The sequence below is a fragment of the Oncorhynchus gorbuscha genome, linkage group LG01, assembly GCF_021184085.1.
Source record: "Oncorhynchus gorbuscha isolate QuinsamMale2020 ecotype Even-year linkage group LG01, OgorEven_v1.0, whole genome shotgun sequence".
NCBI classification, from domain to species: Eukaryota; Metazoa; Chordata; class Actinopteri; order Salmoniformes; family Salmonidae; genus Oncorhynchus; species Oncorhynchus gorbuscha.
The window spans coordinates 100,825,921-100,953,329 of record NC_060173.1 but is presented as its reverse complement, the minus strand read 5'-3'; the positions used below and the strand labels follow the sequence as shown (position 1 = coordinate 100,953,329).

Sequence of the window (127,409 nt, the reverse complement as noted above, 5' to 3'; positions counted from 1 at the left end):
ACTACCCTGAGAGCACTTGATTCAGTGTATCATGCAGCCCTCAAGTTCATTACAAATCAGAAACGTCTAACACATCATTGTGATCTCTACAGCGCTGTTGGCTGGTCGTCATTGACCTTGCGTAGGCTTAAACACTGGTATACACTGATTTATTCGGCCATATTGGGTAAAATGCCATTTTACCTCCTGTTCTTTTTTTAGTCAGGTCAGTAAATAAATATTAATTACGGTCCCATTCTGATTTAATTCTAACAGTACCAAAAATTAGGTCATGGTAGAAATAGTTTTAGTTACTTAGCACCGTGGTCCTGGAATTCTCTCCTTGTCACGCCCTGACCGTAGAGATCCTTTTATTCTCTATGTTTGTTTGGTCAGGGTGTGCCTCGGATGGGAAGTCTATGCTTTCTGGTTCTTTGTCTTTGGCCGGGTATGATTCTCAATCAGGGACAGCTGTCTATCGTTGTCTCTGAGTTTTAATCATACTTAGGCAGCTTTTTTTCCTTTTCTCATTTGTGGGTTGTTGTCTTTTTTTAGTGGCATGTATAGCCGTACAGAGCTTCACGTTCATGTTGTTTATTGTTTTGTTGGCTCCATTTAAAATAAAAGAATGTACACTTACCACGCTGCATGTGTGTTTATAGTTTTGTTTAATGATGTGTTAGTGTATGTAAGTTGTTTTGTCTGAAACGTTGTTCCCCCTGCTGCTATTGGACCAGGTCTCTCTTGGAAAAGAGATATTATCTCAATGAGAAAAAACCTGAAAAATAAAGGTAAAATACAAAAAATGTAAGAAATTTGTGACCAAGCTTTAACTTCCTGACTGATGTCTTGAGATGTTGCTTCAATATATCCACATAATTTCCCATCCTTATGAAGCCATCTATTTTGTGAATTGCATCAGTCCCTCCTGCAGCAAAGCACCACCACAACATGATGCTGCCACACCCGTGCTTCATGGTTGGAATGGTGTTCTTTGGCTTGCAAGCGTCCCCATTTTTCCTCCAAACATAACAATGGTCATTATGACCAAACCTTTTTTTTTCAGACCAGAGGACATTTCTTTGTCCCCATGTGCAGTTGCAAACCGTAGTCTGGCTTTTATATGGTGGTTTTGGAGTAGTGGCTTCTTCCTTGCTGAGCTGCCTTTCAGGTTATGTCGATGTAGGACTCGTTCTACTGTGGATATAGATATTCTTGTACCTGTTTCCCCCAGCATCTTCACAAGGTCCTTTGTTGTTGTTCTGGGATTGATTTGCACTTTTCACACCAAAGTACGTTCATCTCTAGGAGACAGAACGCATCTCCTTCCTGAGTGGTATGACGGCTGCATGTTCCCATGGTGTTTATACTTGCGTACTATTGTTTGTACAGATGAACGTGGTACCATCAGGCGTTTAGAAATTACTCCCAAGGATGAACCAGACTCGTGGAGGTCTACATTTATTTTTTCTGAGGTCTTGGCTGATTTCCTTTGATTTTCCCAAAATGTCAAGCAAAAAGTCGCTGAGTTTGAAGGTAGGCCCTGAAATACATCCACAGGTACACCTCCAATTGACTCAAATTATGTCAGTTAGCCTATCAGAAGCTTCTAAAGCCATAACGTCATTTTATGGAATTTTCCAAGCTGTTTAAAGGCACAGTCAACTTATTATGTGTAAACTTCTGACCCATTGGAATTGTGACACAGTGAATTATAAGTGAAATGATCTGTCCGTAAACAGTTGTTGGAAAAATTACTTGTGTCATGCACAAAGTAGATGTCCTAACCAACTTGCCAAAACTATAGTTTGTTTTAATGACTCCAACCTAAGTGTATGTAAAGTTCTGACTTCAACTCTAATTAAGAGTTTACACTATTCATTTATGGCAAAGATACTTATACAGAGCATTCGGAAAGTATTCAGACTCCTTCCTTTTTCCACATTTTGTTATGTTATAGCCTTATTCTAAAATGGATTTAAAAAAATGTTGCCTCATCAATCTACTGTACACACAACACCCCATAATGACAAAGTGAAAACAGGTTTTTAGAAACTCCCCAAATACAGTTGTGCCAAGCTTTTTTGTTGTTGTTATTATAGATTTTTTTCAATTTAACTAGGCAAGTCAGTTAAGAGCAAATTCTTATTTACAATGACAGCAGTGCCTTAGACCGCTGCGCCACTCGGGAGCCCAAGCTTGTAATGTCATACCCAACAATCCATTTTTTTCGCATTTTAAATTTGCAAAAAATTCTAAAAGCCTGTTTTTGCTTTGTTGTTATTTTTTCCATTATGACGGGAAAAAAATATGATACATTTTCTAGTAAGGCTGTAACGTAGTCAAGTGGTGTGAATACTTTCAAATGCATTGAATGTCTCCACTTTCACATGTGTCTGGTGTTAAATAGTTACTGGCTAGTTAGGTCTTCAGCCAGCATGGAGCAAAAGTGGGGGAAGGGTCGTTCAAACCAGTTGTCATGTCAACACATTCATCAGTGCTGCTACGAATTGCATCACAAGAGATGTGCCAAACAGGAGCTGTATATATAAAATAAATACCTTTGTAACCATGTTTTCACCCACAGGTTCTATGTGTAAAGTCATACTGTATATAAAACAATCTATGATGGAAACAGGACATTTTGGTACTATTTTATAAACGGTGACAGGTAATTTGTTTTTTCGACATATTTTGTGTTGATAAAATTCATTGGTGGGATTTTTTGTGTTCATTATGCGAGAAAAGTTGGTGGAAATGCTTTTATGGACAAATATTGATATAATAACCATTATATCAAAGTAAACTTGGAGTTCCGCGGTGACATTTTGTGTAGTTCTCCCACTACGACTCGTCGAGAAAGCATGCAGTTTATTATTTTGCATTTCTACCCCCCCCCCCCAAAAAAAACAACATATTATGGTGATTTTTTTGGGGCCCAAAAAGGCAGTTTTACATTGGAATCAGAATGACTGCTCGGGACCTTAAAATTCTTGTCTCAAATTTGCTGCATATGAAGTGCAGCAGGATTCCCCCACCCTCAACCTGAGCTAGCTTTGGTTATTTTGAACTGAGAGGAACTGACAGAGCAGAGAGGAGAACCCTGTTTAGAGCAAGATGTTCCCCAGTTCTTTCATCATCATCATCATTTTTAAAGATCTCTTGAGTTTTTATGAAATCTTAAACTTGCTCTGACCTCAGATGAGAAATCTGAATCAGTAGTTGATATTTGCTGTGTCTACTGTTGCCAATTTGCCTTAATTGAGTAAGCTATGCAGTGTGGAAGTCTCCCGACCACACACACACACACACACACACACACACACACACACACACACACACACACACACACACACACACACACACACACACACACACACACACACACACACACACACACACACACACACACACACACACACACACACACACACACACACACACACACACACACACACACAGTTCTAGTTTTGTTCTGCCTATGATGTGAGTTTCAAATGCTGTGTTTTTTAAAGTTGACTTTGAACTTTCCCTCAGACGAGAACTCAAAATCACTAATATTTGTTATGTCATTACATTAATTGGTCTAAACAATGATAAAAATTTATGAGGAGGCACCAAATACACAGTAGGTGATAATCTTAAAGGACTCCAGCTGGTAACTATGAATCTGTCTGACAACCCCATGATGCTTCTCAACAATCCCTCGAACAATATTTATTTATCACTGAGACGTTTCAATAGCAGGAAGCAGCTGGTTTGATTCATAAATTGTAAGGAGAGCTCTGGCAGGGGGTGTTGGAAAACAGTAATTGCTTCTTCGTGGTGCTGGAAGTTGGAACATCTGGAGTTGGAACATTTCTGTTTGCGAGAGATCATTTATTATGAATGAAATGCTTGTTGTGGGTTTCTCCGCTGAACCATTCAGAGTAATTACTGGCTCTGCTGGCATGGAAAACTAACATTGTCTCCAGGCCTGTCAAATAAGGACACAGGACGGTTTGTAGCAGGACTAATAAACATGGGACATTTGGCTTTGTGATCAGCTAATCAATCAATCAAATGTATTTATTAAGCCCTTCTTACACCACCAGTTGTCACAAAGTGCTTTTTAGTAACCAGGTCTAGACCCCAAAGAGCAAGCAGAAGGGGGAGGTTCCTTCCTCCATCCCTCACTAGCGCTCTCTCTCCATTCGTCCCCCTAAATGTAACTCTCTGCCACCCCATGTAACTCAAGCTAGAAATATAACCAGATATAAACAAAACATATAAAAACACATTTTACTGCACGGCGGGGACTGTGAAGAGACACACTGACATTTTGCATTGTATTATGTGTGTGTATTACGTGGTTGGGATACGACTGTGCTATGCGGTTGTCTCGCCTGACTATCTTAAGATGAATGCACTAGCTGTGGGTCACGCTGGATGCTGCTGAATGGCTAAATTGTAATGTAAATATAGTGATAAAGTTTGGGGTCACTTACAAATGTACTTGTTTTTTAAATAAAACTCCGGGAAGCTGGCCTTCTAGGCAGAGTTGCAAAGAAAAAGCCATATCTCAGACTGATTAAGATGGGAAAAGATTAAGATGGGAAAAAGAGCAATGACACTGGACAGAGGAACTCTGCCTAGAAGGCCAGCATCCCGGAGTCGCCTCTTCACTGTTGACGTTGAGACTGGTGTTTTGCAGGTACTATTTTATGAAGCTGCCAGTTGAGGACTTGTGAGGCGTCTGTTTCTCAAACTAGACACTCTAATGCACTTGTCCTCTTGCTCAGTTGTGAACCAGGGCCTCTCACTCTTTCTATTCTGATTAGAGACAGTTTACGCTGTTCTCTGAAGGGAGTAGTACACAGCGTTGTATGTGGTCTTCAGTTCCTTGGTAATTTCTCGCATGGAATAGCCTTAATTTCTCAGAACAAGAATAAACTGATGAGTTTGAGAAGAAAGTTATTTGTTTCTGGCCATTTTGAGCCTGTAATCGAACCCACAAATAATGATGCTCCAGACACTCACCTAGTCCAAACAAGGCCAGTTTTATTGCTTCCTTAATTAGCACAACAGTTTTCAGCTGTGCTAACATAATTGCAAAAGGTTTTTCTAATGCTCAATTAGCCTTTTAAAATGATAAACTTGGATTAGCTATCACAATGTGCCACTGAAACACAGGAGTGATGGTTGCTGTTAATTGGCCTCTGTACGCCTATGTAGATATTTCATAAAAAATATTTTGTTTCCAGCTACAATAGCCATTTACCACATTAACAATTTGAAGTGATTTTAATGGACACTTTTTTTGCTTTTGAAAGGCAGTGTATATTTATGTTAAATATATCTTTTATTGGTTATGTTGTTTCCTGTTAGGACCCCAGAAAGAGTAGCCGCTGGTTCGGCAGCTGCTAACTGGGTTCCTAATAAATACGAAATACTAAAATACTCTCCAGGGTTCAAGGTATTTTTAAAATGTTAGTTCACCCTTATTTAACCAGGTAGGCTAGTTGAGAACAAGTTCTCATTTACAACTGCAACCTGGCCGAGATAAAGCAAAGCAGTGCGACAACACAGAGTTACACATGGAATAAACAAACATACAGTCAATAATACAATAGAAAAGTCTATATATATATATAACTGAGGTAGGATAAGGGAGGTAAGGCAATAAATAGGCCATAGTGGCAAAATAATTACAATATAGCAATTTAAAACTGGAGTGATAGATGTGCAGAAGATGAGTGTGCAAGTAGAGATACTGGGGTGCGAAGGAGCAAAAAAATACATAAAAATAACAATATGGGGATGAGGTAGTTGGATGGGCTATTTACAGATGGGCTATGTACAGGCACAGTGGTCTGTGAGCTGCTCTGACAGCTGATGCTGTTAGTGAGGGAGATATGAGTGAGGGAGATATGAGTCTCCAGCTTCAGTGATTTTTGCAGTTTGTTCCCGTCATTGGCAGCAGAGAACTGGAAGGAACGGCAGCCAAAGGAGGAATTGGCTTTGGGGGTGACCAGTGAAATATACTTGCTAGAGCGCGTGCTACGGGTGGGTGTTGCTATGCTGACCAGTGAGCTGAGAAAAGGCGGGGCTTTACCTAGCAAAGACTTATATATGACCTGGAGCCAGTGGGTTTGGCGACGAATATGAAGAGAGGGCCAGCCAACGAGAGCATACAGGTCGCAGTGGTGGGTAGTATATGGGGCTTTGGTGACAAAATGGATGGCACTGTGATAGACTGCATCCAATTTACTGAGTAGAGAGTTGGAGGCTATTTTGTAAATGACATCGCTGAAGACAAGAATCGGTAGGATAGTCAGTTGTACGAGGGTATGTTTGGCAGATTGAGTGAAGGATGCTTTGTTGCGAAGTAGGATGCCAATTCTAGATGTAATTTTGGATTGGAGATGCTTAATATGAGTCTGGAAGGAGAGTTTACAGTCTAACCAGACACATTTTCTAAGTCAGAACCGTCCAGAGTAGTGATGCTGGACGGGCGGGCGGGCAGGTGTGTGTAGCGATCGGTAGAAGGGCATGCATTTATTTTTACTAGCATTTAAGAGCAGTTGGAGGCCACGGAAGGAGAGTGTATGGCATTGAAGCTCGTTAGGAAACACAGAGTCCAAAGAAGGGCCAGAAGTATACAGAATGGTGTCGTCTATGTAGAGGTGGATCAGATAATCCCCAGCAGCGAAAGCAACATCATTAATGATATACAGAGAAAAGAGTCGGCCCGAGAATTGAACCCTGTGGCACCCCCATAGAGACTGCCAGAGGTCCGGACAACACACCCTCCGATTTGACACACTGAACTCTGTCTGAGAAGTAGTTGGTGAACCTGGGGAGGCAGTCATTTGAGAAACCAAGGCTGTTGAGTCTGCCAATAAGAATGTGATGATTGACAGAGTCGAAAGCCTTGGCCAGGCCAATGAATACAGCTGCACAGTATTATCTCTTATCGATGGAGGTTATGATATCGTTTAGGACCTTGAGCGTGGCTGAGGTGCACCCATGACCAGCTCGGAAACCGGATTGCATAGCGGAGAAGGTACGGTGGGATTCAAAATGGTCATTGATCTGTTTGTTAACTTGGATTTTGAATACCTTAGAAAGGCAGGGTAGGATGGATATAGGTCTGTAGCAGTTTGGTTCTAGAGTGTCTCCCCCTTTGAAGTATGGACCATATCCTGGTGGCTCTGTGTGTCCTGACAAGCTACTCTATTATGATGGCTAGCTTTGTGTTCTATGAGGTCCATGAGCAACACAGCGGCATCAAGAGACAACAGCACATATCTGGGATCGGAGAACCCTTCCACTGAGCTATCAACTTCTTCAACGACATGGTAGGACTACGCTAACACATCATGCACAGTTAGCTGATACAATATATTTCCTCTAGCTTTGCTACATTGTCCAAAAATTGATAGCCAGGAGGATTTCTACGTTGCTCATCCTGCACCTCCTTTATACAGTCAATGACAGAACTATGAAAATTGAGCACATAACAAAAATTGCTCCTGTAAGTCACTCTGGATAAGAGTGTCTGTTAAATCACTAAAATGTAAATGCTAACTGAAACCATGTTCAAAATATATTTCCTCTGAAAATATATGTTGTTCAGACTGTTGTTCTGATTGCCTTTTTATATTGAAGAGGTTTCTGATTGCATTACTCTTTAGGCTTGATAAACATTGCACTTAGGTAAACAAAGAAGGGTTTTGAAAGGCAACTTCCTTTCAATATTGTTCAATAATTAGACTATTTCGTTGTTTACCTAGTTGACATCCCATGGATTGAGACATACTGTAGATATTTAACTCATGCATGAAGTGCTGACCCCTCTCTTTCTCTCTCTCAAAAAACACAAATACATTTTTTTTATGAAACATTGAATTTGGCCTTACTGCTATTAGGCCATAGAAATGCTTTTAATAACATATTTATACATGGAAGAACAGATAGTCAAAAATGTAATCAAAAGGAAGTATGTCTGACAGATAGAAGAAATCTCAGAAAAAAATATATAAGAATTCTCTATACACTTACACTACATTACCAAAAGTTTGTGGAAACCTGCTCATCAAACATCTCATTCCTAAACCATGCGCATTAATATGAAATTGGTCTCCATTTGCTGCTATAACAGCCACCACTCTTCTGGGAAGGCTTTCCACTAGATGTTGGAACATTGCTGCAGGCACTTCCTTCCATTCAGCCACAAGAGCATTAGTGAGATCGGGCTCTGATGTTGGGCGACTAGGCCTGGCTCACAGTTGGCTTTTCCCCTTCCTCCCAAAGAAGTTTAATGGGGTTGAAGTCAGGGCTCAAGTTCTTCTGGACAAACCATTTCTGTATGGACCTTGCTTGGTGCGCAGGGGCATTGTTGCGCTGAAACAGGAAAGTACCTTCCCCAAACTGTTGCCACAAATTTGAAAGCACAGATTCATCTACAATGTTATCGTATGCCGTAGCGTTAAGATTTCCCTTCACTGGAACTAAGGGGCCTAGTCCTAACCATGAAAAACAGCCCCAGACTATTATTTATCCTCTATCAAACTTTACAGTTGGTACTATGCATTGGGGCAAGTATTGTTCTCCTGGCATCCGCCAAACCCAGATTAGTTCTTCGGACTGCCAGATGGTGAAGCTTGATTCATCACTCCAGAGAAAGCGTGTTATTGCAAATGGTGATATTAGGCTTGTGTGCGGCTGCTCGGTCATGGAAACCCATTTCATGAAGCTCCCGACAAACAGTTATTGTGCTAACATTGCTTCCAGAGGCAGTCTTGCAAGTGAGGACAGATGATTTTTACACGCTTCAGCACAGTGGCATCCTATGATGGTGCCACGTTGAAAGTCACTGGGCTCTTCGGCAAGGCCATTCTACTGCCAATGTTTGTCTATGGATATTGCATGGCTGTATGCTCGATTTTATACACCTGCCAGAAATGTGTATGGCTGAAATAGCCAAATCCACTCATTTGAAGGGGTGTCCAGATACTTTTGCATATATAGTGTGTGTGTGTATTGCCGTATATACTGTAGATTATGATACCTAAGGATCCATTTTCCCTCTATAACCTCGACTGTGTGTGTTGCAGTATGAAGGAATGTGAGGCTCTGTGTACACTCTGGTCATCACGGCGATGGGCCAGTTCAGGTGTCTGGGCTCCCTGCAGCACATCAAGAACCTGTCAGTGGATTCTCCCACCTCCCCCTCTCCTCCCTCTCCCATTCCCCTCACCATCTCCTTCCCCTCCCACTCTCATTCCCTTTCAGCTAGTCATTAGTCAGTCTGGGATGCTTGAAGATTTGTTTGTGCTGCTTTTCCAACTCCTATGATGGTTGTTGTTTGGCATGACAATGGCCAAATGAGATCTGAAACCAGACTATTTCTATTGTTCTCTGACTCACCTTTTGTTCCATGTACCCTATGCCTATACATACAATTCTCCAGTGTTAATAACATTTTAAAAAATGAACACAGAGTTTTAAATCATATAGACACCGGAACAGTGTTAAATTAACACAATGCGTAGTGTAAAGCGTTTTTCAGATACAGTGGGGGAAAAAAGTATTTCGCCAGCCACCAATTGTGCAAGTTCACCCACTTAAAAAGATGAGAGAGGCCTGTAATTTTCATAATAGGTACACTTCAACTATGACAGACAAAATGAGAAAAACATCCAGAAAATCACATTGTAGACTTTTTTATGAATTTATTTGCAAATTATGGTGGAAAATAAGTATTTTTTTAAATAATGTATGAGACTATAACACAATTTATATGGTAGGCAAAAATCCAAAGAAAAACCAAACAGAATGAGTAATTATTTTGAGATCCCAGGCTCTTATAATGGAAAACTATGGGTTCTATGCAAGTCTAGCTCCCAGATTGCAATTCCTATGGCTTCCACTAGATGTCAACAGTCTTTGTTCAAGGTTTCAGGCTTGTTTCTTCCAAAATGAGGAAGAATTTGGAGTTTTGGTACAAAGAGTCACAGTGGAAAATCAGTCTGTTGGCGGGCCTGCATTTTTGTTTCTATTGAACATACTTCTTTCCATATGAAATATTATAGTTGAATTACATTTTAGGGTACCTGAGGCTTAAATAGAAATGTAGTTTGACTTGTCTGACCAGAGTTTAGCGGTAGCTTTTTGGATTCCTTTGTCTGCACGTTGAACGAGTGGAACTAAACTGACTTTTTCAGATATAAAGAAGGATTTTATCGAACAAAACGACCATTCATGTTGTAGCTGGGACCCTTGGGATTGCAAACAGAGGAAGATTTTCAAAAGTAAGTGATTTATTTAATCACTATTTGTGATTTTATGTAGCCTGTGCTGGATGAAAAATATGTTGATGTGGGGCGCCGTCAAACAGTTGCATGGTATGCTTTCGCTGTAAAGCCTATTGTAAATCGGACAATGCAGTTAGAGTAACAATAATTAAGCTTTTAATTGATATAAGCTACTTGTATGTTCATAAATGTTTAATATAACGATTATTTATTTGAATTGCGCACCCTTCAATTTCACCAGATGTTTCGACAGGTGTCCCGCTGATGGGACGTCTATCCCTATTAAAAAAATTAAAAAATACATTTCCTTCACATTGAGTTGATCAGGCTGTTGATTGTGGCTGTCGTACACGCTGATCCAGAGCATTTCAAACATGCTCACTGGGTGGCATGTCTGGTGAGTATACAGGCCATGGAAAAACTGGGCCATTTTCAGCTTCCAGGAATTGTGTACAGACCCTTGCAACATGGGGCTGTGCATTCTCATACTGAAACATGAGGTGATGGCAGTGGATGAATGGCACGACAATGGCCTCAGTATCTCATCACGGTATCTCTGTGCATTCAAATTGCCATTGAGAAAATGCAATTGTGTTTGTTGTTCATAGCTTTTGCCTGCCCATACCATAATCACCTTCACCATGGGGCACTCTGTTTACAATGTTTACATCAGCAAATCACTCACCCACGTGACACCATACACATGGTCTGCAATTGTGTGGCTGGTTGGACATACTGCCAGATTCTGGAGATGGCTTATGGTAGAGAAATTAACATTCAATTATCTGGCAACAGCTCTGGTGGACATTCCTGCAGTCAGCATGCCAATTGCACGCTCCTTCAAAACTTGCGACATCTGTGGCATTGTGTTGTGTGACAAAACGGCACATTTTATTGTCCCCAGCACAAGGTGCACCTGTGTAATTATCATGCTGTTTAATCAGCTTCTTGCTATGGGATCAACATGTTGCATATATTTTTGTTCAGTGTAAATTGAAGTGACCACCCATGACTGAATTTGTTAGTGATAGAGACATGGTTGTTGCTGTCATGCCTTTTATTTTTATTTAGTTTTTTAAAAACAATATATAACATACACATACAAAGAACAACAACATCATCACACAAACATCAACTACTTCAAACCTGCCCAGACCTACGTGCTCACACCCCCATCTCCAGCGCCGCGTCACTCTTCGCTACTTGGCCAAAAACTGCACCATTATGTTTCTCTCCGTTGCCCACGGAGAGATAATAAATAATTGTACCTTTCCATTGTGCTAATGAGTGCAGATGTGTAAAATGATAAAGATGTGTAAAAATGGTGCCGATAGAGATGGTCTCCTCGTTTCGCGTTCTAAGGAAACTATGCAGTATTTTTTTTTAATGTATTATTTACAAGCATTTCGCTACAATCGCATTAACATCTGCTAACCATGTGTATGTGACCAATAGCATTTGATTTGATGACGGATGATTGGTTGATTTCCAGTTTTTAATAAGTATACGTTTTTGCACGATGATTGACGAGAGAAGCATCGTCCAACCCATAGGATATCTAACTGTACCCTCACTTGCCATGTCCTGAAATATGCAGGCAGATAAATGTACAGAAATGTACATTGTAATACTTCTGACCGGAAACATTCTAACTCTGCTCCAAAACTTTAGGACTTTGCAACATTCCCAGAGGACATGCATTATTGAGTCACTGTTAGTTTTAGACTTAAGACATGACTCTGCCGTTGTGCTGTAGAATTTGTGAATTTTGTCTCTTGTATAATAAATTATATACATTTGTTTACACTGGATTAAGTGTACATTTGTTCCAACATTCCCTCCATCTTGTGCCAATATCAGTTATTTTTAGGTCTCGGATCCAATAGTTGATCTTTTTTTCTTAGATATAGGCTCTCTGCAAGGTTTACTAGAAAGGAATATGAATATCCTTTCCTGACTCAAATAGGATTCCCTCAAGATTGCTCTGATGCCCAAAACATTTTTTTTTAAACATTTCGTAATATAAAACTTTTAAATTGCATGTATTTGAAAATATCTACGTTGGTCAATCTCCCAGAATGCCTTACCTTTCTAGTAAATTGTAGAGTTACCACCGATGACTGAATTTGCTAGTGACAGAGACATGGTTGTTGCGTTCATTCATTGTAAGTCACTGAGATCTTAAGTGAATGTGTCATTGTGAAAGAGGAAAATATATTTAAAGTTTCTGAACAGTTAAAATCATGTTTTTCATGAAATGGGATGATGTTTGAAGGACACCAGATCAAGGTATGATGATTAAAGTATGACAAATGACTGTGGCGTCTACATTGATAAAGTTTGGTCATAATGTCAAGCACTTGGATTCCGTATTAAGAGGACAAGGTGACATCACTTTAACTCTCATTTTAATACACCAATGGTGACGTGATATTCTCTTGTCTGATTTAAATAAGTACCGCCTTGTAACCAACTTTGGAGAAATTGTGTGTTTGCAGAGGGGCGTGGTTAATATAGCTAGATAGCTACTCTACTTTATCTATTGCAAAGATACTTATATGTTTCCAGTATTGTGGCGTAACTGACTAAGCAAAAATATTGGAATCAGAATAGATGATCACTTCGAGGATTACATTTAGACTCAGAAAGAATGTTTGCAAAAAAAACTTCTCTTTTTTCTCAATGACATTCATATCAGCATTTAAAATAAGCTCAACGCAGCCTAGTGGTTACAGTGTTGGACTAGTAACCGGAAGGTTACGAGTTCAAACCCCCGAGCTGACAAGGTACAAATCTGTCGTTCTGCCCCTGAACAGGCAGTTAACCCACTGTTCCCAGGCCGTCATTGAAAATAAGAATGTGTTCTTAACTGACTTGCCTGGTTAAATAAAGGTTGAATTTTTTTTTTTTTTAAGTTTGTCTGACCATAAGTCAGAGATCACTATGATCTCTAAAACAACAGGAATAGGCTTTCATAGACTCAAATCATCAAATCTAATTTTATTGGTTACATACAAGTGTTTAGCAGATGTTAATGTGGGTGTAGCGAAATGCTTGTAAAACTACAGTCCAAACTATGTCTTCCAATGGTTCGACTGCTGTCGACATCCAACGATTATCCAACTTGAATAAACGCTTGGAGGTAAGGATGATAGCAGTGGTGTAGTCTACGGCGATATGGATATCACTTATTGTTGATATCTACATAGCGCATTGTTTTGAATCACATTGTTGTGGATGGCTGTTCACAAGTGTAAATGAGTATTTGAACTCCTCTGTCAGGAGGAATGGGCCAAAATTCACCCAACTTCTTGTGGGAAACTTGTGGAAGGCTACCCATTTACATTTAAGTCATTTAGCAGACGCTCTTATCCAGAGCGACTTACCCGAAACGTTTGAACCAAGTTAAACAATGTTAAAGGCAATACCACCAAATACTAATTGAGTGTATGTAAAATTATGACCCACAAGGAATGTGATGAAAGAAATAAAAGCTGAAATAAATCATTCTCTCTACTATTATTCTGACATTTCACATTCTTAAAATAAAGTGGTGATCCTAACTGACCTAAGAAAGGACAGGGAATTTTTACTAGGATTAAATGTCAGGAATTGTGAAAAACTGAGTTGAAATGTATTTGGCTAAGGTGAATGTAAACTTCCGACTTCAACTGTGTCCAGTATGACTCAAACGTTTGGACACATCTACTCATTCAAGGGTTTTTCTTTATTTTACTATTTTCTACATTGTATAATAATATTGAAGACATCAAAACTATGAAATGACACATATGGAATCATGTAGTATCCAAAAAAGTGTTAAGCAATTCAAAATATATGTTATATTTGAGATTCTTAAAAGAAGCCACCCTTTGCCTTGATGACAGCTTTGCACTCTCTTGGCATTCTCTCACCCAGCTTCACCTGGAATGCTTTCCACACAGTCTTGAAGGAGTTCCCACATATGCTGAGCAATTGTAGACTGCTTTTCCCAAACCATTTCAATTTGTTTGTGGCCGCGTGATCATCTGATGCAGCACTCCATCACTCTCCTTCTTGGTCAAATAACCCTTACACAGCCTGGAGGTGTGTTGGGTCATTGTCCTGTTGAAAAACAAATGATAGTCCCACTAAGCGCAAACCAGATGGGATGGCGTATTGCTGAAGAATGTTGATGTAGCCATGCTGGTTAAGTGTGCCTTGAATTCTAAATAACACACAGCGTCACCTGCAAATCACCCCCACTCCATCACACCTCTTCCTCCGTGCTCCACTGTGGGAACCACACATGCAGAGATCAGTCACAGCGGTTGGAACTCTTCAGACCAAAGGACAGATTTCCACCAGTCCAATGTCCTTAGCTCGTGTTCTTGGCCCAAGCAACTCTCTTCTTCTTGTTGGTGTCCTTTAGTAGTGGTTTCTTTGCAGCAATTTGACCATGAAGACTTGATTCACACAGTGTCCTCTGAACAGTTGACATTGAGATGTATCTGTGAAGAATTTATTTGGGCTGCAATTTATGAGGCTGGTAACTCTAATGAATGTATCCTCTGCAGCAGAGGTAACACTGGGTCTTCCTTTCCTGTGGGGGTCCTTATGAGAGCCAGTTTCATCATAGCGCTTGATGGTTTTTGCGACTGCACTCGAAGAAACTTTCAAAGTTCTTGACATTTTCCGTATTGACTGACCATGTCTTAAAGTAATGATAGACTGACGTTTATCTTTGCTTATTCAAGCTATTCTTTTAACAAATAGGGCTATCTTCTGTATACCAACCATACCTTATCACAACACAACGCATTAAGATTGAAAGAAATTCTGCAAATGAACTTTAAACAAGGCACACCTGTTAATTAAAATGCCTTCCAGGTGACTACCTCATGGAGCTGGTTGAGAGAATGCAAAATGTGTGCAAATTTGTCATCAAGGCAAAGGGTGGCTACTTTGAAGAATCTCAAATGTAAAATATATTTTGATTTGTTTAACACTTTTTGGCTAACTACATGATTCCATATGTGTTATTTATTAGTTGTGATGTCTTCACAATTATTCTACAATGTAGAAAATATAAAAAATATTAAAAACCCTGGAATGAGTAGGTGTGTTTAAACTTTTTACTGGCACATTGATTCTTGAAGAATATGAATAATACATGCCTCACTGTCACACTCCATGAGAACCCAAAATATAAGATTATTTTTATCCAATGTTTGTAAACATTGTAAATGCAAACAAACACTCTGTAACCTCATAACATGGTTAAAACAATCCTTTTGATATCATGGATGGTCAGTCCTTGCATCCATAGCTCTTTCTATTAATCTGAGAGTGGCTACATTTCTCCAGACCCATTCCTCAGTTTTTGATTAAGTCAGCCCCCTGCAACTCTCTGATTCGGGTGTTGGGTTAAATGCGGAGACAAATTTCAGTTGAAGGCAGTCAGTTGTACAACTGCCTAGATATCCCCCTTTCCCTTTACCAAAACAGAGGTGGGGCAACCATTTTGTTATTGTTTCATCTGTCTATTTGCCTGTTAAACTGCTGCATATTATCAAGATATCAAAGTGTCACCAACAAAAAGGTAAACAATGGGCCTATTGCAAATGCAGCATACGGCATTCATTTTTCACATGGAAATAGCACTTTTCAGTAGTGCTCAAAGCATGCCATTCCATGAGCACAGCATTTATTTTTCAAATCGATTCAATGAGCCCAATCAGTCCTCCATGACAACAAAATCATAAACAACAGAGTAGCGCTGGCTAATAAGTCCTTAGATTTGAGGTCATGCTTAGGTAAAACAATTTTGCTAAACTATATTTCCAAGTCCTATTCTTGAAGATCAAGGGGTATAACGTTTATTGGAATGACTGGAATTCTGATAGACTTTGGATTTTAATGTAAAGATAACATTTTATTGTATTATTATATGTAGTAGAAAGCTTAAAGTAAAATGTATCATCCATATTTGGCCAGCTATGTAAACTTTAACATTGATTTATCCTGCAATAGATGTGGTTCAATTGGTAACACACATTTTTGCCTCTTGAGGAGAAGTAATCTAAAAGTAACTTAATGTAATCAGATTACGTTACTGGGTTTAGGTCAAACAAAATGTTAATTGCTGATTACAATTTTGGACAGGTAACTGTAACGGATTACATTTAGAAAGTAACCCACCCAACCCTGTATGTTTCCCCTTTCATCTGTGTCTGGTGTTAGTTAGTTATTTACTGGCTAGCTAGATCTTCATCCGTGTCTGGTGTTAGTTAGCTTGTTACTGGCTAGCTAGATCTTCATCTGTGTCTGGTGTTAGTTAGTTATTTACTGGCTAGCTAGATCTTCATCTGTGTCTGGTGTTAGTTAGCTAGTTACTGGCTAGCTAGATCTTCAGCCAGCATGGAACAAAAGGGGGGGGATCGTTCAAAACTCAGAAGCAGTTGTCAAGTTAACATATCTGTCTGTGCTGCTGTGACCCGCTGCACAAGACATGTCAAGGTATAAAAATAAAATAAAGATCCAATCAAATTGTATTGGTCACATACACATGGCTAGCAGATGTTATTGCGAGTGTAGCGAAATGCTTGTCATCTGCTAACCATGTGTATGTGACCAATACAATTTGATTTGATTTGAAAGGGTTGATGTAAATTTATGAAAGTTGATGGAATTTCAATGTTTGAGTTGCTTTGTGTATCACAAAATTTTATTGAGATTATTGTACTGTTCTGTATACAGGTTGCAAGTGATACAAATATTCTAACAGTTGGGTATCCTAACTCTGGCCGGATTCCAAAAGGAATTAATGTCACTTTATAAGCCAGTTTAATGTGATTTGCAGATAGAGTTGCATAATTTTGGTAAAATTACCAGTTTTTCCAGGAAACTTGGTTGGAAGTTTCCTGGAAACAGAAAAAGGACATTGATACATGTATCGGCACACTGCTTTGAAATAAACTGCTCAGCCATTTCAACGCATGCAATCGGAGCTCTGGTATAAAACTTAACATCACGAGGTATCATTATAGTGTCAAATGTTTCTACCACTTTATGAACAAATCTAAACCTTTTTTTCTGAGAGCATAATACAATGGCCTGGAACTCACAGTTTATAGGCAATATCAGGCCTGCAAGTCACATTATGCTGGCATGCAAGATAATGTGTAATTCGTATTGGAATCCAGCCAGTTTGGGGAAAGCCAACTTTAGGATTTTTTTTTATCACCCACAACCTGTATTCAGAATGAATGCCAGGGTTGGGAAGACTAAGCTATGAGACTACATAAAAATCTAAACCTGAACAACCATTTCATTAATCGGTGCAATAAATCCAAGTAGCATAATGGATTAGTAAATTTAAAATTAAAAAAAATCGAATCAAATCAAAGTTTATTTGTCACGTGCGCCGACCTTACAGTGAAATTATTACTTACAGGCTCTAACCAATAGTGCAAAAAAGGTATTAAGTGAAGAATAGGCAAGTAAAGAAATAAAAACAACTGTCACAACCTGGCCATAGAGAGGGTTTTATTCTCTATTTTGGTTAGGCCAGGGTGTGACTAGGGTGGGCATTCTAGTTTATTTATTTATATGTTTTCTATTTCTTTCTGTTTGGCCGGGTGTGGTTCTCAATCAGACGCAGCTGTCTATCGTTGTCTCTGATTGAGAATCATACTTAGGCAGCTTTTTCCCACCTGTGTTTTGTGGGTAGTTGTTTTCTGTTTTGCGTCTGCACCAGACAGAACTGTTTAGTTTTGTTCCATTTTGTTATTTTGTCTCAGTGTTCAGTTTAAATAAATGATCATGAACACATACCACGCTGCGCTTTGGTCCACTCCTTCTTCATGCAACGACGAGCATTACAACAACAGTAAAAAGACAGTGAAAAATAACAGTAGCGAGGCTGTATACAGTAGCGAGGCTATAAAAGTAGCGATGCTACGTACAGACACCGGTACGTACAGACACTACGTACAGACAGTCGGGCTGATTGAGATAGTATGTAGATAAGGTTAAAGTGACTATGCATATATGATGAACAGAGAGTAGCAGTAGTGTAAAAGAGGGGTTGGCGAGTGGCGGGTGGCGGGACTCAATTCAGATAGCCCGGTTAGCCAATGTGCGGGAGCACTGGTTGGTCGGGCCAAATGAGGTAGTATGTACATGAATGTATAAAATGTATAGCTTGGGGGTAAAAACTGTTCAGAAGCCTTTTTGTCCTATACTTGGCACTCTGGTACCGCTTGCCATGTGGTAGTAGAGAGAACAGTCTAAGACTGGGGTGGCTGGGGTCTTTGACACTTTTTATGGCCTTTGACACCGCCTGGTGTAGAGGTCCTGGATGGCAGGCAGCTTAGCCCCAGTGATGTACTGGGCCGTACTTTGTAGTGCCTTATGGTCGGAGGCAGAGCAATTGCTGTACCAGGCAGTGATACAACCTCTCGATGTTGCAGCCCTTTGAGAACCTTTTGAGGACCTTTTGAGGATCTCAGGACCCATGCCAAATATTTTTTTTTCGTTTCTTGAGGAGGAATAGGCTTTGTTGTGCCCTCTTCACGACTGTCTTGGTGTGTTTGGACCATTCTAGTTTGTTGGTGATGTGGACACTAAGGAATTTGAAACTCTCAACCTGCTCCAATACAGCCCCGTCGATGAGAATGGGGGCGTGCTCGGTCCTCTTTTTCCTGTAGTCCACAATCATCTCCTTTTGTCTTGGTTACCTTGAGGGATAGGTTGTTATCCTGGCACCACCGTTCACACCACACCCTGGGGGGCTCCAGTGTTGAGGATCAGCGTGGCAGATGTCTTGCTACCTACCCTCAACACCTGGGGCGGCCCTTCAGGAAGTCCAGGATCCAGTTGCAGAGGGAGGTGTTTAATCTCAGGATCCTTAGCTTAGTGAGGAGCTTTGAGGGCATTTTGGTGTTGAACGCTGAGCTGTAGTCAATGAATAGAATTCTCACATAGGTGTTCCTTTTGTCCAGGTGGGAAAGGGCAGTGTGAAGTGCAATATTGATTGCATCATCTGTGGATCTGTTTGGGCAGTATGCAAATTGGAGTGGGTCTAGGGTTTCTAGGATAATGGTGTTGATGTGAGCCATTACCAGCCTTTCAAAGCACTTCATGGCTACAGACTTGAGTGCTACGCGTCTGTAGTCAGTTAGACTGGTTGCCTTCATGTTCTTGGGCACAGGAACTATGCTGGTCTGCTTGAAACATGTTGGTTTTACAGACTCAATCAGGGACATGTTGAAAATGTCAGTGAAGTCACCTGCCAGATTGTCATCACATGCCCAGAGCGCACGTCCCGGTAATCCATCTGGCCCCGCAGCCTTTTGAAAGTTGACCTGTTTAAATGTCTTACTCACGTCGGCTACGAAGAGCGTGATCACACAGTCTTCCGGTACAGCTGATGCTCTCATGCATGCCTCAGTGTTGCTTGCCTCGAAACGATCATAAAAATGATTTAGCTCGTCTGATAGGCTCGTGTCACTGGGCAGCTTGCTGCTGTGTTTCCCTTCGTAGTCTGTAATAGTTTGCAAGTCCTGCCACATAAGACGAGGTTCGGAGCCGGTGTAGTATGATTCAATCTCAGCCCTGTATTGATGCTTTGACTGTTCGCTTGTTCGTCGCAGGACATATCAGGATTTCTTATAAGTGTCCGGGTTTTAGTTGCATAAAGTTAATGAATCAATCAATCAATGTACATGCACAAACAGATATTGAAACAACCTGAAATACAGCCTGCCGGGAAATATGATAATGATGGGCATGGTTTTGGTTTGCGTTTCTGGGCTTTGTATTAGGGTAAAACTTGGCCATCAATATAAGGCTTTATGAAATACATGTTGTATTGTGTTAAATAATTGATACTTTTAATAATAAAATATATTCACTTAGGATCTCACTTGAAGTCCAGGACCAAAAAATAGGTGAATGCAACAATGCAACATGTCATGGAAAGGCAAGGAACTTTCTGAAAAGGCAAGGAACTCTGGAAAATATATGAATATTGCTTTACACTAAGCAGTGTGGTAAATTAACAATATTCCAGTGTCTTTCTGGGTTCACAGACTCAACACTTTACGTGCTGAATTAACACTGTGTTAATTTAATGTTTGTTTTTTTACACTGAGGATTTTGCTGTGTAGCATTCTCCCATATATGTATTATGTGCTGCCTTGCCAACTCATATGGTCATTGTTTCTCGTGACAACGGCCATAGGCAGCAAAAACAGATCTAGGACCAGGCAATTCCTACTGTGCCCTGACTGATTTGATGTGTGTTTCCTGTGCCCTAAGCTAGCTTGTTCCCAGATCTATTTGTGTTGTATAGCCAGCTATTGCACCATGACAACACAAAAAGATCTGGGACAAGGCTAACTGTACGCTATGGCTATAAACTAATATTCCCCCTTCTGACAGATAATAACATTGACTCTGATTGGTAATAAAATATATACAGTCCTTTGTGGTTGAGTGTGTGTCTCTCAGCTTTGGCAGTGGCTTCACAGTGAAGACGTATCTGGCAGTGTCTTCCTGTGAGGTGGAGTTTGATACCAACTTCATTCAACACCACTTCCCCACATTTCTCCCAGCACGTTCCCACATTCACACAGTTTATGATGTATGGCACCTGATTGATGATTGATTAATTGACATGTGCCCTCCTGTCTCCTCACAGGACCAACACTCTTTCATTGTGGAGTATCATGTTCCTGTGGCACCTGGAGGTATGGTAGACATCTTTGACCAGCTGGAGTCCAACAAAGCCACTTTGCAGATCAAGCACTTCTCCGTCAGCCAGACTACCCTGGATGAGGTGAGGGAGATGGAGAAAGTGAAATATGGGGTGTGAGGAAAGAGAGACAGACAGAGATGGTGGGGGGAGTCTGGCAGAAACTTACAAGGCCATTATGTCTTCACACTTCAAAACTCAAGGTGCAAAATATGTTTTGAATCCTACCTATGCTGCATCCCAAAATGGCACCCTATTCCCTTTATAGGTCAAAAGTAGTGCACCAGGGAATAGGGTGCCATTTGGGGCATAACCCTACAGTATGTAAAGCAGTCTGAATAACAAACCCAGTCACTGATCCTTCCAGGTCTTCATGAACTTTGCCATGGGAAAGGTTGGCATGGAGACAATCCCAAGCACACAGCATAAGCCTCGAATACATTGACGCTTCAGATACATAGCTTTTGCGGCTGTCTTGTTCACAATACAATGTGTCTGTCTGTCTGAGGACACCCACTGTGAAGGAAGAAGAGCAACATTCAATCTGGACTGGAACTGAATAAATGGATCTGCATGTACGTTGAATAATAATACAAATATGAAATGAATTCTTCTTGTAATTAATTTACTTTATTTTAATTGTATAATTTTGTTTTTGGTACTGTAATCACTGTATCACATATACCTTAGAAAGGATAACTTATGAATTCACTTTGTGGCAACTTTGGACTGTTAAATTGAACCGGGTTGCTCTATTGATGGTTCATCATGTAATGAGAATCAAAGAGATGTTAACATTCTTCTATCATGTTTCCTCACTAATATGGGTTGAAGTCCTAAAAATGTAATGGCCATCCTTTCTCACCTGTAGGCTATAACCAATTAACAAAAGTACAATTACATATTTACAATTACAATCACATCTAAGAGCAAATAAATGGTATTGTCATGTTATTATCATTCCAAATCGAAGTACTGTGGTGGAAGCACTGCTCTTCACCAACAGTTATAACCTTAGAGAAATCAGTATTCCCAATGTTTAACCATTCTCTGCATTCCAATGGTGAAACTCTTATATTTTGTTGATTAAATGATATTTATTTGGCCCAATGGTTAAGCAGAAAAAGATCTGAAAAAATACTTGAAAATGTACGACCTACTATATGTGCAGAGACTGTACTTATGGTATCATCAAAGCTTCCGAGATAGATGTAAGTCAATAGAAAAAAACTTTTTGCCACCCAGAGATACAAATGTTCTCAATATCTCTTTGTTTGTCCTTACGACTTCCTCTGAGGGCATATCTAAATATTTTATTGGCACCTCCAAATGCTTTAAAGCGGCAATCAGCAGTTGACAAATCGTCCTCCCTGCCACTGTTTCTCTAGAAAGCTGAGGTATGGGGCAGGAGAAATGTAACCACTCTCAAATTCATAGACATAGCTATGGGTGCAAGGGCTGACCATCCATAATATCAAACTGGTAGTTTTAATCATGTTTTGAGGCTATATTGTTTGTTTACATTTATTGTTTACAAACATTGTAGTAAAACAAGCTTATATTTTTAGTTCTGATGGGGTATAACAGTTGAACTAAACTCATAAGTTATATTCTTGAAGAATCAATGGGAATATGTTATTCATTTATAAGTGCAACAATTTATGTAGCTACTGTATATTGCCCCTTTAAGGCACAGTTCCACATAAACATGAATGCACAGAACTTATTTTTGTACATTTAATAACGCAATTTTTCAAAGCATTTGTTGCTGTGTAGTGTGCTCATTATATGATAGCAAGTGTTGGTTCCTTATTACAACAATGTGTCATAAAACATTACTTTGTGCATTAGGCTTATCTATTGCATTTCACCATGTGCATGCAAATGATCTTCCTCCATTCCAGTATGAGTAAAGATCGTTGCTAGCTACCGTCATTTTCATTATAATTCTAAGTATATTCAATGCATAATGAATGAGTATAACGTTGAGATGGTAGATACAGTATCTACTTGTTAAGGCTTTTTTCGTTTATGGAAGAGGGGAAGAAATGTGCCATACACAGTCAGGAAGGTACAGGAAGCGATTGATGAGGTAGAGCAGTGGGCATTAATGTGGGGATTCAGGTTCTCTGTAGAGAAAACTCAGACAGTGTTCTTTACCAGGAAGGTGAGAGATGAGGTACACTTGAGGTTATATGGGAGAAACTTGGAGAGGGTGAGGCTTTCAGGTTCCTTGGGGTATGTTTTGACACTAGACTGACCTGAGAGAAAGAGAGAGTCGTGGGAAAGTGTAAGAAGGTGCTAAATGTGATGCGCTGTCTGACGGGGAAGGAGTGGGGTGGCTGGGCGTGCCTCATTGAGGACCATGTATGTTACATTTATCCGATCTGTAATAAACTATGGCCAGTATAGGGTATGGTTAGCCAGGTGGAAAGCATGGCCAGCCATTGTTGGCCAGCCAAATGCTTATTGAAATGTTTGATTATCGTGGATTTATCAGTGGTGACAGTGTTTCGTTGTCTCAGTGCAGTGGGCAGCTGGGAGGAGGTACTTTTATTCTCCATGTACTTAACAGTGTCCCAAAACATTTTGGAATTAGTGCTGCAGGATGCAAATTTCTGTTTGAAAAAGCTAGCCTTTGTTTTCCTAGCTGACTGTGTGTATTGGTTCCTGACTTCCCTGAAAAGTTGCATATCGCGGAGACTATTCGAAGCTCGTGTAGTATGCCACAGGCTGTTTTTGTGCTGATCAAGGGCAGTCAAGTATGGCGTAAACCACGGGCTATATCTGTTCTTAGTTCTACATTTTTTAAAAGGAGCATGCTTATTTAAGATGGTGAGGAAAGCACTTTTAAAGAACAGCCAGGCATCCTCTACTGACAGGATGAGGTCAAAATCCTTCCAGGATACCCGGGCCAGGTTGATTAGAAAGGCCTGCTTGCAGGAGTGTTTTAGGGAGTGTTTGACAGTAATGAGGTGTGGTCGTTTGACTGCGGACCCATAACGGACTCAGGCAATGAGGCAGTGAACGCTGAGATCCTGGTTGAAAACAGCAGAGGTGTATTTAGAGGGCAAGTTGGTCAGGATGATATCTATGACGGTGCCCATGTTTACGGATTTGGGGTTGTACCTGGTAGGTTCCTTGATAATTGGTGTGAGATTGAGGGCTTCTAGCTTAGAATGTAGGATGGCCGGGGTGTTAAGCATTTCCCAATTTAGGTCACCTAGCAGTACGAACCCTGGCGATAGATGGGGGGCAATAAATTCACATATGGTGTCCAGGGCACAGCTGGGAGCTGAGGGGGGTCTATAACAAGCGGCAACAGTGAGGGACTTATTTCTGGAGAGATGGATCTTAATAGTAGACGTGGATAGTATGACAGAACTCTGCAGGCTATCTTTACAGTAGATTGCAATTTCACCGCCTTTAGCAGTTCTGTCTTGACAGAAGATGTTGTAATTGGGGATGGAAATTTCAGAATTTTTGGTGGCCTTCCTAAGCAAGGATTCAGACATGGCTAGGACATCAGAGTTGGCAGAGTGTGCTAAAGCAGTGAATAAAGCAAACTTAGGGAGGAGGCTTCTGAAGTTAACTAGTTTCGACGAGCAAACCCGTATCCGGGAGCGTAATCATAGCCTCAAAAGCATTAGCATAACGCAACGGACATAAATACCCCTAGAAACTTTTCCTATTCATGAAAATCGCAAATTAAATTAAATAAATATATTCAAACACAAGCTTAGCCTTTTGTTATCAACACTGTCGTCTCAGATTTTCAAAATATGCGTTACAGCCAACGCTAGACAAGCATTTGTGTAAGTTTATCATGGCATAATGCTATGCTAGGCTCTGCTGGCAGCAGGCAACATTTTCACAAAAATAAGAAAAGCAACCAATTAAATAATTTACATTTGAAGAACTTTGGATGCTTTCACTCAGGAGACTCCCAGTTAGATAGCAAATGTTCCTTTTTTCCCAAAATATTATTTTTGTAGGCGAAAAAGCTCCCGTTTCTTCACCATGCTTGGCTGAGAAATCGACCGAAAAATGCTACAACTATAACGCCAAATTTTTTTCAAAATTAGCTACATAATATCGACAGAAACACGGCAAACGTTGTTTAGGATCCATCCTCAAGGTGTTTTTAACAAATATATTCGATAATATATCTGTCGAGGCAGTTGGTTTCTCATAAGAAGCGATTGGAAAAATGGCTACCTCAGTATTTTACGCAAGGTTTTCTGCGGGAGACACCATGTGACCACATGCCATATATGGTCCCTTACAGCCATTCTTCAAGGGAAATGCCTAAAACGACGTCACAATGCTGTAGACACCTTGGGGAAAATGTGGAAAACGTAAGCTCATTCACAGCCATATAAGGAGTCATTGGCATGAGGCGGTTTCAAAGAATGCGGCACTTCCTGGTTGAATTTTTATCTGGGTTTCGCCTGTAACATCAGTTCTGTGGCACTCACATACAATATCTTTGCAGTTTTGGAAACGTCAGAGTGTCTTCTTTCCAAAGCCGTCAATTATATGCATAGTCGAGCATCTTCTCGTGTCAAAATATCTTGTTTAAAACGGGAATGTTTTCCATCCAAAAATTAAAATAGCGCCCCTTAAATCCAACTGGTTAACATGCATGAACACAAGGCTTTTACGGTTGCAGAAGTCAACAAATGAGAACGCCTGGGGACACACAGGGCCTGGCTTAGCCTCTACATTACCAGAGGAAGAGGGGAGGAGTAGGATGAGGGCATGGATAAAGGCTGTAAGAACTGGTCGTCTAGTGCTTTGGGAACAGAGAATAAAAGGAGCAGATTTCTGGGCGTGGTAGGATAGATTCAGGGCATAGTGTACAGACAAGGGTATGGTAGGGTGCGAGTACAGTGGGGGAAACCTAGGCATTGAGTGAAGATGCGAGAGGTTGCACCTCTGGAGGACCCAGTTAAGCTAGGTGCGGTCTCCGCATGTGTGTGGGGTGGGACAAAGGGGCTATCTGAGGCATGTTGAGCAGGACTAGGGGCTCCGCAGTAAAATAAAACAATTAGAGCTGACCTAAACAACAGTATACAAGGTATATTGACACTAGAGAAAGGCATAAAGCAATCACAGGTGTTGATTGGGAGAGCTAAGACAACAACGGGGAGACAACAACGGGTAAACAGCCAGGACAACAATGGGTAATGAATGGGCAGAGTTCGAGGCTGGGGCAGACAGATAAACAAAATGAAGTACCGTGTTAATGAACAGTCCAGCAGGCATCAGCTGTGTAACTGAGTGATCATAGGGTCCAATGAGCAGCAAAAGATGAAACAGGGAGCTGTTCAGTAGTCAATTACTACACTAGGCGAGCGGAAGACACAGCGTTCAGGAAGCTAGTGGGCCGTGGATAGCAGATGGATCATCACCAACATCCATGGCGTTGAGAGCACATCAGCCGAATTATGTCAGCAAACCAGCAGTGATGGATCGGCGGGGCTCCGTGTCGACAAAGGGTCCAGGCCAATTGGCAAGAGAGGTATTGTAGTTGGTGTACTTCGTTTGCTAGCTGGGAGATGGGCCTTACTCGAGGCTAACTGGTGCATGTTTCTGGACAAGGGCGTTAGCCACAATAGCCACTCGGTAGCAACTAGCTAGCTGAAAAGTTTCGGTGTAATGGTTCAGAGCTTGCAGCATGAATCCGGTGATGTAGTGGGGAAAAAAGCAATCCGATATGCTCAGGGCTGATATCGCGCTGCACAGACTGGCAGGTGTCTTGTTTTGCACACTTCGTATAAAATAATAAAACGCAGTACTACAGGATATTTCTTAACGTAGCTCCTTATTAGCTAGCTATAACTGGCATGTTCACGTATCGCCCACCAGGATCAAAATGACCATGACCTAACCAATCATAGCATAGTATCATATGGCGGTAAAATGCATCCAATTACAATTCAGTACGTTTACACATATGCATATTACATCCCCCCCTTCTTTTAAAACAAAATAAATGTTTCCATATTCTAAGGGTTTCTTTTGAATACATGCTCTGTAGTTTGAACTCAAAGTAAGTAACCATTTATATTGCATACTATACCAACTGAATCAACATAGACTCTGAAACAATGATCCAACATACTGCTACTTTTCAAACAAGGGATTCTCAGCAACTCAGCTTTCACTGTAGAAATAACATCTTAACATTTCAAACAAATACAATACCAAAGCATTTCAAGCACTTTCAATAACAAGTTTACAGTCTGGAACTCTTTTAGGGCAGCCTACACCCTTTGACATTACACAAGTCTAGGACAGCTCTGGGCTTGACCTCTCTTCCTGACCTTGTGCGATATGATGCTGAGCCTGCTTCTGTGTCAGTCAACAGTTCTTGTGGTGTTGCAGGTGAGTATGGTGTATGTTGTGCTGTGTGTGTGTTTAGTCCATCACGTTCTCTTTAAGAGGAACAGTTCATCCCATCGGGATGTTGTTCTTTTGTGTCCGTAGGTGACGACGATTGCGGCGGTACACCGCTCCTTCTGCGGTGAAGACGTCATATGAATGTTCAGTGTCAGCTGGCTGGATGACGACTGCTGGCTTCCAGAGGCCATGCTCCTGGATTCTAACTGACTCTCTGTCGATCAGTGGTGGCAGTGGTCTATGCTGACTTGTCGTAGCATTGCTTTTGTTGTTGTTGTCTCTGCACGTTTTCATGCATTTCCTTGTAGCTGACGACCTCAGGTTGCAGCTGCTGGTTGGTGCTGGGAAGGATTGGGCGAAGACTGCAGCTCATCAACAGCTGGGCTGGTGATTTAAAGTTGTCAACTGGAGTGTTGCGGTATTCAAGGAGACTGAGGTAGGGGTCTCTCTTGTCTGCTTTTGCTTTATCCATGAGTGATTTAGCAATCTGCACAGATTTTTCAGCAAGGCCATTACTTTGAGGGTAATGTGGGCTTGTGGTGACATGTGTAAACTCCCATAAATTTGTGAAGGATTCAAACTCATTTGATTTGTAACAGGACCCATTGTCAGATATTAACGTCTCTACAATGCCATGCCTGGCAAAGGCTGCTTTCAGCTTGTGTATCACAGCTGCAGATGTGGAGCTGTGAAGCTTGTCAAGTTCGAAGTATCTGCTGTAGTAGTCCACTGCTACGATGTAGTCCTCGCTGTTCCAAGTGAACAGATCAGTTGCCACGATCTGCCAGGGTCGGTCTGGGATACAGCGAGGTAACATTGGCTCTTTGGTGTTTGAGGGGTGTCGTTCAAGACATATGGTGCATTTACCAACAATGTTTGCACATTCCGGGCCAAAACAAAATGTCCCATGCTCTCTGTTTGCACTTTTCCATGCCCATGTGTCCAGCATGGATCATTGTCAAAATCTCTTCTCTGAGACTGGTAGGAATAATTATTTTCTCTCCTTTGAAAATGATTCCTTTGATCTGTGATAGTTCATCACGATGGTTCCAGAATTCTGAGACGCTCTGAGGACATTTTCTCTTCTCCTCAGATAATCCATCCTGTATGACTTTCCTCAGCTGTGTGAGTTGTGTCCTGTTCTGTTTCTGCTTGGATCTCCTTCAGTTTTGTGTCACTAACTGGTAAGTTACTGTACACAGTGTACACTTGCATGTCCATGCCTTCACTAAGGCTGCTGTCCTTATAGGTACGAAACTTCCAGGTCTTTGCCTGGACGGTGAGTGATTGTGAAGTCGTATTTTTGTAGTTGAAGGATCATTCTCTGTAGCCTTGGCGGGGCTGCGGCTAGTGGTTTCCTCATAATTGACTCAAGGGGCTTTGTGGTCGGATTCTACAATGACTTGTCATCCATATATGTACTGATGGAAACGTTTACATCCGAACAGAATGGCGTAGAGCTCTTTTTCGATTTGAGTGTAGTTGATTTCACAGTCTGTGAGAGATTTGGAAGTGTAGCCGATGGGCTTTCCTTCTTGCAGTAGCACTGCACCTAGTCCATACTTCGACGCGTCCACTTGGAGTCTGAGGTCTTTGTCGGGGTCGTAGTAGGCAAGGATTTATCCTTGTTCTCTCGTGATCAAGTCTTTCACATTCTGGAAAGCATTGTCTTATTGCTTGTCCCAAATAAACTCACTGGACTGCTTTAGCAGTTGACGCAGGGGTGCATTAGCATTGGAGAGGCTGGGTGCGAACTTGGCTAAGTAGTTGCCCATGCCAAGCACTGTTTCCAGCTCTGAACGGTTCTTTGGTGGCTCCATTTCTTTTATGTCTAAGATCTTCTGTGGATCTGGCTTGATTCCAGTCACTGTGAGAAGATGTCCGAAGTAGCTGACCTCTGTAGCGCCGACTGTGCTCTTCTCAGGGTTGAGCCGGACTCCTCTCTCGTGGGACCTTTGCAGCATCGAGAGGAGGTTTCGGTCGTGCTCCTCTTTGGTTCGACCATAGACAAGGATGTCGTCCACAACTGCCACAACTCCGCCGAGGCCTTCGTACACTTTGTCGATCTTTCGCTGAAACTCGTCTTGGGCTGAGATAATCCCAAAAGGCAGGCGACGGAACCTGTAGCATCCAAATGTTGTGTTGAATGTTGTGAGCTTAGATGACTATTCTGTGAGCTTTATAGCCCAGTAGCCTGATCTAGCGTCCATGATACTGAAGTAGTGTGCTCCCGCTAGCTTGTGTGTGATGCCATGTGTCGGTAAAGGATAATGGGGGCGTTTGATAGCCTTGTTCAAGTCTCTTGGGTCGAGACATACTCGGCGCTTGCCTGTGCGTGGTTTCTCCACCACCACTAACGCATTTAGCCAGTCAGTCGGTTCTGTAACCTTGGTGACTATGTCAGATTGCTCCATGCTCTCCAACTCTTTCTTCAGACGGGCACGGAGAGCAAGGGGAATCTTTCACGGTGGGTAAACCACAGGGATTGCGTCTGGGTCAAGGTGAATGGTACATTCTCCTGGGAATAATCCTATCCCTGTAAAAACATCAGCAAACTCCTCCAGTACATTGTCTGTCTCTACTGGTGCTGTCACTGATAAAACTAGCTTAAAGCATGCCTAAACATGCTTTAAGACCTAGCACTGCAGGTGCTCTAGTGTCAACAACATAAAAGTCCAAAATCATGTCATTTTCTTTGTATTTGCATTTGAAAGTGCATGTGCCTTTTACTGGGAGCTGTTAACCACCATAACTGGTCAGTCTGTGCATTGTGGGCTGTAGCTCGCACTCACTTATTCAGAGGAATAATGTTTTCTTGTGCACCAGTGTCTAGTTAGCTCTGTGCCTTGTGTTCCTATCTCAATGTCAGCAAAGGCTTGCTCTGTCTCTGATATTTTACTTTTCTGTGTCATTGAATCAATAAACAGTTCATCAGCGTTTGACTCTTTGATTGACATTTCATCTTCACTCACTGTGTGTACTGTTTTATCCATCGTAAGCTCTGCATACTTTTGCAAAGTGATTCAATTTACCACATTTAGTACACTGTTTGCCGTTTGCTGGGCAATTTCCTTGTTCGCCACGCACTTTGCATCCACAATATCCCCACATGTTTTGGAGCGTTTTGAGTCTGTATCGTTATTTTGGAGTTATGTCTCTCTGTTCTAAAACACACTCTCTGTGCACCGGAGGTGTGCTTTGATGTCTGCCTGACTGCATGTACTGCGCTCTTGCTGCCGTGCAAAATGGTTTTCATCTGAGCCTGTGCTCGCTTGTAAGATCTGGCTATGTTGATAGCTTTATCCAGCGTTAGCTCAGACCCAACATTCAAAAGTTTCTCTCTCACTCGTGGTGAGTGTATTCCAAATACAATACGGTCCTTGACCATCTCATCCTTGTTAGCATAATCACAGTCTTTCACAAGCAGATGCAGCTTTGTCACAAACTGTTCAAAAGACTTGCTAGCTCCCTGTACTTTCTCATGGAATTTGTACCTAGCGAAAATCGTATTGTTCTTTGGCGCAACATATGCTTCAAAATGATCGTAGTATGTTTTCAGTACATTTGATTCAGCCTGGTAAGTGTCCATGTGTAAATATCTCTCCCTTTTTCACCGATCCAGAGGAGCAGGTAGCTGCATTTTTCCTCTTATCCTCTGTCCTTCAGAGGACCCGTGAACAATGGCTCCACATGCTGTTTGTACTTACGCCATGCATCGGGTAAGTTTGTAGACTCCCAGTCCATTCGAGGTGAAGGAACTCCAGAAAAACCCTTCTTGTAAGACCTTTTACTCTGACACCATCTCTTGTTTTGCACACTTTGTACAAAATAATAAAATGCAGTGCTACAGGATATTTCTTAACGTAGCTCTTTATTAGCTAGCTATAACTGGCATGTTCATGTATTGCCAACCAGGTTCAAAATGACCATGACCTAACCATTTGGGTGGTCTTAACCAATCATAGCACAGTATGATATGGCGGTAAAATGCTTCCAATTACAATTCAGTATGTTTACACATATGAATATTACGGCAGGTATTATCCGGTCTGTCCGGGCTAAAGCGGCTGGAATCCGAGCTAAAGGTAAAGACCGCTAGCAGTGGCTAACAATGACTAAATAGCTAGTAGCTAATTAGCTGACTAGCTTCTGAAGGATGTTCCAGTTATAAGGTCTGAAAAATAGCAGATCTGTACCACATTGGGTGAGGCAGGTTGCAGGAAGGTATATTTAATTCAAAAATTGAAAAAAAGAGAGATTGAAATATAATGAAATGTATATAACCCCCCTACATGGGACATAAACAAACACGTCTTACTGCTGCGCCATCTTGCAATTAAGAAGTTGGATTTTGTGGCCTATATACCTATGGGGATAAAGGGCACTGCTAAGGTGGAGAGAAGGACCAGGAAGATATAAATCATTGTGGATGCTGCAGAGAGGTTCCTGGGGCTGAAAGATTTCTTGGCGAAGGAGTTGTCACAAGCCGTACCACCCTCTCAGGCCCTACAGCCTGAGAAGGGAGACATGGAGATTTGAAGGAAGAACTGGGATTTTTGTTTTGTCAATGTATTATTTTTATTTGGGTGGATTAAGTTAGTTTCCCTATTACGTATGGATTTTCTTTTAACCTTGTTTTGGTTTCAACCGGTCCAGTTGGTGGCAGCAATACACCCTTCTCGGTTGTGAAATCCAAAGAAGAAGAAAAAGAGGGCGGGAGGGAGGGGTACGCAGTTACGTCACGGGCAGGCCCTTGTCCCTGACGCTTTGGCGGGAGAAGCGAAAAAAACTAAGAAGTGAAGCTACCGCAGCAAAACTCAGCTTTAGCGTCATTTCAAGATATCAAACGTGTACGAATATAATTTCGAAATAGTGGAAAACGTAGCTACATTTCGTTAAATGGATCCTGATCTTTGCACCGACGAAGGCTGGACGAAAACGAAGGAGGCTGTCGCGCATTTTCGAAAACTTCTGTTGTGCTCAAAATGGTAAACACGCTACATTTAACTTGACTTATTTATTATGAAACTGGACATGCTTGGCTGCTTGTTGCTAACTAGTTGGGGTAATTTATAATACTAGCGAGATCTAACTTACATGATTATGGTCATGTCATGATATACTTTGTCATTCCAGTTCAAAACTGATGAACGAACCTGTGTGCCTCGGGGTTTGTAAACATATGCTTTGCAGGTGAGTGGATGCTGTCCCACTTGGAGTGGCTAACTTGGTAGAAGCAGATTGTTGTACATTACTTGGCTTGTTATTTTACTATCCTGAGGTTATCAATGACTTGTGATTCTTTGTACTAACTACTAGGTCGTGTGCTGGTCCTCAGGCTGGAGAGGGATGTGTGGTGTGTCACAGTCCTGCCTGGGTGAAAGACATTCGGATCAACAGACAACTCAGCAATATCACAGAACTCTATGGCAACCTAGACTCACTGCTCAATCCCACTGGCTCCGATTACTCCGGTATGTTATTATTAGAAAATACAAATAACTGTATTGTCCTTTAGTTAGAATGGAAATGTTTCTACTGCTTTTCCCAACACCCCCAGATTATTATATTATAATGACTGTGCCTGTCACTGACCATGATAATTAGGATACGGACACACCGCTAGTGTTTGCTGGCCGAGAGTATTTATAACCCCTGAACAGAGTGCAGGCTGTAATTTGTGAAAGAGTGCTGACCAATTTCATAGAATGGAATCGGGTGAAAATGTTGGCAGTCAGATGTCTACAGTGGGTGGTTCTTAAAACACAGCAGACTAACGCTAGATCCACATTCAGTGTGACGTGCACAAACCTTAAGATAAAGGAATTACAGACAGCACTGAACTCTTCCACGACCTAGATTCACTGTTTATTCCCCCGAACGTCTGTGACTGTTCACTCAACATTATAGTTATGACTGCTTTCACTTTGTTTCCCCTGTAGGTAGGTACAACTTGTAGGATATTAATGATAGTATTCCTTGAAGAAGACGAGTAGGCGGCATGTAGCCTAGTGGTTAGAGCGTTGGACTTGTAACCAAAAGTTTGCAAGATCGAATCTCCAGGTAAATATCTGTTGTTCTGCCCCTGAACCAGGCAGTTAACCCACTGTTCCTAGGCTGCCATTGAAAATAATAATTTGTTCTTAACTACTTGGCTAGTTAAATAAATAAATAGGCGGCCAGTGCTATACACTTTAGTAACCTATTGACAAAATATACCGTATTTACAAAATAATACATACCGGAGCAGTCAGAATTGTACGTCAGGATGCACAACTGCAACGGGTGGTGCATCCTGACGTACAATTCTGACTGCTCCCATATGTATTCCTTTGTAAATATATTCCATTTTATTACCTGCCATTCAGGGGCCTACCTTTCCACTGCCCTCACCCCCCCCTCCCATCATAATCCCTGTTAATGACAGTAATGATGCAATGCCATTATGTATGGTGGTGTTTAGCTTCTATACTTGAGCTCTAACAAACGGGTGATGTTCATGTTGCCGCAGTGGTAGAGGAACACTGACGGGCAGCTACATGCCCCTCTGGGTCACCAAATTAGATACTAGCTAGCTTGCTAGGCAGAACAGGCTGGATGTGTGACAAGTAAGGTCGCGTGAATGAATGCAGCGCAGACAACCAAACACAACCACGGGTGAATCGAGTGGAATACAAATTGTGCCATGACAAGGAAAGAAAACATTATAGTGCTGCCTTACCGCTTGCTTTCACATATGCCATTATAGTCTCTGTCCTTAGCTTAGGTGAGACGTTTTGATGTGTGGTTTCAGTTTGTCCTACCAGTATTTTTCTCTTTCCTGTACTATTTTCAGATGCCCTTCCCATTACACCACCAGCACAGTCTGATAAATCTGTCTTAAAGCACAAGAAGAACTTCAAGATCTGGTTTAGTCCCCGCAGCCGCAAGGTGCGCTGCCGGGTAGAGAAGCCTGCGGTTGTGCCTCTCCCGGAGGCTGGGAGTGGGACTGTGAAAGCTGCTCCAAGACATCCTGAGACACTACCTGAGTCTAAAGGCAAAGACCTGTCTGTCTTCAACTTCAACTCCTCCTCCCAAGACTCTGGCTCCTCCTCTCCTCAAAGGGCGACTAACTATGAAAAGAAGAAAGCGACTAAGAAGACGAGAAATGGTGGTGGTGTCAGGAAGCCTGCAGCTGGGGGTGGGCAGAAACCAACCAAGCATGAAGAAACCAAGCAGAATGTCAAGACACAGAGGCTGGAGGCAATCAACCAGCAGTGGGGCTTTGGCGGAGCGAGAGAAGGAGATGTCGGAGAGGAAGAAGAGCAGGTCACTGCAGAGGGAGAGCACAGGTCTAGTAAAAGAGTTTCCTTCCAAAGTCCAGCCACCTTGCCTGCCACTGCGGCGCCTCAGACGGAGGATCTCCCTCAGGGGAACAACATAATCCTCAGCCCCAGCAGAAGCATCCTGAAGGTGGTTCAGCCAGGAGAGAACGTCCCACTCTCTGAGGACCAGGACGGTCCAAGCCCACACACCACCCCTTCTCAGCTGGATAAGATATCTGCAAAGCAGCACTCCAAACCAAATGAAGAAATGACTAAAAACCCTGACCTGCCCTCCCCTCCTAAGCGCACTCCCAAAAGATTCTGTGTGGAAGATAAAAACATCTCACAGTGTACCCCAAAGAAACCCAAGGCATCTCCTGGCCAGGGTAGACGTCCGGCAGTGGACAGGGTTGTACTCCCAGCCATGCATACCTCGCCCTCCCCCGCTGCCAGCCCCAGACAGGGTCGAACCTCCACCAGCACCAGGATATCCAGAGAAGGAGAGCAGCAGTGGGGCAGTAGTCTGTGTTCCCCCGCCCCCCTGGGGAAGAGATCCCCGGGCAGACTGTCACAGAACAGCCCAGCGGTAGTGAAGAGAAACCACAAGGGGGAGACACCCCTACACCTGGCAGCAATAAAGGTGAGATAAACATGACTTGGGTCACAGGCTCAGGGTCAGTTGTTAGACTTGTCAAATTGTAGCAGCTGATCCCAGACCTGCTGCTATTATCAATCATTCACAGCGTTGGGACATTGATTACCTCGGGAGGATCCATGCAGGGATTACAGCAGTGTTTACAGGGCTTATGTTAAGCTCCCTGCTATTCTCCCAGGGCTGGGAAGGGAATGCTTGTCTGATCAGTAAAGAGTAGTGCTATGGGCCATGAGAGAACCACACCGCACAACCAGGTAGATTTATAAATTCCGATTTAAGCTAGATTCACAACAAGGCACCCAGAACCTTAAACTACAATAGTAACATAACCTTAAACTACAATAGTAACATAACCTTAAACTACAATAGTAACATAACCTTAAACTACAATAGTAACATACCCTGGGGAGACTGTCTGCTTCCCAAATGGTACCTTATACCGATGTAAAAGTACTGCACTATATAGGGTTTAGGTTGCCATTTGGGACACAAACTGACTCTGTACCTGTGAACCTGATTGATGATCACTGCATGCCCCATGATGCCTGTGTAGGATCAGATGCTGTGTTTGGAGTACATGTTGACATGTCTCTAACACCTGACCCTAGACATGTGGCCTGATGCATCTTTGTGAACCTCACAGAGTAATTGATTGATCATAGCAGCTGGTCTAAGATGATTTTGGATCAGCCAATGTGTTTGAATGGCATGTTCATATCTTTTACAACTGACCCTAAACCTGTGGCCTGTGTCCTCTCTCTGTCACCCCTGCAGGGTGATGTGGAGACCGTGAAGGAGCTCCTAGACCAAGGGGCTGACCCCAACCTGAAAGACAATGCTGGATGGACACCGCTGGTGAGTGAAGCCTTGTCTCCTCAGTCTCTCCTTGTCTAGACAGAAAATACATCCAATCATATACATCAAGGGACAGATGGGAATACAGGGCAGCGGTGTCAAACTCATTTTGTCCCGGGGGCTGCATTCGGTCCGGAAGGCCTCATTGAAAACTGGTTGTATTTCCTTGCCGTCAAAGTTTGATTTAGAAATTTCCGATGCTCCCTGACTATCTAGCTTTCATTTCAGTGATTTTTAGCGGGCTTGACACAAACTTTATGAATGTAGGTCCATTGTCATTTCTACACAGTTTTAATTTGGTTTTAGTCATTTTAAAGTATATTGTGTTCGTTCCTCCCCAACACCTTTTGTACAAATTTTTACTCAAACTACCCTCGGCCGGATTCGACCCCTTCATACGGGCTTCATGTTTGCCACCCCTGATTTACATGTTGGTATAGCATGCCAGTCTTTAACTTTGCCCTGCCCGATAGAAGCACTGTTATACGTATGCATACAGTATTACAAATCTATGACTTTTGGCATTTTTAAATGGATACTTAGACATTTTTGCAAATTGCCCAATTATCTACTTTTTCAGAGTCCAATCAACTTGTGGAAACCATTTTTGTTTTTCTGTGTTCAATTTGAAGGAAGTTAGAGATAGTTTTGTGAGCCAATGCTAACTAGCGTTAGCGTAATGATGAAGTCTATGGGTATCTTATTGCGCTCGTGCTAGTTAACAAGTTCCTTCAAACTGCATGCAGAGACACAGAATTGGTATCCACGAGTTCCACTGACTCAAAATTCCGAAGTATCCCTTTAACAGCCTCATTGAATATTCAATGTCATCAGTGCTAGTATGTATTACATAGTAATAGAAGACCGTATGCAAGAGGAAGGATGCAGTTACTGTATAATATATGTAATAACGGTGCTCCTGTGTTACAGCACGAGGCATGTAACCTGGGCCACCTGGGTGTAGTGGAGGTGTTGGTGGAGAGGGGAGGCGTGCTGTTGAACACACCAGGCTACAAGAACGATTCTCCTCTACACGACGCTGTCAGGAACGGACATACTGGCATCGCCATGCTACTGCTGCAGCACGGGGCTTCGCAGAGCGTCTTGTGAGTATGATTGAATTTATGTATTATTTTTTTAGCCACTCTTGTGGCCCATCCCACATGGCATTATACACATTAATATGGTAGAGCATATTGTGAGTATGGAAGAATGCACACTGATATCCGCAGCGAAACCCTTAGTCACATACAGTGGGGCAAAAAAGTATTCAGTCAGCCACCAATTGTGCATGTTCTACCACTTAAAAAGATGAGAGGCCTGTAATTTTCATCATAGCTACACTTCAACTATGACAGACAAAATGAAGAAAAAAAATCCAGAAAATCACATTGTAGGATTTTTAATGAATTTATTTGCAAATTATGGTGGAAAATAAGTATTTGGTCAATAACAAAAGTTTATCTCAATATTTTGTTATATACCCTTTATTGGCAATGACAGAGGTCAAACGTTTTCTGTAAGTCTTCACAAGGTTTTCACACACTGTTGCTGGTATTTTGTTTAATAATAATAATAATATAATATATGCCATTTAGCAGACGCTTTTATCCAAAGCGACTTACAGTCATGTGTGCATACATTCTACGTATGGGTGGTCCCGGGGGATCGAACCCACTACCCTGGCGTTACAAGCGCCATGCTCTACCAACTGAGCTACAGAAGGACCACATTTTGTCCCATTCCTCCATGCAGATCTCCTTTAGAGCAGTGATGTTTTGGGGCTGTTGCTGGGCAACACGGACTTTCAACTCCCTCCAAAGATTTTCTATAGGGTTGAGATCTGGAGGCTGGCTAGGCCACTCCAAGACCTTGAAATGCTTCTTACGAAGCCACTCCTTCGTTGCCCGGGCGGTGTGTTTGGGATCATTGTCATGCTGAAAGACCTAGCCACGTTTCATCTTCAATGCCCTTGCTGATGGAAGGAGGTTTTCACTCAAAATCTCACGATACATGGCCCCATTCATTCTTTCCTTTACACGGATCAGTCGTCCTGGTGCCTTTGCAGAAAAACAGCCCCAAAGTATGATGTTTCCACCCCCATGCTTCACAGTAGGTATGGTGTTCTTTGGATGCAACTCAGCATTCTTTGTCCTCCAAACACGACGAGTTGAGTTTTTACCAAAAAGTTATATTTTGGTTTCATCTGACCATATGACAAATGCTCTCTAGCATACTTCAGACGGGCCTGGACATGTACTGGCTAAAGCAGGGGGACACATCTGGCACTACAGGATTTGAGTCCCTGGCGGCATAGTGCGTTACTGATGGTAGGCTTTGTTACTTTGGTCCCAGCTCTCTGCAGGTCATTCACTAGGTCCCCCCGTGTGGTTCTGGGGTTTTTGCTCACCGTTCTTGTGATCATTTTGACTCCACAGGGGTGACATCTTGCGTGGAGCCCCAGATCGAAGGAGATTATCAGTGGTCTTGTATGTCTTCCATTTCCTAATAATTGCTCCCACAGTTGATTTCTTCAAACCAAGCTGCTTACCTACTGCAGATTCAGTCTTCCCAGCCTGGTGCAGGTCTACAATTTTGTTTCTGGTGTCCTTTGACAGCTTTTTGGTCTTGGCCATAGTGGAGTTTGGAGTGTGACTGTTTGAGGTTGTGGACAGGTCTCTTTTATACTGATAACAAGTTCAAACAGGTGCCATTAATACAGGTAACGAGTGGAGGACAGATGAGCCTCTTAAAGAAGAAGTTACAGGTCTGTGAGAGCCAGAAATCTTGCTTGTTTGTAGGTGACCAAATACTTATTTTCCACCATAATTTGCAAATAAATTCATTAAAAATCCTACAGTGTGATTTTCTGGATTTTTTTTCCTCATTTTGTCTGTCATAGTTGAAGTGTACCGATGTTGAAAATTACAGGCCTCTCATCTTTTTAAGTGGGAGAACTTGCACAATTGGTGGCTGACTAAATAGTTTTTTGCCCCACTGTATGTGACTGGTTACAGGATCTGAGGCATTTGTCGCCTCAGATGCCATTGCCCCAACTGTAGACCAGGTGTTTTTAGAGCTGCATTCCGTTTTTTGTTACCTTACAAAAATGTTTAGTTTCAAACTTATACTTAATGTCAGGAACACTAAATATATGTTCTCTAAAATAGAGATGGTCTACATATTTATGAATCGATTGATATTCCCAACGATGAGTTTCCCGCCTATAAAGATCTGGGCTTTTTGATTGTCGATTAAAAAAACATGCTGGTGAGCTATAGTACAATAATTGGTACCGGCGTTGAAAAATCATAATCGGTCGACCTCTAGTCTTAACATCAGACAGGATGGCATTGTCTCCTTCAATCCTTGCAATGGCTACTGCTATAGGTTTCAGGAGTTTCAGGCTGCTTACCACTCTCTCCCAAAATGCATCATCCAGGAGGATCCTCTTGATGGGGCAGACTGTGATATGGCCATTTCTTAGTGAGACTCCTTCCCCTCCGGGAGACTGTCAAACATATTGACAACACCACCCCAACGGGTGTTGCTGGGCAGCTTCAATGTGGTGCTATTATTCTTCTCACTTTGCTTTGTTGAGGTATTGCTATAAATTGATGACCCTTCACATACTTAATCATTTCGTTGGCTCTCTTGTAGAGTGTATCCATTGTTTTCATTGGCATGCTGTCCTTGAGGAGCAGATTCAATGCATGAGCAACACAGCCAATGGGTGTGATGTGAGGATAGGACTACTCCACTTTAGACCAAGCAGCCTTCATTTTCGCAGCATTGTCTGTCACCAGTGCAAATACCTTCTGTGGTCCAAGGTCATTGATGACTGCCTTCAGCTCATCTGCAATGTAGAGACTGGTGTGTCTGTTGTCCCTTGTGTCTGTGCTCTTGTAGAATACTGGTTGAGGGGTGGAGATGATGTAGTTAATTATTCCTTGCCCACGAACATTAGGCCACCCATCAGAGATCATTACAATACAGTCTGCTTTCTCTATGATTTGCTACAACTTCACTTAAACTCTACATCCAGCAAATGAGTAGATAAAGCATGTCTGGTTGGAGGGGTGTATGCTGGGCAAAGAACATTCAGAAATCTCTTCCAATACACATTGCCTGTGAGCATCAGAGGTGAACCATTTGCATACATTCATCAGCATTTCTCTGACTACGTTCCTCCATTGAGTAAAAAAAAACTTCTGATTCCAGAAGGACCATGAGCTGTTGCTATCGATAAGGTGTCCGATTCATCATTTTCACTTCGAATAGAAGTAGAGGGACTTTTGTCCAGAGGCTGCTTGTTATGAGCGCTGAGGGAACTTTATGCTCTTGGCCAGATGATTCTGCATCTTTGTTGCATTCTTCACATATTATTTTGAACATTATTTGCAAATGTACACAGCTTTTCCTTCTACATTAGCTGCAGTGAAATCTTTCCAAACATCAGATAGTGCCCGTGGCATTTTCCTGTTAAGATTTTTTTAAATGAGTAAAACAAATACAATTCCATGAACAGATAAATGGTTAAGCAGTTAGATTAAACAACTCCTTTGTAAGATAAATGTTTTAAAATGAAACATGTATGGAAACAGGAGAATTAACACTCCTCAGTTAGCAGACTCAAGCAAGCTAAAACCCACATGGTAGCAAAAACAGAAATTGATAAAAGTTTGAAATTATTTAAACATACTTTGCTGTAGGCTACTATTTACTAATTTAAAATATATATATATAATCTCATATAAAATATATTCACCCCACCTGGTATTGTAATAAAAACTTACCAGAAAGCATGTACTCCATGGCGCAGTCCATGTAGTAGTTTGGGCTCCATAGTATCTCATTAGTGTGCAAGTCCTGGAGAATCAGCTGTACATATGATGGAAGAATGCACTGTGCATGCAGAGGGTTGCAATTCCATTGAATTGGGGATAGTGTAGCCTAAATATGCCGTAATACCTAGAATTTCCTTATGTGTATCCTACAAAAAAAGGTTCTGTGCTATAAGCTAAACTTTTTGATGAATTTAAGCAAAGTTCCCAAATTCCAGGGCTTAACTTCCCAACCCTTTGCCACCCTATGTACCATTTACAAATACCATGAGTTAATTTTTCATGATCTGCGGTAGCGGACAGCCAGAGTCACAATTCTAGTTGGACAGCCGGACACTGATTGGTTGTTTGATGGTCAAGTGGTTTGACCTCATTGGGCAGGTTGGCTTAGAATACATCAGCCAGTGGGGTGGGAAGGTGCTGGTGTGTGTGAGGACACTCTCATATTATTTGATGCTGATAAGGTGGCGGTCGTTAACTGAGTGTTGAAGGAACAATTACCTATATATTCTCCCCTTCTATCTTCTCTCTCCTTCCATTTCTTTTTTCGCCCTCTGTCTTTTCTCTCTCACCTTCCCTTCTCTCTTCCCCACTGCTCAGCATGTTGATGTGCTGTAGTGGGTGGTGCCCGGGGCCTTGGCGACGGAGGTTAGCAACAGCAGATTTACTCAAGTTTACCCTGCCTGCCTGCTAGTCGTCTGCAAGGCAAAAGAGACAATCTGTCATGATGCCACAAGACAAGTGCAACCCTTCCCTGTCACACACTATCAATGAATTTAGTCTACACAAACACACACACAGGGATGATCACACGCTGCCTCAGTCTGGTATAACTAATCTTTCAGGGACAGACCCACAATTCAGTCCCACTCAAAATCCTGTTTTCCCTAACCATTGCCCTAACTCTATCATTAACCCCAAAACCAAATTCTACTCTAAATCCGTAGAAAAATAATTTGACCTTGTGGGGACGAACAAAATGGGAGGAATGCATAAAGGTCTCATGCAGCCTTTAAAAAAAAATCTCAATATCAAATATTTTCTGTGTGACAATTAAGTACCTTACCGTCATAGTTTTCAATTAAAATCGTCAAAAATTAACAAAAATAGCTTCTTAGCAAAGAGCAATTTCTCAAGCAAGAATTTTGTGAGTGGGGAGTGGAAACAGAAAACTAGCTGTTATGGGCAGAGGTTTGGGAACTCTTTCTTATTGGTCTAACTCATTTACCACCTGGTGATGTCACCACTCAACTCAAACCAACTCAAACAGGCAGTTATTTTTTAAACTGCTATTACACTAAAATGGTATTATCCTAATATTTCACAGTATTATTCCAACCTCAGTGTAGACAGGCAGAGATGCATACAGTTGAAGTGGGAAGTTTACATACACTTAGGTTGGAGTCATTAAAGCTTGTTTTTCAACCACTCCACAAATTTATTGTTAACAAACTAGTTTTGGCAAGTCTGTTTAGACATCTACTTTGCATGACACAAGTCATTTTTCCAACAATTGTTTACAGACAGATAATTTCACTTATAATTCACTGCATCACAATTCCAGTGGGTCAGAAGTTACCGTACACTAAGTTGACTGTGTATTTAAACAGCTTGGAAAATTCCAGAAAATGTCATGGCGTTAGAAGCTTCTGATAGGCTAAATGAGATAATATGAGTCAATTGGAGGTGTACATGTGGATGTATTTCAAGGCCTTCCTTCAAACTCCATGCCTCTGCTTGACATCATGGGGAAATCAGCCAAGACCTCAGGAAAAACAATTGTAGACCTCCACAGTCTGGTTCACCCTTGGGAGAAATTTACAAATGCCTGAAGGTACCACGTTCATCTGTACAAAAAACAGTACGCAAGTATAAACATCATGGGACCACGCAGCCGTCATACCGCTCAGGAAGGAGAAGCATTCTGTCTCCTCGAGATGAACGTACTTTGGTGTGAAAAGTGCAAATAATTTCCAGAACAACAGCAAAGGACCTTGTGAAGATGACCAAGGAAATAAGTCTTATATCGACATAACCTGAAAGGCCTCTAAGCAAGGAAGAAGCCACTGCTCCAAAACCGCCATAGAAAAGACAGACTACGGTTTGCAACTGCACATGGGGACAAAGATCGTACTTTTTGGAGAAATGTCCTCTGGTCTGATGAAACAAAAAAAGAACTGTTTGGCCATAATGATCATTGTGTTTGGGGGAAAAATGGGGAGGCTTGGAAGCTAAAGAACACCGTCCCAACCATGAAGGACAGTGCTCTTCACAAAATAGATGGCTGCATGAGGATGTAAAATTATGTGGATATATTGAAGCAACATCTCAAGACATCAGTCAGGTAGTTCAAGCTTGGTTGCAAATGGGTCTTCCAAATGGACAATGACCCCAAGCATCCTTACAAAGTTGTGGCAAAATGGCTTAAGGACAACAAAGTCAAGGTATTGGAGTGGCCATCACAAAGCCCTGACCTTAATCCTATAGAAAATTTGTGGGCAGAACTGAAAAAGTATGTGCGAGCAAGGAGGCCAACAAACCTGACTCAGTTACACCAGCTCTGTCAGGAGGAATGGGCCAAAAGTCAGCCAACTTATTGTGGGAAGCTTGTGGAAGGCTACCCGTAACGTTTGACCCAAGTTAAACAATTTAAAGGCAATGCTACCAAATACTAATTGAGTGTATGTAAACTTCTGACCCACTGGGAATTGGATGAAATAAATAAAAGCTGAAATAAATCATTCTCTACTATTATTCTGACATTTCACATTCTTAAAATAAAGATCCCAACTGACGTAAAACATGGCATTTTTACTCGGAGTAAATGTCAGGAGTTGTGAAACTGAGTTTTAAATGTATTTGTTTGGTGTAGGTGTATGTAAACTTCCCACTTCATACATACATGCATGCAGTAGCAAGAAAAAGTATTTGAACCCTTTGGAATATTTCTGCATAAATTGGTCATCAAATTTGATCTGATCTTCATCTAGGTCACAACAGCAGACAAACACATTCTGCTTAAACTAATAAAACACAAACAATTATATGTTTTCATCTCTTTATTGAACACACCGTGTAAAAATTCACAGTGCAGTGTGGGAAAAGTATGTGAGTCCTTGGATTTCTAACTGGTTCATCCTCCTTTTGGCAACAATAACCTCAACCAAATGTTTTCTGTAGTTGCAGATCAGACCTGCACAATGGTCAGGAGGAGTTTTGTACCATTCCTCTTTACAAAACTGTTTCAGTTCAGCAATATTCTGTTGATTTTCTTCTGTGTTTTGGGTCGTTGTCCTGTTGACCTTCAATTGGCAGACAGATAGCCCAACATTCTCCTGCAAAATGTCTTGATAAACTTGGGAAATCATTTTTCTGTTGACTATAACAAGCAGTCAAGGCCCTGAGGCAGCAAAGCAGCCCCAAAACATGATGCTCCCTCCACCATACTTTACAGTTGGGATGAGGTTTTGATGTTGGTGTGCTTTGCCTTTTTTTTCACACAGTGTTGTGTGTTCCTTCCAAACAACTCAACTGTAGTTTTTAAATATTTGGTAGTAGCACTGTGTATGTACGTATGTACGTACATACATACATACATAAACTCAGCAAAAAAAAGAAATGTCTTCTCACTGTCAACTGCTTTTATTTTTAGCAAATTTAACATTTGTATGAACATAACAAGATTCAACAACTGAGACATAAACTGAACAAGTTCCACAGACATGTGACTAACAGAAATTGAATAATGTGTCCCTGTACAAAGGAGGGGTCAAAATTAAAAGTAATAGTCAGTATCTGGTGTGGCCACCAGCTGCATTAAGTACTGCGGTGCATCTCCTCATGTACTGCACCAGATTTGCCAGTTCTTGCTGTGTGATGTTACCCCACTCTTCCACCAAGGCACCTGCAAGTTCCCGGACACTTCTGGGGGGAATGGCCCTAACCCTCACCCGCCGATCCAACAGGTCCCAGACGTGCTCACTGGGATTGAGATCTGGGCTCTTTGCTGGCCATGGCAGAGCAGATATTCCTGTCTTGCAGGAAATCATGCACAGAACGAGCAGTATGGCTGGTGGCATTGTCATGCTGGAGGGTCATGTAAGGATGAGCCTGCAGGAAGGGTACTACATGAGGGAGTAGGATGTCTTCCCTGTAACGCACAGCGTTGAGATTGCCTGCAGTGACAACAAACTCAGTCCGATGATGCTGTGATGACCCCTCCACCTCCAAATCGATCCCTCTCCAGACAACAGGCCTCGGTGTAACGCTCATTCCTTCAACGAAAATCGCGACTCGTCAGTGAAGAACACTTTTTGACAGTCCTGTCTGGTCCAGTGACGGTGGGTTTGTGCCCATAGACAATGTTGTTGCTGGTGTAATAGCCTTTCTCAGCCTATTGCGGACAGTCTGAGCACTGGCGGAGGGATTTTGCGTTCCTGGTGTAACTCTGGCAATTGTTGTTGCCATCTTGTACCTGTCCTGCAGATGTGATGTTCGGATGTACCTGATCCTGTGCAGGTGTTGTTACACGTGGTCTGCCACTGCGAGGACAATCAGCTGTCCGTCCTGTCTCACAGTACGGACATTGCAATTTATTGCCCAGGCCACATCTGCAGTCCTCATGCCTCCTTGCAGCATGCCTAAGGCATGTTCACGCAGATGAGCAGGGACCCTGGGCATCTTTATTTTGGTGTTTTTCAGAATCAGTGGAAAGGCCTCTTTATTTTCCTAAGTTTTCATAACTGTGACCTTAATTGCCTCTGTAAGCTGTTAGTGTCTTAACGACCGTTCCACAGGTACATGTTCATTAATTGTTCATTGAACAAGCATTGGAAACAGTGTTTAAACTCTTTGCAATCAAGATCTGCGAAGTTATTTGGATTTTTACAAATTATCTTTGAAAGACCGGCTCCTGAAAAAGGGATTACATTTTTTTATTTTTGAGTTTACATGCATACATTACCAGTGAAATGTTTGGGGACACCTTCTCATTCAATTGTTTTTCTTTATTTTTACTATTGTGGAATAATAGTGAAGACATCAAAACCATGAAATAACACATACGGAATCATATAGTAACCAAATAAGTGTTAAACAAATATATTTGAGATTCTTTAAAGTAGCCACTCTTTGCCTTGACAGCTTTGCACACTCTTGGCATTCTCTCAACCAGCTTCATGAGGAATGTTTTAACAATAGTCTTGAATGAGTACTCTCATATGCTGGGCACTTGTTGGCTGCTTTTCCTTCACTCTGCGCTCCAACTCCTCCCAAACCATCTCAATTGGGTTGAGGTCAGGTCTTTTGATGCAGCACTCCCTCACTCTCCTTGGTCAAATATCCCTTACACAGCCTGGAGGTGTGTTCTGGGTCATTGTCCCGTTGACAAACAAATTATACTCCCACAAAGCACAAACCAGATGGGATGGCATATCGCTGTGGTTGCCATGCTGGTTAAATGTGCCTTGATTTCTAAATAGATCACTGACAATTTCACCCGCAAAGCACCATCACACTACCTCCATGCTTCATGGTGGGAACCACACATGCAGAGATCAGCCGTTCACCAACTGTCTCACAAAGACGTGTCGGTTGGAACCAAAAATCTCAAATTTGGACTCATCAGATTAAACAGACCGCTCGAAACATTCAGCTTGTCAATTCTTCTTACAAAAACAAGTGGTGATGAAGTCAATCTCTCCTCTACTTTGAGCCATGAGAGATTGACCTGCATATCATTGTTAGCTCTCCCTGTACATGCATATCATTGTTAGCTTCCGGTATACTTTTAATGGCCAGCCGTGCTGCCCTGCTCTGAGCCAATTATAATTTTCCTAAATCCCTCTTTGTGGCACCTTACAACATGACTGAACAGTAGTCCAGGTGTGTCAACTAGGGCCTGTATGAACTGCCTTGTTGATTGCGTTAAGAAGGCAGAGAATCGGTTTATTATGGACAAACTTCTCCCAATCTTAGCTAATGTTGTATCAATATGTTTTGACCATGACACTTTACAATCCAGGGATACTCCAAGAAGTTTAGTCACCTCAACTTGCTCAATTTCCACATTATTCATGACAAGATTTAGTTGAGGTTTAGGGTTTAGTGAATGGTTTGTCCCAAATTACAATGCTTTTAGTTTTTGATTGCATTCTGGGTTAAACTTGCAAGCCCTACACAGTAGGGCAGTATTCAATATAAAAAGGTATAACCAAAACAAAACACGAGAGATGTATATTTTTGTTGGTGTAGAAAAATGTAAAAAACAAGAGAAACAAGGCACTCTCAGACAGACACAATGTTTTTTTTGGCTTTCACAGCTGATCGCTTCGCTTTCCCAGCTCCACTCAGAACTGCACAGAGCCATGCATCGGGTGTTTCTGGTTCTTCTGTATGCCATTGTCTTGGCTTGGATCCTCACACATCATATATGTATCATGATCAATAAAAGATGATCTCAATGGGGTATTTACTTACAGATATAACAACTGACAAAACATCTGGCCTATTCATTTATAGCAAGGTTTGTCTTATGTAGATGGAGGAAGTTTGAGAATTCATTTTTATAAAAAGTAAAAATAAAATGGACAACACTGTGCAACTACTGTACTCTGCATTCAGATCTGAATTGATAAATTAATGCATTTTCCCTTATCAGTATGAAAGGCTTGGTTTCAGTGGTTACCCACACCCCTTAGATACACACACTACACCTCCTACCCAAAGCAATTTTCCATGCTTTTCATATCCTTTCACTGGGAACGTGTGTGTGTGTGTGTGTGTGTGTTTTTGTACATGTTCGCGTCTGCAGTATTTGTGTGTCTATCTGTGTGTTGGGGGGGGGTGTTATGAATCCAATTGAAATATTTTATGGACCAGTGGACCTATTAATTGTCCCCCAGGTGTTATCTTTGCTGACGCCTAATCTTTATGCACCAACCTGTTCTGCTTCTCCCTCTTCCCCTCCTTTTTCTCATCCCTTCCTTCCCCTCCTCCAGGAACGTGCTGTTTCACTTTGTCTTCTGTGTCTCAGTGTATCGCGCTGCATTGCTGTTCACTGGATCCACATAGCCCTATGTCAATCCATGCACTAATATATTGTATCATATTGTCACCGATGAATGACTTTGTTACCATCCATGTCTGTATAACCCTAATCTTAGCACCCAGAATGATGCATTGCTGTCCGGCTGCTAGATGGTACTAGTCTGTGTATCCGGATACCCAGACAGTTTTGACATGGTTCAGGTTTGTGACGGAGACAGTCTGTATCTCTATCTAACAGGAATATGTTTGGCCTTCGCCCTGTGGACTATGCCGTGAGCCCAGAGATGCAGGCAATCCTTCTGGCAGCCTCTGAAGGACCCCACCCAGTCAACTCACCTCTCAGTCCTTCACCCAGCCTCAATAAGGTATGCCCATCAGCCCATCATTGTTCTCACTCAAAAGCAATGTTACATCAACCATTACCTTCTAGCTCTGCGTTAACTTATTCCAAATTATACGACTATGGAAAGAGCAGGAAGTTGTTTTATTTTATACCTTTTTTATTTATTATATACAGTAAGTTGCAAGAGGGCAACAACACATAAAATATGTCATTTAAAACCCATGGTGTGTGTCTATGTTCTGTTACAGGCCAGTGAAGGTGTGAGACTGGAGGAACAGGCAGTTGTACTGGGTAGTAAACTGTCCCAGTCCCAACAGACCCGGCTGGCCAAACTGGGACATCTCCTGGGAGGAAAGAGGGCAGACGCCTTCTCCTGCTCTGGTAACTTACCTGTCCACTATACCTGTACCCATCAACCTGTACACTGCCACCTGCTACAACACATTTGATACTAGCCTGCTCCCAGATCTGTTAGTTCTGTCGTGCCAAATCCTATGGCAAACATTTGTTTGGCATGTCAACGACCAAATAGGAGTTGGCAATGCAGCACAAAGAGATTTGGGTCCAGGCACATTTTGGGACTTAATTCCTGGTTACTCCCAACCACTCTAGGTTTGATTAAGAAACAGAAGACTCACATTTGTCGTATTGTGAAAGGGTTGCAACATCACTTATTACATACAAGTAGCTACATTTTTGGAATCTTAGTGATACAGAGTAACAGGGAAGGCAGTTTGTTAGTTCTTTGGTAATGGCAGTTGGAACAGAGGACAGGGCTGGAAAGTAAGTGAAGTAATTCCTCATAAGGTGTTTGTGACTTCTGTTGTGATGATCGTTAGACTACAGGGCTTTGGGTAGTAAAGACTTCAGTGTCTCATATTATTTAAAGTGAAGGCAGAGCAAAGCTCCACAGCATGTAAACCACAGAGTTTAGCCCCGAGATACAATTAAGGTCATTTTGCAGCCTGTCAGCCACAGAGCCTTGTTGACTGCAGAGACATTTACATTTAATTTAAGTCATTTAGCAGACGCTCTTATCCAGAGCGACTTACAAATTGGTGCGTTCACCTTATGACATCTTGCTATGTTCATACAAATATTTACACATGTTAAGTTTGCTGAAAATATATGCATTTGACAGTGAGAGGACGTCAAAAGTTTTGACATTGAAGGGTTTTTCTTTTGACTATTTTCTACGTTGTCGAAAAATAGTGAAGACATCAAAACTATGAAATTACACATATGGAATCATGTTGTAAATATTTGAGATTCTTCAAATAGCCCTTTGCCTTTAATTGTTTTTTAATTTTTATTTAAATGTAACTTTTATTCAACTAGGTAAGTCAGTTAAAAACAAATTCTTATTTACAATGATGTTAAACAAATCAATTAATATTTTATATTTAAGATTCTTCAAAGTAGCCACCCTTTGCCTTTGACAGTTTTGCACATTCTTGGCATTCTCTCAACCAACTTCATGAGGAATGCTTTTCCAACAGTCTTGAAGTTCCCAGATATGCTGAGCACTAGTTGGCTACTTTTTCTTCACTCTGCGATCCAACTCATCCCAAACCATCTCAATATACATAAAAGTCTCATTGTCTAAGCCTGGTGTGAATGAGGCTGATTCCGGTGCCGGTGTTGCAATCACTCACAACAAAGACATTGCCGTTATTTTATTCAAGTAATATTTTGGAGAAGGCTATTCTACTAAAATTGTATTCAACTGTCTATTTATTTAGTAGGCCTAAATTGATATTACATTTTCATAACTAGGCCTAATTATCAGATTGTAACTGTTATAAACTGATACGAAACCAATTGAATGCACTGGCATGCATTTGATGTGTACTAACCCATGAAATGGCAGACATTAGTTGATATGTGCTGTATCCATCACTACCCATGCACTAAAATACATCTTTGGATGACCTCCCGTTTTTCTTCTCCCATTCCTCTAGTCACTCATGTGGTGGTACCAGACGGGCCGATGCCCACCACCCTGTCCACTCTCCTTGGCCTCCTGAACGGCTGCTGGGTCCTCAACTTTAGCTGTAAGAAACGTTCACCTCTGCCTCCTAGGCCTACAGTAGCCTGGCCTACAACTCTGCCTCTTACTATACCTTCAGCCTCTATGAACTTATGTCTAAGTATCTTACTATTCTTATAAAGGCTGCATCCCAAATGGCACTCTTTTCCCTCATACATTAACTTTGACCTTGGTTCTGTACTGCTTCTTTCAAATGTGTGTCTATGTATGGTTTATGTATTCTAATGAGAAATATAATTATACTGTAAAACTGTCCATATGTTGTGTAATATACTGTACATGGATACATTGGGCATTAATAATATATCATTTCAAACCCTTACATTTTTACATGATCGATGTCAGGCATTCAGAGTTATCCTCAACCCTCTGTTTCAAGTATGCTTTAAAGCAGTATGGATTTATACTCCATAATAATCTAGATGGAGAAATATGCCTACTTTTTATTCATCTTCCCTTGCATTATCTGCTGTTTCCTTGCTTTTGGAAGAAATGCATTTGCTTTTGTACTTTGTCTTTTATCTTCTTTATTCTATGTCATGCAGTGTCCTGAGAGGCATGAAGTGTTTGTTCAACAGGATATTGTAGATATTACGTGTCGGGCATACAGGCAAATACAGTGGATTGAAATAGGGGGGTTTGAGAATTGTCAGTGGACCTAGACGTCAAAATTGGTAGAAATCAAAGAAAGAAACTCTCTTCTCTTGTGTTTGTTTCCTACAGAGGTGAATTTATAAGTGGAAACTTTACCATTTCCATGCAGTTTTATATCTATTCCTAGCGGCAACCATAAAATATACTAGATATTCACAGGCAGTCTACCTCAAAAGGGAAAAAGGTGACTGTCATCAAGGTGTCTGATGCCTTGGGGTATGTGTGTCTTGTCTTTTTAGGATTGAGAACATTTTTATTATTCCCAACACCTCTCTCTCCTCCACGGAGGATGAACACTTGACACAGCCTGTCTACCCTCAACAACAAGTGTGCCACGCTCCATCCCTCTGTCTGTCCCTCTTTCCATGAACCCCAGTCTCTGGTGGTGGGGCTAACTAGCTGGCCCTATCTTCCGAAGCAGAGTGGAGTGGGAGCCTGGATTAACCCCGGTATCTCTTTCCCCCCTGCCAAGGCCTCGCAGGGTCTCTCGAAATGAAAGCTGCAATTAAGGGGGATTAGTAAATGTAATTATGCTTGATGACTGCTTTGGACACTGTTTGTGTGTGTCAGACAGTGTTGTGTGACTGTGTAGTATGGTCATATGGGAAGTGCCCTCATGAGAAAATACATTGTAGCTGCCACTGCCGCAGTTAGGCAGTGATCAACATGGCACTGTTGTATTGATAGCATATATCATCATGCCAAGCACAATGGCATCATGAGACATTCAAATGGAAAACACTTGGTAACCTTGCAGATTGTCATTAAGCTTTAGGCCATGTTATTTGCATGTAGTAACTAATGTCCATAAATTACCCCAACTAACAGAAAAGTGTAATGCCATCACCTTGAAAGCCTTATTTTACTGGAGTAAGGGTTGTCTGAAATGGTATTTTATATAGTGCGATATGTAGGGGATAGATTGCCATTTCGGATGCAGCCAATGGAAAAGTATAAAGCAACCCTCACTCCCATCCCCTTGAAATGCTTTTTATTTTAGCCATGACTGCTGTTCATCTGTCATCCGAATCTCTCTCGGCACGAAGAGGTCTCCCAGTGGTGAGCAACACAACAACCCAAATATTGTGTTTGTTTTTACAATCAATAATGTAATAATGGAGCATTTACCTAGTCCCAGACAGTACTATTAAAGTTCTGTTGTCTGGTACCGTTGGAGAAAACCTTCCTCTTGTCTGTGGCACCACAGGGAGGGCACTACATGGGGGGGGAAACATCTGCTTCCCAAATGGCACCCTCTAACCTACTGCATATAGTGCAGTATTTTTGCCCAGGATCCTACAGTCAAAATAAGTGCACTATGTAGGGAATAGGGTGCCATTTGGGATGAATCCTAGGGCCTTTTCATCTCTATGCAACTTCTCCCGTTTTTTAAAAACAATTGTGACATTATAAGAAATGAAAGGGGGCGCTAGGTTAGAGTGAAGTGAAGAGAGGATTAAGTTGGATGTGTGTATTGAACTCCTGCCACTGGGGGCCATATGTCGTCAGTGGTTAGAAGCACGACTAGACCAGATCTTGGTACTCAATTTATTCAAGTGCTATGTGGGAAAAATCACTGCTTTTTGTAAATGGTTCATTTCTTACATGTGGAGAGAAGGAGATACTACGCTAAAGCTTGCCGTATTTCTTTCTGTGTTGCATCATTCGCCTGTAGGGCAAGTGTGTTGAGGGCATTCTACTCTTCATCACACTTTAATTTTTCAAATGGTTTCTTCAAATCAAATTTTGAAGCTGTACTGACCACGCCTTCTGGATGGTAGTGGGGTGAATAGGCAGTGGTTGTTGTCCTTGATGATCTTTTTGGCATTCCTATTACATCGGGTGCTGTAGGTATCCTGGAGGGTAGGTATTTTGCCCCCGTTGATGCATTTTGCAGACCGCCCACCCTCTGGAGAGCCCTGCGGTTGTGGGCGATGCAGTTGGCGTACCAGGCAGTGATACAGCCCGATAGGATGCTCTTGATTGTGCATCTGTAAAAGTTTGGGTTTTCGGTGACAAGCCAATTTTCTTCAGCCTCCTGAGGTTGAAGAAGCGCTGTTGTGCCGCCTTCTCCGCACTGTCTGTGTGGGTGGACCATTTTCAGTTTGTCTGTGATGCGTATGCCGAGGAACTTAATTTTCCACCTTCACTGCTGTCCCGTCGATGTGGATAGGGGGGGTGCTCCCTCTGCTGTTTCCACGATAATCTCCTTTTGTTTTGTTGACGTTAATTGAGAGGTTGTATTCCTAACACCACACTCCCAGAGCCCTCACCTCCCCCTGTAGATTGTCTCGTCATTGTTGGTAATCAAGCCTACTACTGTTGTGTCGTCTGCAAACTTGATGATTGAGTTGGAGGCGTGCTTGGCCACGCAGTCATAGGTGAACGGGGAGTACAGGAGGGGGCTGAACACACACCCTTGTGGGGCCCCAGTGTCAAGGATCACCTAACTGGTGTTGTTTCCCCACCTTCACCACCTGGGGGCGGCCTGCACAGCACGGGCTTCAGACCCAGGGCCTCAAGCTTAATGATAGCTTGGAGGGTACTGTGGTGTTGAATGCTGAGCTATAGTCAATGAACAGCATTCTTACATTTGTGTCCAGATGGGATAGGGCCGTGTGCAGTGTGATGGTGATTGCATCGTCTGTGGCTCTATTGGGGCGGTAAGCAAACTGAAGTGGGTCTAGGGTGGCAGGTAAGGCGGAGGTGATATGATCCTTGACTAGTCTCTCAATGCACTACACGATGACAGAAGTGAGTGCAATGGGGCGATAATAATTTAGTTCAGTTACCTTTGCTTTCTTGGGTACAGGAACAATGGTGGCCATCTTGAAATATGTGGGGACAGGAGATTGGTATAGGGATTCATTGAATATGTCCTAAAACACATCAGCCAGCTGGTCTGCACATGCTCTGAGGACGTGGCTAGGGATTCCGTCTGGGCCGGCAGCAGGGGCACTGTGTTATCCTCAAAGCGGGCAAAGAACATGTTCCTTTCCGGAAGCAAGACGTCAGTGTCCGCGACGTGGATGGTTTTCCTTTTGTAGTCAGTGATTGTCTGTAGTCTGTGCCACATACGTTTCATGTCTGAGCCGTTGAATTGCAACTCCAATTTGTTTCTATATTGACGTTTTGCCTGTTTGATTGCCTTGCGGAGGGAATGACTACTGCGTTCTGCCATGTTCCCAGTCACCTTTCCAGTGTCAAGATTTGATTCAGTATTGTTGGACCGGAGGAGACTGAATAGTTGCCGTACTTTCGAGAACACAAAAACTCAAATTTTTCATAGCGAGCTAGCAAGGGACAGGACGAGAGAGGAGGGGCACAGTATAGGCAGGTTGGCCACCTGGCAGATAGTCCGAATGGTGCACTAGGATTATCTATCTGCAATGATTGGCTTGCAATGTCTCGCAACTTCAGTAAAGCAGGGGCCGTGCCATCATCAATGAATAGGCTAGACTATTTCTCTCTCCGTCGGACTCCTTGCTGTCTCCAGTCCACCTGGCCGTGCTGCTGCTCCAGTTTCAACTGTTCTGCCTTATTATTATTCGACCATGCTGGTCATTTATGAACATTTGAACATCTTGGCCATGTTCTGTTATAATCTCCACCCGGCACAGCCAGAAGAGGACTGGCCACCCCACATAGCCTGGTTCCTCTCTAGGTTTCATCCTAGGTTTGGGCCTTTCTAGGGTGTTTTTCCTAGCCACCGTGCTTCTGTAGCTCAGTTGGTAGAGCATGGCGCTTGTAACGCCAGGGTAGTGGGTTCGATCCCCGGGACCACCCATACGTAGAATGTATGCACACATGACTGTAAGTCGCTTTGGATAAAAGCGTCTGCTAAATGGCATATATTATTATTATTATATTCTACACCTGCATTGCTTGCTGTTTGGGGTTTTAGGCTGGGTTTCTGTACAGCACTTGGAGATATCAGCTGATGTACGAAGGGCTATATAAATACATTTGATTTGACTATTGAGATGAGCGAAATTCAACACTTGGCTCACACATTATTGGCACATGTGCACAGGTTCGCTTCATTTTATCTACAGCATGGTAGCTAGGGCACCAGAGCCTTGCGCTTCAGAGCTCTTTAATTTTGGGGAAATTGACCCACTGCTTTAAGTTTAGAGCATGGCGCTTGTAAATTGGGTTCGACCCACCACCCATGCTGTGTATGCACACATGACTGTAAGTCTTTCTTGCTAAATATATATTATTATATATTATTATTTACTTTCTTCATATAACCAAGTCTATATTCAAATTTTATTTTTCTAATTAGGCTATAACACAAATATTTTGATAACTACACTGATTAAAACGTTTTTGAGTTAGGGGTTTTTCTTAACTTGAAGGATCCCAATTTTGTTTTTATATGTTCACAACCCTGGTGTGTGGTACTAACAGCCAATTTCGTGGGTTCATTTTAGAGGTCGACCGATTATGATTTTTCAACGCCGATACCGATTTATTGGGGGACCAAAAAATGCCGATACCGATCAATATAATACATTTAAAAAAAATCCATTTAGCCTCAAATAAATAATGAAACATGTTCAATTTGGTTTAAATAATGCAAAAACAAAGTGTTGGAGAAGAAAGTAAAAGTGCAATATGCGCCATGTAAAAAAGTTAATGTTTAAGTTCCTTGCTCAGAACATGAGAACATATGAAAGTTGGTGGTTCATTTTAACATGAGTCTTCAATAGTCCAAGGTAAGAGGTTTTAGATTGTAGTTAATATAGTATTTATAGGACTATTTCTCTCTACCATTTGTATTTCATTAACCTTTGACTATTGGATGTTCTTATAGGCACTATTGCCAGTGTAACAGTATAGCTTCCGTCCCTCTCCTCGCCCCTACCTGGGCTCGAACCACGGGCTCGAATACGTCGACAACAGCCACCCCCGAGGGCATCGTTACCCATCGCTCTACAAAATCGGCTGCCCTTGCAGAGCAAGGGGAACAACTACTCACATCGGTTACACCAGCCTAATCTCGGGAGTTGATATGCTTGAAGTCATAAACAGCTCAATGCTTGAAGCATTGTGAAGAGCTGCTGTCAAAATGCACTAAAGTGCTGTTTGAATAAATGCTTACGAACCTGCTGCTGCCTACCATCGCTCAGTCAGACTGCTCTATCAAATATCAAATCATAGACTTAATTATAACATAACACACAAATACAAGCCTTTGGTCATTAATATGGTCAAATCCAGAAACCATCATAAACAAAACTTTTATTTCAGTGAAATACGTAACCGTTCTGTATTTTATCTAACGGGTGGCATCCCTAAGTCTAAATATTGTTATTACATTGTACAACCTTCAATGTCATGTCATAATTACGTAAAATTCTGGCAAATTGGTTCACAGCGAGCCAGGCGGCCCAAACTGTTGCATATACCCTAACTCTGCGTGCAATGAACGCAAGAGAAGTGACACAATTTTACCTGTTTAATATTGCCTGCTAACCTGGATTTCCTTTAGCTAAATATGCAGGTTGAAAATTATATACTTCTGTGTATTGATTTTAAGAAAGGCATTGATGTTTATGGTTAGGTACAGTCGTGCAACGATTGTGCTTTTTCCGCAAATGCGCTTTTGTTAAATCATCCCCCGTTTGGCGAAGTTGGCTGTCTTTGTTAGGAAGAAATAGTCTTCACACAGTCTGCAAATGAGCCAGGCGGCCCAAACTGCTGCATATACCCTGACTCTGTTGCAAGAGAAGTGACATAATTTACCTAGTTAACCTCTCTAGGGTACGTGAGACGGTTGCGTCCCAACTATTCAACAGCCAGTGAAACTACAGGGAGCCAAATTCAAAACAACAGATATCCCATAATTAAAATTCCCCAAACATGTATTTTACACCATTTTAAAGCTACACTTGTTGTAAATCCAGCCACAGTGTCCGATTTCAAAAAGGCTTTATGACGAAAGCAAACCAAACGATTATGTTAGGGGAGTGCCTATTCACAGAATAACACAGCCATTTTTCCAGCAAAAGTATAGATATATAGATAAAAGGAATCACTAACCTTTCATTATCTTCATGAGATGACACTCATAGGACTTCATGGTACACAATACATGTATGTTTTGTTCGGTAAAGTTCATATTTATATCCAAACATCTGAGTTTACATTGGCGTGTTATGTTCAGTAGTTCCAAAAAAATCTGGTGATTTTGCAGAGAGCCACATCAATTTACAGGAATACTCATAATAAACATTGCTAAAAGATACTTCTCCTTAATGCAACCACTGTCAGATAAAAAAAAAAAGCTTTGCTGAAAAAGCAAACCATGCAATAATCTGAGTCGGCGCTCAGAGCCCAATCAAGACACAAATATATCCACCATATTATGCAGTCAACAAAAGTCATAAATAGCTTTTTTAATCTTTACTTTGCTGATCTTTGTCAGAATTCACTACCAGGACTCCCACTTCCACAAGAAATGTTTGTTTTGTTCGGTAATGTCCATTTATGTCCAAATAGTTACTTTTGTTAGCGCGTTTGGTTAACAAATCCAAAGTCACGAATCGCGGTCACTAAAAACATGTCAAACAATATTTTGAATCAATCTTTAGGATGTTTTTAACAAATCTTCTAATGTTCCAACTGGAGAATTCCATTGTCTTCAGAAGTGCGATGTAACAGAGCTCCCTCTCATGTGAACGCGCATGGTCAGCTCATGGCAGACCTTACTCATTCCCTTCTCCTTCGGCCCCACTTCACAGTAGAAGTATCAGACAAGGTTATAAAGGCTGTTGACATCTAGTGGAAGCCTTAGGAAGTGCAACATTACCAATATCCCACTGTATCTTCAATATGAGCAGAGTTGAAAATCAACCAACCTCAGATTTCCCACTTCCTGGTTGGATTTTTTTTCTCAGCTTTTTGCCTGCCATATGAGTTATGTTATACTCAAACATCATTCAAACAGTTTTAGAAACTTCAGAGTGTTTTCTATCCAAATCTACTAATAACAATATGCATATTCTACCTTTTATGGCTTTGTAGCAGGCCGTTTACTCTGGGCATGCTTTTCATCCGTATGTGAAAATACTGCACCCTACCCCAAAGAAATTAGCAGGCAATATTGACTAAATACGCATATTTTAAAAATATATACTTATGTATTGATTTTAAGACAGGCATTGATGTTTATGGTTAGGTACACGTTGGAGCAACGACAGTCCTTTTTCCACGAATGTGCACCGCATCGATTATATGTAACGTGTACCGAACCATAAACTGTAAGGTTGCAAGATTGAATCCCCGAGCTGACAAGGTAAAATTCTATCGTTCTTCCCCTGAACAGGGCAGTTAACCCACCGTTTCTAGGCTGTCATTGAAAATAAGAATGTGTTCTTAACTGACTTCCCTTGTTAAATAAAGGTGTAAAAAATATATATATATATAAAAAAATACCGATTTCCGATTGTTATGAACACTTGAAATCGGCCCTAATTAATCGGCCATTCCGATTAATCGGTCGACCTCTAGTTCATTTGACTGCAGGGACGTAGAATGTATGCACACATGACTGTAAGTCGCTTTGGATAAAAGCGTCTGCTAAATGGCATATATTATTATTATTATTATTATATTATCTCCTCATCTAGCTATAAAATAGGTTTTCAAGTTCTCTCCTCTCATCTAAACTTCTGCTGTCCCCTTCTTGTCCCTGTCTCTTTCTCTCCTCATACAGGGGTAGAGGCGTGCCTGCAGGCAGATAGCTGGATCTCCGAGAGTGACCACGAAGCAGGAGCAGGACCGCAACGCAGCCGCATTAACAGACACAGCCTGGTAGGTAACGCACACACACACCCCTGCAAACAAGAAGCAAAACAAAATGGAGGCAATGAACCAGCTTTCTCTAAAACTCTGGAGAGTACCAGTTTACAGCAGGAAACAATTGAGTGCATTGATGCATTCAGTGGAGGGGCCTTCTGGCACCTGAATACACAGCCACTAAACTGATAAGAGGTTTGGTTAAAAAAAAAAAAGCTTCAATGGAGTCTGACTCTTGGGTTGGAAAGCAACGTCATTACAATGCAATCCCAATGGAATAGACTGCAATGCAATGGAATGGAATAGAATGCAATAGAGGAATACAATACAGGAGTACAATGCAATAGGGCTGGGTGATCTATGGAATTAATTTGATTAATTCAAATACATGTTTTTGCGTGATATTCCAAATACCAGAATTGCAGAATAGTTTTTGAGTGTTTATGTCTGCTTGTACTAATGTCTTTTTCGTCTTGTCTCATTCGCTCCTTCTGAGATGCTCCTGTCTCCGCCCTAACAATGGGAGTCGTTGTCCCAAAGGCAGGTGGGCAGGCGACCAGCTAAGGTTCAAAATAAGCAGATTTTGGCGGGAGTAAAACCTCTCGCTTTGCCACTTTCCTACACCCCTACCACTCACAACAACAAAGATAAGAGATCACTTTTTCAACGGCGATTTGCATTTTGAGGTTTGGTCCAACAGAATTGGTCATATGGACACCGAAACACATGGAGACGTTATTTTATTTTACTGTGACACTGAAGTTAACCTGCTGTTCAAACAGTTGGAGATGGACAGAAAGCTGTGTTCATAACAATTCACCTGTTCTGCCTTGTTAGCTGAATTCAGAGATTATGAAATTATACCTAATGCCAAGTTGGCTAAACTTGAAATATAAATATTAGCTGGCTACTCACTAGCATGTGGGCTTGTGCTTGAGCAATTGTATGAGACCAGTTTTAAATTTCTATAATGCTTGCTACATTATTAGTGAAGGTGCATTAAGAATGGTTCTGGTGATTAAATTTGTAACAAAAATGACATTTCTATAGACAGACCTGAAATCCAGATCAGTGATTATTGCAACAAAAAAAGAAGGTACAACTATTTTGCTGAAATGATTAGTGGGTCTTATGTTTGTTGGAAGGTATGTATTCAGCCTCGGTATCATTTCACAAGCTTTGAAATCAATAGATTATTGCTGACTGTTTTTTAAAAATGTGGTGTGTTTGAACTTTATAATTGTGCAACAAAGCTTATTTAGAGAAAATAAAACAAATCGAGATGTGATCATAAATCGCCCATAAGTTTGAAATAAACTAAGGTATGAGTTTTAGTCCATATCACCCAACCCTGGAGTGGAGTATTTGGTATTTTATTAGGAGTGGAGTATTTGGTATTTTATTAGTGGAGTATTTGGTATTTTATTAGGAGTGGAGTAGAGGCTGCGGTTATGTAAAAACTGAAATGTTGTGTCTGATGCAGCAGTGATTCAGCAGCATTTCAACTCATTAACTACAGAACAATCTCTGTTGTCTGGACACTTTGTCCAGACACTCGGCTATTCTTAGTGGGACTTGATTTTATCCCGAGGCACTAGAGTGGTTAGCATCGTTTAGGATCAAGGAAGAAGATACATTCTTTGTTCTCTTTTTTTCTCCCTCTGTATGTGCACGGCTTTGATGAATTTGTAAGGGCTTGTCTACCGTAATTTACAAAATTCATGAAACATCCTCACTTTTCCTTGTTAGAGGACAACAAATGATTTGTTTAGTTCTCCTTGCAGTCCACAGACGACGTGTTTTTGTCTTAACAAGCCTTATCTCATTTCTGTCCCCTCTTTCTATTTGACTCTACTCTGTTTAACTCTACTCCTTTTGACTACTGTATTTGACTTTATTCTTCAATACTCCACTCATCTCTACTCTACCCCAGCTGCCCCCGCTGTTGGACGGTTGTTTCTTCTACCTCATGGGCTCCTTCAGGAAGCCCCCCAGGGACGAGCTCCTCCAGCTGGTGAGAGAGGCAGGGGGCCAGATTCTTACCCGACAGCCCAAACCAGACAGTGATGTGACCCAGACCCTGTCTGCTGCAGCCTACCACGCCTCTCTGGGCTCAGACCAGGCCCTGTGTACCCAGTACATCATCTATGATCCCCAGGGTTCTTACAGGCCACCCAGGGTGAGGTTAGGAAAGGTGTGGTCAGCTCCATCTACATGGGTTGTAAACTGTATATCGGCCTTCCAGCTACTGCCAGTGCCTGAGCTTGAATCAGACACACCTGGTGTGTAATCAGTGAGGTGAAACATTCGCAACATTTCTGATAGAAATGTAATAAATAGGGTTGTCATGATTGCCTATTCGACATGACAGACAATCATATTTGTTCTACACAATATGTTTCTATGTAAATGTTCCGTAACATTGCACCCTCTTTAACAGGCCCATGGTCTTTCTGTCTCCCACCTGAATATCAAGGTCTAATCAGAACACAGACAGCTGTGGTTGTAAAACTATAACCTTGACATAATAGAGATTGTACAGCCACAGTCAGTCCCCAATCTCTGATGTCTCTGGATTTGGCCTTAAATATGACTTGTTTTTCTTAGTTTTGTACCTGTAGCTCAATGATAAGCTAGGGAAGTGTTTAATTTTATCCCCGCTCAATGACGATAGAAGATTATAAAAATGTTAGCACTTTTCACTATTTTGAATGAAGGAGTGAAAAATGGAACTGTTTTCTCCTACTGAGACTCTTTATAACATCTGTGCTTTTGAGAATAACCTTTTCTTTGAAACTGAATTGTGACTGCCTCTTCTCCATTTGTATGACTTAAAAAAAGAAAAATTATGAAACACTGCCTTTTATTAATACCAACGTTACCTCCTGCTGCTGCACACAGTTTTCTGTTTGGGCTTTTGAGAACGAATGGTATTCTACAAAATAAACGTTGTTGCAGCAACACAATTACTGACTCATATGCATCTTAATTATATACACTGAGTGTCCAAAACATTAAGAACATCTGCTTTTTCCATGAGACTGACCAGGTGAATCCAGTTGAACGCTATGATCCCTTATTGATGTCACTTGTTAAATCCACTTCAATCAGTGTAGATGAAGGGCAGGAGACAGGCTAAAGTTATTTTTTTAATGCTTTGAGATGATTGAGGATGAATGGGCAAGACAAAATATTTGAATGGGGTATGGTAGTAGGTGCCATTCTTGATAAACACGGGAAACTGTTCAATGTGAAACCCAGTAGCGTTGCAGTTCTTGACACACTCCAACCAGTGCGTTTGTGTCAAGAACAGAAACGCTGCTGGGTTTTTCACATTCAACAGTTTCCCGAGTGGTCCACCACCCAAAGGTCATCCAGCCAACTTGACACAACTGTGGAAAGCATTGGAGTCAACATGGGACAGCATCCCTGTGGAATGCTTTCGACCCAATGTAGTCTATGCTCTGAAGAATTGAGGCTGTTCTGAGGGCAAAGGGGGGTGCAACTCAATATTGGGGATTTTATGGCTAGAAGGTGGACATAGTGGCTAATGCATAGGAAAGCTAGTCCTGGATGTTGGGTATCGTATTCAGCCAATCGGGTTGCAGCAGTCCCTGGCTGAGCGTTGGTGTAACATCAGGAAGTAGCATTAGCCATAATGATGGAAAATTGTGTTTCATAAAGTATTTATTTATATTCCCTTTTTTTCCACCTCTCCATTAAACCGAGTTAAGAAGGAAAGAAACACCTTTGCAGCCCGAATTGAGAATGTTTTTATTTATTTTTGTTTAATTTCTTATTATTTTTATATACGAACCGGTCCACGGGGATACAAGTGTATAGCTGGCTGCATTACAATGCATTTGGACAGTAAGATGAAATGACTCAATATTTCCATCTGCCAGCCTTTAAATTAGGACAGAGCCATTCTCTCTTCCATATCCCAGGATGCCCCTCTCCTTCTCAATAGCATTAGTCAGGGATAGGTCTAATTGCTATTGATTGCAGCGTGCCACATTAAATTACCCCTTCCTGTTCTTGCGGGAGGTGTAGGGGGGCAATTAATGGTGCAGACAGACAGAACCTCAGCTCAGCCTCGTAGTTAATAGGAATGTGGAATAGAACCAGAGTGTTTAAGCAGATGCTGTGTTTAAGCAGATGCTGTGTATCCCAAATTGCATCCTATTTCCTGCATAATGCGCTACTGTTGACTAGAGCCATATAGGACCCGGTCAAATGTAGTGCACTATATAGGGAATAGGGTGCCATTTATGAGAAAGACAGAGGAAAGCCCTGGGTCACTTCCTCTAGTAGACCTCTGGGATATGATTATTCCCGATCAATCAGGAATTCCCACTTCTTTGACATTTATATCCTCTATCTGTACATCATTAAAGTTGACCTACCCCTGAAACCAGTATCCTCTCTTTCCTGGTTTTCTATAGTGGTAGGCTATGGCCCAGGCACTATTCCCAAATTGGTTATTTTTCTGATCTCTGCATGGTTTGTTTGACTGGTGTTCTCGCTCCCAGCTACACCGGGATGGGAAGAAGCATGATGCTTCAGGTGTAAGTCATATGAAATACTGTTGGTGTCAATGGTGAAGAATTGGAAGTAAAATGTTAACACACCACCATATTTATCTCATTTGTGGTGCAGTGAATTACAGCCCCTAAGTTTCATGCAGAGGTTATATTGTGAATAAGGAGTGACCTTTCCTACAATAAAGTGGTGAAGAGTTGCACGCATGTAGGATTGTGTTTCTGCCTGGACAATAGAAGTGGAAATGAAATAAATAAATAGACACACACACCCTTGCTGTATAATAACACTTATTTTTCACTCTATTTAACAAAATAGTTTGTTTCCATAAATAATACACATTTTTTTCTTCAACTCTGATTTTCAGAATACACATACGTTTTGAAGGGATTTACAACTTACTATACACCATAATTGGCACCACGGGTGTTATTTCAATTGGAACAAAAATCGGGAGTGTTTGGTTAGATGTATGTACCCACTATGTGTTATAAGCTATGTATGGTCTCTAGACTCTGTGTTGGTATTTCCAACCAAACCATCTCTTTGTTTTTATTATGAACATTTCTGGCTCTAATTCAATATAACATGAATTGATAACAGAAGGAGTTAATATTAATAGAATCTTTAGGAGTAAACCCCCTGAGCCTGTATAATAATGCAATTTGATTAAGTGTTTTTCTCTCAATACTAGATAGTACTCTTGTTTTTTCAGGCACACTTTATGTAACAGTTTTTTTTGTAAAAAAGAAAGAAAAAGAAGCAATAGAACAATCTGTCATAGCTTCCAGCTACAGTAAGTCGGTGTAAAGAGAAATTGAATGGTATACCTTTACAGCAAATGAGCAGTGTCAAGTTGAATGGGTTGGAGAGTGCTTTGTGAGTAGTAGGCTAGACTTTCATGGCTAGACACACAAAAGACCAGACTATTTCATGAGCAGAAAATTAACAGGGATATCGACTGCTCCCTCAGACTATCTTTTGATACATTTTGAAACTCTATTACTCAGTCAATAATTCTTCACTGCAGCTGGGGTCTCACAGTTGGATTCAAAATCTACTGCAAATTCACTGAACAGTTTGAGTACATTGAAAGCTCCCTGCAGTAACCCATGTTCAGGATGCTAGGCGGTAGCTGGTGGTGAAAACAATTATGACTGCCTTCTTAACCTTTTGTACTTGAATCATTTCCCTCTGTATTATTCAAATAAGACTTTCCGTCCTTTCATTGTACAACTGTTCATGAAACAAATACCTGGAATATGATTGTCAATAAAGAGAGGGGTTAGCAATATTAATGGGAGAGGGGTTATTTCAATATTATGCTCCCTACATAGAATTAGGAATTACAATACTAGAATGGAGTAGAACCTTATTATGGGATAAAGGGCAGCAATTTTGGTCAGGGAGTTGGTCAACCATTGTTTGCCACTGCTGTGATAAGATATTGTGTAAAATAATGAATTTTAATAATTGATCTGCACTGTACGCTTGTTAGCTAGCTGTCCAGCCAGTTTTAGAGGAATGATTCCATAAATATTTCTAACTGCCAATAGGCCAACATTCCATTCAAACAATGCAGTCAATACACTGGCTGAAATCAGTTGATGATAGGACTTAGACAAGTTGTAAATGCAACAAGTACTGATATTGTCTCATATAATAGCACTCACAGCTTTCCAAGAAAACAAATGTGTTGATATTTATGGTCTTTGCATATATTGTAGAGGCTATTTTACACACAATTGGTATAAAACCTTAAGTTGTGTTGAAGATAATTATATTACCACATCTTGCTTTTTCCCCCCTGCATTATTAAATGCCTCTACTGCCATTAATTCCAATTAGACTGGTTTGTTTGGGTGTCTCCCTGACCAATATGACTGCTATTTTCACCCTATTCTGGAACATTGAGGGTTTATGACATATTTTATTTTTATTTAACTAGGCAAGTCAGTTAAGAACAAAATCTTATTTTCAATGACGGTCTAGGAACAGTGGGTTAACTGCCTGTTCAGGGGCAGAACGACAGATATGTACCTTGTCAGCTCGGGGATTTGAACTTGCAACCTTCTGGTTACTAGGCCAACGCTCTAACCACTAGGCTACCCTAATCTCTATGGCTCTCTACTTGTCAGTGTTCTAAACGGGACATTATTTAGCCTTTTTACCTGAACATGCAAACACCACCAGAAAAATTCATAGCAAGCAGTGCACTGGAATGAAATTCACTTTCGTGGGATGGGTGGCCAAAAACAACTAACTGAAAGCCACATCCCAACAAAGCCATGAATATGACTGCATTGATGGATATGTCACTGTGCTTCTATGGCTATATGCACCATGCCACTGCCTACATCATTTGTTCGTTCTTCAAGCAAGACAGCTCATAATCCAGTTCCTTTATCACAGTCAACGCACCTATATTTGAGCTTGAATTACAGCAACATTTTCTCTCTGCACCATGGCAAAATGTGTAGAATTGCAGGAAGTTAGCAATTCCTGAGGGAGAAGTTAACCACCTATCCAGAACAGGTTAGTCTGAGTTCAGCTGTACTGCTACCCACACAATCCCTGGAGGACCCCTTCCCTATCCCCAGCGCTATATACTGTATATGCACTGTTATACATTATATTTGGCTCTGCCTTATCCCACTGTACACTGAACCCAGCTGGCCACTGGTCACAGAGGAGCTATGCAGGTTCGAGGTGACTCCACTAGCTCTGTACATACAGCACTAGCTGTGCTGTATGTATGGGGAGCTACATATCCACTACCTCTTGGCTATGCATGTAGAGTATGTTTAACTAAATTGAGGCAGATAATGGATATACATAGCACTTGAGGAGGTCTCAGCTGGTTGGTTTGCAGCTGCGGACCATGGACGGTTCCTGTAAGGGTTCCAGAGCAATTTCAGTCTTGTTCATCTGGAATACTGTCTCCCTCTCTCTCCACCTCTCTTTCTGTCTCTCGATTATTACCATGGTAGCAAGAGATAATCTATATCCAGTACTAAAAATCTATAACACACTAAAGAGAAAATCTCAGATATCAGGACTATGATAGACCTAATTAAAAGAGATGAGTGATAAAGGTGTCATGGAGTCTCATACAATGTATGGAGCTGTAGAGTGATGTATATCTTAGGGTGCATGTGCCTTCATGCATCTTAATGTGTCGTTTTTTAATTCTATGTCTGTCGTTATGTATCCTTGTGAGTTATTGATGATGTATGCTGTGATAAAACAACTTCCCAAGTTGGGATTAATAAAGTAAAACTCTACTCTCTTCTCTAGGTACTGTACGAGTAAGTATTCTGGCTTGACAAATTGCGTCTCTCTTCTCATTACAAATGACTAATTCATCACGAGACAAGGTAATGATAAAAATGACCTGAGCAACTTTGACCATAATGATGCACCCAGGTTTAAAATCCCCTTCCCTCATTTGTTCATCTTCTGAATTCCTGAATCAATAATGATACAACGACAGGCAGCTGAGTATAACAGAATGAGCTAGTCTACAGTACAGTGGCTGCAGACAGACATAGATGGGTTTGGGAGGAGAGGCTTATTAGGTCATGTATATTTTTGGGAATGTCCCAAATGGGACCCTGCTCCATATATAGTGCACTACTTTTATCCAGAGCCCTTTGGGCCCTGGTCAAATGTAGTGCACTCACTACATTGTGAATAGGGGTGCCATTTGGGTCTATGTCATTTTCTATTCTTCCACCTCTTTAGTCAGGGGTCTCACTCCTGTGTTCATTTCCGTCTCATTACCAGAAGCTGGAAGCCGTTATTAAGTAGTTAATCTATCACACAGGACGAATAGCTTCTAAAAGGTGAACAGGAATGGATTCTCACTGAAACACACAAATATAAAGTATCAGTGATGAATTGCATGGGCTTAGCAGGAAATCTACCTTTGAATTATTGAATAGTTTTTATCATTTCAAAAAGAAAAGGAGGTTGGGTGGGGTTGGTTGCTTGGAGTGTGACCCTGAAACCTATAGGAAGGAATCTATAGGCTAAGCAATGCATTAAATCAAGCTAAGTTATAACACTGGCCATACTGTGGGGTGCTGTAGCGGAGCTATGCAGATATATGGAGGAGGCTAGAAAAAAGAAAATCTATTGTGTAATCTATAAGGGAGGGGAGGGGAGGAGAGGAGCTGTGTATCTCAGTGAGAGCTTTATTGGCTTAAGTGCTTCTTCTTGGGGTGCAGTGGATCAACATTTTTTAAGCTGAAAATGAATTGTGAAAGCTGTAGGTATGGGCCTAGAGGATGAAAGGGTATGCGTACAAGTGTGTGTGTGCCCGCACATGCTTATGTGTAGGCACATGCATACGTGTTCACCTGTGTGTTTGTTTGCTTATGCAGATATCCCCTTTGTCTCTCTCTGAGTTCTTGCTGAGTGTACTTGGTGCTTGCAGACGGCAGCCAGGTGGCGTAGTGTTGAGCGCAGAGAGGCCCGGACAGATGATTTATCACAGAATACCCTTTGCTTAATGGAAATTAAAGCAGGCCACTGCTTGGCTCGCTAATTTCTTAGATAACAAGTTCAAGCTGTTCACACTGAGGACAATTTTTGTTGGTTTGGGCTATGGGGAAAAACAACAAAGGGAATTAAGCCAAGAGGAATGGCCCCGGTAGTGTATGAATGCTGGAGCATATGTATTTTTTACCCCCTCTGTTATGGGTTACATGGCTTCTAACTTAAGTAGTTGTTTCAACTACTAAAATAAGTAAAGTTGGTTCCTTTTTCTACTGTTTCCAGTAACTTATCACTTACTAATGTATCGGTTGGCTATACAGTACCAGTCAAAGGTTTTCTACATTGTAGAATAATAGTGAAGACATCAAAACTATGAAAAAACACGTGGAATCTTGCTGTAACCAAAAAAAAAGTGTTTAAAAAATCCAAATATATTTTATACTTGAGATTATTCAAAGTAGCCTCCCTTGGCGTCGATGACAACTTTGCACACTCTTGGTAATTCTCTCAACCAGCTTCATGAGGTAGTCACCTGGAATGCATTTCAATTAACAGGTGTGCCTTGTTAAAAGTCCATTTGTGGAATTAATTTCCTAGACCAAGTCCTTATTATGGCCAGAATACTGTAGCTCAAATAAGCAAAGAGAAACGACAGTCCGTCATTACTTTAAGACATGAAAGCCAGTCAATCTGGAAAATTTCAAGAACTTTAAAAGTTTCTTCAAGTGCCGTCGCAAAAACCATCAAGCGCTATGATGAAACTGCCTGTCATGAGGACTGCGAAAGGAAGACCCAGTTACCTCTGCAGGCTTTGTAAGGGATATTTGACCAAGAAGGAGAGTGAGAGAGTGCTGCATCAGATGACCTGGCCTCCACCCAATTGAGATGGTTGGGGATGAGTTGGACTGCAGAGTGAAGGAAAAGCAATAAACAAGTGCTCAGCATATATGGGAACTTCTTCAAGAAAATCATTCCAGGTGAGAGCTGGTTGAGAGAATGCCAAAAGTGTTTAAAATGTCATAAAGGCAAAGGGTGTCTACTTTGAATAATCTGAAATCTAAAATCAATGTAGATTAGTTTAACACTTTTTAAATTTCTACATGAGTCCATGTGTTATTTCATAGTTTTTTTACAATGTAGAAAATAATCCAAATAAAGAAAAATCCTTGAATGAGTAGATGTGTCCAAACTTTTGACAGGTACTGTATATTAGATAAAACTGGCCTCCAATCTCTCCATGCAGAGAAGAGCACCTCAAAGACAGTCTCATCAAACATATTGTGTGTAGTAAAAACAGTAACTGAGGGGGATCTGTTTGTGGCCATGCATCTTTTGTCAGTCCAGATGAGTGTAACTAACAGCACATCCGAATGCTGATATTATATGTCAATAATTAATTTCATTGACCCCAACACCAGAAGTGAACTCTTGCTATTGACTCATAGAAGGATTGTGCATTTAGTGGGAAGCCAACAGCGGTGAGTGATATGTTTTTGTGACCATTGTAATTCCCATAGCGAAGCGGTGTGGTGAAGACATCTCAGAGAGAGAGAGAGCTACAGTAAGCAGATGACAGAACACATCTGACCATGTTTAACAGTGCTAATGGTTTGGTGGAAATTACTTCATGAAATATATAAACATGTTTATAAGCAGCATAAGCAGTAAGTAGTTATCAGAAAATATAAATAGTCACACAGTCAAAACAGAAGACAAAAAAACAGTCTCAAGAAAAGTTCCTCCTGCTCTCTCCGCTCCTCTGTGGTTAAAGTTGTGGTAGTGGTGGTGTGTAGGTACGGAGTACGAGAGCTTTTCATTTCAGCTTGTTATGCAGTCTCCTAGTCAATGTTGCCAAGGAATTGTGCTCCTCTCCTGTCCATCCTATCAATCATACAAGATGAGCGTTTTGTTTGTTTGTTTGCCTTTGCAGCAGGCAGGACCGCTCCCTTGCTGCACGTCACCGACACCGTCCCCGCCGGGGTTTCTATGACAACGTCTGGCCATTGAGGCACTCCCGGCGCAGGCACTGTGCTGGCTTCCACCAGTCCCCATTGTGACAGCGGCAAATGGTGCAGTCATCTACCTTCACTTCAATACCGGCTGGGATGATCGTCGTTCCGGCAAAGCAATTTGGACCTGCCTCATGGGAGCAGAGGAAGAGAGAAAGACAGAAGGAAGAGAGACGGAAGGGAAGGAGGGAGGGGAGAGAAAAGGAGAAATGAGTGTGGTGGTTGTTTTCTCGGGAGGTTCTGTAAGAAGAGGATGGCAGAGTGATGCCTGCTTGGGGAGTTTTGAAGTCAGGACAGACACACAGATCCTTTCACGGGCATGCACAGATGGGCTTGTTTTTGCAACATTAAAGCGCTCTTCTTAGCCTGGCTCTCCCTCGACATAGAATGCATTGCATTTCAATGTGCCGCAAGCAGAGAGAAGGAGAGAAGAGGAAGGAGAGGGCTTGACAGCACAGAGAGGGTTGAAATACAAACCCCCCTAAAATGCACACATGTACACATGTACTCCTGCACACACAAAAACAAATGCACACCAACACACAGAGAGAGAGAAAGTCACTCCTTGATTCCTAGTCTGCATGGAAAGGCCTCCTCAGCCTCTGTGGAAAGTTTATTTGGTCGATCATTGCGCTAGCAACGCGCAAGATAGTGGGTTTGATTCCCATGACCACCCATATGTGAAATGCACACAGGACAGTAAGTCGCTTTGAATAATGTATTACATTATCTTCCTACAAGACTTAACAATGAATGTTTCTCAGCATGCACGTGAGATTTGGTTCTGGGTGCTGAGATTAGGAAAGCCTAGTAGCCTATTTAATTTATTTGGAAAAGATAATCATGTCCAGATTGTGTCCCTGCTCCCTGGCTGCATATGATCTTGATTCAAAGGTAATGTAAAGTAAGTAGCTAGCCTTGTCTGAACTGGAATGGCCCATAGGGCAGGAGCCTATCTCCTGTTTCTGAAGTGTGATGTAGCTTGCTGTACATGTACATGTCCTGGACAGGACACAAGTCTATTGCATGGCCTAAATTATACTTCAGTAAAAAGTCAAAGTAAATGCTCTACATCAAACAGGCAAAGCATCAATATAGGATCAATATTGAATCCTATTACTCCGGCTCTGACGCTTGTAGGATGTGGCAGGGTTTGCAAACTATCACAAATTACAAAGGGAAAACCAGCCACGAGCTTTCCAGTGATGTAAGCCTACCAAACAAGATAAATACCTTCTATGCTCCCTTCGAGTCTAGCAACATTGAACTATGCATGAGAGCATCAGTTGTTCTGGACGACTGTGTGATCACGCTCTCCATAGCCGATGTGAGTAAGACCTTTTTAACTAGGTTAACATTCACAAGGCGAATTACCATAAAGCGTACTGAGAGCATACGTTGACCAGCTGGTAAGTGTCTATACTGACATTTTCAACCTGTCCCTGACCCAGTCTGTAATACCTAAATGTTTCAAGCAGACCACCATAGTCCCTGTGCCTACAAATGCCAAGGTAACCTGTCTAACTGACTACCGCCTCGTAGCACTAATATCTGTAGCCATGAAATGCTTTGAAAGGTTGATCATGGCTCACGTCAACACCATCATCAGACACCCTGGACCCACTCCAATTTGCATACCGCCCCAAAATATTCACAGATGACGCAATCTATATTGCAATCTACTCTGCCCTTTCCCACCTAGACAAAAGGAACACCTATGTGAGAATGCTGTTCATTGACTACAGCTCAGCGTTCAACACCATTGTGCCCTCCAAGCTCATCACTAAACTAATGACCCTGGGATTAAACACCTCCCTCTCACTGGATCCTGGACTTGGTGACGGTCCATCCCCAGGTGATGAGAGTAGGCAACAACACATCTTCCATGCTGACCCTCAACATACAGTAGGGTCCCCTTAGTGGTGCGTGCTTAGTCCCCTCCTGTACTCCCTGTTCACCCACGATTGCGCGGCCATGCACGACTCCAACAAGATCATTAAGTTTGCTAATGACACAACGGTGGTAGGACTGATCACCGACGATGATTAGACAGCCTACAGCAGGGGTGTCAAACTCATTCCACGGAGGGTCTAGTGTCTGCATGTTTTTGCTTTTCTCTTTCAATTAAGCCCTCGACAACCAGCTGAGGGGAATTCCTTACTAATTAGTGACCTTAATTAATCAATTATGTACAAAAACCCGCAGACACTTGGCACTCCGTGGAACGAGTTTGACACCTGTAGCCCTCCGTGGAATGAGTTTGACACCTGCCAGGTCAGAGACCAGTGTGGTACCAAGAACACAACCCCTCCCTCAATGTCAGCAAGACAAAGGAGCTGATTGTGGATTACAGGAAACGCGGGCCGAGCATGCCCCAATCAACATCGACAGGGAACAGGTGGAGATCTTGTCCACATCACTAAGGAACTATCATGGTTCACACACATCAGCACGTCGTGAAAAGGGCATGACAATGCCTCTTCCCCCTCAGGAGGCTGAAAAGATTTGGCATGGGCCCTCAGATCCTCAAAAGGTTCTTCAGCTGCACCATTGAGAGCATCTTGACTGACTGCATCACTGCTTGGTTATTTTTACACTTTCTAAAAATGTTCCTCTCTGGATTGTTGGGAAGGGCCCGTAAGTAAGCACTTCACTGTTAGTCTACACCTGGTGTTTATGAAGCATTTCACTGTTAGTCTACACCTGGTGTTTATGAAGCATTTCACTGTTAGTCTACACCTGGTGTTTATGAAGCATTTCACTGTTAGTCTACACCTGGTGTTTATGAAGCATTTCACTGTTAGTATACACCTGGTGTTTATGAAGCGTTTCACTGTTAGTCTACACCTGGTGTTTATGAAGCATGTGACAAATAACATTTGATTAATATTAAGAAAACCAGACGGCATGATTTTCTTGTTTATTTTATTTACTGACTGACAGGGTCCGACTCCAACACTCAGACATAATTTACAAACACAGCACTTGCGTTTAGTAAGTGCTTCAGATCAGAGGCATTAGGGATGACAACATGGTTGTAAAGTTCTGTATTTATTTTCTTAGTCAACCTTGTGTTCTGTTTCGCTGTGTTCTTGTACGTAGCCCTGTCTTTCATTTATGTTCATTGATTTCTCCTGTGTTAGTTACTCACCTGGTCTCATCTGCTCCTTATTTAGTTCAGTTCATTTTGACTCTACCAAACCTTTTCCTCGCTCATTTGTGAGAACCAGTTACAGCCTTCAGTCCTAGTTTTGATTCACCTGCCTGTTTGCCTACCTGTGTATGACCACTGCCTGCCTGTGACCACGATTCCTGCCTTCTAAGAAGGTGAAATTAACACCTGCCGCGCTCTGCGCATGAATCTACACCTTTTTCTCCCTGAGTATTCATTACAGCGGTATATTAATAGATGTTTGAATTGGACCATAATTATGTCCTGCCTGAGCATTCCACGTGTAACTTTTTGGCGTCAGGGAAAATGTATGGGAGTGAAAGTACATAATTTCTTTAGGATTGTAGTCAGAATTAAATAGGGAATAGCGTGCCATTTCAGACGCATATTTAACTCACCCTTGTCTGTTTAACCCACATAGGGGAATATCATGTCAGGAATAATCATATGTAAAAACATCTCTAACTATAGTAATAATAGACCACTAGCTACACCTCATAATAATAAGACACTGCCCACATCCCCACAGCAGAATCTAAAATATGCAATCACTATCAGTTTTCTTTCTGATTTTATTGCATTAAAATAGCTTGTCTCAAGGCCTACTGTAAGCAGTCCTCAATGATCTGCAGTACTGTCTCTTACTCCTCTTCCTCAAGGTATACTACTGACTCCATCCAGGAGTTTAGTGTTTTAACAGACACCCAGGCATTTGGAAACACCCCTCACCTGCTCTGGAACAAACTTCAGTTTCCGGATTTCTTGCTAATAGCTGAGTGAACACACTAGCAGTGTAGCAGTGCAAGACTGCTCTGAACCAAATAGATCTAATGGCATCAAGTATACCTTATAATAAATCAAACACTATCTAGCCTAGCACTACCTCCTTCCGGCACCTTGGGCTACCCATACCCCTCTCTTCCGTGCCCAGGTCGATTCTCCTCTCGTAGTCTACTAAGATATGATAAAAGCCCATGAATCAACCTGTACCTCAATGGAGAAATCGTGAGTGGCCTGATGCCAAGTCCTAATTCTCATTGATCCACCACCCACCTTCAGTACAGCTTCAGTACATCTGGCACAAGTCATAGACAAACTGGCCAGAGGTTGATAAGAAAAGTGGGCATCAAGCAGCCCTGCCAAGTGTGGGTGTTTACGATGGGAAGTCACATCAGGAGAAAGGCACAATACGGGTCCCAAATGGCACCCTATTCCATTTGCAGTGCAGTCCCTTTTCTCCCCAATTTCGATCTTGTCTCATCACTGCAACTCCCCAACAGGCTCGGGAGGCGAAGGTGGAGTCATGCGTCCTCCGAAACATGACCCGCCAAACCGCTCTTCTTAACACCCGCCCACTTAACCGAGACGCCAGCCACTCCAATGTGTTCGGAGGAAACACCATTCAACTGACGACTGAGACATGCGTCCTCCAGAACATGACCCGCCAAACCGCACTTCTTAACACCCGCCCTCTTAACCGAGACGCCAGCCACTCCAATGTGTCGGAGAAAACACCATTCAACTTCGACCGAGTCATGCGTCCTCCGGAACATGAACCTCCAAAACGCACTTCTTAACACCCGCCCGCTTAACCGAGACGCCAGCCACTCCAATGTGTCGGAGAAAACACCATTCAACTGACGACCGAGTCATGCGTCCTCCGGAACATGACCCGCCAAACCGCACTTCTTAACACCAGCCCGCTTAACCGAGACGCCAGCCACTCCAATGTGTCGGAGAAAACACCATTCAACTGCCACAAGGATTCGCTAGAGCAAAGCCCTCCCTGGCCAAACCGCCACCTAACCCGCACTACACTGGGCCAATTGTGCGACACCCTATGGGGCTCCCAATAACAGCACTGTAAAGAGAATACGGTGCCATTTGTGATGCAGTTACATGCAAGGACTGTCACGCCTTGGTCATTGTATTTTGTGTTTTTGTTTTATGTTTGGGTAGGCCAGGGTGTGACATGGGTTTATATGTTGTTTTCGTATTGAGGTTTGTATTATTTGGGATCGCGGCTGATTAGGGGTGTGGTATAGGCTTGGCTGCCTGTGGCGATTCCTAATCAGAGTCAGGTGATTCTCGTTGTCTTGGATTGGGAACCATATTTAGGCAGCCTTAGTTTCACTTTGTATTTCGTGGGTGATTGTTCCTGTCTTTGTGTAGTGTTCACCAGATAGGTTGTAATAGGTTTCTCGTTCCGTTTGTTGTTTTTGTATTTAGTTATTTCATGTATCGTCACATTTCATTCATTAAAGTCATGAGTGACCAACACGCTGCATTTCGGTCCGACTCTCTTCCTTCAACAGACGAACGCCGTTACAGAATCACCCACCACTCACGGACCGAGCAGTGTGTAAACTGGCTGCGCTAGCGACAGCTTCAGCAGCGAAAGGAGGACGTTATGGACGGTAGAGGCATGGAGTATACGACGTGGGAAGAAATCGACAGGTGGGCAGCCGACCCAGAGTGAGTGCAGGCGCCCGCCTGGGATTCGCTGCAGCAATGCGAAGAGGGCTTTAGGCGAATGGAGTCAATAAAAAAGAGAAGGCGGCGCAGAGCGAAAACCGAAAGTCACCCCAAAAAATGTATTGGGGGGGCTCAGGGAGAGTATGGCTGAGTCAGGAGATAGACCTGAGCCAACTCTCCTTGTTTATCGTGAGGAGCCAAGGAGGAGACCAGAACCAGAGCCAGTGTTAGAGGTGAGCGAAGCAGAGACTGTGAAGGAGTTAATGGGGAAAGTGGAGTGGAGAGTAATGAGGGAGTTGCTAGCTTGGTGCTATAGATACAATATTCGTCCGACGGATCGTGTCGGGATTTGATAGCACCTGAGTTAGCGCTCTATACTCAACCTGAGGTGCGTGTTAGTCGGCTGGTGAAGTTGGTGCCAGCCTCACGCACCAGGCCTCCTGTGCACATCCCTAGCCTTGCACGTCCTGTGCCTACACTGCTCTCAAGATCTCCAGTACGCCTTCACGGTCTAGCCCATCCTGTGCCACCTCCACACTCCAGTCCTCCGGTGGCAGCTCCCCGCACCAGGCTTCCTGAGCGTGTCCTCAATCCACTACCACCAGTTCCAGCACCACGCACCAGGCCATCAGTGCGCCTCGCATGTTCAGCGCAGCCAGCGCTTTTCTCCTCTCCTGCGCTGCCGGAGTCTCCCGCCTGTTTAGCGCAGCCAGAGCCTTTCTCTTCTCCTGCGCTGCCGGAGTCTCCCGTCTGCCCAGCGCCGCCAGTGCTCCCAGTCTGCCCAGCGCCGCCAGTGCTCCCAGTCTGCCCAGCGCCGCCAGTCTGCCCAGCACCGCCAGTGCTCCCAGTCTGCCCAGTGCCGCCAGTGCCGCCAGCGCAGCCAGTGCCGCCAGTCTGCCCAGCGCCGCCAGTCTGCCCAGCGCCGCCAGTCTGCCCAGCGCCGCCAGTCTGCCAGGATCTGCCAGAAGTGCCAGTCAGCCAGGATCTGCCAGTCTGCAGAGAGCTGTCAGCCTGCATGGAGCAGTCAGAGCTGTCAGTCTGCATGAAGCAGCCAGAGCTATCAGTCTGTACGAAGCAGCCAGAGCTGTCAGTCTGCATAGAGCAGCTAGATCCGCCAGTCAGCCAGTCTCTTCCAGATCTGCCAGACAACCAATCTCTTCCAGATCTGCCAGACAACCAGTCTCTTCCAGATCTGCCAGACAACCAGTCTCTTCCAGATCTGCCAGTCAACCAGTCTCTTCCAGATCTGAAAGTCAACCAGAATCTTCCAGATCTGCTAGTCAACCTGAATCTTCCAGTTCCGCCAGCCAGCCAGGATTTACTGGAGCCTACTACCTGCCTGAGCTTCATCTCAGTACTGGGCTTCATCTCAGTACTGGGCTTCCCCTCAGTCCCGAGCTGCCCCTCTGTCCCGAGCTGCCCCTCTGTCCCGAGCTGCCCCTCTGTCCCGAGCTGCCCCTCTGTCCCGAGCTGCCCCTCAGTCCAGTGGGGATCTGGGTGAGGACTATTAGGCCATGGTCGGCGGAGAGGGTGGATTATCCTAGGAAGCGAAGGGGTGGAACAAGGACATTAATGGAGTGGGGTCCACGTCCCGAGCCGGAACCGCCACCATGGACAGACGCCCACCCGGACCCTCCCTATGCTTTTGAGGTGCGTCCGGGAGTCCGCACTTTAGGGGGGAGGTTCTGTCACGCCTTGGTCATTGTATTTTGTGTTTTTGTTATATGTTTGGGTAGGCCAGGGTGTGACATGGGTTTATATGTTGTTTTCGTATTGGGGTTTGTATTATTTGGGATCGCGGCTGATTAGGGGTGTGGTATAGGCTTGGCTGCCTGAGGCGATTCCTAATCAGAGTCAGGTGATTCTCGTTGTCTTGTATTGGGAACCGTATTTAGGCAGCCTTAGTTTCGCTTTGTATTTCGTGGGTGATTGTTCCTGTCTTTGTGTAGTGTTCACCAGATAGGCTGTAATAGGTTTCTCGTTCCGTTTGTTGTTTTTGTATTTAGTTATTTCATGTATCGTCACATTTCATTCATTAATGTCATGAGTAACCAACACGCTGCATTTCGGTCCGACTCTCTTCCTTCAACAGACGAACGCCGTTACAAGGACACAGTATCCACTGTCTGTCACCACTGCCTGTCACTACTGCCTGTCACTGCAGAAGATGGAAAAGACAAGGCTCTGAGACATTGGGACATTGCTCCATTCAAAGCCAGTGCTTGTCTGTTACTACTGTCAACAGGGATACATGCTACCTGTTTCTCTGTGTTGTCACATGACTGTCTATCAGGAATACAGTGACTGACAGGTCAGATGAAAAGGAATAGATAGACGCTGAAAAGACAAGTTCCCATGTGTATTTTCCCTGCAAAACTGTAAAATAACTTTATGTAAGCTACATTTACTTGTGAATAATTTAAATGTATTTTACATAAAGTAAATTCATATTTAAATCAAATTCATAAGTTAATTTATATCCCTTTAGGATAGAGCTAGGTTGTTACATTTGCATAGTCCTTAGGGATCCTCAGCTTAATTTGCCTAAGGAAACCTTGAAGAAAGCCTGATGAAGCCCTCTGCAAGTCAGAGTACTTTAGTCAAAGTATGTGTATCTGCTGATGCTATGTGAGCGTCCCATATGTCACCCGATGGGCCCTGCAATGTTAGCCGTTTTTTGTCATTTTAGTAGTAATTTACTGTATTAATCAACAGTAGGATACTGTGTAAACTGAATATAGTTTATATATTTATTTTACAGTACACCGTAATTTCAACAGTAAAACACTGAAATGCAGAGTAAAATAACCTAAATGTGTTTTACTGTATTAATTATGGTGCATTTTGAGAAAATGGTGTGGGCGGGGAAAGAGTCTCTGACTCATTACCATATTTTAAGGTATGGCTTGTAAGGTATGGCTTGAGTGAGAATGCTGTACCTCCACAGAATACAGTAATATAAGCTACTCCAATGGTGCAACAGTCTACGGCTAAATCACCCCGGGTACATTCCCGGGCTGTGACATTGGTCGGCCTTGGCCGTGAGAGATATTGAATGGTTCACAATTGGCCCAGCACCGTCTGGGTTAGGGGAGGGTTTAGCTTGTGGGGCTTTACTTGGCTCATTGTGCTTGAATGACCCCTTGTGGGCCGGGTGCCTGATGGACTGATGATTGTTACATGTTATTATAACAGATGCAATTTGGGGGGGTGGGGGGGGTGTAATTATTTGATTTGATTAATGTAAGCTGAATTGATTATTTATTGTTTGAATTGTTTATTATTTTTGGAATTGAACAAAATTTGTTTAGAAATTTTAGCATGTATTGAACTTTGGAATAGCCATTTACATTTACATTACATTTAAGTCATTTAGCAGACGCTCTTATCCAGAGCGACTTACAAATTGGTGCATTCACCTTATGACATCCAGTGGAACAGCCACTTTACAATAGTGCATCTAAATCTTTTAAGGGGGGGAGGGGGGGGGTGAGAAGGATTACTTTATCCTATCCTAGGTATTCCTTCAGGTGTCTCCGCATTTAAATGGACCTTTAATGGTTACATGACTAGCCATGTGCTTTTGATCTGTTTCTGTCAGTTTAGAAGCCTTTGTTAAGGCCTAAAGTGCAACTGATATAAAACACCTAGTATTTACATTTATGCTGTAATATGTAAATACATAGAGCCAACCTGTATGGTATAATCCCTTGTAATTACAGTAAAATACTGTAGAAATAATTTTCTTACAGTTTAATAGTCACTTTTACTGTGTTTAATTTCTCTGGCATCAAATTACCTTGAATATCTCAGTATTGGCACTATCCAGATATGGTCAGAGCTACACTACCATTCAAAAGTTTTGGGTCACTTAGAAATATCATTGTTTTTTGCTCATTAAAATAACATCAAATGGATCAGAAATACAGTGTAGATATTGTTAATGTTGTAAATGACTATTGTAGCTGGAAACAGCAGATTTTTTTATGGAATATCTACATAGGCGTACAGAGGCCCGTTAATAGCATCCATCACTCCTGTGTTCCAATGGCACGTTTTAAGTTGATAATTTTCAAAGGCTAATTGATCGTTAGAAAACACTTTTGAAATTACGTCAGCACAGCTGAAAACTGTGGTGCTGATTAATTAAGCCATAAAACTGGCCTTCTTTAGACTAGTTGAGTATCTGGAGCATCAGCATTTGTGGGCTTGATTACAGGCTCAAATTGGCTAGAAACCAAGAATTTCCTTCTGAAACTCGTCCATCTATTCTTGTTCTGAGAAATGAAAGCTATTCCATGCGAGAAATTGCCAAGAAACTGAAGATCTCATGCAACGCTGTGTACTACTCCCTTCACAGAACAGAGCAAACTGGCGCTAACCAGAATAGAAAGAGGGGTGGGAGGTCCCGGTGCACAACTGAGCAAGAGAACAAGTACATTAGTGTCTAGTTTGAGAAACAGACGCCTCACAAGTCCTCAACTGGCAGCTTCATTAAATAGTACCCGCAAAAACCAGTCTCAGTTGAGAGTTGCCTATCAACCAGAGGCAACTCTGGGATGCTGGCCTTCTAGTCAGTTGCAAAGAAAGAGCACACACAAAATCAAACGCACACGTGCACACACACACACACACACACACACACTCTCTCTCTCTCTCGCTCTCTCTCTCGCTCTACAACAGAGATGAATCTTGCCAGAGCTGGCTTTGGTTCCCTATGGGGCTGGAGATGGCAGGCAGGCTCCCTGAAATGCCACCACCACGAGGGTGTCACTGTATCCTGTCTGTGTGGATTAGTGCTTCCTCCAGCTGCAGGCCCAATATGTGTGTGCGTGCACGCCTGCGGAAGTGTGTGTCTGTGTGTACAAGCATCTTCCTTGTACACCTTACAGCTCCAGTACCCTCTTTCAGAGAGCTTAGCCTATATAGGACAAACTGCGCTACAAACGAAGATACAGTCATTTTAGTGAAAATAGGAATTTGATTGAAGTCTAAATTGGGACATTTATTTATTCTTTATTCCTTATATATACTGCTATACTGCTATGAGCCATATCCCAAGTGGATGCTCTTGTCCTTTTCCTTAAGCATGCACTGAAATGTCCTTTTCTGTCTCTTGCATGTGAGAAGCCCTTCATTAGTTTGTTCTTCATTGTTTACGTGGAGCTAGTTTAATCAACAGTCAGTTTAGTGCCTTTTGCATTTTCCATTGAGAGAGTTAGCCTATACAACGGCAAAATCATCATCATGACGTCTGACCTGCAAGACGATGCCCGCATAGTGGCTATTTGGCTCAGGTATGGATGCCCTGAGCTACAAGGCAAATTCTTCAGTGTAAATGTTTTAATCTATTAAACACTGAAAATGTTGAGTCTGTGGACCAATATATACACATGAACCATATTAAATTAACACAGGACTTAGTAGAGTTACCACCCATGACTGTATTTGTTAGTGACAGAGACAATGTTGTTGCATTCCCCCATTTTCCGTTATATGTTATAATTAAAATGTTTTATTATTTAACACAATACCATTAGTGATGGGGAAACTGAGCTTCCTGAAGCATTGATGTTTCCTAGCCAATTGCATCGAAAATAGGTTCATTACTTGACGCTTTGATCAACACAGTGTACATTGGTAGCCCCTGCTGGTCAAAATAATCTAGAGCTGCCAAATTATTATAGACAATGTCCCACACCCCATATCACGTTTGCAGTGTAGCCTTTTTGTTTCCTACCAAACCAATCAGATGGTTGTTTCACAAAACAAAGCTTCAGACGTCATTGATCATATGCTTCTGATAAAGTGATACAGACATAGACACACTGCTTAGCGATCTCGACACATGCCTTGGAGTTCCTGTATCAAACGTAACATCACTAAATATCATACATATTTCATTAAGCTCCAGTTTCAACTGTTCTGCCTTATTATTATTTGACCATGCTGGTCATTTATGAACATTTGAACATCTTGGTCATGTTCTGTTATAATCTCTACCCGGCACAGCCAGAAGAGGACTGGCCACCCCACATAGCCCGGTTCCTCTCTAGGTTTCTTCCTAGGTTTTGGCCTTTCTAGGGAGTTTTTCCTAGCCACCGTGCTTTTACACCTGCATTGTTTGTTGTTTGGGGTTTTAGGCTGGGTTTCTGTACAGCACTTTGAGATATCAGCTGATGTACGAAGGGCTATATAAATACATTTGATTTGATTTGATTAAGCCTTGATTTGAGGGCCTAGTTTTACACAAATACATGGGCCTGAGACTCATACACATTTGCAGTGTTAATGCTGCTTAGTGTGTTGTATTTAATTAAAGCAGTTTGTTGTGTCCTCATTAGCGCTCGGGCAACCCTCCCAAAGTAACAATTTAATATACAGTAAAACATAAAAGATGCACGTCCTCAATTAAAGAGACTGAAGACTCGAATCATGAAAATATAGACGTAGAGAAAGAGAATCTTTTGGTTGGTTTCGATGTGATAAAAGTGTAATTATTTTGTAGTGGGTTTGTGGGTTGAGGTTCAAACAGTTACGTTTCAAGTTTATTTGTGTAACGAATTTGTAATGACTACTTTAGAAATGTAACTTTCCAGTGTGCTCACAATAAAATAAATCACAAGATCAGCAAGAAATATACAAACATACTAGCCTGGTTAACCAGACAAAATAGCTATGTTCATCATTCTGTTTTGTGAAACAATGGTGAGCACAGCGTCAGTCTGGCTTCCCAGGGTACATGTACACAACAACCAGCAATGCAATCGTAAGGTTGATATACATAAAGTATTTCAGTAAAACCTATGTGCGTGCGTGTCAGAAACACACGACAGTAAAGTGACCTTACCGTTTTTACAGACGGGACAGCACTGTTCTGGCTCATAGACTGGGTTGACACACTCTGGGACGGCACAGTCAGAGACCACACAGTGCACCTCGTTATTTGGTTCACAGCGACACCACTCACAAGGCGAAGGCTGGAGGGAGAGAGGGGGAGAGAGAAAATGGAGAGAGAGAGAGAGAGAGAGAGTGAGGGAGAAAACGAGACCGAGGGGAGGGAGGGAGAAAGTGGGGCAGATAGAGGGGGGAAGATTTTAATTGCATTTGTATACCAATCATATAACTATTGTAACAACATGGTGGCAAGATTACTGTTAATATCAAGTTATAAGCCTTGAAAAAATACAAGGGTTAATTTGACTGAACATTTAAAAGATCAACTCATGGTCACAGTAGGATGTCTGCACACTCTTAGAAAAAAAGGTTCCAAAAGAGTTCTTTGGCTGTCCCCATAGGATAATCTTTATTGGTTCTGTCAGGACCCGGTTACGAACCCGGGTCTCCGGAGTGAGAAACAGTCACTTAACCAACTGAGCCACGAATAGTCGGCAGAACCCAGAAGATGAGGCAGACACAGCAGGACTTGAGACGGTGTATTTAATGAAGTAAAAAGTGAAGTTCTTCAGGAAAACATGTAACTCCACAACCTCAAAAGGAATTCCACAAGAACAAAGGTAATCCTCGAGGTCAAAAAAGGTAAATCCACAAGGTGGAAGGTATAGCACAAAAAGCCTCAAAAGATACTCAAAAACAAAAAAACAAGAACAAAAAACAGAATTCCACAAGAGAGTCCACCGGGCTCAACAAGAGTTCACAGAGTACTAGGGCTGGGTGCTAACATACAAACACAGAGCAAAGAACTGAGGAAAACAAAGGGTTTAAATACAATCAGGGGAAACGAGGCACAGGTGCAAATAATAATGGGGATCAAGGGAAAACAAAAGGTCAAAAGGCACAATGGGGGCATCTAGTGACCAAAAACCGAAACAACCCTGGCCAAATCCTGACAGGTTCCACTTAGAAACCTTTGGGGTTTGAGGTCGAACCCCATGTAGAAAGGGTTCTACATTGAATCCAAAAAGGTTATATCTGAAACCAAAGGGTTCTGCTATGGAGACAGCTGAAGAACCCTTTTATGTTCTAGATAACACATTTTTTCTAAGTGTGTTGGGTTACTCTTTACAACACATTAGGAAATCCACTGAAACTTCACTTGTAAACTGACAACTATGATATGATTTAGCAGTGTTCCTAAGCAACAGTGCTTAGCCTACTCATCCTTGGGGGCCATGCTGGAAACAGAGTGATTGAATTGGAACATCTCAATCACGCCACATCAACCTGGGTATGTTTCCGTCTGTCCCTCTACCTACTGAGATCCAACTGGTACCTAATGTCATGGGCAGGTCTCCTATTGGAAAAAAGTTACTGTATGTCCATGGGACTTAGAGTAAGTCCAAGGTAAAATAAAAGAGAAAAAGGTCTGTCTGTAGCAAAAGGTAAATATTAAGCTCACGTAAAGAATATACTGCGTGGGAGAACTCAACCCTATTGAAACAGAATGAACTCCAACAGTTGTCATGCCATGTCTGCATAAGCAGAAACCTTTAGTTTACCCACTGACCACATTTCCATTATAGTTTGTACACTCTTTAAAAAAAGGGTTTATTTTGCTGTCCCCATAGGAAAACCCTTTTTGGTTCCAGGTAGAACCCCCTGTGGAAAGGATTCTAAAAGGAATCCAAAAGGATTCTACCTGGAACCAAAAGGGTTCAACCGGCAACCAAAAAGGATTATTCAAAGTGTAATCCTATGGGGACCGCTAAAGAACCCTTTAAGGTTCTAGATAGCACTTATTTTTCCTAAGAGTGTACTACATGCCTTTTGTAGTATACAATGTATGCCATCATGTTGTAAGCTACAGTGAAAGCAAGTCACTGCCTCTAGAGAATGACAAAACCACTATTTTTCATTTTCACATTCACCCACTGCAAAGGGTATCCTTTTAGCAATGTTAAAAGTCCCTGCAGCCCCAATGGCCTTTTCTCTGCCCCAACTTAACAATGTCACCCTATTTCCTATATAGTCTTCTACTTTTGACCAGAGGCATATGGGCCCCGGTCAAAAATAATGCACTATAAAGTGAGTGGGGAGCCATTTGCGACAAAGCCAGAGAGATGTTGACTCGTACATTTGGAGCAGTGCCTCCGCCTAGCTGGTGTGTGTGTGTGTGTGTGTGTGTGTGTGTGTGTGTGTGTGTGTGTGTGTGTGTGTGTGTGTGTGTGTGTGTGTGTGTGTGTGTGTGTGTGTGTGTGTGTGTGTGTGTGTGTGTGTGTGTGTGTGTGTGTGTGTGTGTGTGTGTGTGTGTGTGTGTGTGTGTGTGTGTGTGTGTGTGTGTGTGTGTCAATAGGGTGATGAGAGACAGAGGAGAAGCCTGAGCCCTCTCAGTAGCCAAGGTGTTTAAACTTTGTACATAGGTAATTGCCAGACTGAGACAGATCCCCTGTCTATGCCTTAAATAACACTGTTTGGCCTCAGAGCCAAGGGCTCTTATCCATGGAAACGCTCCCTAATTGTACTGAGCTCAATGGTAAACAAGAACAAACAAACAAGTTTGTGCCTGAGGGTGAAATGGCAGTCTTTTCGACTGAAACTGCATGACTTTTACTTTTAAGCCTCACAGTTTGTGATACAGTTGAAGTTGGAAGTTTACATACACTTAGGTTGGAGTCATTAAAACTCGTTTTTCAACCACTCCACAAATGTCTTGTTAACAAACTATAGTTTTGGCAAGTTGGTTAGGACATCTACTTTGTGCATGACACAAGTCATTTTTCCAACAATTGCTTACAGACGGATTATTTCACTAATAATTCACTGTATCACAATTCCAGTGGGTCAGAAGTTTACATACACTAAGGTGACTGTGCCTTTAAACAGCTTGGAAAATTCCAGAAAATTATGTCATGGCTTTAGAAGCTTCTGACATAATTTGAGTCAATTTGAGGTGCACCTGTGGATGTATTTCAAGGCCTACCTTCATACTCAGTGCCTCTTTGCTTGACATGGGAAAATCAAAAGAAATCAGCCAAGACCTCAGAAAAACAATTGTAGACCTCCACAAGTCTGGTTCATCCTTGGGAGCAATTTCCAAATGCCTGAAGGTACCACGTTCATCTGTACAAACAATTGTACGCAAGTATAAACACCATGGGACCACGCAGCCGTCATAACGCTCAGGAAAGAGACACATTCTGTCTCCTAGAGATGGACATACTTTGGTGTGAAAAGTGCAAATCAATCCCAGAACAACAGCAAAGGACCTTGTGAAGATGCTGGAGGAAACGGGTACAAAATTATCTATATCCACAGCTCAGCAAGGAAGAAGCCACTGCTCCAAAACCGCCATAAAAAAAAGCCAGACTACGGTTTGCAACTGCACATGGGGACAAAGATCGTACTTTTTGGAGAAATGTCCTCTGGTCTGATGAAACAAAAATAGAACTGTTTGGCCATAATGACCATCATTATGTTTGGAGGAGAAAGGGGGATGCTTGCAAGCCGAAGAACACCATCCCAACCGTGAAGCACAGGGGTGGCAGCATCATGTTGAGGGGGTGCTTTGCTGCAGGAGTGACTGGTGCTCTTCACAAAATAGATGGCCTTATGAGGAAGGAAAGTTACGTGGATATATTGATACAATATCTCAAAACATCAGTCAGGAAGTTACAGCTTGGTCGCAAATGGATCTTCTAAATGAACAATGACCCCAAGCATACTTTCAAAGTTGTGGCAAAATGGCTTAATTAAGGACAACAAGGTCAAGGTATTGGAGTGACCATCACAAAACCCTGACCTCAATCCCATAATTACACCAGCTCTGTCAGGAGGAATGGGCCAGAATTCACCCAACTTGTTGTGGGAAGCTTGTGGAAGGCTACCCGAAACGTTTGACCCAAGATAACAATTTAAAGGCAATGCTACCAAATACTAATTGAGTATATGTAAACTTCTGACCCAATGGGAATGTGATAAAGGAAATAAAAGCTAACATTTCATATTCTTAAAATAAAGTGGTGATCCTAACTGATATAAGACGGAATTTTTAAATGTTGGGAATTGTGAAAAATGGAGTTTAAATGTATTTAACTAAGGTGTACGTAAACTTCCATCTTCAACTGTACATACTCAGAAAAAAAGGGTTAAAAGCGGGTTCTTTGTAAGTCAAAGGGTTCTACCTAGAACGTTAACATCTTAAGAACTATTTTTGGAAGAAAGGGTTATTTGATTATTCTTTGGAAGGCAAGAAGGATTCTTTGGAAGGCAAGAAGGGTTCTACATAGAACCATATATAATATTTCCTAGCATGTCTGTTATTTTGCATGTGCATTATTTGTTTGATTCATTTTATGCAACACAAAAATAAAGATCATATAGTTTTCTAAACTAATCCAATCTATTGGATGTATTGCACCCGTTACTGAGATGGTTGTTCCAGTTTGGATGACTGACAGTCTCAGTATTCAAGTTGCCTTACTCTGCCAGTCAGTCTGAATGCAGGTGATTAACAAATGCCACTTGTTGGATATCCTAACTCTGGCTGGATTCCAATAGGAGTTACACGTCACTTTGTAAGCCAGCATGTGACTTGCAGGCTTGATGTAACCTGTAAAACAGGAGATTCTTAACACTGTATTAGGGTATAATTAGTGATAGTGAAACAAAGCTTGATGAAGCATTGTGGTTTTCCAATAGTCTTGAAAACAGGTTCATGACTCGAGGCATTGATTAAAACAGTGTACATTAGTGGCACCTGCTGGTAAAAATAATTTACAGCTGCCAAATTATTATAGATGACGTCCCACACCCCGTATCTTGTGCGCAACAGCCTTTTTGTCTTCTACCAATTACAAACCAATCAGGTGGTTGTTCGATGAAACTAAACTTCAGACATCATTGATCACATGCTTCTGATAAAGTGATACAGGCATGAGCACACTGCTTTGAAGTATACTGCATAGAGATTTTGATGCATGCCTCAGAGCTCCAGTATCAAACATCACTAGACATAACTAGGCCCCCAATGAAATGCCTTATCATATATGTAATTTATTGTCATAAATAATTTTAAAAAACACTTTATTATACACAGACTGGCAGTAACAATTTTATGAAGGCATTTAAAGGTCTATGGAATCGTTATAAAACTGCAGCTCTGGGATAATGGTCTTATTGAACCTTTAGTAAAAGTGAACTGTCAGACAACTCAAGCATCCTCAGCTTGTAACTAGTAACATGCAATTTCATGATACAGACTTTCATGAAACCTGTCATTTTCAGAGCTTCCTCTGTTTTTCAGACAACACAAAACTCCTCAAACTCGATCCCCGGGACCACCCATACGTAGAATGTATGCACACATGACTGTAAGTCGCTTTGGATAAAAGCGTCTGCTAAATGGCATATATTATTATTATTATTATTATATCTACTTGATATCAATCTATCTAATTTACATATTTTCCTGCAACTGATCATCCAACATACCTGTAACTTTCTCTATCCCTTTTCCTTTGGAATATTTTTTACCAGCACTCAATTGTCATTAAAATACCTTAATTAGTAAGAGACCTTGAACAAATATTTTCAGCACTAGATTACTGCCTCCAGTTTTCTTGTAGATGTAAATGGATGGATATATCTCGCTGAATTTACTTGATCTGGTGCCACTGCCAAATCTATGGGGAAGGTAATGAAGTTAAAACACTGACAAGCCTTTACTGCACTCTATATTTACCATCATATAACAAACATTTGCTTCTTCATGGCATAGATAGAAAATGAAACAAAATAAGAAATTGCACACTACTCATCGAGGGATACATTAGATATGGATGGTTGAATTCAACTGAAGCTATTATTTATTTCCTTTGTATAAGTTGTGTTACGTTCCTACGGTACATGTTCATGTGCTGTCACAGTGTCTCTTACAAAGACTGTCAGATTAATTTATTTGACATGATCACCGGAATAATGACATATTTCTCTGTAATCATGACAAGAAAAACATGTTGAATGCAATTTCTTGACTGGATGCATTGTTATACATTTGATACATCTGAAATTAAAGTATATTTAAAATGAACGGGAAGTATCCACTGTATAATGTACTTCCTGCATATCAATAATACATTGCAGTCAAGTGCATGCGTCCATCAATGTATTTACTGTAACAGTGCTAGAGTGCTTTGAATGCAACCTTTTGTGTGAGATTTACCGTTCGGTGAAGTGGATTAATCATGCCACGGCCTGTAAGTACGACAGTAACACACAAAAAAAAGAAAAACACCAAGACCATGTTTTGCCATGCCGAGGGGTGTGTTAGTGAGTTTGTGGATCAAACTATATGGTGATTTGTGAGCCCATTCAGGTTCTAACGTTATTCTAAGTTACGTCAAAACAACATCTTATATTACCAGAATGTAGGAGAGGTAGAGTGGAGTGTAGATGGGAGATGAAGGGATGGAAGAGGAGAGGTGGAGTGGAAATGGGAGATGAAGGATTTGGAGAGGAGAGGTGGATTGGAGATGGGAGATGAAGGGATGGGAGAGGTGGAGTGGAGTGTAGATGGGAGATGAAGGGATGGAAGAGGGGAGGTGGAGATGGGAGATTAAGGAATGAGAGAGGAGAGATGGAGATGGGAGATGAAGGAATGGGAGAGGAGAGGTGGAGATGGGAGTTGGATGGGAGATGTGAGGTAGAGATGAAATATGGGAGATGAAGGAATCGGAGAGGAGAGGTGGATATGGGAAAGGAAAGTTGGAGATGGGAGATGAAGGTATGGGAGAGGGGAGGTGGATGGGAGAGATGAAAGATGGGAGATGAAGGAATGGGAGAGGAGAGTTGGAGATGGGAGATGAAGGGATGGGAGAGGAGAGGTAGAGATGGGAGATAAAGGGATAGGAGAGGTAGAGATGGGAGAGGAGAGGTAGAGATGGGAGATGAAGGGATGGGAGAGGAGAGGTAGAGATGGGAGATGAAGGGATGGGAGAGGAGAGGTAGAGATGGGAGATGAAGGGATGGGAGAGGAGAGGAGAGGTAGAGATGGGAGATGAAGGGATGGGGGGGGTATAAGGGGTATCCAAAGTCAGATAAAGACACAAGGCAATCTTTTTTAGCTTTCATTTACCTCACTCAGTTGACTCATTTAACGTAAGTTATGCGGGGAACTTTCTCAAACAAGTTCAACGCTCCAGTTATCTCTGACCTACTTGTTTGCTTCTCTTAATCAGCTTTTCAAATTAAAACAATGCTTTTTTCTTCAGGCAAATTGGATAGGAAAATCAATTTGAGCAACTCATTTTAGATGCTTTTCATAGGTTTCCTTTCATAGGTGTCAGTGCTGAAGAGCACAGTAACTAATTAGTGTAGGATGTGCAGTGTGGGCGGTGAAGTTTTTTTGTGTGTGTATGCACACGTGTGTGTAAAAGTGTGTGTTCTGTCCTCCATTCTATCATTTTCTGCTGTGCAAAGGGTGATATATTGGTTCATTACTTTGTAAATTGGTTTTCCTGTAATATTTGTGATTGTGATCTTGAAAGGCATTGCATTTTGTTGCAGAACTTTTACTGCAGTCAGACACTACTCTTGTGAGCTTGATCAGTGTTTAAAAAGCTGCTGCAATGTCAGACTGGGCAGTTGAGAGAGCTGAGAGTTATAAAACCCTCAGCATTTAACCTTAACCTTGACATTTTGTCCAAAAGTGTCATTCGTAAATAACTGCATTTTATTTAGAAACTTCCACTGCAGTCACTTCTGTTATGATTCTGATGAGTGCTTTACTATTCAGTAGATTCAGAGCTGGATCTCTTGGGTTCCCGTGTTATTAAACTGTGTCCAATCTGCCTCTTGTAACAATGTGGGTAATAGAGCTCGCCAGCTTGTATTCCTAAAAAACGGAAATGAGTCCCCTCTGGCTTGTTCAGCCATCCCTATGGGAAAAATAGTGGGGAAAGAATAGGGTTTTGGGATAAACGGCAAAAATATGGTCTGAGGTTAACACAAGTTTAGGAGATCAAATACGTTTTGTTCTATGAGATGATATCAGTCATTTAACATTAAGAATAAAGCCTCGATGTGCTTTTTTTATTACATAAATGCTTAGAAATTCACGAGAAGTGATGTTAGCTGATGAGTTGTACCCACCCCCACCCTTTTGCCCTCAGAACAGCCTCAATCCATTGGGTCATGGACTCTACAAGGTGACAAAAGCATTGCACAGGGATGCTGGCCCATGTTGACTCCAATGCTTTCCCATAGTTGTGTCAAGATGGCTGGATGTCATTTTGGTGATGGTCCATTCTTGATACAGACGGAAAATTGTTGAGCGTCAAAAACCCAACAGCGTTGCAGTCCTTGACACAAACCGGCCCGCCTGTCCCCTACTAACATACCCCATTCAAAGGCACATAAATCTTGTGTCTTGCCCATTCACCCTCTTTAACCTGTCTCGTTTAACCTGCCTCCCTTTTATCGACATGGATTGAAGTGGATTTAACACTTTACATCAATAAGGGATCATAGCTTTCACCTGGATTTAGCTGGTCAGTCTATGTCATGGAAAGAGCAGGTGTTCATAATGTTTTTTACACATTTAAGAGGATTAACGTTATGTAAAAACAAAATAAATCAGTGTAGCTTGTAAGATTACAGTTGCTTTTTGTGTCATTTTTGAATGGATGGGGACCCAACAACAAATGTCTTTAAGGTCCTTCTCAGCCCATCTCTCACCCCTCTTCCCTAGAGATCTCAGTCAGGAGCACGGATGGGATGGGGATTGATTGGATTTCAGCCCTACAGCCTGTCAAGTCCTGTTCTTCTCACCTGGGACATAGATATAGAACAGTTGTTTTATATCTGTGGCCTGGGATCTGAACTCACCCTATATTTCCTGGTTCTTGATTGGAGCTGCGCTGCAGAGGCTGGGGGTAGGACCGGGGGTAGGACCGGGGGTAGTACGGGCGCGACGGCGGGCGGACTGGTCCCTTCCTCGTCGGACGGGGAACCCTGTAGGTGAAACACCTACCGAGGTTGAGTGGCACAACTCTCTCATACTGTCTTATATACATACTGTATACTATCTCTCTAGCTTATAAATATACTGTATATATATATATCTGTGTTATATTCTACATTACATGCATCTGAAATGAAACTGTACTTAGTGTGCTATAGTACTGAATACAACACAGCAGCAAAGACCCACCCATAGTTATGTGATTTGATTTCTACAGACTAACTCACAAATATGACTGTTTTTCTATGGAACTACTATTGTTTTCACTCTACCGTCCCCATCACCAAACCACATAACTGTCCATCAGGCTAAGAAAGTAGCTCCACATCAACTACATTACATCCATATTAAAAATGGACCACTGCCCAATAGAGACTGACTCAGCATTCTGTGGAAGGAAAGATTCACTTTCTGATGAATGAGGTCTTTAAGGCTGGATCATATTTCTTAACAGATTACAGGGCATCGTCCGTGATCAATCAATGCTTAGAGAGTCCTTACTTATCAAAGGGTTTTATTACTGACAAGGTATCTACAGATGTAGTATCTTAATTTGAGCCAGTTTTCTCCAGCAGGAAAATAATACAGCAACCGTAAATGTGGATTATTATGTGGATTATTATTAATGGACATTTTTTGTAGGAGTTGATACATTTTACGTTAGGGCAAATTAAGTATGACATTTTAAAGTTGAAATGACAAACTTTAAAAGCCTTTTTAAACCTTGAATACACTACAAGTTTACATTTCCTGCTGTGCAGGGAAATTCTCATTAACAAAATAGTGATCAAATGAAGATCCTACATCTATACAGAATGTAACCCTGAGACACTTGCTCAAAAGATTGATCACATTCCCTATTCCATGATCAGTGAATTAGTTACTATGAGATACAAAATGTTGGACAAGGTGGTGATATAGTCTGATCTGTGAGATTAAAACTTCAGTGTTTCTCTCTTGGCTTGTGATTAGGAGAAATAGAATACCCTTTTCACATCCTGGCTCCTATACATCCTTCCTACATTGTCCTTTCCAGCACGGTTCCAGCAAATATGTTAAATGCCTAACCAAGCCAGTGCATCATGGCTCAGCTCGGCCTGGCCCTTGGCACAGTAGTGTGAATCAACCTTCAGAGATATCTCCAACCTTACAGAGATGAAACCTGCCTTGTTGGTCTTAAATACACTGCTTGTGTTCCAAAACCCCAGTGTTTCTCTCATGGTCCCTATGTCTGCATGCCTCTTTGTTTAGAAGAGATATCAGAGAGATCTCCAACCTTAAAGAGATCGAACCTGCCTTGTGGGTCTTAAAGATATAGATCTCTGTTGGACTCCTTCCCCGCCTGCTGTGTTCAGTAAATGCGGAGCTATGCATAAAGAGCCAGGACGACGGCCAAGGAAATGCCACCGCAGCCCACGCCAAAGGTTAACCAGCCAGCCCTGTCAGCATCCTCTTAATTGGGGCTTTGATCAGAAGCTACCAACACCCTTCAATTTTTTGTTTACTCCGCTGGACACTATGCAGTCATCGTTTTATACAGTAATTCAAAGAGAAATTATACTTTCATGTCTTTAATACTTTCATAAATAGGCACTTTCATTCTGGCACAACCATGGTGATTATGACTTTAGCTTCCTCAAGTCATCAGATGCCTGTCACGGATCAACAACCCCACAACAGTGATCTGATCAAAGCTTCAAAGCTGTGGTCAATGGGAATTCTTTGCTATATCAATTATTTATCTAAACTATCTGAAAATGGCTATTTTCATTGACCATCCACAGTTTCCCCTCTGTGTTCTGCCTCTCCCTGTAATTTCTCTGTTCAGGTGAGAAAATCGATAGGAACAAATGAATGGTTTTTCAAGAGGTGTGAAATGTCCTTCCCTCTCGCCCGGCCCTGCCACTCAAGGTTAGTGGGGATGTGAGGGTGAGCTGCACTATTGATGGACTTGATCTCACATCAAACCAGCAGGCTTTACTTACAGGCCTCTCTCCCTCCCTGAGGGGAGCATGGATCTGCATCCCAATACAGGCCTAAGAGGCTTCGTCCCCTCAACACCGATCCAGCCAGGCTGAGTTACAAATGTCACCCCATTCCCTTTATAGTGCACTACCCTAAGGGCCCTGGTCAAAAGTAATGCACTATAAAGGGAATAAGGTGCCATGGGACGCGCCCCCAGTCACTGATCACAATGGATTAAGTACACAGGTTTAAAGGGCTGATCTCTCACAATCTTATTAGCAACACACTGCTTTACTTAAGTCCCCCATACTAATTAGCTAATGCCATGCTCTTTTTGGAGATCTAAAAGCCTTGTAAATGATATGGAGTCTAAAATTAGTTGCATGTGTTTCACTGGGGTGAGCAGTCACATTGTGATTGAATTGAATTGAGTTGAAGAATGTGATCAAGGACAAAGATGGAACATGGACAATAGGAAAATCAAATCAATGAACTGAGCTATTCGAGAGATGAGATTTCTTACAAACAAAAATTACAAAGTTTGGTGCCCACTAACCACGTTTCAATTCACAGTTTTTATGCAAGTAAAGTCATATCGTATATATTTTAAAAAACTGTGATGGAAACAGGAAGTTTCGGTATAATTTTCTAAATATAGACAGATAATTTGTTAGTTCGACATGGTGGGATCTTTTTGTGTTAGTAAAATTAATTATGCGGGAAATGTTGGTGGAAACAAAGTCCATTTGAAGTCACGCAACAATATGGTGTGTGGTCCTCCCACTACTTGGAAAACCATGCTGTTTATTAGGCTACAGATTAAATAAGTTATGATGAACTTCACAGGGTGGTGAAAGTACACTGTGATGAGCTTGATGCTGCTTTCCAATAACTTTTGAGGGTTTTACTCTGGGGACATGATGAGCGATGCTTGACTGCTATTTGACAAATAAAAATACTCTCATCTCATAATAATCTCATTTTTTAGACTAGCTAACCCGCACTGTATCTGCTGGCTGTTGGCTAGTGCGCAGGTGCCAAGACCAGAGCCAGAGTAGGCACATTTGCCATTTAACTCAACAGTTTTGTGAAGACAAAAAACTATCGGTAGAGTTGAAAAAGTGATGGAAACACATTGAACTTTAGATTTTTATTCGGTACATCATTATTTTGTGTGTGCACTATGTCATCACGCACTGATTTTTATCCACAACAAGTTCATTTGGTGGAAACAGACCTTTGGTTAGAAAATGCACATGTTTTCTTTATGCAGATTGAAACCTAGCTACTGTCTAACTTTTATATCAAACTTTAGGGACCATGGAAATGGAACATTTGCATAATTGTATTTAATGCTAATCATCACATAAGTTGATGATTGTGGACACATTACATGTAAAGGAAATGAATGCCATTAGCAACTGCATGCACATTGAATACTAAAGTATAATGGAAAAAAAGTTCCAAAAGGGTCATAGGATAACCCTTTTCATGTAAAACCCTCTGTGGAAAACCAAAAGAAATCTTCCTGGAACCAAGATTTCACATTCTTAAAATAAAGTGGTGATCCTAACTGACCTAAAACAGGGAATTTTTACTGGGATTAAATGTCAGGAATTGTGAAAAACTGAGTTTAAATGTATTTTGCTTAGGTGTATGTAAACTTCCGACTTCAACTGTAAGCTTGTTTTTCTCCGAAGTTTGTAAACATTGTAAATGTAAACAAACACTGTAGCCTCATAACATGATTAAAACAATACTTTTATATATCATGGACTGTCTGTCCTTGCATCAATAGCTCTGTCTATTAATCTGAGAGTGGTTCATTTCTCGTGGCCCATCCCTCAGCTTTTTACCAAAAACAGAGGCAGGGCATCCATTTTGTTATTGTTTCATCTGTGGATTTGCCCTTTAAACGAGATAAAAGTGTCACCAACGAAAGGTAAACAATGGGCCTATTGCAAATGCAGCATATGGCATTCATTTTTCACATGATAATAGCACTTTTAAGTAGCGCTCAAAGCATGGCATTCCATGAGCGCAGCATTTATTTTTCAACTTGAATCATTGAGCCCAATCAGTCCTCCATGACAACAAAATCATAAACATCAGAGTAGGGCTGGCTAATAAATCCTTAGTTTTGGGGTTATGCTCAGGTAAAACAATTTGGCTAATCTAGATTTCCATATTTCAAAGTCCTATTCTTGAAGATCAAGGTGTACAACATTTATTGGAATGACTGGAATTGTGATTTTAATGTAAATATGATCATTTAATCATATCATTGTATGTGGTGATGGGTTAGAAGAAGCCTACATAACCAAACCATAAAGAAAAATGTAACATCCATATATTTTGGGCTCCCGCAGTGGTTTAAGGCATTGCATCTCACTGCTAGAGGCATCACTACAGACCATGGTTTGATTCCAAGCTGTATCACAACCAGCCGTGATTGGGAGTCCCATAGGGCGGTGCACAATTAGCCTAGCGTCGTCCAGGCCAGGGTTTGGCCGTCATTGTAAATAAGAATATCCCCCACGGGACAGATGAGCAAACGTAGGCTAATGTGATTAGCATGAGGTTGTAAGAAACAAACAAAAAAATCCCCGGGACATAGACATGTTGGATATGGGCAAAAGCTTAAATTCTTGTTAATCTAACTACACTGACCAATTTACAGTAAGACTTGCCTAGTTAAATAAAGGTTAAATAAAAAAAATATATGGCCAGCAATATACACTTTAACATAGATTTATCTTGCAAAATATGTTCTTCAATTGGTAACATACATTGCTGTCTTCTTCTAATGCCTCAAGGGGAAAGTAATCTAAAAGTAACTGAATGTAATCAGATTACGTTACTGAGTTTGGGTAATCTGAAAGTTACGTTACTGATTACAATTTTGGACAGGTAACTGTAATGGATTACATTTAGAAAGTAACCTACCCAACCCTGGACAGCCTATAGGGAGGAGGTCAGAGACCTGGCAGTGTGATGCCAAAACAACAACCTCTCCCTCAACGTGAGCAAAACAAAGCAGATTATCGTGGACTACAGGAAAAGGAAGGCTGAACATGCTCCCATTCACATCGATGGAGCTGAGGTGGAGCAGGGCGGGAGTTTCAAGTTCCTTGGTTTCCACATCACCACCAAACTATCATGGTCCAAACACACCAAGAAAGTCGTGAAGAGGCCACAACAACGCCTTTTCCCCCTCAAGAGACTGTAAAGATATGGCATGGGTACTCAGATCCTCAAAAAGTTCTACACCCTTGACAGCATCCTGACCGGTTGCATCACCACCTGGTATGACAACTGCTTGGCGCTGCAGAGGGTAGTGCGTACGGCCTAGTTCATCATCCAGGACCTACATACTACGGGTTGTCAGAGGGAGGCCAGTCACCCAAGTCATAGACTGTTCCCTCTGCTACCGCACGGCAAGTGGTACCTGAGTGCCAAGTATAGGTCCAAAAGGCTAACCCCAAACAATAAGACCGCTGAACAATTAATCAAATGGCCATCTGCACTATTTGCATTGACAGCCCTCCCTTTGTTTATACATCTCTACTGGCTGTTTATTATCTATGCATAGTAATTTTACCTCGACTAACCTGTAAGCCCACACATTGACTCAGTACCAGTACCCCCTGTATATAGCCTCATTATTTTCTTAAAACTGCATTGTTGGTTACAGGCTTGTAAGTGAGCATTTCACGGAAAGGTCTACACCTGTTGTATTCGGCGCATGTGAAAAATACAATTGAATTTGATCTATACACATCTTCACTGGAGGAATTTACACAAGATATACTAGGAATGATATGATACTGCATAAGCGTTGGTATGTTTCTTGACACTATAATTAAGAAATAAGTATTGAGGGGGTGTGGTATAAGACCAATATACCAGGGCTAAGGGCTGTTCTTATGTACAACGCAACCCTTAGCTGTGGTATATTGACCATATACCACAACCTCCTGAGATGCCGTATTGCTATTATAGACTGGTTACCAATGTAATTAGAGCAGTAAAAACACATGTTTTGTCATACCAGTGGTATAGGGTCTGATATACCACGGCTGTCAGCCAGTCAGCATTCAGGGCTCAAACCACCCAGTTTATAATAACAAATATGAACCCTGTAAATAGTGTATATTGTTTTTTATTGACAGGGAGAGAAAAACAATGCTCTAACAGCAGATTAGGGAGGCACCATGGGATTAAGCTGCTCATCTAGCTAGCCTACTGTTTCTAATATAACATTTCCTATTTAACATCAGTAAAAAAAAGCATTACAGTCTCAATATGCATTACTATTTAGGGCTTATCTCTGAATGATTTAGTTTATGTTTGTCATGTCAGAGCTACTGTACTGTATTCAGCCCATTGTGTATCCCCCCAGGTGTTCCTCCTGTCACAGGTCTAAGATATGTTCTCAGATAAAAGTTGGTACAATTCCTTCTCATGCTTAGAATGATTGCTGCATTATCCGGCAGAGTTCTATTAAACACTGTTGGGGGATATAGGCAACAGTGTGTGGGTGAAAAATGGGTCTATCTATGCAAGTGAAAATCGACTTATTCTTTACTCAATCCTACTCTTCCAATCTGTAGGTTCAACTGACTCTCTCATAGCTAAATTAAATGAGCAGCGCTGTAGTATACTGTAGGTAATGTTTACAAGCCACTGATAAGAATCACTATTGGTCAGTATAGACAAGACATGTCCATACCAACACTATAATAATAATAATTATAATAATTTATCACATTTCTACAGAACTTTTCATAACAATCTTAATGCGATTCAAAAGCAGAAAAAAACTAGTAATACATCATCATGAGTAGTTTAGCTATAGTTAGGTAACCAATAGGCCATGTCTTTGAGTCTATGCATCATCCAAAGATAGAGATGGGAAGTTCATGGCTTGATCAGAGGTAGTATGGTCAGGGAGATGGTTGATGAAGAGTCTGGTGACAGTCATGTAGAAGGCTACTCTGGGAACCAGCATGAGTCGTGTAGCTACTGGACTTATCCTCTTTCACAATGTATGGCATCCAGTTGGGTGACGCATCAGCAGCTCTTGGTGTGCCAGAAAGCTCACCACACACAGTTCAGAGTACCAGCCAGTCGTCCCCAACCACAAGCCCTCTGCCTCAGCACTGCATTCATTTACTGCATCTCCCATTCTTCTCAGGCTTCAGGTGACTCTTAAATTGATGTTTTCAAAAGATCAGGAACCAGCAGCCAGGTGAAACAAAAAAAGCTGGTACAGTGTCCAGATGCATCATTCAAACAAAAACAATTGGCTAGCTAACAAGTCAAAAATAGTTGACCTGCCAGTCTATCTGCAAATCTGTGGGTAAAAAACACCAGAAATATGCACTAAAACTCAATGTTATCAAAAACAAAACAGCTAATAAAAAAACAAATAACAAATAATTAAATATGTACACATTTACAGGAGTTCTCTGTTTAAGCTCTCTGTTTAGGCTGGTGCCATGGCAACTACAGAACAATAAATATATGACTCTGCCATCTTCTCTTGCTCTCACCCTACTGACACATAGCCCTCCAACACTGACAATGTGCTTCAGCCTCTTCCATCATGTAATGTCCAACCAACACGACTAATTGCCATGATTAATCATCATATAAATATATCAGGCCAGTTCAGGCCTTAGGGTAGGCCTGGGTATGCATAGATTTTATCCAGTATAATAGGACAGTATAGTAGGCCAGCCTACCTCAAGTGTGGTACAGCTCCAACCATGCCCCAAAGCATTCAGTTTGCCATTGATGAATGTGCTTGGGGAATCTCCAAGCCCATTGATAAAGTGTGAGGTGCCTGTAGTTGTGCAGCAGTGTCATTACTAATCAGCCATATCCATTACGCCCCCCACTGTCACAGCAAAAATGCTTGAGACGCTTGTGAATCTAAGCCTGGAGGATGGATAAATACATAGGCTAGACGCCGACCAGATTATCTAATATAATCTCATTTTGTCCATTTCTAATCCACAGAGTAGGCGTAGGCCTGAATACAAGATACCATGATTTGCTGTGTCATAAGATGTGCACATTTACAACTTTCTCTCTGCCACCAGGTTCAGGCCCAGCCCGGCCTCTCCTCTAACCTTAACCTCCCCTCTGCAGATTCAACACCAGTTCCAGCACCAGACCCAGTTCCAGCACCAGACCGAGTCACAGCACCAGAATACTGGAAGAGGTGCAGAGGAGGGACCCAACATCTAACCTTCACCCGGAGCGAGCAGACCAGGGGAGTGCCACCATCGATATCCGGGTCTAGGGCTCCCTTGTGTGTCTGCTTCCTCCTCAGGTTATCCTTTCTCCCCTCTGCAGGTACAGTTACAGCCTCATCCCAGTACCCGGCTTCCAGCACCAGTCCCAGCACCAGACCACCAGACGAAGTGCAGAGGAGGGACCAAAGATCAAACCTTCACCTGGTGATCAGGCCACAGGAAAGTAACACCATGGGCCTGTGGGTCTAAGGCACCTTTGTGTGTTTGTTTGCTCGTCAGGCTGTCCTTCCTCCCCTCTACAGACCCAGATACCCATCCAGCACCTGAACCAGCCCCAGTTCCTTGTTCCCGGTTCCTGTTTTTCCTGGTCTCCAGTTTTCCACCCTGGTCCCGGCACCAACAAGACTTCAGTCCTGGCCCCAACAGCAGCAACAACCCTTGACACAGCACTGACCAACCACAACTGCCACCTCCATCCAGCAACTGCCAGCCCAGACCCCATCCACAACACAAAGACACATTGTGGACTGACTGATGGACAGATTGCTTTTGTTTTTGCTTTTCCTTGATTAGATGACCATTTGGTTTGCCTAATTTGACTTGATAGCTTATTGTTATAATTAATTATCATTTTGAATTTTGAAAAACCAAATTAAAGGACCTCAACCTTTTCAGGGTTCTTACCTAACCTTAACATTTCAAGGTTCTTGCTAGGTAAAGAGTTTGGGGATATTATGGCATCATTTTGAGTGGAAAATAAAGTTTAACGTCAAAATCTGGTGTATTAGGTAAATAGGACAGATGTCAAATAATGCAATACGTTAATGAGTTTATTTATTTATTTATTTTTTACCTTTATTTAACCAGGCAAGTCAGTTAATGTTGCACTATGACTATCAAATCAAAATGTATTTGTCACATGCACCGAATACAACAGGTATAGACATTACAGTGAAATGCTTAAATACAAGTCCTTAACCAACAATGCAGAGATCAATTTTTTATTAACTAAATAAACTAAAGTAGAATAAAAATAAAAAGTAAGACAAGAAAATTACATAACAATAACAAGGTTATATACAGGGGGTATCGGTACCGAGTCAACGTGCAGGGGTACAAGTTAGTTGAGGTAATTGTAATTGTAAAGTGACTATGCATAAATAATAGACAGTGAGTAGCAGCAGTGTCAATGGAAATGGGTGGTCAATGGAAATTGTCCAGGTGGCTATTTCTAATTGTTCAGCAGTCTTATGGCTTGGGGGTAGAAGCTGTTAAGGAGCCTTTTGGTCCTAGACTTGGCACTCCGGTATCGCTTGCCATGCGGTAGAGGAGAGAACAATCTATGACTTGGGTGACTGGAGTCTTTGACAATTTTGGGGGTCTTCCTCTGACAACACCTAGTATATACAGTGGGGCAAAACAGTATTTAGTCAGCCACCAATTGTGCAAGTTCTCCCACTTAAAAAGATGAGAGAGGCCTGTAATTTTCATTGTAGGTACACTTCAACTATGACAGACAAAATGTGGGGAAAAAATCCAGAAGATCACATTGTAGGATTTTTAATTAATTAATTTGCAAATTATAGTGGAAAATAAGTATTTGGTCAATAACAAAAGTTTATCTCAATACTTTGTTATATACCCTTTGTTGGCAATGCCAGAGGTCAAACGTTTTCTGTAAGTCTTCACAAGGTTTTCACACACTGTTGCTGGTATTTTGGCCCATTCTTCCATGCAGATCTCCTCTAGAGCAGTGATCTTTTGAGGTGTTGTTGGGCAACACGGACTTTCAACTCCCTCCAAAGATTTTCTATGGGGTTGAGATCTGGAGACTGGCTAGGCCACTCCAGGACCTTGAAATGCTTCTTACGAAGCCACTCCTTCGTTGCCCGGGCGGTGTGTTTGGGATCATTGTCATGCTGAAAGACCCAGCCACGTTTCATCTTCAATGCCCTTGCTGATGGAAGGAGATTTTCACTCAAAATCTCACGATACATGGCCCCATTCATTCTTTCCTTTACACGGATCAGTCGTCCTGGTCCCTTTGCAGAAAAACAGCCCCAAAGCATGATATTTCCACCCCCATGCTTCACAGTAGGTATGGTGTTCTTTGGATGCAACTCAGCATTCTTTGTCCTCCAAACACGACGAGTTGAGTTTTTATCAAAAAGTTATATTTTGGTTTCATCTGACCATATGACATTCTCCCAATCTTCGTCTGGATCATCCAAATGCTCTCTAGCAAACTTCAGACAGGCCTGGACATGTACTGGCTTAAGCAGGGGGACACGTCTGGCACTGCAGGATTTGAGTCGCTGGCGGCGTAGTGTGTTGCTGATGGTAGGCTTTGTTACTTTGGTCCCAGCTTTCTGCAGGTCATTCACTAGGTCCCCCCGTGTGCTTCTGGGATTTTTGTTCACCGTTCTTGTGATAATTTTGACCCCACTGGTGAGATGTTGCCTGGAGCCCCAGATCGAGGGAGATTATCAGTGGTCTTGTATGTCTTCCATTTCCTAATAATTGCTCCCACAGTTGATTTCTTCAAACCAAGCTGCTTACCTATTGCAGATTCAGTCTTCCCAGCCTGGTGCAGGTCTACAATTTTGTTTCTGGTGTTCTTTGACAGCTCTTTGGTCTTGGCCATAGTGGAGTTTGGAGTGTGACTGTTTGAGGTTGTGGACAGGTCTCTTTTATACTGATAACAATTTCAAACAGGTGCCATTAATACAGGTAATGAGTGGAGGACAGATGAGCCTCTTAAAAAGAAGTTACAGGTCTGTGAGAGCCAGAAATCTTGCTTGTTTGTAGGTGACCAAATACTTATTTTCCACCTTAATTTGCAAATTCATTAAAAATCATACAATGTGATTTTCTGGATTTTTTTTCTCATTTTGTCTGTCATAGTTGAAGTGTACCTATGATGAAAATTACAGGCCTCTCTCATCTTTTAAGTGGGAGAACTTGCACAATTGATGGCTGACTAAATACTTTTTTGCCCCACTGTAGGTCCTGGATGTCAGGAAGCTTGGCCCCAGTGATGTCCTAGGCCGTACGCACTACCCTCTTTAGCGCCATACGACCAGATGCCGAGCAGTTGCTATACCAGGCGGTGATGCAACCGGTCAGGATGCTCTCGATGGTGCAGCTGCAGAACATTTTGAGGATCTGGGAACCCATGTTAAATCTTTTCAGAATTCTGAAGGGGAATTGGCTCTGTCGTGCCCTCTTCACAACTGTCTTGGTGTGTTTGGACCATGAAAGTTTGTTGGTGATGTGGACACAGTCAATTAACAGCAACACTATGGTGTTGAATGCTGTTGTCAATGAATAGCATTCTCACGTAGGTGTTACTTTTGTCCAGGTGGGAAAGGGCGGTGTGGAGTGCGATTGTGTAATGTGTGGACCTGTTGGGGCGGTATGCGAATTGGAGTAGGTCTAGGGTTTCCGGCAGGAGGGTGTTGATGTGAGCCATGACAAGCCTTTCAAAGCATTTCATGGCTACCGACGTCAGTGTTATGGGGCGGTAATCATTCAGGCAGGTTACTTTCACTTTCTTGGGCACATGTTTGAAACATGTAAGTATTACAGACTCGGTCAGGGACAGGTTGAAAATGTCAATGAAGACACTTGCCAGTTGGTCTCTGTTTGTTGCCAGTTCGTCTTGTTCGTTCAAGCTTACTAGCGTTTTTCCTGTCAGCTCCTATCGTTTCCCAGCCTCTCTTTGCTAGTCCTCCCGGTTTTTACCTTTGCCTGTCCTGACCATGTACCCGCCTGTCGTCCTTTACCTTTGCCTTACCCTGGATTTTCGACCCCTGCCTCCCTTGACCTGTCTTTGCCTGCCCCTGTTGCTACAATAAACAGTGTTACTTCGACAGTCTGCATCTGGGTCTTACCTTGATCCTTGACAGTACGAACTGGCCATGACTGACCCAGAAGTCTTGGACCAGCTCCGCTACTCCATCTCCTCCCAAGAAGCCACCATTGGTATGCATGAGAAGTTGCTTTGCGGCATGATGGAGGGATTCCAGGCCACGGCCGAATGTCACGACCAAGCATTGGACATTTTGCTGGAGCAAGTCCGTGGGTTGCCTACTAGGCAGCCGACCACGACGGTACCCTCCCAGCCCTCTGTAACCCAGCTGGTAGCAGCACCATCACCCCGGTATCCCGAGAACCCCGCTTACCTCCACCGGAGTGAAATGATGGAGATTCCAGAACCTGCCGGGCCTTTCTCTCCCAGTGCTCCCTCGTTTTTGAGCTGCAGCCTTCTTCATTCTCCTCTGACCGCTCGAATATAACGTATATTATTACGCTGATGTCCGGGAAGGCACTCGCATGGGCCACGGCGGTATGGGAGCAACAATCCGCCGTCTGCCTCAGGTATTCGTGGCAGAGGTGAGAAAGGTGTTGAAGGCTCCAGTGTCTGGGAGAGAGACTGCCTGGAAGTTACTCCAGCTTCGGCAGGACACCTTCAGTGCGGCAGACTATGTGGTGGAGTTCCGCACGCTAGCAGCAGAGGGTACCTGGAACCCAGAATCGCTGTTAGACACGTTCCTGCATGGATTCTTGGAGGAGGTAAAGGATGAGCTGGCAGCCTGATAACTACCGATGGATCTCGACTCACTCATCGCTTTAACCGTCCAGATCGATGGTCGGCTACGGGAACGTAGGAGGGAGAAGAGGTTTGAATGCTGTCCCAATCGCTCACTCAGGGATCCCACCTTGTAGCCGATAAACTCACCTCTTCCCAAGCCGATGCAGGGCTGGGCTGTCTCCAACCAAATGCGTACGCAGACTTGAGACCCAGAGTTGTCTGTATTATGGTACAGCCGGTCATTTTGTGTCTACTTGTCCCTTCAAGAGAGCTAGCATATTCGTTGGAGTACACTGGTGGGTCTGAAAGATAATTGTTCTTCTCCCCTTACTCGCCCCCTCTCTATGCCACCCTGCTATTGGGCGACCAGCCACCCTGCTATGGGGGGGGGGGTACTGTCATACCCTGATCTGTTTCACCTGTCCTTGTGCTTGTCTCCACCCCATCCAGGTGTCACCTATCTTCCCAATTATCCCCTGTATTTATACCTGTGCTCTTTGTCTTGTTCGTTCAAGCTTACCAGCGTTTTCCCTGTCAGTGCCTATCGTTTCCCAGCCTTTCTTTGCTAGTCACCCGGTTTTGACCATTGCCTGTTATGACCCTGTACTCGCCCGCCTGACCTCTCTGCCTGTCCCTGATTCTGAGTCCGCCGGCAGTCCTGTACCTTTGCCTTACCCTGGATTTTCGACCCCTGCCTGCCTTGACTTGTCTTTGCCTGCCCCTGTTGCTACAATAAACAGTGTTACTTTGACAGTCTGCACCTGGGTCTTACCTTGATCTCTGATAGTCCTGGTAATCCATCTGGCCCTGCGGCTTTGTGAATGTTGAACTGTTTAAAGGTCTTACTCATATCCGCTACGGGGAGCGTGATCACACGGTCAGCCGGAACAGCCGGTGCTCTCATGCATGCTTCAGTGTTGATTGCCTCGAAGCGAGCATAAAAAGCATTTAGCAAGTCTGGTAGGCTTGTTTCACTGGGCAGCTCGTGTCTGGGTTTCCCTTTGTAGTGCGTAATATTTTTAAAGTCCTGCCACATCTGAAAAGCATCAGAGCCGGTGTAGTAGGATTCAATCTTAGTCCTGTATTGACGCTTTCCTGTTTGATGGTTCGCTCCTTTAGCTCAGTGAGGATGTTGCCTGTAATCCATGGCTTCTGGTTGGGAAATGAACATACGGTCACTGTGGGGACGATGTCGCCAATGCACTTATTGATGAAGCCGGTGACTGAGGTGGTATACTCCACAATGCCATTGGATGAATCCCGGAACATATTCCAGTCTGTGCTAGCAAAACAGTCCTTTAGCATCCGCATCATCTGACCACTTCCATATTGCGTGAGTCACTGGTACTTCCTGCTTTAGTATTTGCTTGTAAGCAGTAATCAGGATGATATAATTATTATAATTATTAATTACCAGATTTGCAAAAATGAAGGGTGAGGGAGAGCTTTGTATGTGTCTGGAGTAAAGGTGGGATTTGGGCCTTGTCTTGACAAAGCAGCATATATTTTGCATCGGACTCATTAAAGAAAAACACTTTGTCCAGTTCTAGGTGAGTAATTGCTTTTTTAGGTCATAAGAGATGGTAGCAGCAACATTATGTACAAAATGAGTTACAAACAATGCTAAACAAAATAGCACAGTTGTTTAGGGGCCCGTAAAACGGCAGCCATCCCCTCCGGCGCCATTATTATCAGTATTATACACTGTAAAAATTGTAACTTGTTTTTAAGATAACTTTACGTTACTGTAAATTCCAATAAACCTTGGTTTAACTCTACATTACTGTAAAGAAGGCACTTATTTACAATAATGTACAGTAACATGCTGAACTTCTTTTTACAGTAACTTCTAGGTAACTGTTTGTCAGTAATTTACCATTAAAACAAGTTGTGTTTTTTACAGTGTAATATAATGAATTAAGACTAAGAGTGTTGAATCAACAATTAAAATGTTGAGTCTCTGTGGACCCATGTTTACACTGAAACAGTGTTAAATGTTAACTCTGCTTAGTGTACAGTCTTATTTAAATATTTCCCAGAGTGCCTTGCCTTTCAAGTAAATTGTAGAGTTACCACCCATGACTGAATTTATTAGAGACATGGTTTCAAGGCTAATGAAATAATTTAGTTTTGTATTATTGTTTGCAATATTGAATGCTGGGTAATATGATAATGAGCTGTGTATGACTTTCAGTCCATTGTACTAGGGTGAAGCTAGGCCCTCAAAATAAGGTCTTAAGAAAAAAACGTATGGTGTTGTGTTAAATATATATGTTGAAAGATAACATATCCACTTAGGATGTCACTTGGTGAAGTCCATAGGACTGGAAATGGATGAATGCAACAAATATGTATCTGTCACTAATAAATACAGTAACTCTACAATTTACTCGAAAGGCATGGCACTCTGGGAAATATTTGGATAAGGCTTTACACTACGGAGTGTGTAAATTTAACACTGTCGCGGTGTCTATATAGGTCCACAGACTCAATCCTTTCATGGTTGATTGAACACTGTTAATTTAGACTTTCTTTAACAGTGGAGAATTTGCTGTGTAGATTCTCTACGAGCAGAGAACTTTGGGGGAAAACAAAATCATGATGTTCTGAGTGGAATGGCTATCCAGTCAACACTGCTGCGTTGTTTTGATCGCATACAATTGTCACACTTAGCTCATTCGGCCTACCTAAATAAGCAACACTGCTTATAGTGTGTATTGTGGTACAAATGCAATTGCATCCAAATGAGAATTGAACATTTAAAATGATTTACAAACCACTGATCAATAGACCATGCAAATTAAAACAATAAACACCAAACATCCCTACCTTAAATTCCTCCAGGATCTTGTAAGTTTTCCCCCTGTATTCACAAAAGTTTTTAACCTCCTTGCATTCAGGACAGCATCCATTGTGCTCCACTTTTGTGCACTTAGGGTGTATCTTGGGGCACTCCGGCTGGTCGCACACTGGCCCATCCTCAGTGCACACGCATGGGCAGTTCGAGTGTCCTGGGAAGAAACGCTCCCCCAGTTTGTAAACAAATCCACTGTCGTCCACGCAAACCTTCCCCCGGTAATCGTCGAAAATTATGTTGTCGCTGTTGGCAGTTCGCTCTGCCTCGTCCGCGGCGTAATCCTCGGGACTGAGGGAGGCTGGTGACAAGATGGCGTGGAGGACGAGGAGGACAATGCAGGGTGTTGGAAAGAGAGGGCCCATCCTTCGCCGCGGTATTCCTATTTCAGTCAAGGAAAGGGTCGAAGTTGCATTTACTTTGCCCATTCCATTCCCAGTTTGTGCAGCACGAAGGCCAAATTAACATGCTGATGATATCATGCAAATAGAATGGTATATATTCAATTATAAGTATCCACAGCAACGGATACAATTCCAGAAAAGATTTACAATCTAACACAGCAAATTCTCAAGTGTTAGTTCAACACTTAGTGTTAAATTTAACACGGGTCCAGTGTGTTGATCCAGGTGTTAATTTAACACTAACATAATTAATTTAACACTCACTGATGTAAAATAACCCTAGTGTTGGTGTTAATAACCAGTGTTAAATTAAAACCATGCTCATATTATTATTATTATTATATTTATCATATTTCCCAGTATGCTCTATTGCAGGTGACTTTTTAGAATTGTTTGTTTCAATATCTATGTTTGTGCATGTACATTGATTGGTTAATTAATATTATGCTACTCAAAAATAAATAAATAACATTTTTTTAATCTAATCCAATCCGGGAGCTGGATTTATTGCACTATAGGGCCGGATTACCGCATTTGGGGCTCCAGGGGCCCACCCACCGTTTTTTGGGGGAAATAAGCTAATTTACTGCATTTCAATACATTTTGCCATGGTGCAGAGAGAAAAATGTGCATTTCTACACTTTTTGTCATGAGGCTAAGAGAAAATGTTGAAGTTTTAAAGCTAATTTCCTGCAATTCCACAGTTTTTGCCATGGGGCAGAGAAAAATATGTTACCCGTTACTGAAATGGTTGTTCCAGTTTAAATGGTTTAGCTCAGGGGTATCAAATACATTTTTCCCTGGGTGCTGCATTTGATCTTCAATGAGGTCCAGAGGGCCCCACTGAAACGGTATGAATGTAGGTCCATTATACTTTATACACAGTTTTGATTTGAGTCATTTTAAATTGGCCGGATTGGACCGTATGTTTGACACCCATGGTGTGGTCTCCTATCTTAGTCTTCCAAACCCTGGCAGTCTTTCTAAATGCAGGTTGTGGGTGAATAAAGATTCAAAATGTTGAATATCCCCACTCTGGCTGTATTCCAATAGGAATTACACATCACTTTCCAAGCCAGCATAATGTGATTTGCAGGCCTGATGTACCATGAAAGCCATGAATTTCAGGCCACTGTATTAGGTAAAAATGCAGCCCTCAAAATAAGATCTTATTATAGAAGTGTTTCAGTGTGTTAATTACATCTTATGATAACATATTTGCATAGGATCTCATTTGATGGCCAGGAAATGTTATTTGATGAATGCAACAATCATGTTTCTGTCATTAACAAATACAGTTAAGGTTTGTAGCTTTACAATTCACTGAAAGGCAAGACACTCTGGGAAAAATGCAAATAATGCTTAACACACTGTTAATTTAACACTGAAAAGTGTGGACCCATATAGACAATGGACTAGTGTTGATTTAACACTGAATAATGTTCTGTCTATTATTACATTTCTTACATACATTGCAGAATGTCAGTATTTTAAGTAAGATAACCCCCCCCACAATAAAAACAAGATGTGTTTACAATGAAAAAAATACATTAGGTTTTAGGATGAGTTTTACAGTGAATGGGAAGGTGGATACATTGGGCATTATAGACTCACCGCGTTGAAATGTTCGGTTACACTAGTTGGAGTCGGGATCAACAGAGATCCAAACCCAGTAGAATGGATTAAACACAAGATCCAATAACTTCCAGATTGACCATTGGATTAAACCAACAGGCTCCAGTTAAAAATATAATCCCCCTTCAGTTGCTGTTGTTGCGCGTAAAAGCAGTTAGAAACGAGACCATTTTCGGTACGGATGACTTCGGAGCAGCGCGAGCGATGTGATATGCACACACAAATCAATCTGATACATGACTCAGAGAATCCCGTATTTCCCGTAGATAAAGATAACAATAGGTACTGATGTGTGAAAAAGAAGCCTTGAAAAAAAATGGTACGAAATTATATTGCCTTCTATTTTTGCCAATAGGCTACTCATAGTCGTCCACGGCAGTGAGAGTCATTTCAATCAACTTCCAAATGCTGCAGGTAGATCAAAAACATAATTATGCATTGTAACATACATCCAGCAGCGAGTACAATTTGAACAATAGACCCAAACTCTGGAAGATACACCTTTAAGAAGAGAAAAAATAACTAAAAGAAAACAAGTTTAAACCCAGCATCTCCAGTAAAAGTTGTTTAGCCTACTAAAGATATTTTATTTGTCCACACTTTTCCGTGCGCACTCTCCGGGAAGAAGCAGAGAATATGGTAGCCTACCAATCATAGCTTGATTCTCGTTAGTTGAATAAGCTGAGGCGAAAAAGCCCCGATTCAAGTCCTCCGCCTATACCGCCAATTTTGTGAAGAGGAGCGTGCAGAACAGCGGCGCTTTACATCGCCCTTGTGAGTAAGAGGGGACGCATTTGACTTCAGGACCACGGACAGTGGCAGAGGGCACAGCGGCAGACAGCGCTATCTTCAGCACTGTCGCTGTTCAGTCGAGCGTCCCGCTGAGCACGCGGAGATTGGAGAGCTTTCCCATCTTGTGTTGCTCCCCAGACCAGCAAGGAAAAAGCGAATGGTTTGACGCAGCTTGATCACCCTTCAAAAAACTTGAAGTGGCATTTTATTATATCGATATCCGCCCAAAATGCACTGAATCAATCGAAATAGATGGATGGGGTTTGCTCTCTTAAATATCACGTGGAGCACTTTTTATTGAAAGCTTCATAAACAGATAGCACAGTTTCTCTGCACGCGGACGTTATTTATGCTACTGTAGCCTATGAGCTAGATCACACACACTTTACCATTCTTGCAGCAAATAACTGAAATAGACTTAGAGAAAAGATGATGTACAATGTGGCGTTATGTTCATTTCAGAATAGACTACACAGTCATTTCCCAGGATTGAAGATGAACACAATTCCACATTATACCGTATCTGCTCTACAGAGAACCTACAGAGGTGCAACATTTTCGAGTGGATGGGAGAAATAAGAAACTACAGAGCTCAGCTCCCAAGGCATTTGCTTGTACAGTACAGGGGTATGGTTCATGTCTATAATGGACATAACTACAGCTCTCTTCTCAGGCTGTCCCTGGGGATCTCTGGCTAACATGGTGTAAAATGTCAAGGGTGCATTAATCTCTGAGTGAAAACATACTCATAATACCTCACTTGACAAGTAGCCTTGCAGAGACATGTAGCATGTACACTACTGTAGAATGTTGTGTGTATGTGTGTGTGCGTGTGCATGTGTGTGTGTGTGTGAGAGTACCATGCATCGGGGTGTGTGTGTGTGTGTGAGAGAGAGAGAGTACGTGAGTAAGTCCATCTGTGTGTGTGCGTAGGCTTGCCTGCGTGTGGTATAATGTCTCTGTGTGTGTTTAGCCTTGTCTCCGTCCTCTCTGTCAGAGTCAGTGCTATGCTTCTTTAAATGGAGCATAAACAACACCTATCAGAGATAATCAGGATGAATTGTGTCAGAGCCCTGGATGACGTCTTACAGTGATGATTCATTCATGAACAAACAGCTCTTTTTGACCAGATATCTTTTGGAGAACATAGGGAACCGAATCGAGAGAGAGAGAGAGCCGTTCAATTGAGTACCTGATTTGTATACTACTGCTACTGATTTTTGAGCACCAGAAAAGGATGATCTATAGAAACATTATAAAAACATTATCTGGAGACGGTAATTCCTCACTGCAGGAACAATAGGTAGTGGGGAGAGAGCCACATTCTGGTCCATGCAAAATTTTGTCAGGCAAAATGTAGTATTTGAACACAAATTTCATGATCTGACATAATGGTAGGCATCCCTTTAGGCATTACATTAGAAATGTGCTATTTTTCATTGCTTTTCATCACATTTTAAGCACCACTGGACCAAGAGCCGTTTGGGAGCCAAATGAACGCCTCATTTAGGTGAGCCGAAAAGACTCGGAATACCCATCACTAATGTCATATCCCTGCTCCTTAGTAATTGAAGCATGATTTCTCACATTTTTAATAGCAATGTGTGAGCTGTCTGTACTGGAGTATCATAGGCACAGCATGTTCCATAAGACGATCAGCAGCCTCAGAGGATCACACACACACACACACACACACACACACACACACACACACACACACACACACACACACACACACACACACACACACACACACACACACACACACACACACACACACACACACACACACACACACACACACACACACACACACACACACACACACACACACACACACACACACACACACACACACACTCACACACTCTCTGAGCTAAGGCGCTACTGCTGAAATTCTACATGGGTAATTTCTCGTATTGAATGATTAGTGAGATCCAGATGCAGTCCAATGAGAAGCTGTGGCAGCTTGGTGAAGTGAGTGTTTGACGCCATCGTGTGTGATGTGACATGCATCTATATTATATTACAGTGTCAGCTGAAACGTTAACAAGCAAGGTTGCACTTGCACTGATGATAAGAACAATTATCTATCCTGAATGTACAGTATGAAATGTGCTGACCCTGTCTCTCACTAAAATACATTGTTGGCAATATTATCATATTCTTCTTCATGCATATTGATGCTATCCCTCATGTCTTCATATTCGTCTACACCCGCAAAGTTTATGGACCTGTGTACCGGACACAGTTTATTAAGCCTAATTCTGATCATAAAAAGTTGAATTGATAATCTCTACTGAAAATCCCTCTTTAGTCTACTGGGAAACCTGTCCTAAGTGTACTTATCAGGGAGTTACCTTACCTTACTTACCTTCCTCATGGCTTTTTGGGTCTGTAAGCCTCTGAAGATGTTAACGAGACCGGCTCGTGTGACTGCTGAATGAGAGCTCGCTCCTCATGACCATGGGCAGTGGCCAGATGTGCAGCCAGAGTCACAGGCTGTGCCATGCTTAGTTCTTAGCTCTGAATCACATCATCTCCCATCTAACACTACAGTATATGCTTGTCTGTGACCCGGTTGTATGATTGTATGAAGCCTAGAAACACTGATGGTTTCATTCTGGAGAAAAACAATTCAGCTCCATAGTAGCCAAGTCACTTTCCTTTTTATTTTTGTAATGTATTTTTTCACACCAAATACAAACATACACATACGAACAACAACTTACAGACGAACTACACATCTCCTCTGACCAGATCCGCATGCTCACACCTCCATCCCTAGAGCCTGCATTATTGTTTGCCACATGGCCTTAAATTGTACCAATTTCTTTCCCCAGTCGCCATGCTAATTCAATATTTCAATAACAATTCATTATATTTTTCCATTGTGTTATTGATGGCAGATTAATCGATTTCCAAGTTTTAGTATACATTTTTTTCAAGATGAGTGATGAGAAGAGAATCATCCAGTCAGTTGGGTATCTCACTACACCCCCATATGCCATGTCTTGAAATATGCAGACAGACAAATGTAAAGTAAGTTGTAGTAATACTTCTGACAGCCAACGTTCTAGCTCTGCCCATAACTTTGGGACTTTATAGCATTCCCAGACAGCATGGATTATTGAATCATTGTTAGTTTTGCACTTAAAACATGACTCTGCTGTTGTACTGTAGAATTTGTGAATTGTATAATAAATTATATATATATTAGTTTATACTGGATTAAGCTTATATTTCTGTTCATTCATTAGTTATGCTCCAACTTTCCTTCCATCTTGTGCCAACATCAGTTCTTTTTAAGTCTCGGTTCCAATAGTTTATATTTTCTTCTAAGAGATTGTCAGTTGGATATGCTCTTTGCTTGCAAGGTTTTGTATATCTTACCTATCACTTTCCTTTTTAAATGACCATTGACAAGATTCCCAGATTTCACATTTAAGGCAGGACTCCAATTGGGAAGGCATCATGGCATCAAGCCAGAACAAGCTGGATCAATTATTTAGTGACACTGCTGCACACTGGTCCTTATAGGGTTATAAGATCGGCTAGGTACAGACAACTAACCACTACTACAGCAAGCCTTGGTCCATTAGCCATTCACTTTGGCTTGTAGAAACCATGCAACGGATCATACTGTTGTTTACAGCCGAGCAGAAACAAGTGAAATAGTACCTAAAATAGCTACATCTCACAGGTTAGCATTTATTTTCCCACTGCTGACTTTTCCTTTATCTAGCTACTTCCAAAAGTGTAATTATTTACTGCTCCTAAAGCTGCACTTGCTTGACATACTGTGAAAAACAAACGATGAGAAAATCACTGACGTCAGTATACTGATGTAGGAGTTGATCATTCTTTGTTATGGCAAATCAAGCCTGCAATTTTGAAGTGGAAATTACAAACTTAAGAAGCCTTTTTAAACCTTGAATACAGTAACGTTTGCATTTGCTACTGTGCATAAAAATTCTCAGCAACAAAAGAGTGATCAAATTAAGAGATCTGTAGGAGCGATTCAAATTCAATTAGCTAATGGAAGAAGCAGCATGCATCCTCCTCCTCCTTTTCCATTCCCAGGGCTTCATTCACAAACTGCAACCAGGCAGGGACTGTAACAATGTTATAATGGTTTAGCCATTAGGGTTACATTTATAGACTGCTATCAGATTTTATCAGTATTATATTCGGTCACGGCTGTTCACGCTGGCCTAATAAACTCAATGCCAGAGTGGCAGTAAAGGCCCGAGGTGAGTTCTGCCACTACAGCCTTGAGGTATCTATTATGTCAGTCACTGTACAAAGATGTTCTCTTGCATGACATGACAGCCAAAGTGCTGTATGTACAGTTGAAGTCGGAAGTTTACATACACTTAGGTTAGAGTCATTACAACTCATTTTTCAACCATTTCACAAATTTCTTGTAAACAAACTATAGTTTTGGCAAGTCGGTTAAGACATCTACCTTGTGCATGACACAAGTCATTGTTCCAACAATTGTTTACAGACAGATTATTTCACTAATAATTCACTGTATCACAATTCCAGTGGGTCAATTCCAGTGGGTCAGAGGTTTACATGCACCAAGTTGACTGTGCCTTTAAACAGCTTGGAAAATTCCAGAATAGGCTAATTGACATAATTTGAGTCAATTTTAGGTGTACCTGTGGATGTATTTCAAGGCCTACCTTCAAACTCAGTGCCTCTTTGCTTGACATCATGGGAAAATCAAAATAAATCAACTGAGACCTCATAAAAAATTGTAGACCTCCACAAGTCTGGTTCATCCTTGGGTGCAATTTCCAAATGCCTGAAGGTACCACGTTCATCTGTACAGACAGTAGTACACAAGTATAAACACCATGGTACCACACAGCTGTCATACCGCTCAGGAGGGAGGCGCGTTCTGTCTCCTAGAGATGAACGTGTAAAACATGCAAATCAATCCCAGAACAACAGTGAAGGACCTTGTGAATATGACGGAGGAAACAGGTACAAAAGTATCAATATCCACAGTAAAACGAGTCCTATATCGACATAACCTGAAAGGCCGCTCCGTCTTCCAAATGGACAATTTGGAAGCATACTTCCAAAGTTGTGGCAAAATCCAAGTATTGGAGAGGCCATCACAAAGCCCTGACCTCAATCCTTTAGAACAGCTGTGGGCCGAACTGAAGAAGCGTGTGCGAGCAAGGAGGCCTATAAACCTGACTCAGTTACACCAGCTCTGTCAGGAGGAATGGGGCAAAATTCACCAAACTTATTGTGGGAAGCTTGAGGATGGCCACCAAAAATGTTTGCCCCAAGTTAAACAATTTAAAGGCAATGCTACCATATACTAATTGAGTGTATGTAAACTTGACCGGGAATGTGATGAAATACATAAAAAGCTTAAATAAATCATTGTCTCTACTATTATTCTGACATTTCACATTCTTAAAATAAAGTGGTAATCCTAACTGACCTAAGACAGGGAATTTTTACTCTGATTAAATGTCAGGAATTGTGAAAAACTGAGTTTAAATGTATTTGGCTAAGGTATATGTTAACTTCCGACTTCAACTGTAAGTCTTTCTTGCGGACAGGTGTACTTTACACAGCAAAATCAATGGAGTACTTTTAAGTCTAAAAGTGTTAAATGTACATTATTTTCAGCGAACATATGATTCCCACAGAATTGGTGTTAAAATAACTTAAATCAAGTGTTAAAGATTTAACTCTGTTGCAGTGTTCCCCATTCAACTCTTAAAGTGTTCAAAAGAACTTGATTGTTGTGTTTGCATAGCTCTGCTCTGGAGTAATATGCAACAGCTACAGTGTAAAACACAACACTTGATTTAGAGTGAATTTAGAGTGAACTGGATTTACCTTGCTTAGTGCTTCACGGAAACATGGCTCACTGGAGAGACGCTATCGGAGTCGGTGCAGCCAGCTGGTTTCTCCACGCATCGCGCCAACAGAAACAAACATCTTTCTGGTAAGAAGAGGGGCGGGGTGTATGCTTCATGGTTAACGTGACGTGGTGTGGCCACAACAACATACAGGAACTCAAGTCCTTCTGTTCACCTGATTTACAATTCCTCACAATCAAATGTTGACCGCATTATCTACCAAGGGAATTCTCTTAGATTATAATCACAGCCGTATATATTCCCCCCAAGCAGACACATCGATGGCTCTGAACGAATTAGGTCCACAGACGATGCAATCTCAACCACAATGCACGGTGCCCTAACCCATCTGGACACGAGGAATACCTATGTGAGAATGCTGTTCATCGACTACAGCTCGGCATTCAACATCATAGTGCCCTCCAAGCTCGTCATCAATAATAATATAATAATAATAATATATGCCATTTAGCAGACGCTTTTATCCAAAGCGACTTACAGTCATGTGTGCATACATTCTACGTATGGGTGGTCCCGGGGATCGAACCCACTACCCTGGCATTACAAGCGCCATGCTCTACCAACTGAGCTACAGAAGGACCACAGGACTAATGTATTTATTTCAATCAACTGATTTCCTTATATGAACTGTAACTCAGTGAAGTCTTTGAAATTGTTGCATGTTGGGTTTATATATTTGTGTTCAGTGTATATGTCTGGTGTATATAGCGCACATTTGGATTTCCTCCTGTCTTGTAATCGAATGGTTTGACTGTTTGGAAGTGTGCAACTGGGTACTGGACTTCCTGACGGGCCGCCCCCAGGTGGTGAAGTTAGGCAACAACATCTCCACCCCGCTGATCCTCAACACTGAGGCCCCACAAGGGTGCGTTCTGAGCCCTCTCCTGCACTCCCTGTTCACCCACGACTGGGTGGCCACGCACGCCTCCAACTCAATCATCAAGTTTGCGGACAACACAACAGTGGTAGGCTTGATTGCCAACAACGACGAGACGGCCTACAGGGAGGAGGTGAGGGCCCTCGGAGTGTGGTGTCAGGAACATAACCTCACACTCAACGTCAACAAAACTAAAGAGATGATTGTGGACTTCAGGAAACAGCAGAGGTAACACCCCCCTATCCACATCAATGGAACAGTAGTGGAGAGGGTAGTAAGATTTAAGTTCCTCGGCGTATACATCACAGACAAACTGAATTGGTCCACCCACACAGACAGCATCGTGAAGAAGGCGCAGCAGCGCCTCTTCAACCTCAGGAGGCTGAAGAAATTTGGCTTGTTACCAAAAGCACTCACAAACTTCTACAGATGCACAATCGAGAGCATTTTGTCGGGCTGTATCACCGCCTGGTACGGCAACTGCTCCGCCCACAACCGTAAGGCTCTCCAGAGGGTAGTGAGGTCTGCACAACGCATCAACGGGGGCAAACTACCTGCCCTCCAGGACACCTACACCACCCGATGTCACAGGAAGGCCATAAAGATCATCAAGGACAACAACCACCCGAGCCACTGCCTGTTCACCCCGCTATCATCCAGAAGGCGAGGTCAGTACAGGTGCATCAAAGCTGGGACCTCAAGCTGGGACCTTTAACAGCCATCAGACTGTTAAACAGCCACCACTAACATTGAGTGGCTGCTGCCAACACACTGACTCAATTCCAGCCACTTTAATAATGGGAATTGATGAGAAACGATGTAAAATATATCACTAGCCACTTTAAACAATGCTACCTAATATAATGTTTACATACCCTACATTATTCATCTCATATGTATAATTATATACTGTACTCTATATCATCTACTGCATCTTTATGTAATACATGTATCACTAGCCACGTTAACTATGCCACTTTGTTTACATACTCATCTCATATGTATATACTGCACTCAATACCATCTACTGTATCTTGCCTATGCCGCTCTGTACCATCACTCATTCATATATCTTTATGTACATATTCTTTATTCCCTTACACTTGTGTCTATAAGGTAGTAGTTTTGGAATTGTTAGCTGGATTACTTGTTGGTTATTACTGCATTGTCGGAACTAGAAGCACAAGCATTTCTCTACACTCGCATTAGCATCTGCTAACTATGTGTATGTAAAAAATACAATTTGATTTGATTTGAAACTCTTACACTTTCTCAGTGTAAGAAATGAACACCTGTATTATTACAGTAGATCCTTTGTGCGAGTTGTACAAAGCCAAATTTGCATATTTCCCATGATGCCTTCTCTTTTTGAATGAATTGTAGAGTTACCACCCATGACTGTATTTGTTAGTGACAGACACATAGTTATTGAAATCTATAATATATAGACTCGTGTCCAAGTGAACACTTAGTTCAATACCATCATAAAAATGTAATGCTAAGATAATACAATACAGATCTCAAAAGGTCTTACTTTGTTGATCTAGTTTTACCCAATCACAGTGGTTTTACGAACCTCTTGGTTTTCAGGACTGCAAGTCACATTATGCTGGCTTGCAAAGTGATGTCTAATTCCTATTGGGTTCCCAGCCAGGTCACCCGTGATACAAGTCAGTACGTGATTGGCTGTTATAGACCCCCCTCTGCTCTCGGTGATGCATTTTCTTCTCTTATGCACCTTATGTTTACAGCGAAATGATCTTGATTGGTGATCTCAACTGGTGTTGGTTAAAGCCGGTGTGTGAAAGATTTTAAAATGTATTGTAATTCTATGAATCTTACCCAGTTGATTAACTCACCCACCCGCCCATCTCTCAAATGTCCAGAGAAATCTACCTTGATTAATTTGATATTGACACGTTCCACACAAATATTCTGCGGTTGGTGTTTTCTGTAATGATTTAAGTGACCATTGTGCTGTTGTTGCTGGTAGAAATACTAAGGTTCCTAAGACAAACCCATGCTTTATTCGTAAGAGAAATGTTAAGAGTTTTAATGAGCAGGCTTTCTTTCATGATTTGTTTTATTTTGACTGGAGCAAGATTGAGCTTATTCCTGATGAGGAAACTGCCTGGAAATTATTTCATTATGTTTTTTCCCCAAAAAGTCAACACTGATAACCTGAAGGACCCTAGACAGTTTTGGAAGAAGATTAAGTCTATGTCTGGTAAAAGTAATGTTAATGAATTACCGTTATGTGTATTGGAGGACTGTTGCTGTATATGACAAAACTGAAATGCTGAATTGTTTCAATGAGCACTTTGCATCATCTGGTAGGCTGTTTGATTCAGTATCCTCTGTCTCTGTACAACCCTATGTGGATGAACAGCTGAGAGCTGGTCAAACTTTTAGCTTTTTGATATTGTCAGTGCAGGAGGTATATAAAGCCCTGACATCCTTAGATCAGAGAAAGCCTGCAGGTTCTGATCTTCTTGATCCCTGCTTTTTAAACTAGCAGCTGATTTCATAGCTGAACCACTTACATATCTGTTCAATCAATCCCTGGAACGTAATGAAATTCCAAAGATCTAGAAATTAGCATTTGTCCTACCACTATTAAAAGGGGAGATCCAACTCTTTTAAATAATTATAGGCAAAACTCAAAGCTGTCACCCCTTGCAAAAATACTTGAAACATTTGCTAGTAAAAATCTACAATAGTTTTTATATACTAACTATTTGATCTATATACAAATCGGGCTTTCAGGAAGAAGCAGAGTACAATTACAGCAGCTATGAATGTTTTAAATGATATCACTGAAGCACTTGACAAAAACAGCAGTGTCTCACTTTTTATTGGTCTCTCTAAGGCTTTTGATACAGTTGATCATCCTATACTGAGGCAGAGATTGTTGAGCGTAGGTCTTTTGGAGCTTGCAGTTGCATGGTTTGCTAACTATCTATCTGATAGCACTCAATTTGATGTGCTCATGTCTGCTAAATTGTCTATCTGTAATGGTGTGCCCCAGGACTCTGTTCTTGGTCCCCTTATTTAGTGTTTATAAAAATGTCCAAAATGCGCAACTTCACTTTTATGCTGATGATACTGTTATTTATTGTTGTGCCTCGTCTCACAAAGCTTTCCAGAACTTGCAAACTGCTTTTTATACTGTTCAACATACCTTGTGTCAATTGAAGCTTATCCTCAATGCTGACAAAACTACACTAATGGTGTTTTCTAAAGCAAGAAATAGACCTCTGAACCTTTCACCTATTATTACCTGTCAGGGTAATGAGATTGAGGTTGTAACCGCACATAAACATTTTAATTGATGACAGCCTCTCTTTAAAATTTCATATACAAAAAAATGGAAGCTGAAGATTTTATTTTAGGAATTTTTCTTTTGAAGCCAGAAGGAGGCTAGTATCAGCTACATTGATACCTATACTAGACTATGGTGACATTTGATATATGAATGCTTCTGCTCAGTGTTTGAGATCAATTGACACCCTTTACCATGGAGCATTGAGATTTAGTTTAAACTGCAAAACCCTTACGCACCACTGCACTTTATATACCAGGGTTGGCTGACCTTCTCTAGTCACTCGCAAGCTCAGTCACTGGTATACTTTTATTTACAAATTTTTGTCACGTTCTGACCTTAGTTCCTTTGTTTTGTCTTTTGTTTTAGTATGGTCAGGACGTGAGTTGGGTGGGTTGTCTATGTTAGTTTGTCTATGATTTTCTATATCTGTGTTTGGCCTGGTATGGTTCTCAATCAGAGGCAGCTGTCAATCGTTGTCCCTGATTGAGAACCATATTTAGGTACCCTGTATTCCATTGTGTTTTGTGGGTGGTTGTTTCCTGTTTAGTGTTTTTGTTTCACCTTTCAGAAATGTTTGGTTGTCGTGTTTGTTGTTTTGTCTAGTGTTGTATATTTCATTAAATAATATGAACACTTACCACGCTGCATCTTGGTCCTCCTCTCCTTCCCAGACGACAAGCGTTACAGAACCACCCAACTCGAAAGGACCAAGCAGCGTGGTAACGGACAGCAGCAGCGGCCGGAATCGCAGGACTCCTGGACATGGGAGGAGATTCGGGACAGCAAGGGACCATGGGCACAGTCTGGAGAATATCACCGCCCCAAGGCTGAGCTGAAGCCAGCGAAAGCTGAGAGGCGGTGTTATGAGGAGGCATCACGGCGGCGTGGTTGGAACCCGAGAGGCAGCCCCAAAAATGTCTTGGAGGGTGGCTAAGTCAGGTAGGAGACCTGAGCCAACTCCCCATGCTTACCGGAGAGCGAGAGGGACCGGGCAGGCACTGTGTAATGCCGTGAGGCGCACGGTGTCCCCGGTGTGTGTGCATAGCCCGGTGCGGTACATTGCAGCGCCTCGTATCGGCCGGGCTAGAGTGGGCATCGAGCCAGGTGCCATGAAGCCGGCTCAGTGCATCTGGTCTCCAGTGCGTCTCCTCGGGCCGGAGTACATAGTACCAGCCTTACGCATGGTGTCCCCGGTTCGCCAGCACAGCCCAGTGCGGGCTATTCCACCTTGCCGCACTAGCCTGGCTACGGGGAGCATTCAACCAGGTAAGGTTGGGCAGGCTCGGTGCTCAGGAGCTCCAGTGCACCTCCATGGTCCGGTCTATCTGGTGCCACCTCCACGCACCAGCCCTCCGGTGGCAGCCTCCCGCACCAGGCTGTCTCTCCGTCTTCTCCCTACAGGTGCTCCCGCCTGTCCAGCGCTGCCAGAGCATTCCTTCTACCCAGTGCTGCCAGAGTCTCCCATCTGTCCTGAGCTGCCAGAGTCTCCCGTTTGTCCTGAGCTGCCAGAGCCGCCAGTCTGTCTTGAGCCGTCAGAGCCTCCATGAGCCGCCATGAGCCGTCAGTCAGCCAGGAGTTGCCAGAGCCACCTGTCATGCCAGCAATGCCAGAATTGCCCTTCACTCCGGAACTGCCAGATACTTCCGCCCGTCCCGCGCTGCCAGAGTCTCCCGCCCTTCTGGCGCTGCCGGAATCTCCAGTCTGTTCATGACCCGTGGCTTGGGTCCCCAGTCCAAGGTCGGCAGCGAGGGTCGCTGCTCTTAAGAGGCCATTGAGGCGGTTAAGAAGGCGGAGAAAGACTATGGTGGAGTGGGATCCACGTCCCGCGCCAGGGCCGCTACTGCGCACAGGCACCCACCCAGACCCTCCCCTATAGGTTCAGGTTTTGCGGCCGGAGTCCTCACTTTTGTGCGGCGTACTGTCACGTTCTGACCTTAGTTCCTTTGTTTTGTCTTTTGTTTTAGTATGGTCAGGGTGTGAGTTGGGTGGGTTGCCTATGTTATTTTGTCTATGATTTTCTATTTCTGTGTTTGGCCTGGTATGGTTCTCAATCAGAGGCAGCTGTCAATCGTTGTCCCTGATTGAGAACCATATTTAAGTAGCCTGTTTTCCATTGTGTTTTGTGGGTGGTTGTTTCCTGTTTAGTGTTTTTGTTTCACCTTTCAGGACTGTTTGTTTGTCGTGTTTGTTGTTTTGTCTAGTGTTGCATATTTCATTAAATAATATGAACACTTACCACCCTGCATCTTGGTCCTCCTCTCCTTCCCCAGATGACAAGCGTTACAATTTTGCGTTTATTAGCATTTTATTTGGGCATTTTTATTCTTCAGAAATGTGGTGGGTACTCTCTTCATCCGCAAGACTTGATCCTGCTAACTGTTCCAAATGGCCAAACTGAATTTGGAAAAATATATTTTATGTACTCTGCACCATCGGCTTGGAACACTTTACAAAATACTTAAACTGGAAGAACTTGTCCTTTTAAATCATTGATGAAGGATTTTGAGACTGATTCCTTGACCTGAAATGTTTTAATTTACTGTTTTATGATTTCGTACTCCTGTGATTTTTATGGCTTTTACTAGATTACTTGTTGTTTTTCATGTTGAGTGTCTGTACATGTGTAATGAATTGGTGCTGCCTATCTTGGCCAGGACGCTATTGAAGAAGAGATTTCAAATCTCAATGAGTCCTTCCTGGTTAAATAAGGGTTAACTACAAATAAAATAACAATTTGATGTCAATCCATTTCTAAGGATGTTGGCAGATGACATAGAAACCGGCATCTAGGGGCAAGAGTGAGCGCTGTTACCTTCAAGTAGGTTTCGTTTTGCTAGGCTGTTGTAGATGGGTGTAAGCATCTGCCTCTAATTCCAAAGGTTGCATGTTCAAATCCAGTGATGAAAAAGTAATTTTTGTTTTAAGCCTTTCCCATGCCTCAACCCTTACCTTAACCATTCAAAGTTAATGCCTAACCTTAAATAATCATTTTTATTTCATGCCTAAATCTAACCCTAACCTTAATTAAAAATGAAGAATTAATGCCTAAACTTAATTATTTTGGAACATCTAAAAATGTGACATTCCAGTATAGTAGACTGTGTCATATCCTTCCCTTCCAGTATAGCAGACTGTCATTATCCTTCCCTTCCAGTATAGTAGACTGTGTCATATCCTTCCCTTCCAGAATAGTAGACTGTGTCATATCCTTCCCTTCCAGTATAGTAGACTGTGTCATATCCTTCCCTGCCAGTACAGTAGACTGTGTCATATCCTTCCCTTCCAGTATAGCAGACTGTCATTATCCTTCCCTTCCAGTATAGTAGACTGTCATATCCTTCCCTTCCAGTATAGTAGACTGTGTCATATCCTTCCCTTACAGTATAGTAGACTGTGTCATATCCTTCCCTGCCAGTACAGTAGACTGTGTCATATCCTTCCCTTCCAGTATAGCAGACTGTCATTATCCTCCCCTTCCAGTATAGTAGACTGTCATATCCTTCCCTTCCAGTATAGTAGACTGTGTCATATCCTTCCCTTCTAGTATAGTAGACTGTGTCATATCCTTCCATTCCAGTACAGTAGACTGTGTCATTATCCTTCCCTTCCAGTACAGTAGACTGTGTCATATCCTTCCCTTCCAGTATAGTAGACTGGTCATATTACCTTCCCTTCCAGTATAGTAGACTGTCATTTTCCTTCTCTTCCAGTACAGTAGACCATCATTATCCTTCCCTTCCAGTACAGTAGACTGTGTCATATCCTTCCCTTCCAGTATAGTAGACTGTGTCATATCCTTCCCTTCTAGTATAGTAGACAGTATCATATCCTTCCATTCCAGTACAGTAGACTGTGTCACTATCCTTCCCTTCCAGTACAGTAGACTGTGTCACTATCCTTCCCTTCCAGTACAGTAGACTGTGTCATATCCTTCCCTTCAAGTATAGTATCAAATCAAATCAAATGTATTTATATAGCCCTTCGTACATCAGCTGATATCTCAAAGTGCTCTACAGAAACCCAGCCTAAAACCCCAAACAGCAAGCAATGCAGGTGTAGAAGCATGGTAGTAGACTGTGTCATATCCTTCCCTTCTAGTATAGTAGACTATATTATATCCTTCCTTTCCAGTACAGTAGACTGTGTCATTATCCTTCCCTTCCAGTATAGTAGACTGTGTCATATCCTTCCCTTCTAGTATAGTAGACTGCGTCATATCCTTCCCTTCCTGTATAGTAGACTGTGTCATATCCTTCCCTTCTAGTATAGTAGACTGTATCATATCCTTCCCTTCCAGTACAGTAGAATGTGTCATTATCCTTCCCTTCCAGTACAGTAGACTGTGTCATATAATTCCCTTCCTGTATAGTAGACTGTGTCATATCCTTCCCTTCCAGTACAGTAGACTGTGTCATATCCTTCCCTTCTAGTATAGTAGACTGTGTCATATCCTTCCCTTCCAGTATAGTAGACTGGTCATATTACCTTCCCTTCCAGTATAGTAGACTGTCATTTTCCTTCTCTTCCAGTACAGTAGACCATCATTATTCTTCCCTTCCAGTATAGTAGACAGTGTCATATCCTTCCTTTCCAGTGTAATAGACTGTGTAATTTCCTTCCTTCTAGTATTGTAGACTGTATCATATCCTTCCCTTCCAGTTTAGTAGACTGTGTCATTATCCTTCCCTTCCAGTATAGTAGACTGGTCATATTACCTTCCCTTCCAGTACAGTAGACTGTGTCATATCCTCCCCTTCTAGTATAGTAGACTGTGTCATATCCTTCCCTTCTAGTATTGTAGACTGTATCATATCCTTCCTTTCCAGTACAGTAGACTGTGTCATTATCCTTCCCATCCAGTATAGTAGACTGGGTCATATCCTTCCCTTCCAGGTTAGTAGACTGTGTCATTATCCTTCTCTTAGTATAGTAGACTGTGTCATATCCTTCCCTTCTAGTATAGTAGACTGTGTCATATCCTCCCATTCCAGTATAGTAGACTGTGTCATTATCCTTCCCTTCCAATATAGTAGACTGTCATTATCATTCCCTTCCAGTACAGTAGACTGTGTCATACCCTTCCCTTCCAGTACAGGTAGACTGTCATGTTACCTTCCCTTCCAGTATGGTAGACTGTGTCATATCCTTCCCTTCCAGTATCGTAGACTCGTCATATTACCTTCCCTTCCAGTATAGTAGACTGGTCATATTACCTCCCTTCCAGTATAGTAGACTGGTCATATTACCTTCCCTTCCAGTATAGTAGACAGTGTCATATTACCTTTCTTTCCATTACAGTAGACTGTGTCATTATCCTTCCCTTCTAGTATAGTAGACTGGTCATATTACCTTCCCTTCCAGTATAGTAGACAGTGTCATATTACCTTTCTTTCCATTACAGTAGACTGTGTCATTATCCTTCCCTTCCAGTACAGTAGACTGTGTCATATTACCTTCCCTTCCAGTATAGTAGACAGTGTCATATTACCTTTCTTTCCATTACAGTAGACTGTGTCATTATCCTTCCCTTCCAGTACAGTAGACTGTGTCATATTTTTGCCTACATAGTCTTGCCAATAGGCTGTCATTCTTGATGTCGTTGTAATCTTCCCTTGGACTTCAATTGATCCTAGCATAATTTCACCGTAATTTCACCGCAGAGCTGCTGGAACCCCTTTGCTGTTAAATAAAGCTGAGCAAAAATAAATTAATCTCTCTCTATAGATAATCCAAATATTTCAGATTTAAAAAATTCTTAAGCAACCTCATTATGGTAAATATATCAATGTCAAATCAAATCAAAGTGTATTTGTCATGTACGCTGAATACCTTACAGTTAAATGCTTACTTACAGGCACTAACCAACAGTGCAATCTTAAAGTAAAGAATAGGTATTAGGTGAACAATAGATAAGGAAATAAAAAGCAACAGTAAAAAGACAGTGAATAATAACAATAGCGAGGCTGTATACAGTAGTGAGGCTATATACAGTAGAGAGGCTATATACAGTAGCGAGGCTATAACAGTAGCAAGGCTACATACAGAGAGAGGCTATATACAGTAGAGAGGCTATATACAGTAGCGAGGCTATAACAGTAGCAAGGCTACATACAGAGAGAGGCTATATACAGTAGAGAGGCTATATACAGTAGAGAGGCTATATACAGTAGAGAGGCTGTATACAGTAGTGAGGCTATATACAGTAGAGAGGCTATATACAGTAGCGAGGCTATACCAGTAGCAAGGCTACATACAGACACCGTTTAGTCTTGCTAATTGAGGTAGTATGTACATGTAGATATGATTAAAGTGACTATGCATATATGATAAACAGAGAATAGCAGCAGCGTAGAAGTCGTGTTGGGGATGGGGATGGGGGGGGGGACACAATGCAAATAGTCCGGGTAGCCATTTGATTACCTGTTCAGGAGTCTTATGGCTTGGGGGAAAAATCTGTTGAAAAGCCTTTTGGTCCTAGACATGGCGCTCCGGTACCGCTTGCCATGCGGTAGTAGAGAGAACAGTCCATGACTGGGGTGGGTGGGGTCTTTGAAAACTTTTAGGGTCTTCCTCTGACACTGCCTGCTGTTGAGGTATTGGCTGGCAGGAAATTACGCACTACCCTATGTAGTGCCTTGTGGTCGGAGGCCGAGCCGTTGCCGTACCGGTCAGTGATTCAACCAGGCTCTCGATGGTGCAGCTGTATAGCCTTTTGAGGATTTAAGGACCCATGCCAAATATTTTTTTGTTTCCTGAGGGGGAATAGGCTTGTCGTGCCGTCTTCATGACTGTCTTGGTGTGTTTTGACCATTCTAGTTTGTATGTGATGTGGACACCAAGGAACTTTAAGCTCTCAACCTGCTCCACTACAGCCCCATCGATGAGAATGGGGGTGTGCTCGGTCCTCCTTTACCCGTAGTCCATAATCATCTCCTTAGTCTTGGTTACGTTGAGGGATAGGTTGTTATTCTGGCACCATCCGGCCAGGTGTCTGACCTCCTCCTGATAGGTTGTCTCGTCGTTGTCGGTGATCAGGAATACCACTGTTGTGTTGTCTGCAAACTTAATGATGGTGTTAGAGTCGTGCCTGGCCACGCAGTCGTGGGTGAACAGGGAGTACAGGAGGGGACTGAGCTCCAGTGTTGAGGATCAACATGGCAGATGTGTTTCTAATTACCCTCACCACCTGG

At 42.0% G+C, this 127,409-nt stretch overlaps 2 protein-coding genes across 3 annotated transcripts; one reads left to right on the top strand and one right to left on the bottom strand.

The window, feature by feature from the left end:
- The first annotated feature begins 32,174 nt into the window (after positions 1-32,174).
- On the top strand, positions 32,175-61,944 carry bard1 (BRCA1 associated RING domain 1). 2 transcript variants are annotated; one of them, XM_046367803.1, is made up of 11 exons: positions 32,175-32,408; positions 32,557-32,613; positions 32,740-32,894; positions 34,256-35,364; positions 36,154-36,234; positions 37,165-37,340; positions 48,364-48,490; positions 48,717-48,849; positions 50,430-50,522; positions 58,896-58,993; positions 60,912-61,944. In XM_046367803.1, exons 1-11 carry the CDS (start codon positions 32,320-32,322, stop codon positions 61,266-61,268), a joined length of 2,475 nt encoding a protein of 824 aa, XP_046223759.1. In that variant the 5' UTR covers positions 32,175-32,319; the 3' UTR covers positions 61,269-61,944. The 2 variants fall into 2 exon arrangements, with proteins under 2 accessions (XP_046223759.1, XP_046223760.1); XM_046367804.1 differs by lacking the exon at positions 50,430-50,522.
- Positions 61,945-69,580: 7,636 nt separating this feature from the next.
- LOC124028461 (von Willebrand factor C domain-containing protein 2-like) lies at positions 69,581-110,220 on the bottom strand. Its single transcript, XM_046340533.1, has 4 exons — positions 109,290-110,220; positions 107,247-107,653; positions 82,527-82,656; positions 69,581-70,156 (listed from the first exon to the last, which is right to left on the bottom strand). The coding sequence occupies exons 2-4, from the start codon at positions 107,634-107,636 to the stop codon at positions 70,005-70,007; spliced, it is 672 nt and encodes a 223-aa protein (XP_046196489.1). The 5' UTR covers positions 107,637-107,653; positions 109,290-110,220; the 3' UTR covers positions 69,581-70,004.
- Between the last annotated feature and the right edge of the window lie 17,189 nt (positions 110,221-127,409).

Excerpts from the sequence above, each read along its gene's own strand:
- bard1 (XM_046367803.1), top strand. The coding sequence starts at position 32,320 with ATGGATCCTGATCTTTGCACCGACGAAGGCTGGACGAAAACGAAGGAG. Across the intron at positions 48,850-50,429 it reads AGACGCCTTCTCCTGCTCTG|TCACTCATGTGGTGGTACCA; the intron begins GTAACTTACCTG and ends CCATTCCTCTAG. Across the intron at positions 58,994-60,911 it reads GCATTAACAGACACAGCCTG|CTGCCCCCGCTGTTGGACGG; the intron begins GTAGGTAACGCA and ends ACTCTACCCCAG.
- LOC124028461 (XM_046340533.1), bottom strand. The coding sequence starts at position 107,636 with ATGGGCCCTCTCTTTCCAACACCCTGCATTGTCCTCCTCGTCCTCCAC. Across the intron at positions 82,657-107,246 it reads AGATCCTGGAGGAATTTAAG|CCTTCGCCTTGTGAGTGGTG; the intron begins GTAGGGATGTTT and ends CTCTCCCTCCAG. Across the intron at positions 70,157-82,526 it reads CTGTCCCGTCTGTAAAAACG|GTCCAAATTGCTTTGCCGGA; the intron begins GTAAGGTCACTT and ends CCCATGAGGCAG.